The 128,843-nt window shown below is 33.8% G+C and overlaps 7 protein-coding genes and 3 pseudogenes across 7 annotated transcripts in view; 6 read left to right on the forward strand and 4 right to left on the reverse strand.

The window, feature by feature from the left end:
* Positions 1–3,330, forward strand: part of LOC143560488 (threonine--tRNA ligase, chloroplastic/mitochondrial 2-like) — a 4,293-nt gene extending 963 nt beyond the window's left edge. The window contains exons 3-8 of the mRNA XM_077048781.1: positions 16–163; positions 263–516; positions 999–1,376; positions 1,460–1,768; positions 2,669–2,869; positions 2,955–3,330. Coding sequence (XP_076904896.1) covers positions 16–163; positions 263–516; positions 999–1,376; positions 1,460–1,768; positions 2,669–2,869; positions 2,955–3,215 — 1,551 coding nt within the window. The 3' untranslated portion in view covers positions 3,216–3,330. The remainder of the gene's footprint in view (positions 1–15; positions 164–262; positions 517–998; positions 1,377–1,459; positions 1,769–2,668; positions 2,870–2,954) is intronic.
* Positions 3,331–15,203: 11,873 nt separating this feature from the next.
* Positions 15,204–34,041, forward strand: LOC143560494 (fimbrin-5-like). The gene is made up of 13 exons (XM_077048785.1): positions 15,204–15,488; positions 19,175–19,206; positions 30,981–31,152; positions 31,292–31,330; positions 31,406–31,474; positions 31,553–31,669; positions 31,752–31,963; positions 32,056–32,214; positions 32,858–33,057; positions 33,132–33,286; positions 33,472–33,568; positions 33,657–33,748; positions 33,841–34,041. Exons 1-13 carry the CDS (start codon positions 15,204–15,206, stop codon positions 34,039–34,041), a joined length of 1,830 nt encoding a protein of 609 aa, XP_076904900.1.
* On the forward strand, positions 23,700–25,564 carry LOC143560474 (fasciclin-like arabinogalactan protein 7). Its single transcript, XM_077048768.1, has 2 exons — positions 23,700–23,874; positions 24,878–25,564. Exons 1-2 carry the CDS (start codon positions 23,729–23,731, stop codon positions 25,515–25,517), a joined length of 786 nt encoding a protein of 261 aa, XP_076904883.1. The 5' UTR covers positions 23,700–23,728; the 3' UTR covers positions 25,518–25,564.
* A 104-nt stretch (positions 34,042–34,145) lies between the features above and the next one.
* LOC143560489 (BTB/POZ domain-containing protein At2g04740-like) lies at positions 34,146–38,541 on the reverse strand. Its single transcript, XM_077048782.1, has 5 exons — positions 37,983–38,541; positions 34,932–35,679; positions 34,822–34,858; positions 34,609–34,742; positions 34,146–34,533 (listed from the first exon to the last, which is right to left on the reverse strand). The coding sequence occupies exons 1-5, from the start codon at positions 38,422–38,424 to the stop codon at positions 34,203–34,205; spliced, it is 1,692 nt and encodes a 563-aa protein (XP_076904897.1). The 5' UTR covers positions 38,425–38,541; the 3' UTR covers positions 34,146–34,202.
* Positions 38,542–42,623: 4,082 nt separating this feature from the next.
* On the reverse strand, positions 42,624–43,159 carry LOC143560495 (uncharacterized protein At5g39865 pseudogene; annotated as a pseudogene).
* A 2,557-nt stretch (positions 43,160–45,716) lies between these two features.
* Positions 45,717–49,561, reverse strand: LOC143560475 (uncharacterized; annotated as a pseudogene).
* A 7,290-nt stretch (positions 49,562–56,851) lies between these two features.
* Positions 56,852–60,323, forward strand: LOC143560476 (transcription initiation factor TFIID subunit 6-like). Its single transcript, XM_077048769.1, has 12 exons — positions 56,852–56,985; positions 57,092–57,178; positions 57,301–57,402; positions 57,490–57,598; positions 57,744–57,847; positions 57,916–58,053; positions 58,841–58,936; positions 59,008–59,129; positions 59,219–59,351; positions 59,435–59,554; positions 59,643–59,757; positions 59,821–60,323. The coding sequence occupies exons 1-12, from the start codon at positions 56,860–56,862 to the stop codon at positions 60,216–60,218; spliced, it is 1,650 nt and encodes a 549-aa protein (XP_076904884.1). The 5' UTR covers positions 56,852–56,859; the 3' UTR covers positions 60,219–60,323.
* A 2,888-nt stretch (positions 60,324–63,211) lies between these two features.
* Positions 63,212–72,113, forward strand: LOC143560477 (protein-tyrosine-phosphatase IBR5-like; annotated as a pseudogene).
* A 27,524-nt stretch (positions 72,114–99,637) lies between these two features.
* Positions 99,638–100,297, forward strand: LOC143560496 (uncharacterized). Its single transcript, XM_077048787.1, has 2 exons — positions 99,638–100,019; positions 100,116–100,297. The coding sequence occupies exons 1-2, from the start codon at positions 99,638–99,640 to the stop codon at positions 100,295–100,297; spliced, it is 564 nt and encodes a 187-aa protein (XP_076904902.1).
* Positions 100,298–114,376: 14,079 nt separating this feature from the next.
* Positions 114,377–114,995, reverse strand: LOC143560478 (ethylene-responsive transcription factor 3-like). The gene has a single exon (XM_077048771.1). It carries the CDS (start codon positions 114,973–114,975, stop codon positions 114,388–114,390), a length of 588 nt encoding a protein of 195 aa, XP_076904886.1. The 5' UTR covers positions 114,976–114,995; the 3' UTR covers positions 114,377–114,387.
* Between the last annotated feature and the right edge of the window lie 13,848 nt (positions 114,996–128,843).

The raw sequence follows: 128,843 nt of genomic DNA on the forward strand, positions 1-128,843 counted from the left end.
TTTAATCATATTTAGGATCGTATCATCGGTAGAAATTTACCATTAATAAGAGAAGAAGTGACTAGAGATGAAGCAGAAAAAAGAATAACCGCCATTAATGAACCGTACAAATTGGAAATCTTGAATAGCATCAAGGAAGAGCCTATTACTATATATCATATCGGTAACACTTCCCTTACATTCTTTGACACTTATAAGTCAAAAGTCAATACCTTTATTCATTGTAATTGATTTTTTAATTGTGAGCTATCCATTGCTTTAGGTAATGAATGGTGGGATCTTTGTGCGGGCCCTCATGTTGAAACTACTGGAAATATTAATAGGCGAGCCGTACAACTTGAATCTGTTGCGGGTGCGTATTGGAGAGGAGATGTGAATAAACCTATGCTTCAAAGAATTTATGGCACCGCGTGGGAGAGTGAAGAACAATTAAAAGCATATTTACACTTTAAAGAAGAAGCTAAACGTCGCGATCACAGACGTCTTGGTCAAGATCTTGATCTCTTTTCCATAAAGGTAGTTAGCCTTAAGGCTTAAACACTAAACCCTGAACACTATATTTTATAAAAAAAAATATATATATTTTTATAGGGGTCTTGGCCAATAACTTGATCTCTTTTAGTCAGCCTTCATTCAACCCTGAACCTTGAACCATAACATTGTATATTTCGAAAAGATAATATTTTTACTGGCGTCTTGGCCAAGATCTTGATCTCTTTTAGTCAGCCTTAATTCCTTAAACCCTAAACCCTGAAGCATAATATTTAGTATTTCAAAAAGATTATATTTTTACAGGCATCTTGACCAAGATCTTGATCTATTTTAGCCAGCCTTAAACCCTAAACCCTGAAGCATAATATTTAATATTTTAGATTATATTTTTACAGGCGTCCTGGCCATGATCTTGATCTCTTTTAGTTAACCTCACGCCCTAAATCCTAAACGATGAACCATAATATTTGATGTTCTAAAAAGATTATATTTTTATGCATCTAAAGGATGATGCTGGTGGAGGGTTAGTTTTCTGGCATCCAAAAGGAGCTGTTGTGAGGCACATAATTGAAGATTTATGGAAAAAAGTTCACACAGAACGGGGTTATGATCTTTTATATACTCCCCACGTAGCAAAGGCGGACCTTTGGAGTATTAGTGGTCATTTGGATTTCTACAAAGAGAACATGTATGACCAGATGGAAATAGAAGAAGAACTTTATCAGCTTCGCCCAATGAACTGCCCCTACCATATTTTAATTTACAAGCGAAAACCTCACTCGTATCGTGATTTCCCAATTCGGGTTGCAGAGTTAGGCACGGTTTATAGATATGAATTATCTGGAAGCTTACACGGGCTTTTTCGTGTAAGAGGCTTCACTCAGGTAAACACATATATCATTTATCTGTCTCTTCTGATTGATTTACATTTATACATTGTTGATTACTTTATATTGTTGATTTATAGGATGATGCACATATATTTTGCTTAGAGGATCAAATTAAAGATGAAATCAAAGGCATCTTGGATCTTACCGAGCAAATGTTGCTCCAATTTGGCTTTGACAAGTATGAAGTCAACCTCTCGACTAGACCCGAGAAAGCGGTTGGTGATGATGATATATGGGTTAAAGCTACGGGCGCATTGAAGGACGCATTGGATGATAAAGGATGGGCTTATGAAGTTGATGAAGGTGGTGGTGCCTTTTATGGCCCGAAAATTGATCTCAAGATTGAGGACGCTCTCGGTAGGAAGTGGCAATGCTCTACCATACAGGTACTTAAGGGCCGACCGTTTTATGCTTTATCTCTAATGTGTAAATCGAAAAACATGCTAGAAAGGAAACAGGCCAAAATGAGTAATGGATTAAAAATGTTTAAATTATAGAAAATTAGACCAAAATGGTGTTGGGTCAACCCAATCTGACCCATAAAAAGTTACACATTTTGACCCGTTACCCAACATGTACTACCCTGGAACAAAGTTGTGAATGTTATCATCGCAATCTAACAAGACTGTTCAAGATTTTAGCCCAAAATTATAAAAAACTAGACAAAATTTATGTTGGGTCAACCTGGCCCGACCCTTACCACATTACACATTTTGACTTGTGACTCAACTCATCTTACCCTGCAATAAAGTTGTGAACTTTATCATGGTAATGAAACAAGAATGTTCAAGATTTCAACCCAAATTATTGAAAGTTAGACCAAAACGGTGTCGGGACAACCCAAACATGTTGACCCAATATCTAACTTGTCCTACCCTGCAATAAAGTTGTGAACTTTAATACTTTATCATGGTAATCAAACACTGCAATAAAGTTGTGAACTTTATCATGGTAATCAAACAAGAATGCTCAAGATTCCAACCCAATTATAGAAAATTAGACCAAAACTGTTTCAGGTCTACCCGACCCGTACAAAGTTACACATTTTGACCTGCTACCCAACTTGTCCTACATTGCAATAAAGTTGTGAACTTTATCATGGTAATCACACAAGATTGTTCAAGATTTTAACCCAAATTATAGAAAATTAGATCAAAAATGTGTCAGGTCAACCCAACCTGACCCGTAGAAAATTACACATTTTGACCCTGGACCCAACTTGTTCCGCCCTGCAATAAAGTTGTGAACTTTATCATGGTAATGAAACAGATTGTTTGTTTTTATAGGTCGACTTTAACTTACCACAACGTTTCGACATCACATATATTGATTCAAACTCAGAAAAGAAGAGGCCCATTATGATTCACCGAGCCGTTCTTGGATCTTTAGAGCGGTTCTTTGGTGTACTTATCGAGCATTATGCTGGTGATTTTCCGTTGTGGCTTTCTCCAATTCAAGCTCGAATTCTACCAGTCACTGACACACAGGTAGTCAAATCAAGTTTGACTTTCTGTTAAATGTCTAAATAGCATTTAGATTTAAGATTATAACAAGGTATTGCTATCATTTTAGCTTGAATACTGCAAAGATGTTACTGAGAAGATGAAAGCTAGTGGGATACGCGTTGAGTTGTGCACAGGTGAGCGGCTGCCAAAGCTTATTAGAAATGCAGAGAAGCAGAAGATACCATTAATGGCCGTTGTGGGGCCCAAGGAGGTAGAGACACAGAGTGTGACTGTTAGATCTAGGTTTGGTGGGGAGCTGGGAACGATGGCAGTTGATGATTTTATCAGCAAGATCAAGGAGGCTGTCGACAATCGAACGTCTGTTTGACACGGTTGTAAATCAAGATTGTTTGGGTCAATTGATTAGTCATTGGTTTTGATAGAAATACAAAATGTAATACAGGTACATTCGAATAATAACATAATTACTGTTAGTTGATGTTCATCCAGTCAAATAATGTATCTAATTCGATGCACGCAACAAGCCAAAGTTAGTTATCAACTGCTAGATGGAGTATGATAGTGTTTTGGTAGAGAAATGTCTAGTTTGATAAGTATAAAATAAACCTATGTGCTGATTTGGACGTTGTATGGTATGATAGCCCCTTAATTATTCTGTTAAGATGTTACCTCTGAATCTATCAGAGGTAAAGCGTGTTTTGGTTACACTTTTTAATAGCTCATGGAGCCTCTTAATGGTTCACTTTTAGATACTTGTTGAATAATTTGGAGGTTACCTCTTAATTACTTATTGATTTGACACAAGATTGCAAACCCATTAATGTGTAGCAAACCTTGTTTTAGAAATTTGTATGCGAAAGATTCATTACTGAGTTATACTGCTGGCAAGGTTGAGGGGGAACTCGATGCCCAAGTATTAATTAGGAAGATCTGATATATTTTTTGATTAGCCGAGTTGAATTATATTTACTAAAATCCACCAACTAAAAAGAATTAGTATGGGCAAAACCAAATTACATAACAAGGAGCGGGTTTTTCAATCACTTGATCCAACTAGTTTTAAATTTAACAGATCTACTCGGAACCCATAAAAACACCAAGGCCACTATCGAATCAACCAAAGGCTTCATCCTAAGGCCATTATTGTTAAAAACCTTATCATTTTGTTTCCTCCAAATGAATCACCAAGTCTAGAAAATAGCTCCGATTAATAGTTTGGTCACGTGCACTCAAATATGTTCCTATATTTGAGAATGTGGCCAAAACATCACCATACTCTAACTTATCAATCATTAACATAACCAACAGTTGTTTCTCATCAACGCTCTCGTCTCCCAATACTATGCCGATACCCCAACCATAAAAAAAAAAGTAAAACTCAAAAGGAAAAGGAAGAAAAACTAGAAAAAAGAAACGTAAAACCAAAAAAAAGAAAATGAAAAAAAAAAAACTATTAAAAATGGTTTAACTTGTAATTTTTAAGTTTTAGTAAAAAAGAAAAAAGGGTAAAGTATTCGTTCTATGGTTTGTATTAAGAAATAAAATGGAAAAATTTAACATTTTTAGTTTTTATATATATATATATATATATATATATATATATATATATATATATATATATATATATATATATATATATAATAATAATAATTTATTTCTTTTAGGTTGGACATATATGCAATTAATGAAGTATGCAGGGGTATATGTAATTGGCCCTAATCAGAGACCCATCGTTTTCTAAATTGTAATATTGTTCAAGCGTTTTATGTAAAATTGTGTTAGGATTGGTAGGCCTTGGTTAGGTATAATCTTAGTTGAAATCAGAGGAAAGGAGATGGGTGCAGATAGGGGTGTCAATCGTGTCGGGTTGGTGGATTGACGAGTTGATGGATTTCGGGTTGGTATGCTAAAATTCTTCAACTCTAACCCAACCACTATATATATTCGTGTCGTGTCGTGTCGACCCATTTAATTTGTCGTGTTCGGGTCGTGTATCAGGTCAACTCATTTTACATTCATTTATGAATATGAGTAATACGTAGGGACTTAGTAACGATTTAAACAATTAAATAGTGGTGTGTACGGTTCGGTTCGGTTCGGTTAATAACCAATATCAAACTTGGGCTAAAATTTTGCTTAAAATATATGAAATGAATGCTTAAATACATAAAATGAAGGTATAACTACATGAAATGAAGGTATAAATATATGAAATTGAGATATTAGTATATGAAATGGAGATATAAATACATGAAAGTGATAGTATTATACTATCAATACGTATCATACATGAAATAGAGGAAAAAATGGCTTGAAAATATGAAAAAAAAATGAAGAGTTCTGTGCGGTTCGGTTAATTCGGTTATTCCGATTCGGTTTCGTCGATTTCGGTTCGGTTTTGGTTAACGATTCGATTATTGCTCACACCTATAACTAATTACTCGTATCCATATAAAACATTTTAATAGTTTGTGAAAGATCTAATTATATTTGTGTATTTATCTTTCATTATTAACTAACGAACTTGGTTTACATGTTTAGCTCAATAGAATAAAAAACGAATGGAAATAATTTGAGAAATGAGAATAGACAATTAATACTAATAAAATAAAAATGTTGGAAGTGAAAGATAGATAAAAGCATTTAAAAAAAATAGATTTAATAGATATATGAAAAATTAAAAATCAAAAGTATTTAATATTAAAATTTGCAACTCTTATCTCTAAAATAAAAATATTAACTTCTCTAAAATTCTTAAACGGTTTAACAGGTTAACCCATTTTCTAAAGGGTCGGGTTGACCCGTTTTCTAAATGGGTTAGGTTCGAGTTGACCTGCATAAGAAACGACCGTGTCAGCCGACAAAAACTTATACGTTTTCATGTCGAGTTTAGATCGTCATAAGCCAATTCTGTTTGAAAATTGTGCCCGGATTAATGCTTCTGACGACAACGAGGTGGAGAAAGTAGTACTTCTTACCAATGAATCATCCAATACACTCAGAATTCGTCATACTGTAAGAACGTACACTTTAGCATTAATCAAGATTTTGTTAACATAATTAAATGCTTAGATGATTGATCGGTCTAATTAAGTGATTATATTTCATATATATGGATACAGTGTGCACATGTGATGACAATGGCAGTTCAAAAGGTGTTCCCGGATGCTAAAGTAACCATCGGCCCATGGATCGAACACGGGTTTTACTATGATTTTGATATGGAGCCGTTGACCGATAAAGACCTCAAAAAGATTAAAAAGGAGATGGTAGGTTGTTGAGCATCGGTTCTAGAGTCTAGTAAAAGAGCAGGTGAAAGGTTCGTGAGATGTCTTAATAAATAAATTGGCTTAAAAGTGCAACATTTGTACTTCTTTATTTGTTAGAACGTCCCTCAAACCGTCACTTGCTAAAATAAGTCTCGCATCTTCTTGATCTTGCTTGTGTTGAAATGCAAAATTTGGATTGGGTATAGTCCATGGTAAGTCTTCCTTGTCTACACCTTGATTACAGGCATACACCATCGCATCCGCAAGTGTAAGTCTTCTTTCAACGTTAGTGTTGTTAACCTAAAATATAAAAACTAACAATCGAATTATTCTTGTGAAAGATTTATCAAGTTCTTTAATTATGAACAAGATGAACATTTATCAAGAACTTCACTTATATAAATTACTGTTTGAGGCTAGAGGCGTAAAGAAAACCGGGCCAAATTGAAGAACTTAACTTATATATGTCACTGGGCCTCATACCGGCCCAACTTAACATATTCTCACAGACTGCTACAATTAAATGAACCTGCGATATAACAAACCATAAGCCGAGGTAGAGGTGCACAAAAAACCCGAATCCGAAACCGGACCCGAAAAAAATACCCGGAACCGGTTTTTTTTATACCTGGGTTTTTAATACCCGAACTCGTACCCAACCCTACCCGTAGGGTACGGATAGGGTATGCATTTTAGTACCAAAACCCATACCCGGAACCGGGCCCGATTTATACCCAGTAATACCCGAAACCCGGAACCGGTTACATACCCGGAACCGGGTTTTTCCGATACCCGAAACCGAGTTTTTAAAATACCCGATCTATACCCAAAATTACCTGAAAAATACCCGAAAATACCCCTAAAAATTGTAACACCTTAAAAAATCCAATCTATACCCGGAAAAAACCCCAAAAAACCCAAAAATAGGGTTTTTATCAATACCCGAAAATAGGGTATTCAAATACCTGGTTTTAGAATACCCGGTTCCATACCCGACCCAAACCCGATGCATAGGATATGGTTTTTAAAGACAATACCTGGACCCGAACGCGACCCAGGTATTACCAATACCCGAATTTCCAATACTCGATCATACCCGAACCCGGTTCCATACCCGAACCGGGGTATTTAAAAAATCTGATTTGTGCACCTTTAAGCCGAGGTATTATGCACTCATTTAGCATTATTGATAATGTGGGTGATGTATACTTTCAGGTAAAAACTCATTTAGCATTATTGTTAATGTGTGTGATGTATACTTTCAGGTAAAAACTCAAACACAGAGAATAATATAACAAGTTCCTCGGGATGATTATAATATGTTTTAAGTTTAGGTTATGTTATAACTTAATAAATTTATAACGATCTTAACTAAATTATGTTGTGATCGTAACTTTCACCCTAACTTTTCAAGAACACAAATTAATTAAATAATCCAATTTCGATAACTTGGAATTACGTCGAACAACCTTTTAGTTGATTATATTGCAATTCTATTTCGCCATGTTTATACGTTTGAAAAATGAAAAATTAATAACGATTGATTATATTGCAAGGGTTTTATGTTAATTCTAACAAATATTGTTACTTATCAAGCAAACAAAACTTAGTTGTTAAATGAGTCTCTTCTTTTACCGTTTATTTTCTAGTTACTTATTCTACATCAATTTACGGGCTTGTGTTGTTTTATGAAGACTACGATGATTGAGGTTGAACACGTAAAAGTAAAGATTGATCAACGAAGCAAAGACAATAACAATGAGGGAAACCAAGAGCGAGTTTCATAGTCGGATCATTGAGGCCAGTCATCATCTTCAGCTCTTTATGATCTTGGAATGACCAGTGTCGATGTATGAACAAAATATCAAAGTCATCAAGTGGCCCCAAAACTCTTATCTTCAAGAAAAAGGTTATATCGACTTTTCATGTAAAAACACAACGTTTTCTCAATTATAGCTACACTTTATTGTCTAGTTGTCTACCTAACTTAGGTTGCATACTAAAATAGTAAAGTGGCAACTACAAATATTATACATATTTTATCATCAAAACATGTATATATGTTCATGTTTATTGTCTTATGAAACGTACAATAACATGCAAACTAATTAAACGCAATGCACTAGTCACGTCTATATTTAGCGTTTGCGTGTCATATTAATTAATCCTGGCCCCATGCATACTAAGATCATCAAATGACAACGATCAACATTATAAATCATTTCATCAAACCACATGTTTAATTATTCGGGTTCATTGTTGTTAGAATATTAATTATACTTAGAGTTAATCGTTATTAGTGATTTAGAGTTAGGCCCATTAGAATAAAGTTCATATTTTGTTTGTATATACTATTGCTGATTGTAACAAATTATTAGTCTCAATAAGACACCTCTTTGACCTTCACAATTATGTTATGAACACATACAATGATCATCTAGTCACATAATCTTTAGTGTTTATGTGCAAAATAACACTGCTTGTGGAAACTTGTTTAAATTATATGATATTATGAAAAATAATTCAATGAACATTATTGTGTACATGGAAAGAAATTTGGAGTATCAACTTCTTGTGTGTTCTTTTTACACCTACTATGGGATATGAGGTGGTGGAGATTGAAGAATGGACCACCTTGACCAATGCAATTTCATTAATCTCATAACTTGATCACTCTACTTTTCTTTTTCTCTTTTAATCCTCTAAACTTTATTGTACCTAACTAACGCTCGTTACAACTTTGGTTCGATCCGTCATCGTCCATCCTATCAGTGCATTTTTTTCCTCTTTAAATCGAAAGCGTCAAGTTGTTAGGATAGCGACGCCACAGTTCTTGGAAAAGTTTACGGGAAACTTTAGTCCTTGTAGTATCAAAATGAGCAGAAACCGTCCTTGTAGTATTCAAATGAGTGAAAACAGTCCTTGTAGTTCCTTTTGCTTCCTTTTCTTGATAGCACAAGAAATAAACATCCATGTTACCCTCATGAATCATGATTTATGATAACTTCCGTAGAATCTCAATCATTGAATAGCATATGAACACCACAAGTTGTTATGATTCTATTGTACAGACAACTTAGCTAAGGTTTAAGAATAATATAGTAGAATCATTGATTACAGAAATTACTTGGCACATAAGGTACCATCAAATATCTATCAATAGCAATAAAAAGAGACTGATAATGGCATCTGGTCATAGAAATGAGGAGTCACCAGAAGAATATTAGTGGAGGAAGCAATTATTAAACTTAAGGTTTAAGTATAGTACAATCAGTATAGGCCAATCCCAATCATAAATAGTATTTGGTACAAGTTGGTACTTGTTTGGCTCCCATTTGAACAACATTATACCACTTGCCTTTGACTTTTTGACTTCTCCTGGTGTTGACACTAATCACTAATCTCTTTTTCTTCATAAAATATATTATTCATTAACGAAGCGATAAGATAATGATGCTGTCCCAGTAAGTGCAATCAAGATTCATGCCCCGAAATGAATGGTTTTCCATGTTAATAAGTGGTTGACTACCTTTTTAGTAATCACAAACCATCATGATTTTGCAGACCAAAATCAATGCATCATCAAGCCGTGGTCACAAAAATTTACCAAATTCTTTAACATATTCGTTCTTTTATCGCTTCATGTGTCATATATGTACCTGGCATGCACTCGAGTTAATTATACATTGATTAATTAACTGAACATTTTAAGTGTGACACTAGTAAATGTTGTATATTTTGGTTAGTCTATAACCCAAATCAATCAATTAAACGAACAAACAAACCTGGTAATCTTGTATGCGATTGTATGATAATGAAATAGCAACCTGGATTAATCTCTGAATCGTGAATCACTTTCAGATAAACCTATTTGCGGGTTACACGCAATAATTTATCGGATAAGACAGAGATTTCTGCACATGGAATTGAATTTTGATTGTTCCATTTGATGAAGATCACGAGCGAATCAAGTAACCATCGTCCTCTCTTCTGTATATTCGATTAAGATCAGTATGGCTATGAAAATCATCGGTTTATTAAAACCAATTACATGAGCCCAAGTAATAATCCATTACAATATTACAAGCCCATTTAACTTTATATTTAAGTCCAAGTAAATAATTACTTAAGTCCAAATAACATTAGTATTAAATTGAGCCCGCACTCCCGCGTCACCTAACTCGTTTAATTTCTTATGTTATTTCTTCAATCGATAAGTTACTCCAATAGCACTAAAATAACCAACAATCCTTCCCTATTTTAGTGGTATCCATGATCAACTTAACCATCCTCACATAAACACAAACACTATGCATAAATGAAAATGTCCTATGGATTGAATTTTCATCTTAGTATTTACACGTTACAAATATTAGAATATCTTGGGTGTCGCTATGAATTGAACCCAAGTTATCCATTTTTAATGCCTGTAGGTAAATACACATGCGTTTCAAATCCAAATTCCACTTGACACTATATTTTACTAGCCTGTGTCCTAATCTTTCAAAGAATATATCAAAGCTCAAGTCCAAAGCTTCTTGAAGCGGCTAAACTTCATATTCTTATAGGTAGTTCATTATTATTACACCCACACTGCAATTTATCAATGAACTATTAAGAAGCTATACTTCAACCTACTTTATCTTGCGGTCCGAACACATACCTTGGGATGATTATATTAATGTGTTCCAATATCGTTATGACAAACTTGCCACATTGAATTCAGCATCTAACGTTGTATTAGATGGGAATTGGATGTCTTGACATAAGATATTTAAGTATGGACTTTAAACCCATCCCCATGACTGATATGTTCGCGAGATCTCTTCCTAACTCTTTAGTTAGACCATCAGCCAAATTATACTCATAAATTACAAACTCAACAGATATCACATCTTGCATGATGAGCTCATGAATCATGCTACGTATAGTATATAACCGTCTAGACTTTTCATTATACATATGACTATTACCTTTAGTCAACACTATCCCACCTGATAGATTTTGGTGATATCGGTTTGACCACAATAGAATTTCATAATAGCAGTTTCTTAGCCATTCAACCACTTTTATCAGTTGTTGTAGATGCTAGAAACTAGCATTCCATTGTCAAATGATGCAAATTCATTCATTAATTACCCAAGAAACGAAACCTCCCCATAAGAGAGAATACGCATCCACTTATACAACTTGCATCATAATACCATTCTAAAACTGAAGGAAAACCTGAATAACACAAACCATAGTTCATGGTTTCTTTCAGGTACTTAAGCAGTCCGTTTACTGCTTGTCAGTGTTGAGCACAACTAATTACTAGCATACCTGCTCAACTTACCCACAACATAAACCATGCCAGTCCTTGTGCTAATCATAACACACATTAAGCATCCATAAGCCTGCCAATTGAATCTATGGGAGTACTTAAAAGAGAACAATTGAAATAATTAAATTTCTTCAATACTATGTAATGATCTGTGTCATGGTTCTACCATTGTTATTCCCTTTTATTATTATACCTAGGATAACATCAACCTCCTCCAAATCCTTTATATGAAAACTAGAAAATAATAATTTCTTTGTCTTATTAATCTCTCAAATCCGAGTAAGATAACAAGAAATTGATCATTTCTTTTAAGATTCTATTTTCCTTTTATTCTAAAATAAAACACACAGTCTTCCCTGCTTTCAAATGATTATGGCATACAAACATATTCAATAGCAAATGGGACGTTAATATTTTGTTTAAATACTCCATTACATAAATACCAGAATCCAACAAAGGTTCCACGTCGAGATATATAAAAATTCATCTAACTCTATTTAAAACCAAAAAATATTTAGAATAAATCCAGACAAGAGGTTCTTATAATCCCTAAAACATACAACACATAATCCAAAACAAATGTTTTCCACGAGTAAATAAAAGTCTTCAACTTTTACATTTCTCATCCTAAGTACAGATCCATCTTCAACTGGTTCAAATTCTTCAAACCATTCTAGATCCTTGCATACTTGACTCGTGTCAGCCGAGTCTGCCCACCATGCAAGTATGTTATCCTGTACATAGTAGAATTCAGAAATAAACTATACATAATTCTTAACTGAATTATACTTAAGAACCATTGAACTATTTAAGTCCAATAACAAACCCGAAACCAGGGTTTAGTTTATTTCACACCCAAAGGATTTTCCTAACTTGTATACTTCTAGTGAGTTGATTATTACGTGGGTCGTGGCCCATCAACCTCATGTGTGTACCATTTGGATAAATATTTTAATAATATTTTTATTTCATTCAAATTTCAAAATAAATTTTGTTTCTCTAAAACAATCCAGTTATGTGTTTTACAAAATTTAACATATCTCTAATGAAGCAGTGAATCAACTAGAAAACTCAAGGCTTTTGCAATTTAAAGTAGAATTAACGTACCTTTAGGAATCTGCAGTAAAATATATATTAACCGCGTGTTTTTGAAAATGCCAATCTTATTGTTCCATCAAAATGCCACAGAACACCAAGCTATATTAACCGCGTCTCTCTTTGTTTCTTCTAGAAACATCTTAGACCATGTCAAAAGTGACTTACACTTTCATTGATTCAGATGAAATGGATACGATCATCAATAATAAAACAAACACCAGATGGGTTTCAAAATGATTTATCTAAATAATGATTTCATGCATTTGCATTAAACGAATATTAATCTTCTATTCTAATGCAATTATATAGTGATCATTATCCATTGATTTTATATATGATTTTATGGCTTTAAATGAAAACTAAATCATATAGCAATCATTATATACAATCACTGTCCACTAATTTCTTGTGAAATTACAATTGTATAGGTAGACATGAGGAACTCATATTATGTATATATAAGCATATACGAAACTTTATTTAATTCATCATATCAGGAGTTTACCAATTAAGAAACATAATCTAATCATGTTTTAATTGTATCACATGCATCAGGTTGAATAAAGAAGAAAATTAAAGTACGTACAAATTGTGTACTTTAACTTTTACGCATTATCCATGATTTCATATGAATTTTTAAAATAATAAAATTTAATATAATTTTCCATGGTGAATAAATATATCACCACATCATGAGGCAAATTACTGGATGTTGTTATGTTTTATACTTTCATGTGAAAAATTCTATCCATTAACCCTTCCAGAAGTGCGTATATATTTCTAAAATAACATGCAATGGAATCAAATGGATTAAATTAAATCTCAAATTGAAATCCAATCTGATATTTGATACTTATGTTACTAAACCATACGAATTAAATTCACCATATGTGAATTAGGGTTTCAAGAAAACTTACAGTCAACCGAGACATAACAATGAACCCAGAATTATTCATTAATAACCAAATCAAACCCTAATAGGTTTATCTTTGTTGTATATTTTGGTTAGTCTATAACCCAAATCAATCAATTAAACGAACAAACAAACCTGGTAATCTTGTATGCGATTGTATGATAATGAAATAGCAACCTGGATTAATCTCTGAATCGTGAATCACTTTCAGATAAACCTATATGCGGGTTACACGCAATAATTTATCGGATAAGACAGAGATTTCTGCACATGGAATTGAATTTTGATTGTTCCATTTGATGAAGATCACGAGAGAATCAAGTAACCGTCGTCCTCTCTTCTGTATATTCGATTAAGATCAGTATGGCTATGAAAATCATCTGTTTATTAAAACCAATTACATGAGCCCAAGTAATAATCCATTACAATATTACAAGCCCATTTAACTTTATATTTAAGTCCAAGTAAATAATTACTTAAGTCCAAATAACATTAGTATTAAATTGAGCCCGCACTCCCGCGTCACCTAATTCGTTTAATCTCTTATGTTATTTCTTCAATCGACAAGTTAATCCAATAGCACTAAAATAACCAACAGTAAAATCCATTAATTCGTGGATCCGCCATAGGGCATATCAGACTTTGCATACATAGTTTTAAAGGCAGCATAATGTTGCAAATAAATAAATGGAATTCTAAAAAGGAATTAAGCTTTCTAACAGGATAAAGATGAGCTTTGATGAGCTGGCCTAAAGCATACAAATTATATATGCCAATTAGTTCTGTATGGTTCAGATTTCACTTAACTAATTTTGTTTTCTTTCACTTTTGTCTTGAATACAATTGGACTATTAGTGATACCAAGATCACTTACTACAACAGGAAAGAGGGCCAAATAAATAATTTTCATGATTTGGTAAGTACTAGCTTGACTTAGTTTACTACATACGCACATAAACTTATTATATATATAAAATGAACAAGTAAAATAAATTTAAGGCCACATGAACCAAGACTGACTGATATGCTTTCACAAGACAATATCAGTAGCAAGATAAGGTGCCCATAAAAGTCACATGAGATCTGGGAAAAAATATGTAAGGAATTTTTCAATTCCTTTTAAAGTGCATACCTTTAATGCAAGCAAGAATCAAATTATGAACAAAGTGCTGCAATTCCTGTGGTACTAGCAACATGGATCTGCCACAATTCTATCAAAAGTATTGATTCTTTATGTAGATATTCCTCTGATCTAATTTGTTGATCAATAAAGCATAAATTCTTATAATAACATAAAATATTATGGGATTTTTGAGCTTAATAAATAAAAAACCAAACACCAAACTGTTTAGATAAGTCAGAAAACAAGATGGTATGATAAGATTCAACTGTACTTCATACCGAATCAAGATCTTGTTTATGTTTCAACTTCTTTCTGCTTAAACCAAGAAATTTTAGTTTTTTTTTTATAATATTGTTGTAAAGTTTTAGTTAACCTAGCTTATAAGTGACCCCACAAAATACCATAAATAAAAATAAAAAAAAACCAAAGTGAGTCCTTAAAAAAAGCACTTCCATAAACATTTTTGTGATAAGTACTACCACTAACTCCACCACTATCAACATGCCATTATAGAAAGGACTCCTTTTTAAGCCCTTTTCTCTTGCATTCATTCCTACATAACCAAAAGAGGCAGTGTATAGTTTCTTTAAATTTAAAATCAAAGAAAAACGCTCCTCACACTGGCGGAGATGAGGCGGATACTGGCGGCCATGAGGCAGAACATTGAAAACATGAGGAAAAGTCATAAAGTGGTTGATGAAAACATGCTAGGAGAAGGAAATGGAACTGAGTTTCCAATTATAGCTCACCATACAAGGCAAGGGCGAAACGGGTTTTCTCTTATACACAGTATAGTTAAAGCTCCACTCTCACTTGTCTCATGCATATCTTCTCATCCACATATAAATGGTACCACTGATGGCGTATGGGTTTCGGGTGATCGCACACGCGTATCAGAGGTGAATCATCTTATGGTTAGTGATAGCATGCGTTATGCTATCTTGATGTGAAGTTTTAAGTAGTGATGATCACTTTAGTACCGGTATTATGAGATATATTTACGTCGGTATATTCTTATATTTCTATCGATCCATCATCTCATGTAGTAGATTAGATAAAATATACAGTGATCAATACATAAAAATTGGGGTTGAGCCATATATCATTTATAGCATGTATATATGTATTATTAATTTCAGCATGTTTTTTCTTTTTTCTTTTTGATCAGTTTATTGTGCTGAAAATATCTTGTTATAGTTTGTATAAAACCGAAATGGTTGTTACTAAATTTGAATTTAAACGCGTTCCTTTTGACTCTTAAAAGTCTAAAGGCTCGGCCGGGGACTATTTTGGGATGATGCTAGTGATATCTATGCGACTCAATCAAGCATATTACTATATTTGATCTAGATTCAGACCTAGTGCATGATTGTAAGAAGTTGTATTCAGCATCTTGGTAAAGCATACCAAATGATAGTACAATCTGTCAGCATAGACATTCTTTAAAAAGTGAAAGTAATACACTCAAAGTTAAAGGTAAATTGAAAATGAAAGAAAGCCACTTACTACCCTACAAAAACTAAAAGTTTAGATATATTTTTGCATTTATTATAATAAATGTATATGTATATGTATATATAGCTGAAATCATAAACACGGTTCATACATAGCAGTTATGAGCAGTTGACAAACCAATGCTTCTTCTTAGATGCAATGTTTAAAGTGAATGCTTTCTAGAATCAATTATTAAAAATCAAATAAAACGACATACACGAGTTGCGGTAATCTACATCTAAAGAGTGGCATAGCTAGTAAAAGGCGAATGGGAAGGGAAAGTGATTAGCTTATAATGTGATGTCTGATTAGACAGATAACTAACTACCTGTTTAAGCTTAAGACTGCTTTATATATCTCATTGGCTGTCAGATGCTTATGACAAAACAAAGTTATAAAACTAATAGTTATCATACTTGTGTCTATTTTAGTATCTCCTGTTTGGTAGAACAAAAGAAAGAACCTGTGAATGTTATTATCACTAAAGGAAAGACAACATGCAACTAAAGTAACTTTAAAGTACAATCATTTATCTCAGAAAGAAAGCCCTTTAGGTAATTGAGCATTGATATATAGGAAGGGTGACTCCAATACTTAACCCTGCATCTATACTTGTGTATTTGACTTAAGGCTGTTGACCATTATACATTTTTCATTTTAACTTTTCACTAACTATGCAAATATGAAGCAACCTCCGATTTATAAATAATTCTAAACCCAGCGTGAACCCTGTCAGGGACATTTCCCCCTTCAACCCCTTGGTCGCTAACAGGTTTTGCCCCCTGGAGCCACCGATTGAGCATAGTTTTGTACAACGGTGTACTCTACACCTTCCAACTTGTAATAATGTTATATCCGTTTCTCTTTGATCTTAAGAGCACCCATAATGATGGTTATTCACCCCTGTCCGGATCTAGTTGCCATGGGACGAACCCAAGGCAAATGGACCACCATTGATGTGGGGTGAAAGTACGGGACTCGAGTCTAGATAGTTGGACGAGGTAGTGGACATAAGTGGTGGGTCCCATATTCCCATCAATGGCTCCTTGCATTTGTTAAAAATAAGTCAAAAAGGTTTTTTGTAAATAAAACCAATGGTTATATGGCTTTTTTTTTAAAAAATATTTCAAATTAAATTATATAAATTAACATACACATACATTCATACTTCATACCTACATCTCTCAACAATTCTCTTAATAACACACTTTCAAACACAAAAAAAAAAAAGAATGATAATACTTTGTTTCAATAACTTTTACATCATGCCGCAACTCCATACCCGAGCCAACTCATCCTGACTTCAAACTCTAGACAATGCCCAACTCCAAACATGGGTTCTTGCTCAATTTTAACACCCCGGTTATCCACCCTTCCAACACCAGAACTAGGGGTTGCAGGATTTTCAAAATGTAAAAAATGTACCAAATTTTCAACAAGTTCAGTTTCCAATTTCCACCATGATTTCATCCCGGCTTTAATCCGAACGCACTACATCCATCATCGGCTTTAATCCGAACGCACTACATCCATCATCCCCATCTACTCAATCGCCGTGAACACAGTCCCAGTTGCTCATGTGAGTAGAAAGTAAGGGGAAACCTAATGTCGAGAATCTTCTAAGGCAATAGTCGTAATACATATATGGAGCGTTGATGAAGCAGTACTTCTAGCCTATGCATACATTCACACCTATGTCGACTCGAACACCAGAAGCAGCCAAAAAACATCGATTTCTAGGCTCGTGCCTATAAGTATATTTGCACGAAATCGGAGAGTAATGGCCCGGATCGAATTAAACACCGGAGAATATTTTGGCACAACTCACCAATTTTATTAATCAAGAAAATAACTCAAAACTTGATCAATTCTCCAATAACCCTTACATGAATTCTTTGGGTTTATATAGAGGCTCGATTACAATTAGAGTAAAACACAAACTCCTATTTATCTATTAAATAAAATTTCATCTCTATCTAATAAATAAAATAGATAATTATCTCTAATTATAATAATTAATTAATTAATGAGATCGATCCATTAGCTCGAACCGGCCCCACCTTCCCGACCCATAATTCGGTTAGGGAATTACCTCCAACAGAGAGAGCCTTCGATCCGCTGAAAATTTAAAGTCACATTGTCATATAATGGAAGGCACATTTAACAAGTTTACTGTGTTTTTCAACCACAACTAACGTGACGAGAAAAGGGTGATATGATGATCAAGTCATGGCCTATGATAAAAAGCAGTGCACGAAGAGATGAAATCTGTTTTTTAAGTACGAGTGTGTGTGGAATGGAGCCAAAAATGGGCAAAACGGGTCAGTTCAATAAAAAAGGACGAAGACTTCAACTTCGAAGGACTACATCACATTAGCTTCTGACACACATACAAGCATTAAGGTCAATCTCAAGGACACGAATGAGGAACTAACGTTCAATGTTGCCAATGAAATTAGAGACTTGCCGTGCCATAGAATGAGGTGGAGAGGGGGTATCTATTTATAGGCCACAAGATACCATTCCAATGCACAAGGTGCCAAGGACGCTATAGAAAATGCCACATTGGCCCCAATCATGGTGCCCGCGAAAGGGTGTTTTGCACGTTTCCAAACTGTTTAAAAAATTTTATTAGTTTTATTAATATAGTTAAATACTATCGTGACCCATTTCCTACACCAAACTCCCACTAATCTATATCTATACTATTTATGATAGGAGTGATCTGCAAATTAAGACATTTCATTTTTAAGTAATTTACAAAATATTTAACACAATGCACAACTATAATACATGTTGAAAAAGGGTAATATAGTCTTTCAAGTAAAAATATCTCATGTTCATTTTATATATTTATAATTCTCACCTTTAACTTTAGTTAAATTAAAAAAATAGTTGCAAGTTTGCCTCCTCATCCTTAACTATATATTACTTTTTCTTTTAACTTTTAAACGACTTCTTACCAATGATTTTTAGTCGGCCATAACTTTTGATACGCTAATATATTTTTAAAAAAAGTTGAACTATAAAAAACGAACATTTTATTCTTTTTAATTTGAGTATGTTATTGTTATAGTTTTTTTCTAACTAAAAATATATAACATGACTTGATCTTGCTAAAGATGGAGTTCTTTTATGGTTAACAAGTTTACTGTGTTTTTCAACCGCAACTGGCGTGACAAGAAAAGAGGGTGGTGTATGATGATCAAGTCATGACCCATGATAAAAAGCAGTGCACGAAGAGATGAAATCCGTTTTTTTAAGCACGAGCATGTGTGGAATGAAGCCAAAAATGGGCAAAACGGATCAGTTCAATCAAAAGGGACGAAGACTTCAACTTCGAAGGACTACATCACATTAGCTTCCAACTCACATACAAGCATGGAGGTCATTCTCGATGACACGAATGAGGAATTAACGTTCAATATTATGTTGCTAACGAATTTAAAGACTTGTCGCGCCATAGAATGAAGTGGAGAGGGGGTATCTCTTCCTCCAATGCGCAAGGCACCAACTATATTTTATGTTTTATTTTAACTTTTAACAACTTCTCACCTATGATTTTTAAATTGCCATAACTTTTGATATGTTAATATATTTTTTTAAAAAGTTGCACTATAAAAAACGAACATTTTATTTTATTTAATTTGAGTATAATATTGTTGTAGTCTTTTTCAACTTAAAAATATAGCATGCTACGTATGGGTGTTTGCCCTTCGGTTCGGTTTTGAATGTGTTTAAGTTAAAGCTTTGAGTCAAACCATTGGTAACAATTTTTTGTCATTAAAAATCGAAACTGAACCATAAAAAAACAAAACCAAAAGTTAAAGAAAAACCAACCATGAACCCTAACAAATGACTGGTTAAAGCGGTTTTAAGGGTTCAAACCAAACAATGAACACCAAATTATTGTTAATTACGTGATTACCCGGGTTTGTTTTCAAACACCCGCTACATCGTGTAGGCACCCCGTCTAGTCCTTTATTGCTAAGGAACTAAAAACCTACTATTTTTCACTTGTGAACTCTTGATAGATTGTTATTATCAAGTTTTATATTGCTTTTGAAGGGGAAAAAGATTGTTTAATCGATTCACGAGGAAATGGGTTCCTCTTGGCTCTTGCAGTCCTGTCCTGCCGCCAACATGTTTGGTTCTTGAGATATAAAAATGGTCACATGCTTTTATTAAATTCGAATTCTGAATCGTACTTATGTTTTACTACTATTTGACCCCCAAGGTTTTAATGATTTGCACATGTTTACCTTCTCAGATCTCGATTTCTTTTTCTCATAATAATCTTTTAATTAACATGAAGTCAAACATGCATTCCCTTTAAATATTTGTAAGAATATATTTTATCTGTCAATTTTTTATTGATATTCTCCGCAATTTATATGAACTATTCAAATAAGATTTAAACTTGGAACCTCAAAAGTCATAAGCAAGTAGCGTAACATTTTACCAGAAAAAGAGTCATGTGGCCTTGTTTAAAGTTCAAAAGCAAGTTTAACGAACCCAAAAAAATTTATATGGAGCTGTATTTTTCATACACTGGTCTGTTAGGACTTATACGGCTCATATAAGCCTATACGAGACGTATAGATACTTAGGTGACAACCCCATTTTTTTTACCTACGACTATACGAGACATATAGACTATAGACCCCAATGTCTCGTATAAAACCTCAGGCCTATACGACTCGTATAGATCTATATTAGTTGTATAGATCACTAGTACTGATGCCATATATCACTCGTGTAGGCGCATTAATTTGTATGGGGTGCATGTATGATTCATGCAAGCCTATACAAGGCGCACATTTTACCGGCCAGAGTCTCCTGACACACTATGCCATCTATACAATTCATATACAGTAAAAATGGTGAAGTATGTTCCAGATGGAAAATAACGTTCACAAACTATGTTCTATCTTAGAAAGCAAACTTGAGTTATCTTAGGTTCGTTTTATTTCAACTTGTATACGTTTGAAAATATTAACAATATTATATGGCTTGTGACGGTGGTAGGGTAGACGGTAGAGTGCAAGATCGGACACTTGAAATTAAGACTATTTGTTTTATTTCCGTTTTAATAAGTAGATTCGTTTGATTGAGAATCCCACCTTGAGGAGAGCAACCAAGATACATACATACATCCTCATTAATATTAACACAATAAAGAATTAAATTCTATTTAATGCCCACAAATATCACGAGTCCAAATTAATTATTTGTATGTACCAAACAGAACGATTATTTGGACCATGACATGTAGGATGAGTGCATTACCCTGTGCGTTTTACTAATTTAAAACTTAAAAAGTTACGACAATTTGTAAGAGATCATAAAACACACGTAGACAAAAACAAGCACAATGTCACTATATGGCTTGAACAAGAAAGGATCACTTACGTTCAAGATTAAGTGATCTTTCACGTAACGGGTCTAAGACGATTTAACATGTCACATGTGGTGGTTAGAGTTGGTTTGTCAGGGTTCTAAGTTTTTTAAGAAATAAAACAAAAAATGTCACACTCGTTGAGTCGTTGAGGTGCAACATCATATTCCTTTACTTGATAGTTCGTTATTTTTTTTTTCGACTTTTAGCAATTATCAGTTGGTGTAATGGTGACTATTTACATTAATGGCATTGGATAATAGAAATATTAATTATAGCTTAAGTTTGCAAATATGAGCATGTATCGATATAAAACAATGAAGAAATAATGTAAAAATATATCAAGTTGAAATACTTTAATACTTTAATAATTATAACTTTTGAATATTTCATCCGGCATCATTTTAATTTACTAAAACTCTATTTTTTACGTAAAAATCACACTAAGTTTTAACCAGCAGGGGTGACTGAACTCTTGTCTCTTAATAAAACCAAGCTCTATTTTTTTAATAACGAATTAAAATAAATTAAGATTTTAAATGTAATAAGAATTACTTTGTTTGTAAAACATGAGATTCTATTATATTTTAAATAATAAATTATTTTTTCCTTATATTCAGATGTAACAGGACTTGATTACTTATCAAATTTTTATAAATTATTATTTTTAAATGTAATAAAGCCCGGCTTCTTACTACAATCAGGTTCTGCATATCTGTTCGGCATCGAATTACATATTAAAACTCGTTTTCTTTTTAAATCAAGTTTAAATTCTGAGTTACGTATCTTAGATTTTTTTTAATAATGTAATTAAAATTATACATCACAAGCCTTTATGTTGTCTTTAAACATGCAATTTATTCTTTAAATGAAGATATTATACATACATTTATGAAGATTAAACATTCAACCCTATCTGTGTGAACCCTCGGGTGGGCAAAAATGAAATTGCACTAATTTTGACGTTATTTTACTAATATCGTGAAAGTAACGTTAAAAGTGGCGGAAGGTTAATCAGGCATCATGTGGTGGCGCTGATAGCCGAAAGACAAGGGTACACGTACCAATCGGCCGATGTCCCGGTGGTTGAGTGTTATGTGTCTTATATCCAATGCTTGATGCAAAACTACTATCGAGCCGGGGGTCTCACCGGAAACAGCCTCTCTATCCCTTCGGGATAGAGGTAAGGCTGTCTACATCTTACCCTCCTGAGACCCTATCATAGATTTGCTATCGATGGAATTTACTGATTAAGATGATGACGATGATTATGAAACATTCAACCCAAGCCACAATATTGTTGCTTGCTCTTTGACTTGGTACCAACACTTAAATCTCACCCTTCCGGTCTATACCACCAGTCACCACTCTTAAAAATATTAATATAATATTATTTTCACTTAAACACTCTTATTTATACTCTCTCATACATTCCACTCTCCATTGTAGCTTCTCTTTCTCTCTCTCACTGCAAAGGTCAGTCTTTTATCTCTGCAATTCAATAATATTATCAATCTTGATGATTACATTACCTTCTTGTTTGCATAATTGAAATGGGTTTTGTTTTTTGTTACTAGTTATTGCTTTTTCTTGAAGAACAGATCTAGATCTGTATATGTATGTTAACCTTTATGAAACACATTGCACACTTTACCTACTCTCTGATCTTTATAATTTAATTTGCTACTATATTCTTGTTTCACTTGATTTATTTGTTGTATCAAGATAGTGTTTTAGATCTCTTTAATTTCTTAGATCTTTGATTTTATATCAATGCTTTATATATATAACATTATCTCTAGGTTTATCTCCTTGTTTCTTGGTAAAATCTTTTTTTGTTACAGGGTAATTTAGTAATTCCACACCTCTCAAACAATCTATCCTCCATTTAAACATACTCAAACGGAGTCAACTTTAGAAAGTCAAACCATAAATCTTTTTCACAAGATCTTGTAGTTATTGCCTAATAAACTCACATTGTAATTTTCCTATTATGAACAAATCCATGCTATTTATTAATCTTTTATACTCAAACTAGTTTCGAACAACTACCAAGTAAAAAAACAGTAAACTTGACTTAAAAAAGTCAAACATGGAGACAAAATTGTTAACCCTTGAGATCTAATAGCACTATCTTTCTATATGAACTTGAGCGGCATGCTGAATCTCATTGGATCATGACAGCAAGGCGACTCTGTCACTTACAATACCTCGTCTTGTATTTAATTTTAACAGTTCTGTAAACACTTTGCAGGATTAACCATGGGTTCCACCAAGATTCTTTTCATATGTTTCACCGTACTCATGTTCACATACTCACAATCAGAAACACTACCCAAATCACCACCAACCATCTTACCCCCAACTCCAGCACCAGCTCCGGCACCGGACTATGTCAACCTCACCGAACTCCTCTCCATGGGCGGATCTAATGAAGAAAAGGGTGGTTCCTCGCCCGAGTTTCGAAATAATAGTGTACGGATATATAGAAGATACTAGAGGAACCACCTTATAAATTAAGAGGGAACCACCCTATTAACAATTGAAATGATGGTCTGGTTGGCAAGATGTTGTTCTTCTAAGCTCAAGGTCACGAGTTTGATTCCATGATAAAGCAGTTTTATGGATTATTTTTCCTAATCCGTAACTCTTTGTGATAGGCACATTTTGGCCTTTCTAATTATTTTGTTAATTATAACATCTGTTTGGTTTTTATTATATGTTTTGTGTTACATTAATTTCTGATATAGCATGGTTGAGTTTCATGAAGCTGCTGGTGTTTCATTCGGTACTCTGTATAAGGTACTCTTACCATTTAGGTCCAAGTGCTTTTATAAACAAATAGTGTTTCGTATATTATTTTGAAATGTTTTATTTAAATATTTGTAGAGTGCCGGAAAACAAGCAATTGCCGAAATTGTCCCAACTCTTCTTCATGCTTTGGAAGATGATGACATGGCAGCACCTGCCCTTCGTGGTCAACAAATTTTGAGGTATTAAGAAACAAGATAGTATTATTACCCAAGCCAAAAAGATGAAATTAGATAGGCCATCTACTTAGAAGTCTATGCCAACCACCTCCGTGCGTCGCGGGCTCATGCTTTTCCCCAGCCACCTTATTCCAGACTTGTTCGTTGTTACTCATCCTCGAATCCTCCGACCGTGATGGTGACTTTAGATTCATTTGTTAATTGTTCTTGATATTGTTAATTGTATAGATTCAATTATTAATTGTTAAGTTATTTGTTAAATTTTAGATTATAATTAGCAAATTAAACCAATCGTAAAGCATTATTATGTAATGAACCGACCCGAATCGTCAAACCGACCCGAAAATTTTATACCCGATTCCATGAAATTGAATCATTTAATACTAGTGCACCACCTAAAAAAATTCCTGGATCCGCCACTGCTCCTCTCCGTCGCCGGCCCCTTCTCAAACTTCCTTAAACTCCTCGAACAAACAAAAGTCATCGAAACACTACAAAACCAAGCCAACAACACTGGAGAAGGCATCACACTTTTTGTACCCAAAGACAAAGCTTTCACTTCCTTAAAGAAGCCATCACTCTCAAACCTCACCGCCGACGAACTCAAACAACTGTGTCTCTTCCACGCGCTCCCACATTACTACTCACTCTCAGACTTCAAAAACCTCAGCAGTGCCGGACCGGTTAACACACTCGCCGGAGGTACCTACACTTTGAACTTCACCGACGACTCCGGCACCGTGCACATTGGGTCCGGTTGGACGAACACGGTGGTCAGCAGCAGCGTGCATTCGACCGACCCAGTTGCGATTTACCAGGTGAATAAAGTGTTGCTTCCGGAAGCAATTTTCGGGACTGATATTCCTGCTCCAGTGCCAGCACCGGCACCTGCGCCGGTTCCCGATGTAGCTCCGGTGGCGGATGCACCTGATGCTGATGCTGGTAAAGGCCCGGCTGCGAAGGCATCGGCTCCTTCGGCTTCTCACCGGATTAGTTGGTGGAGTGTGTGGAGGTGTTTGATGGTTGTGGTTGTTTCCGGTGGCTTTGTGGTGGTGTTGTAAGATGAAGAACAGCCATTCTTTTGATATCCTATTTATGTATGTATTTCATTGATTGATATTGAACTCTGTATGAGCATTTGAGGTATTTTTGTTATATATTTATTGTTATGTTCTCTACTAAAAAGGATTTATGGTTTTATTTTTGCTAGAAAGTTTTTTTTTTTTTAAACTTGATTGCTATTATGTAAAGTTTGCCATTAATGACTTTAGTTTGTTCGAGGAGTTTTAAGGAATGTGGAGAATGGGTCGGCGACGAGACGAGGTCGATGAGGTTGATGTAGTCTGGTGCTGGAGCTGGGGTGGTGCTGAAGTTGGGGGTGAGAGTGTTTGTCGTGATTGGGGTGGTTTTGCTTCTTGTGAATATGTGATAGGAGGGTGTTGATGCATATTAAAGTACTCTTGTGGAATCCATGATTAATCTTGCAAAACATTTACAGAATTATTAAAGTTAAATACGCGACTTTGTATTGTAAGTAGCAGAGTAACTTGCTCTCACGATCCACTGAGATTTAGATGTGCGTCGCTCAGATCCACTGAGATTTACAGAATTATTAAAGTTAAATACGCGACTGTGTATTGTAAGTAGCAGAGTACTTGCTCTCACGACCCACTGAGATTTAGATGTGCGTCGCTCAGATTCGTAAAGAAAAAAAGATAGTGCTATTAGATCTCAAGAATTTTGTCTCCCTGTGTTACTTTTCAAGTAAAATTGACTGTTAATTTGACTTCGATTTTTTTCAAAAAAAGTTTTTGAGTATGAAAGAAAATATATAGCATGAATTTGCTCATATTACAATATGAAATTTTAAGCAATATACTACTTTATTCTGTAGAATAGATTGATGGTTTGACGTTCTAAAGTTGACTCCATTTGACTATGTTTAAACTGAGGATGGATTGATTGTAGATTCTTAAAATTACTGAGTTATCATGTAACAATAAATTGAATAAATGATAAAAGAAATGGATGCATGCGGTGTAAAGAGGAAATAAACACGCATGAGACCAAATTTAACACGGAATGATGGGGAAGGTTTCCCTAATCGGACGAAATGTTCTCGATACCAATGGATGATTGTGTTCACGTCAGTACTAGTCTACCATATCACCCATCCCGACTGTGATCCATCATCCATAGAGTTCGCCCCTACGTGTTAACATGTTGGTACCAAATATGACTTTGATTTGACATTTAGCTACGAGTTTGTGTTGATATGTAAGATATCAGTGTCATGTATCATATAATTCAGGGTATATACACTTGTATAAATTACGAGTTTCAAATCATGTGATATATGTCATATTTGCACATATATATATATATATGTATATATATATATGTATATATATATATATATATGTATATATACAGGATCATGTGAGAACTTTTTGGAAATTGAAAACTATGAGAACCATTTTGGATCACAAAAAAACCTAAAAATAAAAAAAAATCATAAAACACAAAAATAAAAAAAGTAAAAAAACCAAAGTTCTTATTTATTATTCCGGTTTCTAAAAAAAACATAAAAAAAATTCTCGGTTTAGCTAAATTATACATATACATATATGTACATATATGTACATACATGTTTTTTCCTATACACATATGTATAATTTAAGGTAAATGATAATGTACATATGTGTACATTACATAACTAGAGATTAAATGAAAGCATACATATGTGTATAGGTATAATACGAATTAAAAAGAAAAAAAATATGTTTTTTTATTATACATATATGTATAATATGTACACACATGTTTTTTCCTATACACAAATGTATAATTTAAGGTAAATGATAATGTACATATGTGTATATTACGTAACTAAAGATTAAATGAAAGTATAGATATGTGTTTAGGTATAATACAAATTAAAAAGAAAAAAACAATTTTGGTTTTTTTTAATAAAACCGGAATGAAATATAAGAATTTTGGTTTTTTTACTTTTTTAAAATTTTCGGTTTGGTTTGTTTTATAATTTTTTTAATATTTTTTAGATGGTTTTTTTAGTGGTCCAAAATGATTCTCAAAGTTCTCAATTTGTCAATGATTCTCTTTGGATCCTTACCCTATATATATATATATATTAAATATATTTTCGATATAATATTCTTCAATTAGTCTTAGTACATATACCGATATACGAAGATAGGTAAACTTGTAAGAAGAGTGGGGTTGACTATTAAAAATAATAATAAGATGGTGCTTGGGGCTCAAGGTGCACAATGTTTTTATAGTTTGATTATGTTCGATTCTAGTACAATCGTGAGTCTAAATCTTTATTACCGGTCACAAGTCCCTCGGTTATCAATTGCTCGAATTTTCTGTTGTAATTGCTTATACCAAAAGACCATCAAAGTCAGTCGACATCAGTGGATCGTTCAGTTGTGCATACTACGCTCATTTATAACATGAGAACACAGTTCATTGTCGTTCAATGCACTAATTTGAAGTCTTATAGGTAATCAACCAAATCTTTGTTCATTTTTTCACTACATGACATATAGTATTATTAATGATGCATGATTGAAAAGACACTTTCTTTTCACTAAAACTCTCTTAAACTATTTTACATTTGACGCATGATTTAAAAAAAAATCATCATATACCCACGTGTTAGGATTTAAAAAACAAAATGAAATCTACATGCAACAATGAGGGAAAAATTCTGACTAATTGCTAGTCCCCACCTCACCGCCCGACTAGCAACTAGTGATTACTACAACACTGTCTGCCACGACTCTTTCAGTTCTCAATCCTTCAAACTTTTTGTTGTAATTGCTTATACTAGAAGACCAACAAGGTGACCAACAAGGTCTGTCGACATAAGTGGATCGTTCAGTTGCACATACTACCAGGGCAGGCTAGAGGTTAGTGCCGGTTGGACCGTCGGCGGGGCACGTAATTTTTAGGGGCCAAAACTTTTTGTATCTATAGTTTTTATATATACATTTAAAAATATAAAACTTATAAAATATGAATTGTTCTTTACCATCTTATAATTATTGGACCTAAAATTCTTTTTATCCATAATCCATTTAATCAAGTTTAAATTATTAGGCCCAAACTAAAACTAAAAAAATTAAATTAAAACCCAATGCAAAATAAAAGAAATAGCAGTTAATTGAAATTTCTCTTTGGTTCATTCCTTCTTTGCAAATGCTAAACAACGACCAACTCAGCCAGCTACCAATGTTGGTTAGTTGTTAACCACTAGGCTCCTTCACGGTTGACCAAGCTAGCCACCTAGGACTAAGCTATTTTTTTTCAATGTTAGGAGAGTTTCACAAATCATTGGTTAATCGTTAGTTATTACGGTATTTGATTTTAATAATATATTTTTCTATGTTTATTGTTATAACATTAAGCCTTCCTTTAAAATATTAGCTTATATATTTCGTTACTCGTTAAGGCTATGGATCATTTTATTTCGGCTTGGCCAAGGTATCTAAATAATTAAATCCTCGGAGACGGCCCTGCATACAACTTCGCTCATATATAATATGAGAGCACACTTGATTGTCATGCTCGCTCTAATTTGAAGTCTTGTAATCAATCAAATCTTTGTTCATTTATTCACTACGCGACATAAAGTAGTATTGCTTGTATGTGCTTGAAAAGTTTTGCTAAAATTCTCTTAAAAATATTTGACGTATAATCATCTTTAAAAAAGTCGTATCTTATTCCCACGTGTTAGGATTAAACAAACAAAACTAAATCTCCATGGGGAATAAATAATTTTGTAATATGTTTGGGCAAAGTTTACGGAGGTCCAATAGGCAATCCGATTTTCCCTCCATTCACAACCCTACGTACGTCAATTCTTCCACTTGTCTGACATGGGTCATTGATCCATGATCAATCTTGTTAAGCTTTTGCTTTCTGTTTTCTTAATCTCATGGTACGTACGTACTCAATTTCCAAATGCATGCCTGCCTTTCTTTCTTTCTTGACGAATACAATCATATTATTGTTCTTTGATTTATTATTATCTTCATGCATTATCTCATCTGGCTTATTCTCATTCTTTAATTTTGGTTTATATGTATGTTTCAAGATTTGCTCAACCCGAGTGAAATATGTCAACTTTCGAAGGTGTCTTTGTGAATGATCAATGGCTGCAAAGCCAATTCACTCAAGTGGAGCTTCGTAAACTCAGGACCAAAGTATGCAATAATCACATTCCTATTATATATATTTCTCCATATATTTTTTAAAATAAAATTGTAAAATTTAATTGATTCCCGTATAGTTTGTTGCAGCAAGAAATGAATCTGGTACAGTCACAATACAAGATTTGCCGTCCGTTTTGGCAAAACTAAAGCCCTTTAATGAGGTATCAAGCCAGGATGAAGTCACCCGAATTTTAAGCGACTCGTATTCTATCTTGGCTAAAGAGTTGGATTTTGAGGCCTTCCTTCGGGTGAGTTTAACAACTATAGTTCGTTTAAGGGTGTTTGCGTTGCGTTTTGAAATTATACGCAATGCCAAACGTACACCCTTATATTTCTTTTAAGTAATGAAAAGAAAAAAAATTTGAGCTTATGATTACAAGTAGGCTTGTAAACGAAGCAAATACATGAATGGAGCATGTTCGTGTTTGTTCGTTTAACTTTAACCGAACAAACGATTGAAAACACGCATTAACGCAAACGGTCTTTCTTGCTCGTGCTCGTTTATGTTCATCTATTAATAGCATAAACGCCCGTTTCACGAACGATCATAAATTCATAACTGGTTATAGATGACAAGCATAACTGATCTAAAACCAATTATATGTAAATGTGAACAACATTGTGTTGTGCTTAAAAAGTTATAAACTAATGAAATTTATAATGGCCAAAAAGTTTAAACGAACGAACGTAAACAGACAGAAGCTATATTATATTAATAGCCACAAAAAGTTTAAATGAATATATTAACAAACGTGAATGAACAAACCTAAACGAACGTTCACAAACATGAATGCACAAGCGAGACATGTGTTCATGTTCGTTCATTTAACTAAATGAACAAAAGTTTTTGTTCAATGTTCGTTCGTTTATTAAATAAACGAACAAAAACCAACTGCTGAATGCTTCAAGAATGGTTCGTTTACATGTCTAATTACAGGTATATCTGAATTTACAATCTCGAGCAAGCGCGAAAATGGGGGCAACTTCAAAAACATTCAGAACGACTTCATCGTTTGTGAAATCATCAACAACTACCCTTCGTCACAGCATTAGCGAGACCGAAAAGGCTTCATATGTTTCTCATATTAACAACTATCTTGGAGAAGATAAGTTTTTGAAGCAGTTTCTTCCTTTAGACCCCGCCACCAATGCTTTGTTTGATCTTGCTAAAGACGGAGTTCTTTTATGGTATTAATTATTATTAGCAACTCAAATGTTCGATTACATATTCGTTTATTTAACAAAAGTTATGTTAACTGATACTTGTAACCACATTTTGTGTAGTAAGCTGATTAATATTGCGGTCCCCGGTACAATAGACGAGCGAGCGATCAACACGAAAAAGGTTCTTAATCCATGGGAAAGAAATGAGAATCACACTCTTTGTCTTAACTCTGCAAAGGCTATAGGCTGCACTGTGGTTAACATTGGCACACAGGATTTGGCTGAAGGAAGAGTAAGTTGAGAAGATGCCATTGTCATCACAAATGGGCGGGTTGGATGGGTGGGTTGGGTAACGGGTCAAGGGTCAAAACCTTTTTTGTTCATATATTACTCAAGTTATGTACCAACTTGTTTTTGCTTCATGTTTGCAGCCTCATCTATTACTTGGGTTGATATCCCAGATAGTTAAGGTAAATTTATGAGCTTATTGTTGTCAAGTTAATCAAGTCTTGTATTGATATATTTCTAACCGTCATCGCTGTCAGATACAACTTCTATCATATGTTGATCTCAAAAAAACCCCTGAGCTCGTGTCTATGGTTGAAGATAGCAAGGTTACATACTATTTTTTTTCTTTTAATTTATAGTTTTATACGCATGATTTACATCTTAAACATGATGTTAAATTACAGGAAGCCGAAGAACTCATGGGTTTGGCACCAGAAAAAGTTCTTCTTAAATGGATGAACTTTCAGTTAAAGAAAGCAGGCTACAAAAAAGAAGTTACAAACTTTTCAACAGATCTCAAGGTATGTGTTTGTGATTAATATGAAAAATGATGCCTTTAGCTCTTTACACACCTTTAGTTGATTCATCTAAAACCGCATGTAGGATGGTGAGGCGTACGCGCATTTGCTTAATGTTCTTGCCCCTGAACACGGTACCACTAAAACATTGGAAACAAAAGATCCGACAGAAAGAGCAAAGTTGATTATTGAACAAGCAGAGAAATTGGATTGTAAAAGATATGTTACATCTAAGGACATTGTTGAGGGGTCCACAAATTTAAATCTTGCATTCGTTGCGCAAATATTTCAACATAGGTGAATCTTGTTACTTGTTCTCAAGTGTATAAATACAGATAAAATATTAAGTTATGGATCATATGATATAATATGTGTAATTTGAATAACAGGAATGGGCTTACTATAGATAAAACAAAAACCTCGTCTCTTGCGGAGATGATGACTGATGATGAAACCACATCAAGAGAAGAAAGATGTTTCAGAATGTGGATTAACAGTGTTGGAGTTGAAACACATGTTAATAATGTGTGGGAGGATGTCAGAAACGGGTGAGCTTAATTTTATTAAAAAAAAAAAAGAAAAGAAAAGAAGAAAAAGAGCGCGTTTGTATGACAACGGTAAGCAGGGGGTGTAAACGAGCCAAACTGGCCCGTTAGCTAATTGAGATCTGCTCGTTAAAAGCTCGAGATGGCTCACGAGCCTATTATTTATATAATTTTTATTTAATGTTCTAAAAGTGTACTAATATAATAGTATTTATTATATACAAAATTATGATAAAAATACCTATATAATAGTTATTATGTTATATATAAATATTATTATTAATTTAATATACAAAAATGCTATAGAATGAATATAAATTAGTTAATAAATAATAAACGATCCGAACTCAAGCTTTAAATCCGCGAACACATCTAACGGTAAGTAGGGGTGCTAATTTCTAACACGACACGAACCATGTACGAAATCCACAGGTTTGGGTTCTATATAAACGAGTTCGGTCAGTTTTGGGATGGACCCACGAACACGTTCGGCTAAACATGTCGTCGTGTTCGTGTCACCCCTCAAATATTCGTGTCGTGTTCGGGTTCATATGTTTGACATGATCTTCAGGTTGGACCCGCCAACCCACGTACAAGACCAGTTTAGCACCCACCTTATTTTTTTTTTTTTATTTTTTGCATTTAGATGGGTTCTCCTAGAAGTTCTTGACAAACTCGCACCGGGGTCGGTTATGTGGAGGCAAGCAACAAAACCTCCAATAAAGATGCCTTTTAGAAAAGTTGAGAATTGTAATCAAGTTGTAAGGATTGGGAAACAATTAAACTTTTCACTTGTAAATGTTGCTGGAGCTGATATTGTTTCAGGAAACAAGAAGCTTATAATAGGTAATAAATATGTTATTTATTAAATTATTCTATTTTTTAACAAAGTTACTAACTTTGTTAGGTTTTGTTACTAGCTTTCTTATGGCAGTTAATGAGATTTAGCATGCTTCAACTTCTCAAAAATTTAAGAACTCATGGTCAAGGAAAAGAAATAACTGATGCTGATATCCTTCGATGGGCAAACAATAAAGTCAAACAGTCAGGAAAAAGACAAATGGAAAGCTTTAAGGTATAAGTTTGACCATGTTGACTTTTATTGTCATGTTTAGCAAACTAGGTAAGAAATGCCTCAAATTGAAATCTTGAAAAGTTAATTTATCATGAGTGAAAAAAAAAGATGATTACTCAAAACTTTGATCAGACAAAAATAATTAATCCTAAATCTTGTTTTATATTTTTTTTTTAATTACTTAGGATAAACGACTATCGGACGGTATTTTCTTCCTTGAGCTTCTTAGTGCAGTGGAAAAAAGGGTTGTAAACTGGGGTCTTGTTGCTAAGGGCGAGTCAGGTAAAGTTTCAAATTTTTATCATTTTAACAAGTAAATCTTTAAACTTGATAAAAGTTGACATTTTTATAACGGTTCTTGAAATCACAGAGGAGGATAAGAAGTTAAACGCGACGTATATAATTAGTGTTGCAAGAAAACTCGGGTGCTCCATCTTCTTATTGCCTGAAGACATTCTTGAGGTATAAAGTTTACACCTTTTTAAAATCTTGAAAATAACTGACCTTTTATTTAAGCAGCAGTGAATTGAAGTTCAAATGTTTGTTGACCACAGGTCAACCCAAAGATGATCCTGATATTGACAGCAAGCATCATGTACTGGAGTTTGTTGCAGAAAGCTAAAACTGAAGAAGAAGAAGATAGACCACCGCCTGAAGAAGACCAGCCACTTGAAGAACCGAGTGCAGCCATGGATGAAGCTGCTAGTGAAGATGGTGGGACCAGCGAAAAAGATGAAACAGTTGAAAATGAATGACTATGAAATCATAAGTATAATAAGTAAATTTTGTGAATACATGTAAACTTTACTCAAGTTAACAGTGTATATATCATGAAATAAAAACGAATTTGCCAAATTGCTGTATTATTGATGAAGTGATAAAAATCTAACATATGCTCACATTTTAAAGAACATGATTACTCATAATCAGTCACAGATTGTTCTTGTTGTGCAACCAACATAAGCATTTCAAGACGTTTATCAAAAAGTAACGCGCTTTCATCTCGTTTATCAAGTTCTCCCGCTTCAACTTCCAACCACTTCTCACGCAAATCATCTAGAACATTCCCATCGGTCATCTTCATCTCAGCACCAGGAGCATTTGGAACAGTGGTACGAAGTGATGAGTCGCCAGATGGCGGTGGCAATGTTAAAAGCATTGCTCTGAATTCCTTGGTTTCTGCAAATGCCTCAAAGTTGCAGGCTATCATATCTAGGCAATATTCTCGAATCTTCGACACACCGTACCTACAAAAACAAAATGAATTTTTGTAAAATATAATGTATGATTTAACCTTTAAAGAATTAATGTTGGTAACATACATGTCTGATAATATCAACCAGTGACATAATCGTGAAGGAGGGACCATTTGTAGATGAGGTAGTAACGCGTCAGCTACTGCACGTTTAAGTGGAAATAATAAATATCTTGATGCAGCATCAAACATTTCTTCAGCCTGCACATTTTAAGTTTTAAAAATTACATTTTATGACATTTTTGGCTTATAAAAATTTATAAAGATTAATGTAGCATACCTGTTCGGGGTTGATATCCTTCAAACCATCAGTGTACCTATAGAGAAGCAAAAGTATAATCATGCCACCTTGTTTAGTAAATCAAAACACTATCAAATCAAGCAGCTTACATGTACTCAATCATTTTCTCAAAAGCTTCCATGCTAAGATCATGTTCCTTAACAAGTGGAAGATTGTAATCATGTAGCCCATCATTCCCTTCAAGAAAATCCTCCATACGCGATAACCTAGTTTTAAAGTATTCAGATCTTGAAGCCAAAATAACTTGATGACAACGAAAAACCTTATCTTCAACTTTTATATTAACATCCGCAAGATCATCTTCAAAACCACTTATTTTCACCGAACCAAATTGTGTCACAAGATCATCATCTTTTTCCTCTTGAATTGAATTATTAAGAGATATCTCAAGAACACGCGATAAAGCAGCAGGAAGACAATCATCTTCAGGTAAAGAACTACCCTGTAAAATATACCGTCTTTGGGAATTATCTATATCCTGTAACGATTTATAATCTGCATATTTTTGATGTCTCACTTCTTTTTCTATAACTTTTTGCAACGATTCACACTTGCAAACTTTGCAAATTCTAACAAGATCTTCCATGTCATCAACAGCAATCTCGAGTCTATCGGAGTAAAAGAAGTGAACAAAGCTGTAAAATGCAGGATAAGATAACTTTTCTCTCGAGAATCTTATTTTGTTACGATCCCTCCAATCGGTTTCAAACTTTTTCTTAAAGTAGGGCGACCGTGCACTTAAGATCACTCTATGAGCTTCAATTGGTCTACCATGGAGACAAAATATAACATCTGGAGGGAAATAGCTAGGACTGGTTCCTCCATTAGACACGTTACCTGTTCATCCCCAGTCTTATCAGATATAAAGAGCATCCAGTAAACTAGTTAAGATTAATCCTTAAAAGTAAAAGATTATAAGTTCAAAAATCAGAATAAGTCATTCAGCTGCCACGAAATGATTACTTGATAAATCAACACGACTAGCAATAAAGTTTTGACCTTTTTAATTCATCAGTCAATGCAGCCACGAAGTGATTACCTAATGGCAAATCAACATGATTAACAATAAAGTTCTGATCTTTTTTATTAACCCTTGAAGATTGTAACAATCAAGACTCATAATCACTCAATTAGCAGCCACAAAGTGACTAACTAACGACAAATCAGCATGATTAACAATAAAGTTCTGATCTTTTTATCAACCCGTGAAGATAATAACGATCAAGAATCAACATCAGTCAATTAGCTACCACAAAGTGATCAGCTAATAATAAACCAGCACGATTATCAATAAAGTTTCAATCTTTTCGATTAACCCATAAAGATTATAACACTCAACAATCAAAATCAGTCAATTAGCCGCCACAAGTCCACAAAGTGATTAACAAATGATAAATCAACATAAATTACAATAAAGATTTTATCTTTCTATATAATTTCATGAAGATTATAACGATCAAGAATCAAAATCAGTCAATTAGTTAATGATAAGTGACAGCATGTTCACAACAAAGTTCTAATCTTTTTATTATTTCGTGAAGATTATAACATTCAAGAATTAAAAACAGTCAATCAGCTGCCACAAAATGATTTTCAATCTTTTCAATTAATTCGTGAAGATTATAACAATCAAGAATCACAATCTTCCAATTAGCTGCTACAATGTTAGACTAAGTAATTTATGTTTATAATTCTAGAGGGTCCAGATTGTAATATTTAGCTCTTTATAATGAGCTCCTATGTATTCTCTTTCAATCAATACAAAGTTATTGCAACCTATCGTTCGTCTTGGTATCCAGAGCCAAGGGCATCCCAACCATCACCAGCCCTCCTTGTCTGGCCAATTTTTTTTTTCTGATCTACCCATGGCAGCCCTACAACCCTTCTCTTCTGCTGAGAAAACCGGCCATAACAGCCACAAATTCCCTTTTACCCTTACCCCTACCAACTACGGGTATTGGAAAGCAATGCTTGAACCCTTTCTGATAACAAATCATCTATTCGATTATGTCAATGGGACGATTCCCTGTCCAGACCCGACAATTCCTATTGAACCGACCAAAGAAGGAGAATCCTCCGCCACTGACAACCCTAATTATCTTCGGTGGATCGCCAATGATGCGCATGTTCGAATGCTAATTCTGTCCACCATCTCCGAGGCCTCTTTTCAACGTGTCCAAGGAACAACTGCTAGGGATCTTTGGCTTTCCTTGGAACAGGCTTATGCACCCCACACAGCCTCAAGAGAATTTAACTTGAGAACTCAATTGCTTCAGATCATGATGAAGGGAGATGAAACACTTATGGCTTATTTGTCTCGTGTCATGGAGTACGCTTCTGCCCTGGCAAATATAGGCGACCCCATGAAAGATAAGGATCTAATCATGCTTATACTTTCTGGTCTGCGTGATGAATACAGCGGGCTGAAATCCTCTCTGTTGGCTCGCCACCCACCGATAACCTTCAACGAACTCCCCGGCCTGCTCCCTGACCATGACTTCATGCTGCACAAACCGCTATCTGATGTCTCTGATACCAAGATGAACCAATAGGTTGCAATAACTTTGTATTGATTGAAAGAGAATACATAGGAGCTCATTATAAAGAGCTAAATATTACAATCTGGACCCTCATAATTATAAACATAAATTACTTAGTCTAACGCTTTACGAGCTAAATATTATATCGGTTCATCTTACAAAGTGATTAACAAATGACAAATCAACATAATCCAACAATAAAATTTTGATCTTTTCGATTAGCCCGTGAAGATTATAACAACCAAGAATCAAAGTCAGTCACTCAGTTAGCTGCCACAAAGTGATCAACTAATGATAAACCAACATGATTAACAATAAAGTTCTGATCTTTTCAATTTAACTTAATCTCCTATTTCCAAAGTGATCAACTAATGACAAACCAACACGATAAAGTTTCAATCTTTTCGATTAACCCGTAATAATTATAACATTCAAGAATCAAAATCAGTCAATTGCCGCCACAAGCCCACAAAGTGATTACCAAATGATAAATCAACATAAACTACAATGAAGTTTTGATCTTTCTATATAATTTCATAAAGATTAAACAATCAAGAATCAGCATCAACAAAGTTCTAATCCTTTCACACAACCACACACCTGTAAACTGAGCTTGCCCATCCACCTGCTCCAAATAAGCCCTATTCGCCACACACCCGATAAAAGTCTCCCTCAAAGCCGACTGCAACGGGCCCAACGGCGGCGGGCGGGCTTCAAACGCCTTCAAAAGCTTCCTGACTTTCAAATTCAAGGCAGCATAATGACACCTGTCACCATCAAACGTATGTTCTGAGCAAATTGCACCACTCTCAAGCAGCATCTTGGCAGCATCAAGATGGCCAGCTAAGCAAGCGTAATATAAAGCAACAGAGTCCCAATTGTCACGCGTGTTGACGTTAACGCCGGAGTCTAGTAAGTATTTTAGGCGGTCAACGTCGCCGGCGCGTGAGGCTTCGAAGACGTCGCCGTGTGGGACCTTTTTTAAGGGGATTGAGGGTAAGAAGTCTTCTGGGTCAAGGTCAATATCGTCCAAATCGGACATGGTGATTATGATTATGAAATTAATTAATTTAGGGTGTGAAGAAGATAAGATTGTTGGTTCATTGTTTAGGGTTTATCAACTGGTTATAGAGAGACGGGTTAGAAGAAGAAGAAGAAGATGATGATTATTTCATTTTTTTTTAATTGTTTATAGGTTTTGGTAGGGCCAACAAAAGTAAAAAAAAAACGGCAGGGCAGGAACCGATTTCAGATATGGTTGAGTTTTTGAGTGGGCCGGGTTTTTATCAGGTTTGGACCTGGTAGAGGCGAAACCATTTTCGGTGGGTCCGGGTATGATTTTTTTGAGGAACCAAAACTTGGTTCGTACCCACGAGTCGGGTAAGACCGGGCCCGATATCGGGTCGGGTCCGGAACCGAGTGTTTTTTGCCCACCTCTACCATATGCCTGCGATCGTAGACACATTGGGCAGCTCAAACTCACAATCTTTTGTTCCAAGAAAACTCACTACCTGATTTGAACTTGAGACATTGTTGCCTTCGGCTTAAATCTTTACTTTTCCACAAATGACGGAGGGTGACTATTTCTTCTTATTTTGTTCTTTTATATATTTTTTTATGTATCAATTTTTTTATTAGTTGATTACTTTTTAAATCTTTTAAGTGTTTATTCTTTAATTTAAGTATTTTTAAGTCGTTAATTCAGTCTTGGTTTTGACCAATTATCAACCTCAAAGCTACTTGTTACAAAATAAAATCTTGTTGTATCGAAACATAAAAGTGTTTATTAATCTCGCTAGTAGAGCTAAAGCTTGTTGACCAATGGATGATTATGACATGAATTTTATTGAGATTATTCAATTATTATATATGAAAATTTTAAAAAGAGAAAAAAAAGAATATAAATGAAATAGTCTACTTTTTATACATAGCTTGCACAGTTATACATGTGTAGTTATTGCAACTTATACGTGCAAGTAACCGTACAAATTTAAAGCTTTATATTGACAAATTAATGATGTAGACTTGATTCTTTTTTCACAATAACTTATTAGGGGGTGTTTGGTAGAGGGAATTGAGGGGTGAGAAATGGAATTGGAAAGAATTATCTTGTTTGTTTATGAAAGAAAGAGGTGAGAAATGGAAATAAACCATTTCCATTTCTCTGATTTTGTTTCTCTAAAAAAAGCGGAGAATTGGATTTCTCTGATTTCATTTCTCCCATTTTCCTCCATCATTTCTCCCATCTTTCATTCAGTCTCAACTCCTCCACGGCCACTCCGAGGAGTTTTAGAAAACCCTAAAAAAGCCTCCAACTTTTGCTTCCAATCAACCTTCGATTCAGGTGCAGCAGATCCTTAATTTTATCACTCTGATTTTCTCTTTATTTATTTATGCATATTCGATCTTCATATATTTATATTTATATATAATAGATCGGTGTTGATGATTTAGCTTAGATGTACGGATGATGTATGCTGCTTTGTTTGTTTCTTTCTATCTCTATGTTCTGCTTTTACTGATTGATTCAAGCAACCTAACTTAAAGAATGAATAGATGTTTATTATTCGATTCATAGTACTTGATGATGATGAATTAGTTATTATTATTATTAAGTTAACGAATAAACAAAGACTTTGTTTTGTTAGGACTACTCAACACCTTCAGAATAACTAAGGCATGTAAACTTAATTAAAAAAAAGTTTATCTTTTTGTACTTTGAATATAATTGTTTGAAGTTTTGTTTATGCCTGAGGATTTGGATTTTGGCTCTATAAGCTCAGGGTATGATTATGCTCTGCTTCACTGCTGCTTTTTTTAGTCTTTTTATTAAAGGTCTTTTATAGCTTGTGGAATGGAAGAATGAACTGAATATAGATGATTGTATCTTATGTTATTCATACATGTATATGTTTCACTCATACTTCACACACATGCATTTGCTTATCTCCGTTGTGCATACTTATTTATATTTATTAGTATGACACCCTTCATGTAAATCTTTGTTTTGTAAGTCAGTTGTAAGGTAGATCTGTGATATTGGACATCTTTTGATGCATCTTATAATCTGTTAACTCATTGTTTTTTGCTGGTTTTGCTTTGTGCAGTGCAGTCATTGTTTTTTGCTGGTTTTGCTTTGTAAGGTAGATCTGTGATATAGTCTTTTGATGCATCTTATAATCTGTTAACTCATAGCACCGCAACCCAATTGCCTCCTGTTAATCGTTATCTCGACAGTCACTCACCAATCGGTTGCAACATTCACCTATTCCTTCAATAACCTTTATAATTGCTAATCGATTAGCTGGTGATGTAGTCTATTGGGTTTCGACTATTTTCATTGATGCCTCTTCGAAATAGTCTTAGCTAAATGAAGTTTAGATTTAACAGACACAAAGCAAACTAATATTTGGATTATATTTTGGAGTTATTTGTTTTTCTTGAATTTTCTTATATTTTTATGTGTAGATGGCAAGATCACCTTCCAGACAAAGAATAGTTGCCATAGGTGCATTTTATGTCATTTATGTTACGATTCGTTGGTGGATGTTGTGTACTTATCATTTGCGTCGGTCGATTGAGTCAATGACTTTACGTACAAAATATTTAATGAGTTACCATAATAGGCGTGAAAACATGGTGAGGATGGTTTATGAAAGTGATGTTACGAGTGTTGTTAACATAAGAATGAATATACATGCATTTACAACACTTTGTGATATGCTAGAAACTAGAGGGGGACTAAAGAATAGTAAAAACATGCTAGTCGATGAGCAAGTTGCTATGTTTTTACATACCCTTGCTCATAATGCAAAGAATAGGATACTAGTCAACAGATTTCATCGGTCCGGGGAAACTGTAAGTCGGTATTTCAAGTTAGTCTTAAATGCTATATGTCGATTACACAAAGAACTCTACAAGTCACCCGTGCCAGTGCCAGATAATGAAACTGATGAAAGATGGAAATGGTTTAAGGTTAGTCAAACACATTTTTTATTAAAGATATTTTTTGCTAACATACATTAGTAAGTAATGATTTCTTTTAACTCAGGGTTGCTTAGGAGCATTAGATGGAACATACATTAAAGTTAAAGTCCCTGCTATTGATAGAAAACCTTATAGGACAAGAAAATGGCAGATTTGTACTAACGTACTCGGAGTATGTACGAGAGACCTTTTATTTACGTATGTCTTAGCGGGATGGGAGGGTTCTGCAGCTGATAGTAGAGTTTTGTGTGATGCAATTAGTAGACCCAATGGTCTTAAAATAACTCCGGGTATGTGATAGACAATTTTCAAAGAATATACATAGATTTAAGTATGATAATTAACATAGAGTTTATGGTTAATTGTAGGAACATACTACCTTTGTGATGCCGGTTATACAAATGGTGAAGGATTTTTAACTCCATATCGAGGTCAACGTTATCATCTCAACGATTGGTCTCGTCCTCCTACGAATGCTAAGGAGTTCTTTAATATGAGACATTCATCGGCCATGAATGTTATAGAAAGATGTTTCGGAATGATTAAAGATAGATGGGCTATTTTGCGTGATAACTCATATCATCCCATAGAGTCCATGCCACGTATCATCATTGCTTGTTGTTTATTTCACAATTTCATACGAACAACAATGAGTAAAGACCCTCTTGATAACGAAATCCCAGTAAATCACACACAACCTGCAAATGACCATGACAATGTTATTTCTATGATCGTGCCCTCACAAGAATGGACCGATCGTAGAGATCTTCTTGCTAATGAAATGTTTAATAGTTGGACTGCGATGCGTGCGCAGCGTGCCAACAATGTTTCTTAATTATGTTTGACAATTATGTATTTTTTATTGACAGAATTACAAATTTTGTCCTTTAAAAAAAGCCAAATTACGGTTCGTGTCCTTTGTTAAGTTTCCTTGCAGGCGGTGTACTTTAAACATTTTTTCCTACACGTTATGTCCTTTACGCTAACTGGGTTAGAAAAACTCAGTTAAGTATGACATGTGCCAGACATGTGATGGGCATAATTGTAATTTTAGTGTATCTTTAAATTAAAAAAAAAAAGAAAATATATATAATCCCCTCTTTTCTCTCTTCTTTCTCTCTAAGCCACCACCATCACCATAAACTCCGGCCACCATAAACTCCGGCCACCATAAATTCCGGCCACCGCAAACGATCCCTATCACCCGAACCCGACCCATCGCTAGAAGAATCTCCGGCGTTATTTCCCGTCCCAATAACCCCACCAATCCAACGACACTAACACAAGGGACACCTAACCAAACCATTCTCATTGCACAACGTACAACTCCTAAACCCACCTTTCTCACTGTAACACTTACGACTCCCCCTGCACTCATCACACATAATAAACCTAAAGTCACCACAAACCTCACAAACTCCGGCAGCCACCGCCGGCAACCGCTCAACAAACTTCTTCAACTCACCTGTCTCATGCAACTGCCTCACCTCCTCAGCTCCGCCTATATACTCACCACCGATAAAAACCCTAGGTAACTCCAATTTTGACTGGTCAACGTCCACGTCACCGGACTCTGACATGAGGTTTTGTAACTCGTGTAGGAACCTCGAGTCCATTGACAGGTCTCGTTCGTCGATTGAGATACGGAAGCCGCGTAGGATTGATTTGACTGTACGGCAGGCTTCGAAGGTTGACCGGACGATCCGGAGGCTGGTTGTGTATATCACTACTCGCTTTTCGGCTCCTGGAATTGATATAACGCCATCGGATTGAGCCACCGCCACCATCATCTCCGTTTTCGGCCATCTTTCATTGCCACCACATTCATCGTCTCCGGCAACCACAACTATCCCCCGCCACCATCTGCAAGTTCATGTCTCTCTCTCTCTCTACTTGTTTCCTTTTTCCAAATCCGGCTGGGAAGATCATCCGTCCAGTCTCCTTTCTCTCTCTCACCAGATCTGAAATATAATCGTTCAATTGATGTTTGCTTGAAACACGCCGAAAGATAAATAGTGGGGGCGAAAACAAAAATTAGATCTAAAAATTAATTTGCTCAGATTTAAAATCGAATGAATTAGGAGATATAGTGTGGGTAAGTACAGGTTTCAGGTGGTTTTGTTGTGTCGGAGGTGGTGGCCGACGATTTTTAGCTGATGCTGTAATGGTCGAATTGAGTGAAGAAGGGAGGGTGAGAGACAGGAAGTTGCAGATGGTGGCTGGAGGAGATGATGGCTGAATATTGGTGGTGGTCACCGGAAAAAATGGTGGTCGGATAATGGTGGGTTGAGTGGGGGAAGGATGATGCAACAATAGGAAAGGGAGATTAAAGAAACATAGGGAAAGAGGAAGAAGAAGTTGCAGGGTAGACGAAAAGACAAAAATGCCCTCACATGCGCCTCACGTGAGGGCATTTAACTGAGTTTTTCTAACCCAGTTAGCGTAAAGGACATAACGTGTAGAAAAAAAAAGTTTAAAGTACACCGCCTGCAAGGAAACTTAGAAAAGGAAACGAACCGTAATTTGGCTTTTTTTAAAGGACAAAATTTGTAATTCTGTCTTATTTATGCACTTTATTTGTTTCTTATTAATGTTTCTTGTTATATTTGTATTTGTAGTTACATGAATTATGATTTTTAATTGTATAATTATGCATTTGTACGTAGACATGGCAGATTCAAATATAGTGAGAGGAGTTACTCGGAGCAAGCATACCTGGACAAATAATGAAGATGCAAAGCTAATTGATGCATTAATGGAGATACATGCATCCGGAAAGTATGCTGGTGCTGACAATGGATTCAAACCAGGTTATTTAAATGGTGTTCAACAATTGCTAGATGTAAGTCTTCCTAACTCTGGCCTCAAAGCAGAACCACATATAAAGTCTAGGATGAAGACATGGAAGACACACTTTAGCATTGTATATGATATGGTGCATACAAGTGGGTTTGGTTGGGATGAACAAAAATGTTGTATTATTGCCAATGATAGTGTTTGGAATGAATACGTGAAGGTATATTCTAAAAAATATATTTTTTAGATTTTAAAATTTTAGTCTAATTTATTTGTAATTGTCTTGTAGTCTCACAAAGGTGCTGTGAATTTTCGTGACAAGTCATTTCCTTTCTATGACAAATTGTGTACCATATTCGGTAAGGATAGAGCTACTGGTAGTAAAGCAGTTGACCTTGGAGAAGAAGATGTTCAAGAGACGCAAAAAAGCTCACCTGTTGATATTGAAGACTTTGATTTTGTTGATGAAGCCGTTCCAAATGTTGATAGATCTGAAGGACAAACAGGAAGTGTAACAAGCAAGCGCAAAAGAGGTAGAAGCACGGATGCAGATGAGATATATCGAGAGTCTTGCAAAGATATCAAGGAAGTTTTGCTTCGATTTGGGGAGATGGTGGGTGAACAACTTAGCAAAGAAGGTATGGAGGCTCGTGAAATCTATGAAAAGGTTGGTGATGAGTTGAAAGCTTTACCAGGTATCACTACGAAAAAACGGTTCAAAGCAGCTCATTTGATTGGTAAAGATGTGGATCTAGGACGTTCTTTTCTTGCGTTGACAATAGAAGAGAAAATTGAGATGGTCGAGTTGTATACCGATGGTTCAATGGGATAGTTGTGTATGGTTGAAGTATGTTTTGTATGTGAATTGGTTTTAACTATGGTTGATGTTTTTTGCTTAAAAACTATGTTTTGTATGTGAATTGGTTTGATCAATGCATATTTTGGTTGGAATTTATGCATCTTTTTATATGTTTTTTATTTTTTAATAAATATTTGTTATGAAAAAAATACTTGTGCTAATGATAAAGTTGATATAATTCTCTGTTTATTTTCTATGTACCAAACAAGAGAAATGATTCTTAGCTATATTTCTCTACTGAAATCTCTGTACTACCAAACAGAACAGTCAATTCTCATTCTCCAGACCAATTCCCTTTCTCTGCAATTCCATTTCTCTATTCCATTTATCTACAATTCCTAGAGTTTTGTAACGATTCTCACAAATTGTAATTTTTTGGATCTAGACACAACCAAAATTAATACACCTTAAAACCAAATATTTTGTTGATAAATTTTATATATTGTGATTTTTTAATTTGAATCTAGACACAGTCAAATTTAAAAAGCCTTAAAACCAAATATTTGGTTCATAACTTTCTTTCTGCAAATTATGATAACAAAGATTTTAAGAAACTCAGATGATATTTTTATAAACTATACATAAAAATATTTTCTAATTGTATTAAAAATATAAAACATATTAAAAATTAAATTATTTATAACATTTAAAAAGATGGCTAAAGAACACTGAGTTGTGGTTCAACTGTCAATGCACCCAATACTCTAAGAAAACAAACATAAACTCCATTAGAAGCCACAAGATTTGAACACAAATTCTTTGTGAGGCAAGTAACCTCCTAACCATAAAATATAAATAACAGTAGAAAAACAAGCATGCTAGACATTGCAGCCTTTAGCATTTGTACAACATGTCCAAGTGTATTCAGGTTTATTAAATTTAAACAACATATGTCAGCTGTTCTCATCCAGAGTACTAGAATTCAACCGTCTTAACCTTTGATCAAGTTCTGCCATTACTGCTGGTTCTTGCTTTTTCCTTTCCTTTGATATATTTGTGCTCATAAACCCGAGTTTATCAAAGGCAACCTGCACTCATAAGTACCAAAATATAATGTTATATTATCCTTATAGTATAGGATAAAAAAACCATATACGAAGGATACACTTACTGTCAATAGTTCATCAGGATCAAAGAGATGATGAGTGGTATTCTGTATGATATTGATCACATCCCCAACATGATTTGCTGTTAGCAACTCATCTTCCTTCATCTGCAATAACAATAAACGGTTTGTAATTTTGTGAACGAAATGCTGTTAAGGTTTACCTGAAACATGTTAAAAAATGCATCCAAACATGTTACAAGATTTGGTTTTAGGGCCACAGATTTTTCAGAAACTGCCATTTTGTAGAAGGTACAAGTTTCCAAGTTAGTCGGCTAGTAAACGAACACAACATTCAGTGAACCGTTTGTGAACTGTTCAGCGGGAGTTTCGTTTATTTATTAAACGTAAACGAACAAGCATTAACAAAACCTTTTGATCACTTAGTTAAACACTCGTACATGAGCACATGTCTCGTGCGTTCATTTATGTTCACATTTCACTTGTTTAAGTTTGTTCGTCTATGTATTCACTTGAATTGTTAGGCCCATTAAAATTTAGTCTAGTTTTATTAAATTAAAATATCATCCATTACAATTTGGTCTAGTTTTATTAACTTTTAAGGTCCAATATATTGACACGTTTACCTTTAATTGGTGTTTGCTCAGCTATGTTGGTTTATATTCGTTCACCTATGTTCAGTTTGTTCATTTGCATTCGTGAACCGTTCGTTTATACTATTAACGAACGAGCATAAACTAACACGAACACATTTATTTTCATAAAGAACGAACATGAACAAGAAAACTTCGTCCGTTTAACTGTTCGTGTTCAATCATTTGTTCGGTTAAAGTTAAATGAGCGAGCATGAGTATGACCCGTTTGTGTTCGTTCGCTTTGTTTACAAGCATACGTGCTATAGCTACTAAGTAGGGTAAACAAGATTCTCTTATTTGATAATATGGAAGGCTATTTTCGACATTTGACAAATAATCAGCACTTCTCCTAAAACCAAGTTGCAATTTCATTTTCTAATGAATATACAAGTCTCTAAGTAATGATATAATTAAGTGAATCACCTTGAATATAGCAAGAGCCATGTTAAGTAAAACCTTTGCTCCTTCATAAAACAGAACATCCCAAACTCGCAAGGTTATCTGCATAAGTTTTGTAGATATTTAGATACAAACATATACATATTTGTGGAATACGTGTACATTCATATATGTGTGTATATATATATAATATATATATGTGTGTGTGTGTGTATGCATGAAATAATATTAACCTCTGAAGGCAAGCTTTTTGAAAAGAGGCAAAGAAACCACTCGGTTGCAACAAGTGAGACATCAAACTCAAGAGCTTCTAAATGAGCATAAACACTGCATTTCACAACCCTCAAAGCTTATGAAGCTGTCAACTTTATAATAATATATATAATCAACAACATTTAAAACACAAAGACGAGATTATTACCTTGGACATTTCTTTTTCAACAAATCTTTAAACACTCTTTGTTAAATCTTTCTACATGACAGCCTGATAAGTTATTTGAATAACAATCATTAACCAACACATTTTCCAAAAGAACCGCCAACATCCAAAATGCGTCTTCTTCTGTTTTCATCACGAGTAACAATAATGCAGCCACATAATTTAAACCCTGCAATTAGTCAATTAAATATCTTGGTCAACGCAAACAAAGAACAAAGATTCAAGAAAACCGTAAACGGTTTAAACTTTTTAGTTTTTCTAGTACCTATTGATGCATACCTGACAATAACCAACATCGGAATCACGAAACGAGTAACCGACAAGAACCCGTCTCAGCGAAGCATGACCTTCAGGAGTGTCCAACCATGGGTGACCGGGGAAGGTTCGTGGTAGGTCCTACATTTATAAATAGATATTTAGTACTTAAAACATGTGGAAAAGTTACAATTTTACATTAAGTAAACAAATTGAGGAAGCCTGTAAACGACCGAACGCTCAGTTCGTGAACCATTCGGCAGTTCATTTGTTTATATTCGTGTATTTAATAAATGAATGAACATGAACATATGTCTCGTTCGTTCTTTTATGTTCAACGTTTTGTTTATTGAAATACGTTTAAGTTTATGTTCACTCGTATACATTCGTTTATGTTTGTCAGTTACGTTTGTTTACGTAAGTTCGCTTACATGTGTTAATATATTCATTTAAATTTTTTTGGCCCATTACAACTAAGTCTAGCTTTAATAATTTTTTTAGGCCCATTTATAATCGTTAGTTATGCACTTATGCCTGTTCATCTTCAGCAATGTTCGTCCATTTATGTTCGTGAACCGTTCGATTATATTGTTAACGAACGCAAACGAACACGAACATGCTCATTTTTAACAAACACGAACAAGAAAACACCATTTGTTTAGTTGTCCTTGTTCGGTCGTTTGTTCGGATAAAGTTAAACGAACACGGACATGCTTCATCTGTGTTCGTTCGATTCGTTTACAAGCCTGAAATTGAGGTGTCTGAATTTAAAGCAAACATCAGCAACAATTATTATATATCCCATCAAATATACACGTAATCATACAAAATACCTTCACAAACTCCAGATCATGTAAACATATTTATAGCATAATAAACCACAAAAATATGAGATTGAGCCAAAAAGATATTGATATAATGAGAATAAAGAACGCGTAAACTCACGTGATCGATCTGCTTTGTAGCAGGGGTGACTTTACCCTCAACAGCTATTAACAGATCATTATAATAACTATCAGGCACAGTTGATTTCTTCTTAGCAGCACCAGACAAAGAAAACCAAACTTTCGGCCTTAAAACCGGAGGTATCCCCTTTCTAATAAGCTTCTTGAGAGTAATACCATTCACTAAAGCTGAAAACTTCAAGGATGATTTAAGTGCAGAAGTTACATGAGTTTGCAAATACCAATTTGCCCCTTTACTTGCTTCTAATCCCCACCATACCCTACCCTGCTCCCTCACTTTCTCTCTCACCTCATTCAATATATTTGCATCATCAACATTGCCTTCAACTGTAAACCCATAAAGATCTTGAAACTTCACAGTCATATACGCCCTTCTGGCGTGAATACTCGGTCTCAATATCGGTATTTGCGATTGAATCTCAACCGCTAGATCCCTCTTGCTTTGAGTCCTAAACATAATGGATCCTTAAACAAACTAAAGGTATAATACTATAAGTCTATAATCAACCAAGAAACCTATAAAAATCCTATCTTTACACCAAAACAAGATCAAGAAACACTCACATGGGCTAATTGAGTACAGGATTCATATAAAGATCAAATCTTTACCACATATCCCCAGTTGGGTAATTCAAGAAACCTGTAAAAATCCTATCTTTATACCATAAAGATTCAAGAAAACCTCACATGGGCTAACTGGGCACAAGATTTTAATCAAAGATCAAATCTTTACCACAAATCCCCAAATGGGTGCCTGTCAAATCTTAAGTTTCTTTAATAAAAAATTAAAACCCACAAAAATTTATGAGAATAGATGTAGATGGGGAGCTAATTAGGGTGAATATGGGATTAAAAATAATAATTATTATTATTAGGGAAGAAGTGACTGACTAACATTAGGTTGATTAGTTCATGGGAAGGAAGATTTTAATGTTGAATTGTGGGTGTTAAAAGGGATTGGGTGGGGAAGTTGTGGTTGGTGTGTAGGGTGGGATCACAGTTTTCTTTCTTACAAATTATTTTTCAACGTTAATAAAGTTTAAAATTTTTTGTAATAAGATATTATATGGAAAGATTTTCTATTTTTGTGTTTTATTTGAATTGATTGTTTCCAAAGATGTGTTCATACTTCATACGGTAAAGTGATTGCAATTTGGGGTTTTTAATGGAAATTTACCAGGTAATATATTAATTTTTAACATTGTGTCTTGTAGGAAAGTATCGACTGAATATACTTTGAATAATTATTCAAACAATAATTTCGCCTCAGGTTGTTTAAATAATAAATATGTTCATTTTTCTAATCTTATTTTCGGTATATAAAAGGTTATGTATTCGTATTTTAACTAAGTTGTCTTTATAACTTGTTTGTTACTTTTAGTTTACTGTAAATTCGTATTTTAAACGAGTAATCTTTATACCTGTTATAAAATATATATGTTGCATTTTTATATCTTATTGTCGGTGTATAAAAGTTATGTATTCGCATTTTAACGAGTTGTCTTTATAGCAGCTCTCAATCATATAGAAAATAAATTTAAGACAGGTGTTTATATTCTTAAATTTTTAGGATGTAACGTTATTTAATTTTAGATGTTGACTAGAAGAATAAAAAATTTAATATGCATCGAATGGTTCTTTTCATTCAAACTTACTCTAAAATATGATAGTGTAAATGTACGCCTTTCAAAAAATCGTAACAATAATACTTTTTCATTTAACGAGAAAAACTTTGGTTTTAAAATCCGCTTCAGACCCTGAAAAAACCATAACTGCCATCGAAGAAGGTTGTCAAAGAGTTCAGGATTGATCAAAAATAAAATTAGAATGCCGGAGATGAAAGAAGTGAAAGGACGAAGACCAATGCTGCCAATATTTATTTTCGAAGGCTTTTTATGAAAAAAAAAAACATTAAATATATAATGATTTTTCATTTCTTAAGAAATAATTTTTGTCAATTATTTTCTTCATCTCATAAACGTGCTCTCACCTCTCTTTCGGATGAAGCTTCATTCATAATAATTAGAGTTAGGCTTTTACGATTCATGTATGAATCATGTTCATTTTTAAATGAGGTTTGAGTGTCAATGATTCAGAGTGCTTGGAATGTGAATCCTAGGTCAATAAGATCTAGAGTTTTAATGATCCATGTTAAGATTGTAATATCCTAATATTTGTTTTGTAGGCTAGTAAAATTTATAAACAGAAAATGTTGCACGTTGGAATATAAAACTGTTTGGTTTTAGCTTTTTAGTTTTGCCAACACGTATGTTGTAGTAATTTTTGAGGTTTGGGAGTTGTTTGGTAGCCTTTGTAATAAAACTATAATCTTCTTATTAAATCGAGCAAGTAATCAAAAAAACGATACGGATCTTTAGTTCAACATAAAAGATACAATCAACCATCACGGAAAAGACTAACAAACATCACAAACTAATACACATATAAACAAACTCTCTAAACAAATTAGGATCATCAACATGAAGAACCCTAGATTCAACAAGAACGAAGATGAAAGTTATAAGAGAACAGAGATCAAACTGTCAAAACGAGTCAAACATACCGTAGCAGGAAACACAACCTTCCAACTTTAAGCCCATCAACCGCTAGCTTTAAGCCCAACTTCTAGACCAACTAAGTTTGTCGATTGTTGTCCAAGCCCATCAGCCGCTAGACCAACTCCAAGCCCGTTTATCAATTATCCAACCCTTATTAAAGAACAAGAACAAATAATTAGAACTAAAACATACATCATTTTGATTATATACGAATTGGAACTAAAACATATATGAATTGAATTTGGACATATTTCAACAGCTTTTAATGAAATCATTAATAGGTTACATTTGAATTGATTAGAGTTAGAGTGTGTTTGGTTAGACCTTTTAATGGCTCATAGAAACCCTTAATAATTAAGTTTCAGAGACATGCTAAATGATTTAGAGGATAACTCTTAATCAATCAGACTTCTTATTGATTAAACACTTGATTGCCAAACAAATAATACCTTAGATAAACTAAGTTCAATTGTTCAAGAAGCAACATGGTAATTCTAGTCTGGAAAACAATTGGTGTATGCTCTTAGACCAATATGTTACCTTAAGTTGAATGAATAATCGTAAAACACCATCAAGCAAACGTAATAACATTTCTAACAATATTGTATTTGAACTTGAGAAAAGGAATTCTTTGAGGAAGAAATGAAAGATTATTTTGTTTTTTTCAATTAATTAACATTTTCAATAGGCCAATATTTGCTATCTTAAGTTTAAGCTTGGCAAAACGGACGGATCAAAACGGGCGTTCGATCAAGAATTTTGAGTAAACATGAGTTAGGGTCAAAGCATCACTGGCTAACAAACTTTATTAAAGCAAATCACCAAGATATATGATTTAGACGGTGAAGAACTAATCTTGAAGCCCAAATTCATGAATCATTGCACGCTCCTCTTTTCCTAGGCTCACTCTTTTTCACGATATAACACATGAGTGGTGAACCAAATCATGTGAAGTTTCAAGCACAATGAAAATATGTTAGCTTCAAATATGTTAATTGGTCGTATACAAGAAAAAACATATAGGTTTTGATGTGCCGCTCACTTGCAAGATCGTGGTCCCATGCCGCTGGTTATCTGTTGAGCTAGCTATTCTTTTGGCGCCGCTTCTCTATTGACTACGTCAAGTCCCAGATTGATAATCAACACGAATTAAACGAATAACTTTCGTTTATATTAGTCATAAAATATAACTCAAAAAACTGATTACAACTCTCAAACCCTAACTCGGTTTAACTCTTGATGAACCCTAACTCGGTTGCATCCAGATGAACCCTAACTCGGTTACATCTCGTTATCTCTAGATGAACCCTAACTCGGTTGCATCTCACACATCACAATCTATAATGTCTAACATATCTTTGTAAATATAGACTAACCTAACTTGTTAGCTAAGATATTACCAAATATAATAAACCCTAATAATTCTTGGGCTGGACTTTACACTTTGGCCAAAAAACAATTGAGCCAACACTACGATCCTCCAGCCACGAGCCAAACCACCACCGCTCTTTTATGGTCCACCACCATGCCGCGCCGCCTACACCGCTTGCAGGACTGTAGAATCATTCAAAATTATGGATTGTCATTGAAGATTGCAGGATCATGGAAATTTGGCTGAAATTTCATGGACGGAAATTGAAGACTATATTATTTAGGGTTTATTAGAATTGTTATTTATGTTTTAATGTTTTTTTAGTCTAAGCTTATGGTTTCCTTTGCTCCAACTTGGGAGAGAGTGTTATTGTTTTGGGTTTATTAGTATGAGCCCACAACCCAGTCTAGGTTTTGAGGGTTTCGAATCTCTATAAAATGTAATTGTTTATGAATGGAATTAATCAATTCAATTTTCATTATCCCCACATACGCGACTATTATATGTTGCGATACTTGTATCTCTTAATTAACTCAACTTAAAACATAAGTGTTATTTTATCGCTTCCTCAAAAGAGTTTATCATGTTGATTTTCATGTGCTTTAAGTTCCATTTGGCTCTCATTAATTCACGACATGTTGACAATTTCACAAAGTGGTTGTCCTCTGGTTAGGATCCACTATGAATGTGAGTGTTATAATGCAAACAACCTTATTTGGCATTACCATTAGCTAAACAGGCTCACTTAGCCTGTTGGCATTTGTGTCCTAAATCTTCTTTATGCTTTATTATCTAAACAAAAAACAAAATACGTTATATGAAAATATGTTGCAACGTGTCAAACGCATTTTGTAATGTGTATTGAACTTGACGTATGTTGTATAACGTGTCCAACATACTAAAATCATCATCATTAAATTTAAGCTTTCAACTCTTATCGTTTCATCTACTTTGATATATCGGATGACAACAAAGGTTACCGATCATTAATTTTTATTTTGTTTAATTTTCTTTTGAGCTATTTAAAAAAGTAAATCTATTACTGTATAAAATACCATTATTCCTTTTTTTTTTATCTGGTTTCTAATAAAATAATATGTATTAATTTTCAAAAAATAAAATAAAATAATATATGTTAAATGCACCAAATATATTGAACTATAAATTATTAGTAACCGTATCTAACATACTAAAATTACTATCTTTAACACTGCATTCTTGAGTTTTTTATTTAATGATTTGGAAAAGAAAAGATAAGAAAATTTTTCTTTTTTCATTATTGAGTTTTTATTTTAAAAGAAAAGAAAGGGAATGAAAAGAAAAGTTGGGTATTTTTTCCTCCAAAAGTTTCCTGTCAAATATGGCCGGATTGTGAATGAAAGTTTATTGCCCATTACAAAATTACCAATTTACCCTATTTTAATTCTCTTTTCATTTGGCTATGAGGACATAATTGTAAAGTTATAATTTTTTTTCCTATCTTTTCCTTCAAATCTAATTCAAGAATATAATTAACACTTTATTTTCTTTTCTTTTATTTTAACTCGAGAATCTCTTTTAAGTATATAATTTCTTTTCCTTTCTTTCCCTGTTCAATCTTATCATTTCTTTTCCTTATCTTTTAAACTCAAGAATATAGTGTAAATGCACCAAACTTTGATGTAGATTGCAAAATTTGAGCATTCTAATTATTTTGTTTCTTTTGTTAAAATTTTTCTGTAACAGTTTTAGGCGCTTACAAATTTATTTTTTAGTGTCACTGCAAAGATAAATTTAACAAATACCAACCGTAACAAGTCATGTATATACCAAAACAATTTTGGGCGTTTACAAACTTATTTTATGGATTCTGGATTTAGTATCGATGCCGTAACGAACTTAACTGATACCGACCAAATTGTGTCATTGCAAGGCATCGGATTTTGCTGAGGGTTGAATTTTAATTAACCAATACTTAGGCTATAAATATATATATTCAACCTGGCTCACATGCTCAGTACACTTCCCGACCGGAACCACCGTCATCCACCGACGGCCGTCACTATTAAGTCTCCGGCAGCGATTAAGAGGTAAGCAATCGAACTTGCTACTGTCTCAATTTGCGTATAGCTTGATAATTTCGGCTTACGGTTTTATAATCACAGCCTTAATAAAACCCTAGACTAGCTGTTCTTGTTAATTCGCATATAGGATCTGCTACTTGTTAGGGAAATCAATTGCTTCTATACATATTTTATACTGTGTTTCGTTATGTGTGTGAAGGCAACAATTTGAACTGTTTTTGTTATTATGCACACCAAGTGTTTGATAAAATGCCCTCTCTGAATTTAAGTTTTTTGTTATTTACACGTTAGCCGAATCAAATATGCAAGGTTCTCGAGGTTGTTATCATAAATTTGATGGTGTATTGGTTGTAGAATTTAGACCAAACAGGGTATGAAAGTGTGGTGGTTTAGCATATTATTAATTAAAATGAAGATGCTTTTCAACTCAAATTGGCTTTGCTTGTTAACCATATGCTTATTAAAGAGTAATAAAAACATAGAAATGACTTTTCTAAGTGCTATTATAGTATTATTAGAGCGAGTCTCAGGGCCGTCCCCGAGAATCGGTAAAAAAGGGATTTTTTTTGGTAATTGGTTTAAACAATTTAATTTCTAAATGGCTGATTAGGTTATAGTTTGGGTTGTGCAGAACCTTTTTTTTTTATAAAATAAGCTTAAATGAATTGGGTAATTGGTTTTAAACACTAAGAATGCATATTTTTTTCCGAAGACAATACATATATATTAAATATATGATTAAAAAAAATTCGGGCCTGTTAAGGTGATCGACCAGGGGACCGTCGCCTTCCCCGCTTTCCTCATAGACGCTCCTGGCGAGTCTTTTGACCTGGAAAGTTTATAAGGTTAAACCAATTATGTGGGCATTAGCGAAACATAGTTGTCTGCTCTTGATATAACAAACTGGTTTCTTTCAACATTTCTTTAAGGTTAGAAATATCATTAAACTTTTCATATTAGGCTTTTTTAGTCCACTGAAGTTGTACTACAACAGGAGTTTTTAAATAGAAACCAGGTTTTAGCAAAAGGGATGTTCATGTGCTCATGATAGCGTTAGCATTTAGCATAAGCATCCATTATTGCGTTTGAAATACTAATCATGCTTTTTAAATTTGAATTTGATTTTTTCTCACTTTGATTGGTTGCTAATAATACAAACCAGGAAACTTCTAGGTAGTTGATTAAGCGTCCCTAAGTAACCTATGTGGACCATGTGGTGGTGCATAGCTTAATACATAGGAAGTTGCTTAACTACCCTACATGGGCTTTATTGAAATTTAGAGCAATGTTGTTAACAAAGGTAGTCAAATGCTTCTGTATCAATTTCAAATTGGAACACTTTAGAAGAACAGTCTGGACTAACAAGAAGATATAAAGAAGTATCGTGTCACTAGCATATACCTACATATAATGATTCCTTTCTTTTATCGAGATCTTTAGACAGTTTTATGCGGATTTCCCTAGTGTAACCCCAATGAACTATTTTAATGAACAAGAACTCATAAAGTAGGATGTTTGACAAGTATATTTGCAAATGCTGTCTTTCTCTTAATAAAGATAAGACTATGTGTTGTGGGAGGGGTGAAAGGGGCATGTTGTGACATGTAGCCGCTGCCTTGGCAAAGAGGGCTTTCACCTTTTAACAAACTAGAGTGTGTTATGATGGGGCTGAAATGAAGGAGATGGCGATGGAAGGGGCAGCGCCCCATGTGGTTCAATGTGTTATGGTGGTGGGCACTAACCTTGCTGACCTGGCTTGTTTCATGCCACTTTGACGGCACCACAGCACTCAGTCTAAGGAACCATGTTCTTCTGCTAAACTACAAGTCTAAATTTCAGTCTGTTTCTGTTGCATCCATATACCACATTTCTTCTTTTGAGTTTGATTTAACGCCTTGACAACTGTTATGATTTCTGTATGGTTTTGCTTTTTTTATGCTTAGACCCTTCAAGTGCCAGATATTATAGTAGTATTGTATTTCTGCACATACAAACCCATAATAGAAAATGTTTCATTTAATTTTGCAGAATACCCTTGAGTCTGATCTCCCATGTGATGTCACCATATTAAAAAAAGGAGAAAATGAGCATTGTACCAAAAGAGACAGTTGAGGTCATAGCACAGAGCGTTGGCATAAATAATTTGTCTCCAGATGCTGCATTGGCTCTTGCTCCTGATGTAGAGTACCGTATGCGTGAAATAATACAGGTGATATAGTATCCTTTTGTTTTCTTACAGATTATAATCACAGTAGCCATCACATATTAATTAAAAACTTAATATGGTAATAATATTTGAAACGTTTAAACTGCAGGAAGGGATCAAAAAAATGCATCACTCAAAAAGGACCACATTGACTACAGATGATGTGGACAGTGCACTTAGCATGAGAAACGTCGAGGTAAATCACCACTTTTCTTTTTAACTTCAAATGATATTCTAGAAATAATGTCAAAAATACAATAAATCTGGTTGTAATAACATATTTTGTTCTAAATTTAACCAATATTATTGTCTGTTCAGCCAATCTATGGATTTGCATCTGGAGATCCTTTAAAGTTCAAAAGAGCCCTCGGACACAATGATTTATTTTACATCGAGGACAAGGATGTGGATTTTAAAGACGTAAGAACTAAAAAACATTCAACATGTGATTTTCTGTAATTAAAGTTATAGAATAACCTAAACTTATATTTATTTTTCTAACATAAGGTTATTGAAGCCCCATTGCCAAAAGCACCACTAGACACTTCACTTTTCTGTCACTGGCTTGCCATTGAAGGTGTACAGCCTGCTATTCCCGAAAACGTCCCTGTTGAAGGTTTGATATTACAAAGCCCTTGTTCAATGCAGTTAAAAACAGTTTTTTCAAACTTCTGTACAAAACTCAAATTCAAAGTTTATGTTTTCTATATGGGTTCTCTGTCACAGAGCTGACATTTGGAGATTATATGGATCATCTGCAGTTATTCCTACTTTACCCGAGACCAAAAAAACCGAGCAGAAGAGTGACGAGCTGCCTGTTGATATTAGATTGCCTGTAAAACATGTCTTATCCAGAGAACTTCAGGTATATGTATATGTGTGTGTGTGTGCATGTTCTTTTTATCATTTTGAAATTTCATTTTGTTACTGCAGTTATACTTTACAAAAATTACTGAGCTGGCAATAAGCAAGCCCGATTCTGTTCTGTTTAAAGAAGCACTAGTGAGTTTGGCCACTGATTCTGGACTTCATCCTTTAGTTCCGTATTTCACATGCTTTGTTGAAGATGAGGTAAACTTCCATGAAACAAAATCAAAGGCTGCGCTAATAGTATATATATATATATATTCATTTAGCAAAGCGTTATGAACAGTGGTTTTACTAAATTTGCATTAATTACTTTTTAAATTTTTTTTTCATTCCCACCTTGTCTTTGCGACCATTAATTTCATTTTTATCACATCGGTTTATATGCCCCTTGAATTGATTCGACCACCAGTCTTGGCCCATATACATATATTTAAGCCCTATTTAATTCCATTTTAATTAAACTATTGGTAAGCTTTTTTTTTTCATTTACTGAAGTAGTTAATTAAATACATTGCTTCCAAATCACATATTACAACTCCTAAAAGCTATTATTATTTTAATATTATAATTACTTTCAATCATATTTTGTTTCTCTTATGACTTTTATAATATAATGTTTTATAAAACTCCGAATACGCCATTGTGATGTGTTTATTTTTATCTAATATCTATGTTTTGATATAAATTTAATTCAAAAATGAGTTTTCACGATAATTTACAAGGCATTGAAGCTCAAACGTAAACGCTGTCAAAGTTGCCTCCTGGTTTCTTTTTTTAACTTTTCTTTTACAGCCTTTAAAATATGAATGCTTTAATAAATTTGGGATTTGCCGTTTCTATGTGCTCATTTCTATCTGCACGTGTTTTTTTCGTGGGTTGAATAGTGGTGTTCATGTCATCAAAACCGGGCCTTACAAATTTTAACATCCTGTTGCAACGCACGGGTTATGCCCACTCATTTTCATTTTACATATCTACTTTTTTTCAGGTTTCTCGTGGTCTAAACGATTTCAAGCTGCTCTTTGCATTAATGCGCCTCGTTTGGAGTCTTCTCCAGAATCCACACATACATGTTGAACCTTATGTAAGTCAATAATTGACTTGTTAATTAATGGTATTTTAAAAACATTGCTAACATGTTTCATGATCATGCAGTTGCACCAGGTGATGCCAGCTGTCGTAACATGTGTTATTGCAAAACGGTTAGGAAATCGTGCTGACAATCACTGGGAGCTTAGAGATTTTACTGCTAAACTTGTCGCCACTATATGCAAAAGGTCAGACTTTTTAGAATTATTTTATTGTCTGGTCAGTGTTCATGTTGATGGCATGCTTTAAATAGTAAATTTTGTAATATCTTATTCAGGTTTGGGCATAATTACAGTAGTCTGCAGTCACGTTTGACTAGAACGCTGATTAATACGTTTTTGGATTGTAAACGGACGTTGAATCAACATTATGGTGCTATTCAAGGACTAGCAGCTCTTGGCCCTAATGTGGTAAAAAAAAATTACAGTGTTAGCTACATATACGGAGTTACAAACAAACTTGATTCGATATATTTTTCAACTCTTTTTTTTAGGTTCGCCCTCTTCTTTTGCCAAATGTTGAAGCTTATTTAGTGTTTCTTCAAGATATACTTCAGAATCAAAACAAGGAAATGACAAGACACGAAGCTTGGCGTGTATATGGTGCATTGTTGGTCGGTTTCGCTCAATTCAAGTTTTAAGCGAGTTAAAATCTGTTCTTTTGCAACCCTATTTATGGCCATATAATCTTTTTTTTTTCAGGGTGCTGCAGGTAGATCCGTGTATGATCTGTTGAAGGTTTTTCCAATATTACCTTCACCACCCGCCGATTCTTTTTGGAAGACCAATACACGGGTCATTGGTTCAAGTGAAGCACGTAAGCTATCATAAACATTAATTAACAAAAAACAATAATTTTAACAAATATTTATATTTATAGATAAACGCAAGGCGGATACAGAAGAGTTGGAACAACAGCCTTCTCCAAAGAAAATGGTCATTGATGGGCCGGTGGCTTCATCGTCTAACAATACCGCCATAACAGTAGGTGAAACTGGTGCTAATGCTGCTGGTGAACCCGAGGCTGAAACTTCATCGGCTCAAATGCAAACGGGTGATGATGAGGTTAAAGATAAAGATAAAGATAAAGATGATAACAATAATAATAGACAAGGACGGAAAGATAGCAGCAGGTATGGATCGAGGACACCTGCACATCTTAAGCAGGTTTGGAAAGATGATCTGAATTCAGGACAGGTTGTGCTTTCGTTATTTGAAGTGTTTGGTGAAGGCATTATGTCCTTCATTCCTGCTCCTGAGATGTCTCTATTTCTGTAATTTTGAATTTGTAACATTGTTAGTTAAAGATGAACAAGTTTTAAGTGTTGTGATTTTGAATTTGAATGTTTTTTCTTAAAATATTGGAGTTCGGTTTTCTACTTTTAGGTTTAATCACGCAGTAAATTATTGTTAATTAGTATATTAATAATGCAGTAAAGTATAAAAGTTTAGTGAATTATCAAATACCATCTTATTTGCCTATAATTTGTATTAAAAACTTCGATATGATAAAAGAGAACACAATTACGTTACAACAATAGACTGTAATCAAACTATCATATAGATAGAGATATAGTGATTGTGTTTTTTCGAGGTAAAAGCACACAAAAGTATATTATCATGAACAAAGCATGCAAATCTCATAATTGAGATTGTCATCAAGAAGAATATTTGTTTCTTAATCCATTTTCTTGATTGTTTCTTGAGCGATGATGATGAAGACGATGATCCTATGGAACCATCATTCTCAACCCTTAAAAAAATTACGTGAAATAAAAATGAGAGTAAGTGAAATGAAGAAAAATATACGGTAAAAAAAAACCTAAAAAAAAACATTACATGTCACGTTTAGAGAAATAATGATGTTTCACTACATGTCAAATGCAAGAATTTGTAATAGCACAAGAATAAATTTTAATTAAAAAACATGGATAACGTTAAATAAAAAAGACAAGAAAATATTGAGATTTTTGAATAACTTACAACAAGAAAGTGAAATTGTGTTAATTTTGATGTTGTTTTACTAATTTCGTGAAAATAACATTAAAAGTGGTGGAATGTTAATCAGGCATCAAGTGGCAGCGTTGATAGCCGAAAGACAAGGGTGCATGCACTAATCGGCCGATGGTTGAGTGCTATGTGTCTTATGTTCAAAGCTTGATGCAAAACTACTATCGAGTCAAGGGTCTCACCGGAAGCAACCTCTCTATTTCTACGGGGTAGAGATAAGACTGTCTACATCTTACCCTCCTCAAACCCTACCATAACTTTGCTATTGGTGGGATTTACTGAGTACGATAATGATGATTAAGTTTCGTAATGAAGCACCGAACTACATACATAAACAGATAACAATGAATAGGATTATGTCAACTCTAGCGAATGAGATAATTAGAGTAACCAATAAAAACATGAAAAACACATGTGAGAAAGTATACCCATAAACGTGTTTTTTTGTTTTTGTTTTGTTAACTATGATTAAAACATATTATTGCTCTATTGTTATATTCATTTTTTTTAAAATATATAATGACGCAACTTATAATAAAATTAATCCCGCCATGCTTATACGATACCTTTCAACAAAATAGAAAATAAAAACACAATGATATGTTTTACGTATCACATAACAACATAACTTGTTATCAAAATAAAAAGGACGAAACATAGCAATTACCACACTACACCTCCGTCCCAATATAGGAAAAAAGGAAACATCATAAATAACCGAGTGGTGCTACTTCTTCAACTTCACATAGATTCTAAAATAGAATACAAAACCTTATTTGTCGTTCACTGTGTGCAACTTATCAAATAGTTTTTAGTGGAAAGAAGATAAAATGAATCATATATACACTAATGATGTACACTAATGTTATGATAACTTGTACAATATGCAATAAGGGTTGTACAAAGACAAAATATAATACATGCTAGAAAAGAATAGCTGATCGAAGAAAAGGTGAAAAAGTAGTCATATAAATGGATGAATTGATGACAAATGTTGATAAAGTGAGGAGACCCTGCCTAACCTCATCCAAACATCCACATCCAGATCCACATCCACATCCACATCCACATCCAAGGCTAAGTGTCAATTCCTCAATTTGTGCCATGGTCAAGTCCATCTTGGCACATACTTCTAAAATAGAACAATTAGTTTGCTTCATTATGACACATATTATGCGTGTATTTTTTCTAAAACAGCTAAATATTATACATTATATGAATTGAATCATTAATCTTCAATTTCATACCCAAGCCATCTTATCACCCCATCAAAGTGAAAACATAAGGAGACGTATTATGCAGCTTGGTCTATTTACATTTTTTTTTCATCCAATAACTCAATAATTGTAACGTGGGAGAAATGGCATTGCGGATCCACCGGTTTCCTGACATATGATCATTTGATTTAATTGATATTTTCTTCATGAAAGGTACATTTTCTTTTATATGAACTTTAAGTTGTAGTCAATAAATAAAAGAGCACAAACATAAAGAGACAACGAGTGGAGCTTATGGTTTGTTTAAATATTAGCAAAAATAAAAAAAAATGATTACAGGAATGCCAATGTGCCAAATACCAGGTTAACTAGAGTCTCATCTCCGAATAGAAAACTATATCGTATACACATCAAATCCCCATTACTTCATACCTACATGTTAACAGGCAAGTTTGCCCATTTTTATAAACTTTTGTGGTTAAAAATTACTCACCACAATACCTTCGAATCCCTTCTTATATTCACTTAATAACTAATTTAAAATATAAAATTATAAAAATTATATTAAATAAATATATTAACGGAAATGAGTTTGTCTAGTCGTCTAAGACTATGTGTTGTGGCAAGCGAGCGAACGGCTTTGGCGAGTGGTGCGTTGGCCCCGAACACCACAACACCCTCGCTTCACCACTCGTTGCGAGCGGGCGCTGCGACCCCGGGCTAAAGGAAGAAACTTGATGGGTTGGCTCGCGAATGGATGAATTCAATGGGCGCGAACGATAACATGGTGAATTCCTTGGTGATGCGACCGACAAGGGTTGAAGGATTAGGTCCAGTCAGGACCATGTGTCACAATATGATTGGATAAATTTAACTTACATACTAGACCTGCTATCTCATGACCCTATTCGGGTCGGGCAGCTATATAAAAGTTGGATGATCTATGATTATATTTTGACTTTAGGGTTAGGAAATCCCAAATAACATATACATATAAACCCTGATTGATTTCATTCCTTATATATATATATATATAGTTGAAGAATGAGGAGGCGAGAGAGAGAAAACCCATGTGGGATATGCGGGCACTACCACAAATACGAAGAGGGTGAAGTCTGTGGTGTCTGCGGCCACCGGATGCCCCTAGGAGTTGAGAAGTCTTTGGTGGTTCAAGTCAGCGCCTTTTGCTGTATCTTGGCAGCTACGACAACGCCTCTCGCTCCGAGCTTCTCAAGACTCTTGGGATCACTCGCATTCTTAATGTCAGTCACTCACTCCTTGTATTTTGTTAGTATTGCTAATCATCTTATATTGCTTAATTGAAGTTGTCGATTACTTGTTAAGCTATTAATAAAGATCTATGTATTTGCAGACTGTAGCAGCGTGTCAGAATCTCTACAAGAACTCATTTACTTATCACTGCCTTCCCGATAACCCAATTCTAGCCTTCGATAATGCAGTCGAGTATCTAGGTATGTATACGTGTTACAGTTATACAAGATTATTATGGTTGTTACTTTGGTTTACTATGTTCAAGAGCCCAAATTGTTCGATTAGTTATATGATAAGATGTAGAGATTGTATAATATAATCATCAGCATATGAATTTAATAGAGTGAAAAGAGTTTCATATTTTCAAAACTGTTCTGTCTCATTGTATTTTTAAGGTTGCTCACAGATGCAGAGGTCTGCCTGCTGAACATAATTAGAAATCTTATAATTTTGTTATCAATATCCTCGTATTTTGAAATGTGCTGTGCTGCTATATTGTTATTTGTTTGTTTTAACAAGTTATTGCAGAATGCCAAATTATTGCGAGAACAAACAGAGCAAAGTAACATAAATTGTTTAATTTTAAATCAATAGTTCATATTTTTTTTAACCTGGTACTTTTTCCACACAAATGTCTATGCCTGTGTAAATAAAAAAGACCATCTGACTAATTTTCTTCATATGTTTTAAATTGATTAACCGTTTACCTACAAATATATAGGTTATGCGTAGGTAATATAACCTACACATGACTTACACATGTGTAGGTTGTATAAATAAACGGAATGTGCTCATATATATATTTTTTCAAATTACAGGAGAGACGAATAAACATTATATTTCTAGCACTGTCTTTTATTTTAAAAAAGTTTTAAGAAGCTTATTTTGGCAATATTTAGTGTTCTACATAGATTTTTCCCCTGCATGTGATGTGTATAAAGGGTTGTTCAATATAGAACTAATTTAAGTAGAGAACTGCGAGAAACATTACTAATATATATTAAAGAGAAGTTTGGCGACGCTGGACTATGATTGGTCCATTTGGCAACATTCCATTGGACCAAGTTTTGTTTTTTTTGTTTTTTTTTGTTTTGTCTTTTGTTTTAAACTTTGATAATTATATTTCTAATTATCTTTGTTATGTTTGTTTTTTATTAGTTTAGTTCCAATACCAATATACTGTGACAGATGTGATAGTTTAGTTCCAATACCAATATACCGTGACAGATGTGATAAAAACTGACATAATTTGCGTAGACTTAGCGCATTTTGTTTAGTTGTACTGTAACAAAACTGACCTAATGACAATTCTTTTTTTTAGTCCGGTTTTATAACGAACATGAAAAACCCAACCAAATTTGCATGGACTCACCGCCAGGGACCAACAACTCTCGGATTTTACCAACGCTCGAGTTTCACCGACCAACGCTATCCCAATGTTCCATCTCAATTTTTATAACTTTTTTTTGTTTTAGTTTCCGCACAATAACACATGTAACAGAAACTGACCGAATTCATGTCAACTTACCGTCTCAACACTTAGGACCGGTAATGCTTGTGTCTTACCAACGTTCGGATTTACCAACCTTGCGCCGGGTTAAAAACTAGTTGTACATATGGTTTAAACAGCGATACATAAGGCGGTTATGTAATGCATAACCACCTCTTTCTCTCTCTCTCTCTCTCACAATTCTCTACTTAAAAATGGTCTCGTATTAAACAATGAACACGCCTCCATGCATATACATATTATACATACATTTTTCCCCTTTTCTGTCATGAAAGTAGTAAGTGATAATTTATACTGTTGCATAAATTCTGAATGTGATTTACTTTGAATGCATATACTTCTATACACTGTGTTTATGCAGAGGACTTACCATTGCACAAGCCAGTGCTATAACTACCATAATATTGAGCTTTGTATATTTGATGATATTATCATTTAAAATGTTTTTTCGAATAGACTAAAACATGCTATCAAATGTTGGGGATTTCAAACTAGCAACCTGGATTATTTAGAGAGTCGTGTGATAACTTTCAGATTAAAAGTTATTTTGGTGGTTCTCCAAAATACTTTAATTGGATAAAACTCTAACTTGAGACAAGAATTTCGTATGGAATTTGTGAGGAAGATGAACCAGAGAAAAACGTCAATCCAAATATGAACGATATATTAACCTAGGGCAGTTTCCAGGTAGTTTCAAAGTTAGATAACTGCTTTAAGCAATTATCTATTCAAAATTCAAAATTCGTTAATAAATAAACTCCAAATTAAACTTATGATTATGTGTGACATAATCATAAAATTCATTTTTCTAATGAAATTTTAATGAAGCAATATTAACGAAAATAAAGCCAGGGGCGCTGCCCTTTGGACACTGCTAGGGGCTGCCGCCCCTAGAACCCCGCAACCGGGGGCGCTGCCCCCGGACCCTCGTTTGTTAGGGGCTTCACCCCTAACATCATAGTAAACTAAAGAAAGCGTGCACTCCGCACATCCCGAACTTGCTTAATGTTTACTATGATTAAATTGATCGACCAATTAATCCAATTACACTAAAATACTAACAATCCTCCCCCGTTTTAGTGCAATCCTTGATTAACTAAAACTTCTCACAAACAAACAAACTTATGCATAAATGAAATGTCGTGACGATTGAATTTCATCTTAGTGTATTACACATTCCAAATATCCGAATATCGGGGTGTCGCTATGGATTGAACCCTTGCTATTCATAGTGAATACTCGAAGATAATATACACATAAGTTTACATACTTACATATTCTTACATGACACTTTATTTTACTAGCTTGGTGTCCTAATCCTTCATAAGCATATCAAAGCCAAGTCCCAGCTTCTTGAAGCAGCTAAACTTCATACTCATATAGGTAGTGCTTTTGTTCTTGTACCTGCATATGCAATTTTTCAAAAGAACTATTAAGAAGTTATACTTCAAACTCCTCAACTTGCAGGTCTGAACACATACCTTGGGATGTAAATAATAATGTGTTCCAATCTTCAGATGTTAAGCTTTCCACATTGAATTCAGCACCTAATGTCATATTAGATGGGAATTGGGTATCTTAACATGGAAGATTTTAGATGGACTTTAAACCCATCCCTATAGCCTTGTGCACAAGATCCTTACTCAACCCTTTGGTTAAATGATCGGCTAAATTCATGTGAGTTCTCACAAACTCCACCGATATTACTCCATTCGTTTTAAGTTCACGAATCATGCTATGTCTAACACCTAAGTGTCTAGACTTGCCATTATACACTTGACTATATGCCTTAGTCAAAGTAGCTTCACTATCACATCGGATAGATATAGAAGATATCGGTTTAGGCCACAATGGAATTTCATTTATTAAATTTCTTAGCCACTCAGCTTCTTTACCAGCTGCTGCTAATGCCACAAACTCAGATTCCATTGTCGAGTTAGTTATACAAGTTTGCTTTTTTGATGCCCAAGATATAGCACCTCCTCCAAGTAGAAATACCCATCCACTTGTGGAAGAATGATCTTCCATATTAGTAATCCAACTCGCATCAGAATATCCTTCTAAAATAGAAGGAAATCCTTTGTAACTTAAACCATAGTCCATGGTTCCTTTCAAGTATCTAAATACTCAATTAATTGCTTGCCAATGATATGAACTTGGATTACTAGTATATCTACTAAGCTTTCCAACAGCATAAGCAATATCAGGCCTAGTGCTTATCATAGCATACATGAGTGATCCAATAGCTCTTGAGTATTCCAGCTGATTTACAGCAATACCTTTATTTGGTAGGAGCTTAACATTAGGATCCATGGGAGTACTCACGGAATAACAATCTTTGAAGTTAAATTTCTTCAAAACCTTCTCAATATAATGAGATTGAGAAATTGTAATACCATTGTTATTACGTGTGATTTTTATACCAAGAATCACCTCTGCCTCCCCCATGTCTTTCATGGCAAATTTAGATGACAAAAATTTCTTTGTGTTATCAACTTGATCTTGGTTAGTGCCAAATATCAACATGTCATCTACATATAAGCAAATTATTACTCCTTTACCAGATGCATCAAATTTACTATATACACATTTGTCAGCTTGATTTAGTATAAAGCCATTAGAAAATATCACATCATCAAATTTTTGATGCCACTGTTTTGGTGCTTGCTTAAGACCATACAACGATTTGATCAATTTACAAACCTTATTCTCATTTCCAGGCAAAACAAAGCCTTCAGGTTGTTTCATATAGATCTCCTCATCCAATTCACCATTCAAAAATGCAGTTTTTACATCCATTTGGTGAATTACAAGATTGTGTATTGCAGCAAGTGCTATTAACAACCTAATGGTCGAAATCCTAGCAACTGGTGCATATGTATAAAGAAGTCAATGCCTTCCTTTTGTCTAAAACCTTGGATAACCAATCAGGCTTTAAACTTGTCTATGCTACCATCCACCTTCATTTTCTTTTTGAAAATCCACTTACTTCCCAATGGTTTACACCCAGGGGGTAAGTCAGTCAATTTCCAAGTATTGTTTTGCATTATAAAATCAGTTTCATCTTGAATTGTTTCTTTCCAGAAAGCAACATCCCTAGATGCCATTACTTCACTAAATGTTCTTGGATCCTCCTCAATATTAAAACAATATTGATATTGGGATACAATCCCATCACTTGACCCTTCAACTAAATAAACTTGAAAATCATCACCAAAATTTTTAGGTTTATTTATTCTTGTACTTTTTCTTGGTTCAGCTGGTTGATGGTACATCTTCATCTATAGTTTGAGATATCTTCAAACTATGACTCATGTCCTTTGGTCTAGGTACGGAAGTGAATCTTTGTTCATCAAATATTGCATCTCTTGACTCTATAAGAGTGTTTATAGACACTGAGTCATTAGGTTCTAATACATAAAACTTATAAGCCTTGGAATGCTCAGCATAACCAATAAATATGCAATCTATACCTCTTTCACCTAAAGTTTTCCTTTTTGGTTCAGTTAGCCTAACCACCCCCCAAACTTTAAGAAAACTTAAATTTGGTGACTTTTTGTACCAAAGTTCATATGGGGTTATTTTATTCCATTTATTTGGAACTCTATTCAATAAATAACATGTTGTTAACATAGCCTCACCCCAAAATCCATCACTTAAACCCGAATAGGAATACATGGCATTAACCATTTCTTTTAAGGTCCTATTCTTCCTTTCCGCCACACCATTTTGTTGTGGTGTATAAGGAGCCGTTGTTTGATGTATTATACACGTAGATTGAAAATATTTCGGATCATAATACTCACCTCCTTTATCAGTACGAAGATTTTTGATCAACTCATTTTGATGTAATTCAACTTCTTGTTTATATATTTTAAATTTGTCAAGTGATTCATCTTTAGCATGTAATAAATAAACAAAGCAAAATCTAGAAGAATCATCAATAAATGTAATTACATATCTTTTATTTCCTAAAGATGGTGTACCATTGTAATTACATAAATCACTATGAATCAGTTCTAATACTTTGGATTCTCTATTTACTCGATTTGTAAAAGGTTTTCTAGTTATCTTAGTTAAATCACAAGTATGACATTTTCCATTAATAATATCAAAACTAGGTATTAAACTTATTTTAGACATATCTTTTAACCTTTTATAATGAACATGTCCTTATCTAGCATGCCATAAAACAGATTTATCCAAAGTTCTATTAGAGCTAGTAGAAATCATGCAAACAGAATTATGAAAAGGAACATCCAAATTCAACTTAAACATCCCATTACAAAGATAACCAAAGCCAACAAAGGCACCATGTCTTGACAAGATAAACTTGTCACTTTCGATCACTTGTTTGTAACCATAATTATTCAAAGCAATACCAGACAACAGATTCTTTCGAATCCCGGGACATACAAGACATTATTTAAAAGCAAATGTTTTCCGGAAGAAAATAAAAGTTCAACATATCCTAAACCATAATTATTCAAAGCAATACCAGACAACAGATTCTTTCGAATCCCGGGACATACAAGACATTATTTAAAAGCAAATGTTTTCCGGAAGAAAATAAAAGTTCAACATATCCTAAACCCTTGATAGGTTCAGTAGCAACGTTTCCCATGATTAAAGTAGATCCATCTTCAACTGGTTCAAGCTTCCTAAACTATTGGAGATTTTTGCAAACATTACTTGTTGCTCCTGAATCCACCCACCAGGCAATATCATCATCCTGCACATAACATGCTTGAGATATTAAAGAACAATAATTCCGTACTGAATTATAATTAGGTATTAAAGCTTGACCTTGTTGTTTTCCCGAGTCCTTAGACCTGCTTGGACCAGCACCATCTAACTTGCCTTTTCCATCACTTTTACCGGTCCGACAGTCCTTTTTAAAGTGATTGGGCTTTCCACACTTCCAACACACTGACTTTGACTTCTTATTGGGATTGAAATTGTTGGAACTTTGAAACTTTCGTTTCCCTTTGCGTTTTTCTGCAGCCTTGGATGATTCCACCATGTTAACAGAATTAGGGCCTGTGGGTTCTTTAATCCACACTTTCTCTTGAGCCCTTATAGACTCTTCTATTTGAAATGTGGTTCCTAATTCAACCATGGTATATTCCTCGTTATGTTTCATGGTGTTTTTAAAATCTTTCCAAGGAGGTAATTTATCAATCATGCTCGACACAGCAATTGATTCATCCATGTTCATGTTATATTGCTTAAACTGCCCTAACACTCTCAACAACTCATTATATTGTTCCATCACAGATCTAGAATCAACCATCTTATAGTTTAAGAAATTACCAACAAGGAATTTCTTACTAGATGCATCTTCTGCCATGTATTTTGATTCTAGAGTTTCCCATAATTCACTAGCAGATTCTACACTATGATAAACATCAAACAATGAATCAGACATACCATTTAATATGTGACCTCAACACAGGTAATCATCGTTTTTCCATTTGGTCTGCCTTCGGGTCTGCTGCATTGTCACGTTCTCATCATCACTCATCTCCACTGCAGGCATCGGTGTACTCAGTACGTACACAAGTTTGAGAGTGGTTAAAAAGAAGTGCATCTTTTTCTGCCATCTATGAAAATCGATCCCTTCAAACTTCTCCAATTTCCCGAATTTCTCAATCACGTTCTTAGAAGACTCTCCGTTTGACATCTTTCAACAAGCAATAACTTTTAATCTTTTGTTGGGGATTTCAAAATAGCAACATGGATTATTTAGAGAGTCGTGTGATAACTTTCAGATTAAAAGTTATTTTGGTGGTTCTCCGAAATACTTTAATCGGATAAAACTCTAACTTGAGACAAGAATTTCGTATGGAATTTGTGAGGAAGATGAACCAGAGAAAAACGTCAATCCAAATATGAACGATATATTAACCTAGGGCAGTTTCCAGGCAGTTTCAAAGTTAGATAACTGCTTTAAGCAGTTATCTATTCAAAATTCGTTAATAAATAAACTCCAAATTAAACTTATGATTATGTGTGACATAATCATAAAATTCATTTTTCTAATGAAATTTTAATGAAGCAATATTAACGAAAATAAAACCAGGGGCGCTGCCCCTTGGACCCTGCTAGGGGCTGCCGCCCCTAGAACCCCGCAACCGGGGGCGCTGCCCCCGGACCCCCGTTCGTTAGGGGCTTCGCCCCTAACATCATAGTAAACTAAAGAAAGCGTGCACTCCATACATCCCGAACTTGCTTAATATTTACTATGATTAAATTGATCGACCAGTTAATCCAATTACACTAAAATACTAACATCAAAACTTGTTTACAGAGCAATGTGAAAAGGATAAAGCTCGAGTTCTTGTTCACTGCATGTCAGGAAAAAACAGGTGAACTCTTGCTGAAACTGAAATTGTTTAATTGCTCTATTTTATTCTTTTTTTATATTCATATTTGCATATATGTTTGGTTTTTTTTATGAGAATCATGCTGTGTTTTTTTACAGGTCGCCGGCTGTGGTCATGGCATATCTAATGAAGAGCCGAAGGTGGACATTTGACCAGAGTTACCAATGGGTTAAAGAACGCAGACCGCCAGTTGACTTAAATCCAGGTATATTTAATAATAATAATAATAATAATAATAATAATAATAATAATAATAATAAAAGAATTATTAGCAAATTTTAAGTAATTTCAGCAATTACATGTCATTAATTTTTTTGTAGACATTATGCAACAACTACAAGAGTATGCACAGAACCTTCAGGCAGGTATGCCGGCCAGTGGCGGTTCTCTGCCCCTCATCTCAGGTGGTGGAGCCCCGTTCAGCTTCGGGTTTACAAACTCAACCACCATGCCACCTCCAGCCGCCTTCCCAGCTTTCAACACCACTGCTACCGCCGCTACCTCTATTTTTGCTCGTGCAGATATTCCTCCGCCAACCAAGTTTACTTTTGGAGCTGCTGCCCCACAAAATCCGGTGTCTTCTGGGCCGAGTAATGTGAGCCCGAACGTGACAGATGTGTCCATGGAATGGTCTTGAAATGGGTATCTTGGTGTTGGGCTATTTGTGCAAATCTTATGAGAAACCATGAATGAGTTCTGGATGGATGGATCTTGAAGTGGGTTTGGTGAATGAGTTTGAATGTAAATGGTGAATCAAAGCTTTAGGCTTGTTAGACCTCACTAACGCACCTGGGATTTCGGTATTATCAGGCTTCCATTTCATTGTTATATTCATTACATTTGCACTCTTGTTTTCTTGTTCTTTTTTTCTTTTTTTGCACTAATGACAATAATTTTGGTGAAAGGTTATGGGCTCAAAATTCAAATCATCATTATTTATTTTATAAAAAGTTGAAAAAAAAAACATATTCTTTGGATTCTTGGATGGTCTTTTTACTTGTTTATTTAGTTTTGGGTTATTTTGGATGGTTAATGAAGTAATAACTACCTGTTTAGTGTTTCAAGCATTGTAGTTGCGTGTTTTATGGCGTAACTATATTTTTACAAATTTATGAGAAACATAGTTTCAGATTATCAGATTGTCCCTCAACACAGTTTAAAATATTAGGATGTGGAAAAAGCCTAATATTTTAGCTTTGGCTTACCCGTTTTTGTTGTCTTTGCAAACGTTTTGATGAAGATGTAAGCGCATTACGAGCTTGAAGGAACATGAAGAATACAAGATGTATACTCCATCAATATTTTTCGTTAAAGTAAATATCAATCTCGATATGTTTGGTACACTTTGTACTAGATTATAACGAGCTGAAGACCCATTACCAGGAAGCTTGTTTTTATACGACCACATTAGCAACTTAGTGGGCTAAGAAGGAAAACGCAAATGTCATTGAAAAAGAGCATTGTATTCACCCTTCACAGTTGTGTTCCAGTGTGGATCATGTGAGGCTTGGTTATATACATAGGAAAGTGGCGGATGTGGTGACATGAAAGTTAAGTTTATCGATTGGTTTGGTAATACCAATTTGGGTAGCTATAAAATGGGTATAACCGTATGAGTGGCTGTCACGATGAGGGTGGAGTTATGGAAATTCAGTGGTGGAACCAGGATTTTCTTTGTGTTGTATTTTTTGATGTTTGGATTTATAGCTATCTGCCGTCAAACTTTTTGGGTTGAGTTGAGTCAGTCAAGTCACATAATAAAATGCAGCATCATATATTCATTTCACATAATCAAGCATTTGAAGAGCAAGACACACACACACACAAAAAAAAAAGAGGCTAACCTTCGCTCATACTCAATTCTGAAAATCAATTACTATTATTAAAATCGGTTACAAATCACATTGGGTTTCAGTTTTGTAGTTGGGACATTGGGTTTTATTTAAGCTATTTAGCCCATTAACAGATAACAAACTGGGTTTGTTTAGGACTTTAGGCCATTACTAATTTTTTTTTTTTTTTTACATCGAAACAGAAGGCAAGCGGGCAACAAGCTGCGCCGCTGCCCCTTTTTGAATTGCAAAACCCAATCTTTTAAAAAATCATATTGAGCTCACTCGGTTTCGATTTTGTTTATAATTTCTTTATTTATATTGAAGATTTTATTAAAGTTTATTTACTTAATGTTTTGTAATACCTATGGGCTCACCAAATAAGGAGGGGTTGGTTTGAAAATTCCGTGTTATACGCTCTAAAGAAAACACATAAGATTGGTTTTGTAGAATAACAAATCTAATTTAACTATACTATTAAAGTAAGATGATTTTTTTATATTACATCATTCTAAATCCTTCACATAAAATGCTATGTAGATAACATGTAAGTAGCTTCATATTTTATCAAGTTAATCAATTATGTTATATTTGGAAATCCTAATTAATAAGTTATGGAAATATTCCATTTGAATGAATATATATAAAATTTTGTTAAATATCCTAATAGTATGTTATAAGTTAACCTTTAAATATTGAATATCATCATCATCATCATCATCATCATCATCATCATCATCATCATCATCGTACTCAGAATATGTTTAAATATGATGATCTTAACATTTCTCCTAATTTGCATAGGTCACTATCCAATGTTGTATTTAAAGAGGTTTATATCTTATTAATTCATAATGTATGTTATTATATATATTATTAATTTAACTTTTTTTGTTGTATTTTTTTAATCGCTCTCCTAGTTACATAATATATACACCCAAATCTCCTAACAAAGTGGAGAAGTCAAAGGAGTAAAATAAGTTTGTTATAACAATACAATCTAATTCATAATTGAAATCTTATCGTTTATATTGAGAGACATGATGAATGGGAAAGGAGTTTATATTGAGTGACATGATGAATGGGAAAGGAGTGATGGAGGGTTGGTGCAAGGAATAAAACATGAAAAGGTATTGCACCAGTTTGACTCTCCAATATACAAGTTTATATGCCTTTATGTATCAAGAATAAGATAGATCTGCGCAACCAAAGCTCTAGGATGCATTGACAAAAAGAATAAACTATGAATCAAACAATCTATGCATTATTATTTGTGAGCTATTTTTTTATCTTCGTGTTATTTGTCAAATCTTATGAGAACGGATGATAGATTGAGTTTGAAGGTGACAAAAAATTGTCATATATAAGTTCGATGAGAAACCAATTAACCACAAATCATTTTGAGTTTATTGAACTACCTAACGAATTGACATTGTTAGTATGGTAAGTGGTGAATAATAAGGAGAGTCGAAAGAGCTAAATCCTTTCACCGTTTGATTAAGCCTCATATTTACAACCGAAGGTTTGAAATGATTATTGGGTCGTGTGCCACATTGGATTATCCAATTGGTCACCATTGTGGCCAAGGATTAAGAATTTTATCTAATCTATGATATTCCCCATCCCATAACATTATTTTAGTTATTTTCTTATTGCCCAATGATGGTGTAGCTATAGATTAGGTTTTTTGTTGTGGTAAAAAGTAAAATAAGTTCACTCCATATGCAATAATCAAATACAAACGTACAACAATTATTATATCCTGTACATACTTTAGGTAAGACAATTGCATTGAACGTCATCTCCACGAGTTATTCAAAACACTTGATATATAATCTTGAATTTTATCTTATTAAACGATATTATATAATTCCGATATGGTTCGAATGCATCTAGACATGGTTCATGGGGGCGTTTGATAGAGATTCATTGTACTTGGACATCTATGAATAAGCAACCTTATAATGTATAACAAATCCTTTATTATTAAGCATAATGCTCAATTTGTCTACTGATTGTAGACTTCTCCATCATGCATCATGTGATTTACAAATCCGGCCCATAATATAGAGTAAATAATATTTTTAGAGTTAGTGGTCACTTTCACTATGCATATCTCAAGATTTGTTGTACTTGTCATTTTAAAATGTAGGATTATATATGTAAGGAACATATATTGCTTATTTCAGATATATGATTACTAGCTCTAAATGTAATATTTTCTCATGTGATCACAGGTTTGCATATAAGATCGCGTAATTCTCCATTGTTATAATTACTATATACCAATCATGTTGACTGTGTTTCATAATATTATTGTTGAACTATTACGGGAGGTGGATCTATTTGTTGGCGTTTAGTATCGAGTCATACCTTTTTATATAAATTCGTATTTTTCTTAAGAATAATACGTTTTGTTGGTGATTTTAATGACATCAAGACTATTTTAGTTTAACTGGATCACTTAAGAACAAAGAGAATGTAAATAAACATAGTTACTAGTTGGAAGGTATAGAGTAAAAACTTGTGTGAAGGTATTCGAATTTGGTACCTCAGAACACGATAGTTCAAGGGAACAAATTAAGCACATAAGTGACCTGGAAGTTCTAAAGGGACCTCACCGCTTGGTAGGGTATGAGGTAACACCCTTGTCATGGTCCAAGAAGCAGAGCCATTGTAAGTTTGTTTCGGATTTGTATGGTTGATCATTGTATGAAACTGGTCGTTAGTTGGTGTGTAGTTAGTAGTAAGTTGTTATTGGCTAACTGAGATCAACAGCAACTTGGCCATAAGTGGCAAGTGCGATAAGTGGTAACCGGTCATCCTTGACATTTAGGCCTTAGGTAGCAACATGAAAGATCAACAATAAATGAGTTATTGCTGGCCGAATTTATGTTGACAATGTTATTGTTGATGTGATTGAATATATAACAGTTACAATTGACGACCGATTAGTGAAGCGTTGGGATGGTTCTCCAATCTTTGTTTTGGTTTTGGCAACAAAACTACATATACTTTGTTTTCTCTATAAGATATTCATTTAAACTTTTCAGAGTATAATTGATATATCTCAATCTAAAAGATATCATGATTTATAAGAGATATGTGAAACTTATATTTTACTTTGAATTTGTTTTGTTCGTTTTAAGTTTATAACTGTTAATACATATAAAAGAGACTGATACCTAAAGTGATAATGTAAAAGAGAATGAAGTAGACAATAGAAAAAGGTAAAAAGACTTGAGGGGAAGTAATTTTATTTAGGATTAATCCAATATCATTCCAAAGTAAGGACTAAGGAGTATTAATATATCATTATTCATAAATCATATATCATCCAAAAATAGCCATTTGATCACCCTCTTTCCCATTTCAACTATGGTTTCAAACAAATACCCAAAATAACCACTTTAGTCTATCGGATCCAACGACAACACAACCCCCTCCGACGGAATTTCAATAATCATTAAAAACTTGCCACGTGTCAACGTATTAATGGATCTAACAAAACACGAAGTTGTTTCGACAATTAGTCGGATCTTCCCTAATCAGTCGGATCCGACAGAACATTTTAACACGTGGCGATTTGTTACCGGCCCATCTAATCCGTCGGAGGTTATTGTGTTTCCATCGGATCCGACAGATTAGAATAGCTATTTTGAGTATTTGTTTGAAACCATGGCTAAAATAGAAAAGAGGTTGGTTAAATGACTATTTTAAATATTTTCCCAGAAAGTATGTAACTGTGAGCGAAAATCTTCACAACCAACCAATTTTGATTACAAACTTTTTGGTTTTCTAGGTTATACAAGAATTAGTTTGATTCACAAGGTAATGGTCGACCTTAGGACCGGATCAATTCAAGCCATTGTGTTAATAAATACAATTTGACAAACGAGTTTATAAATTATATAGGAGATAGAGAAGAAAGATAAATGCTAATTATAGTAAAGGTATAACAAAACTTTTATAACATATATAGTATATTATTTATAAAAAATAATAAAAACAGTATAAAGGTTGGGTTATAAGGGTAGTTCGGTTTGGTTATTTTGTATGCATGCATAGCAATAAATAGCTTATAACCCGTGTTTTAACTACATTGGGTGAAAAATCTTAAAAATCTTATACTATCTGTCTATCTTTTATACCGTTCTTAACACATGTAAGTGAATTCTATGTTAGATAAAATTTCATTCTGTTAATACATGTATTATTAGTCATTAAATATCTTCAAATTTGATGTTTTAACAATTCTTATAAGTTACAATTTTTCTATATTGACCAGCTCAAGTACTCAATATAAATCTACTCCTAACTCTACATTAACATCTATTGTGAAACTATAAGATTTAATCACACGAAGGCATTTGGTAATAAGTGGATATATATGTTTATTTTAATAATGTGTGTGTATTGGACATTGGACTGCCACCCTGGTAATCACACGAAGGCATTTGGTAACAAGTCATAAAACTATAAGATTTAATCACACGAAGGCATTTGGTAACAAGTCGTATAATTTATAGTATTTAATAACCAATAGGGTTTTATTCTTATAATATATTTAACTTGTGAAGAAGTGTTTTCAATAAGATATCAAATTATCAACAGAAACTAAACCGGTGGTAAATCTTATTAATTTAGATTCTAAGTCATAAAATAAACGTGGCTTTGAAAATGTATTTGGAATAAAGTAACAGATAAGTTACTATTGTAGCATTGACAATTGAATGATCGATAGGTAGGTTTCTTGACTTCTTCAAGTGGATATTTAAAGTGGTTTATCTTTTGCTTGTAGTAAAATGAGGATAAAATTCATATTTTTGATCATTTATTGTTTTATTACACCCAACTTACACAGGTTTGCTGAATGTTTACATGATGAGATATAAACAACCCGGTTCCACTGATTTTGATAAAGATAAAAATTCTGTGTTAAACTGATAATTATGGGTTTGAAAAACGACAAGCCAATTCCGGCGATAGAGTGGGATGGTCGAAGATTTAGTGGTTTGGCAATTCATCAAGAGTTAGGTAGTTTGAATTAGGGATGACAATGGGTCGGGTTTGAGACGGGTCTAGGCATTTCCAGACCCAGACCCGATTGTAAAACCCCGTCCCAAACCCGTCGGATTTCGGGTTTCCCATTTATTTATTAAAGATACCCGTCGGGTATGTCCGACCCAAAACTTGTCAGTTTCTATCGGGTTTTGACAAAATACGATTAACTGATTACAAAGAATAATAACCATAAACGTTACCCAAAGATTTGTTATCTCAACCAAACTTTGTATATGAGTTTCTGGAATATTGAACAGATTTCGTCATTTCTGATAAAACATTAGTAGCAAATGTGGAGTTGGGCGTTCAGGGAGGTTATGCATTTCGTAATTATCAATGAAAATTAAAGAAATTAATTGAAAGTTCAAACATTTTTTTAATGAATTGATGCAACGCATATTTAGAATATATATATATATATATATATATATATATATATATATATATATATATGTATATATATCATTTTTAATGTATTGATAATACTATGTTAGAGCCCGTGTTCCACACGAGTGAAAAATATAATAAAAATAAAAATTTATTATATGTAATACGTAAATTCAATTGTTTCATATAATAATTTTTATTTATGACTTTTTTTATTAAGTTTTTGATATATTATACACTATAATTTTAAGTTGAAAACCAAATCTTTGTGTTTGATTTATTTCAAATAAAACATTCATACCAATATTGTTATATTATATATCATGTGTATGAAAATGATATTTATAACAAAATGTTGTCACAAATTTAAAAACTAAATTTACAAAGACTAATGTTTTGTTGTAAAAAAAATAAATAAAAATATATTATATTTTAAAATAAAGAGAGAAACGATGAACAATCTTAAAATGTTGTGTTAAAGAGATATGAGAAAACAATGTCATATTGTGAATTATGAAAATGTTAATAATTAAATATAATTTTGGTTTATAATTGAAGAGAAATCACATTTATATATGTTAAGTCAATAAATCAAACACAATTACTATTTTAGTGGAGTTTGTAAGCGCGTTTGGTTTGAAACATAAGGCCTTGGGTTCGAACCCGTATCACACAATAATGTATTTTTCAAACCTTTATAAAGCCTACGAGTCATGGGTAATAATAGGAAAATTGGTCATGGGTCATTCAAAACGTTATACAGCCTAGTTAAATGTCATGCGGACAACTTGTGTTGCTTTAATAGTATAGTTAGATTAGACGGGCTATGTTATAATAGGAAATATGGTTTTTATAGGAATGATAAAAAGTAATCTACTTTATTGATTTTTGACATAAATGGTTGAGATTAGTTTAGTGAATGGGAAGCCCATAATAGGGATAACACATTTGTTAACTTTATCTCCACATGCAAGGCGCATGTCAAATTCCCCCCATCATTTTAAAACGTTAATAACTTTTTTTACGATATTTTCTTTTGAAAAACAAATTCATCATAATAGCGAGTGTTTTTTTATCTTTTATATGAGTACTATATTGCAATAGAAAAATTTTTAAAAATTTTGTGGGTTTTTACAAATTGTGTTTTACCAAAATTATGTTATACAATTGTATTTTTCATTGTGTTTTTTTTTCATAGTGTTTTTTTTCCATTATGTAATATAATTGTGTTTTTTTTCGTAGTGTTTTCTCTATTGTGTTTTTTTCATAGTGCTTGTCATAGCATTTTCCAATGTGTTTTTTTCGGCGGCCATTTTTCGGTGACCTTTTCCAATGACTTTTTTTGGCAAATTTTTTGGCGATTTTTCCGGCGAAATTTCCCATTGATTGTTTTCCGGTGACTTTCTGATGACTTTTCCGGCGAGATGGTGACGGTGGGTGGTGGTTGTGGTGGCGGTGGGCGGTGGAGTGATGGTGGTTGTAAAAGATGAGTGAAGATACCCTCCTCCCTAGCCTTCTTAGCAAAATCAAACTTCCTATTTGAAGTTTTGAGCCTAACCCTCCAAACTAAATGGCTTGAAATACTTCGGCATAAAGTAATTCAAATTCCAAATCAATTGAAGTAATAATATTCATTTCTTCCGAATCATTATAATAACGTTTAAATTAAACAATAATATAAAAAAAACAATATTTAAATAGTTAAAACATCTATTATTGTATTAACTAGTATTAAGTGTGTTTAGTAAGTTTTTATAACAAAATGTACTTACTTTTATAAATTAATGCTCGGAAAACATGAAATCGGATAAATCAATCAAATGCTTGGATAAAACGTACTTTCGATGATAATTTTATAAGATTGCATATAACCTTATATTTTATTCATCAAAAAAGTATTTAAATCGGGCTTTACATAAATATATACGTTTACACCAAAATTGCACGTTTGAATATTTACACATTAATTAATACGTACTTGATATGTATGCGAAATGAAATTAATTTCTCGATGCAAATAATCCTAGATATTATCATTATCTTACAAATCATAATTAGTTAATTTATTTAACCCAAGTCTAAACGCATCTTAATTTAATTTAATGAATATAATATAACCTTAATGCTGACGTTGTCACTAAACGTATCTCTGCAACTCATTCCCTGATTGTCATTTTTAAGTTGCTATCATATTGTTGTTAGGTTGAACAAATTTAATTATGTACGTACATAGATACATAGTGCATCTCATAGAGGTTCTCACTTAAATACAACCATATGCTTTATCTAAAAGTTGAGTATCCGAAATTCAAGATATACGTTTCCCAAGCCATATTTTTATGATCTTCAATAAACAAAAACATAGATATAAGGTATGAAAGTTAACGATATCAATTCCAATCAAAATGTTTGACCCAATGAACAGGTGGTTGGAAGTCCACAGGAATATAAAATCCATCTTCTCATACCCTCCAATAACACTCCATGTGGGGGTGTAAACGAGCACAATAAGGTTGAGTTTCACTCACTGGCGCCTCTTTATAAACATAAAACTCAGCCTGCTTTGATCCCAAATAAAAATGGCATAAGAAGTGTGAACGTCCGAAAATGTCTAGACAAAACCTAATTTGGAATTCCTCTCCGGCATTCCTAATAACATCCCCTAGATCGTCATCTTTTGAGTGACAGTGAAATCGAAGATTGTTTACATCAGTCATGATATGAACAACAGCTTTAAAAGTAATGCATTGCATGGCGTCGTAGCCGTTTAAAGCATTCGCATAAGGTGTCACAAAAAGATTAAGTAATGTGATGAAGAAAAATAATAGCTTTCCCATGTGACAAATTGATTTGCTCAAACTATGCATTTGAAAAAACTAAATCATACTTATATAGAGTTTCTAGTTCCTACATGATATTGTTTCTTAACGTTACGTTACAGTTACAATACACTAATATGGTATGATTTATTGTCATTTATCACATTATGTTTCACATTATATTACCCAATATCACATCACATTACCTTAAAAGTAAAGTACAAGTACATTGTAAATTGTATGTAGTATAGCACTTTACATCGTGCCGGATTACATTACGTTACCTTAAGTTAAACCATATATTTCTTGTTATATATTTTTTCTTTTAAAAATGGATTTTAAAACTCATATACATATATAATAATCTACATTCCAAGAATAAATGTCAAATTGAGAAAGTTGACCCACCCTATACATCGCCATTTGCCAGCCACTGTTCCATGTTTTTCGGCAAGCTTTTAACACCAAATTAATGAATTCGTAACTGAGCAGACCCACCGTTATTGAAATTTAATGAATTCATCGAGTTTTGAAAAAATACGATTAACCGATTACAAAGAATAATAACCATAAACGTTATCAAAAGGATTTGTTATCTCAACAAAACTTTGTATATGAGTTTATGGAATATTGAACAAATTTCGTCATTTCATCATTTCTGATAAAACATCAGTAGCAAATGTGGAGTTGGGCGTCCAGGGAGGTTATGCATTTGGTAATTATCAATTAAAATTGAAAGTTCAAACCTTTTTAAGAGAGGTTTCGGTTTTGGTCCATGTGGTTTCTTAAGATTATCAATTTTGGTACAATAGTTTATTTTAGGCTTTTATGGTACAATAGTTTCAATTAACTATCAGTTTTAGTCCAACCCACTAACGTCATCCACCAACCGTTAGTTAATATAACTTTGAGAGGCTTTTTTTATATTTTCGCAAACTTTTAATTCATATGAATATTTATTTTTTCTACTAAATATAAGTTTTATACTTTTTGTTATTTTCTAACTATTATGGTTTATTATATTTGTTTATATATAAATATATACTTTTAATTTTTAAAATATTTTTTTAAACCGGAGCTTTTATGCAACTGTATATATATTTATTTATATTTGAATACTTTTATTTTTACTTTTTATAGCCGTAATAGTATCTAGGCTTTAAAAAGCAGAATATTTATCTTTTAAGTTCCATTTTAATTCTACACTTCTACTAACTATAAATGATTTGAAAAAAAAAAACTTTTATGCTTTTATTTATTGATGGTAAAAAGAGCATATATTGATTTTATATTGTTTTTTTTTTACCTTTTAATTGACAGAGGGATGTTGAAAATCTGTTTATTAGTTTTTAATTCATGGTTTGTATTTTTTTTCGAACAACTAAATTTTTGTACTCTATATTTCATATCTTAATCAGCTTACCAGCCCATCAAAATGTGAATGACATCTTGGTTTGTATTTAATAATGGTACATAATTTAACTTAAAATCATACTTCAAAATTAAAATAAATACAATATTTTTAAAATCGACATACTATTACAGCTATAAAAGGTTAAAAAAAATAAAGTTATTTAAATATAAATAAAATAAATATACACTTACATAAAAGCGTTAGTTTTGAAAAAAAAAAATATATTTTTTAAAAAATAAATAGTGTGTAGATGTTTATATATAAACAAATATAAGAAACCATAGTAATAAAAGATAACAAAAGCTATAAAACTTAATTTAGTAGAAAACCCACAAATTCTTATGATTAAAAAAGTTTGTGAAAAATACAAAAAAAGCTCCTCAAAGTTGTATTAACTAACGGTTGGTGGATGGCGTTAATGGATTAGACTAAAACTGATAGTTAATTGAAACTATTATACTATAAAAGCTTAAAATAAACTATTGAACCAAAATTGATAATTTTAAAAAACCACAATAACCAAAATCAAAGTTCTATCCTTTTTTTTAATGAATTGATGTAACGTATATTTAGAATATATACCATTTTTTAATGTATTGATAATACATGTGTATCTTATAATATGAAGAATGGTTTTTATATGAGAGATAAATAGTAATCTAGTTTATTGATTTTTGGCATGGATGGTTGAGATTAGTTTAGGTAGGAAATCAAGTGTGAAACAAGGAGAATGGTATAGCATGGATAACACATTATTTGATTTTTTCTCCACGTGCAAGACACATATCAAATTTCCCCGTCATTTTAAAACGCCCGTTACTTTTTTTTACGACATTTTTTTTTTAAAAACAAATTCACCATAATAGCGAGTGTTTTTTTTATCTTTTATATGAGTACCATATTGTTATATAAAATTAAAAAAAATAGTGGGTTTTGCAAATTGTGTTTTACCAAAATTGTGTTATACAAATGTTTTTCAATTTTCATTGTGTTTTTTACATTGTGTCATACAATTGTGTTTTTGTCATTATGTTTAATTTTTTCCACAGTATTTTCTCCGTTGTGTTATTTTTTCATAGTGTTTTTCATAGCGTTTTCCATTGTAATTTTTTGCGGCCGTTTTCCGCTGACCTTTCTAGTGACTTTTTCGACGACTTTTTGGCGAATTTTTCGGCGATTTTTCCCGGCGATTGTTTTTTGACAACTTTTCCAGTGAAATTTTCCGGCAAAATTCCTGAGATTTTCCGGCGAAGTGATGGTGGTTGTAGGAGATGAATGAAGATGCGAGTGAATTTTTAAGATTAATGTAAGTGGTTTTTGAGATTAAAGTGAGTTTTATTATTAAAATAGTAGACTAAAATAGCTTCCTTTTTAGTCTTCTTAGGAAATCAAACTTCTTATTTGAACCTAACCTTTGATAATTTATATATTTTGGGTTAGTCGATTATATAATAGGGTAAATGGGACAATATTATTAGGTAATCGGGTATATTATAAAGCCCAAACTCGTGAAAAGTAACTAATCCCAAACCCGTCGGGTTTAGGTATTCTCATCGGGTTCGGGTTTTATTGTCATCCCTAGTTTGAATTGATTTTTCTATTTTATTATCTCTACATTTAAGCAATTTACATTTAAGTAACAAAACAAGTGATTTTTCTTTACGCAAAATAGAAAATATGTTAGTTCAATGCATTAACCTAAGAATGGTGATTTCCATCATGAAGAGGTAGGGTATCAAACCCACCTAAGCGCTACTTTTAGCTCCAGGTTACACCTGGTTAAGCGCCAAACATTCCCTGACACCTTGGGAAATGTAGCGCCAAAGATCTTCATAAGCGTGGTACAAAAAGGAAGTACCTTAATGAAAGGGACCTGCGGCCAATAATGGAATGATAACACATAGATAATAGTACTACATAATACAATGTCACTGCTAGTCAACTGTCTTACCCACCAACCTGCCAAACGCACGTGGGAGCTCCACGATTAATGAAATTCCTATCATGGCAGGTGACCCGTATATTTTCTCATCCAATCCGGTTATAAATACTACTCACACCTCAACGATAAATGGATCCAGACTTTGAGCGAGAACACTCACCAGTGTATCGCAATTACCAACATTTACTTAATCATCAATACTGATTCTCAAGCCGGATGGTGGTTACGCAATTACCAACATTTACTTAATCATCAATACTGATTCTCAAGCCGGATGGTGGTTACGATGAGACCCCCCCCCCCCCCCCGCCCCTTCTCCTTCTCTTAACAAACTCACGGTGTTCTGTAATTTTGCAGGTGGTTACACTCAGATTAGTCGGATTACGTTTAACCCCTCGTGGGAAAGACTACATCTCAGCATTAGGGATAAGCGATTCTGGGGTTAAACTAGTGTTTCTTTACAACACAACATTAAAATAATCAAATTTTGGGTTGTGAAATGTATCACATTTAAAACAACAGTCATATTTGAGTTGACTTTTAATAATTGGTTTTATATGGGTTGATCGGTTCAATTCATTTAGTTAAATAGTTCGACCCATTTTTCTTACAACTCACCTATCAACAAGCATGTTTACTACTTGATTATATCTACCAGAAAGTCAACTTGGATGTTAGTGTTAGATAAATAAGTTAAACATGTTGTGTTCAGGTTACATGATTTAAGTGTGTTTTGTTTACAGTTGATGTTTGTTTGACATGAATGAATATAAAAGTCACATTCAGGTCAGGCTATTTAATCCGTCAACAGTCAACCTAACACAATTCATAACCTAATTAACCAAATCATATATTTATAAAGCTCAGATATATATTTTTCTTTTAGGTAACTTATCCAAATTTGAATCCGTACTTGATTTCAATGTGTACTGTCGTACTTGATTTCATTATGTACTATCCCAAAAAAACAAAAAGGGGTAATTAAACATTTTTGGTTTTTGTTTTTCTTATCTATATTCATCATTATCTAAAAAATAACTTTACCTAAACTTTCTAAAAAATAAACAAAACAAGATAATCTAAAAAACATGTTTAGACAATTAGACATGCCAAAAGAGAGATTCACATTCCAAAAAAGATATATTCCCTTATTATTTAGTTAAATAAAACCTGGTTAACTATTAAAAACACTTATTAAAAATAATTAACAGTAAACAATTAATATTTCCGTTGGCGGATAGAAGTCACATACAGGATAAACCACTACCATCGTGTGCAGGATAATCACTGCCACGTGACCCTCCGTGAACAGATTAATATTTCCGTTTTCTACAAATGGATAAGTTAAGAAACATAATGTACACTTGCATTATCTTGCATAATATGATATTGGAGGACTCGGGTAGAGCAGTTTGCCAAGGCGAGTACAACGATGAGCCAGAGCCGATCTGTACACTAAACGAAGATGAGAAACTTGCTAATTTATTAAAAACACGAAAGAAGGAAACCAATTTCAGCCTCTGATCGGATTTGGTTGAACATCTTTGGAGTAATAAGCAAGATGACGACGAGGACGACGACTAAAAATAGCTTTAATTTTTTATGTGTTTTTTTATTTAATTTATTTTGTATTTTAGTATTATTGTATTTTTTTTATTATTGTATTATATATTATTGTATTGGTTTTTTTTGTTTTATAAAAAAAAACAGAGAAAAGGTTGGGCTTTGAAGCCCCCTCACCATAGAGGGGCATTATGCCCTGAGCTTCGATGCCCCAGTGCCCACGTGGCGCTGACGTGACACTGTGGAGGGGCTTCGAAGCCTCCCACCATAGCAATCAGCCTAACTTCCCTGGCTCTTCTGTTATTGAAAATCACATCATTTCGACATTTCAAATCACCCATAAAGTACCAAAAGCACCGCTTGAATCATCTTCTTTTTCTCTATACCTTTTCTTGACCAAGCCCTAAATCCAACATAAGTTACCAAAAGTCTTCTTGTAAGTTGAAACTTATATTTATGATTACAAATGAAACTATGAAAGTGTACTAATTTCCGAGCGCTTTCAATTCCAACGTTGTTATCCTCAAATGCATTTACCAAAAATTCGGAAACATTAATAATGCAAAACATGTTAAATATAAGAGACGCATATGCCCCTCGTTAAAACACAAAGTGTACAATTAAGTAATTAATTTAATCATGCTCAAGTGCACAAATCGGGTATTATAAAAACCCGGGTTCGGGTATGATCGGGTATTGGAAAATCAGGTATTAATAATACCCGGTTCGGGTTCGGGTCCGGGTATTGGCTTGAAAAACCATACCCTATGTTCCGGGTCCGGGTCAGGTATTGAACCATCTTCAGTACCTGGGTATTTGAATACCCTAATTTCGGGTATTGAAAAAACCCGTTTTCCGGGTATTTGAAAACCCTATTTCCGGGAATTAAAAAAACCATTTTCTGCAGCATTCTTCTATAAACGGGCATGCTGTGTTTTTTTTTTAATTCGAACTCAATTTTTTTGCATGCAAACTTCAAAGTTTATTCAATATGTGCTTCAAAAAAGATCCGTTGGAGAATGACTATAAATCTGTGGGTAGCCACACAACCACTGCCAAGTGTCACACAGACCCATGTGCACAAACACTAATATCCGGGTATACAAAAAAATCCAGTTCGGGTATGCAAAAACTCCGGGTTTCAAATATAACTAGAACCGGGTTTTGGGTTTCGGGTATAACTAGAACCGGGTTTCGGGTATTATCGGGTTTATCTTGGGTTCGGGTTCGGGTTTCAGCATTGAAAGTCATACCATATCCGTACCCTACGGATAGGGTTGGGTTCGGGTATTAAAAACCCGAGTTTAAAAAAACCGGGTTTCAGGTCCGGTTCCGAGTTTTTTTGTGCACCTCTATGCTGAAGCCAGCTGCCAAACTACTAAAGCATGTGTAGAGCCCAAAAGTTATTCATTACGTTAATCGCCAAGGTTGTAGAGAATTAGAAAAGCCCAATATAGAAAGTGTTAAGGCCCAAAGTTATTATAGCCGTGGCATGCGGATGCAATTCAAAATTCAAGTTGATTGCCGGCACAGATTGGCGTCAAGGACTTTGCTTGAAATATAACTATACTATTAAAGCAACAAGTTGTTCACATGGCATTTAACCAGGCACTTCACATAGGATGTCAAGTAGATGTCATGCCACTATTTCCTATTATATTATGATCCATGACTCGTTTTCCTATTATAACCCATGACCCGTAAGACTTTACAAAGTTTTGAAAAATATATGATTGTGTGATACGGGTTTCGAACCCAAGATCTCATGTTTCAAACAAAATGCGGTTACCAACTCCACTAAAATGGTAATTGTGGCTGGTTTATTGACTTAACATATATAAATGTGATTTCTCTTCAAGTATAAAACCAAAACTATATTTATTTGTTAACATTTTCATAATTCACAATATGATATTGTCTTCTTATACCTATTTAACACAACCATTTATTGTTCATCGTTTCTCTCTTTATTTTAAAAAATAATATATATTTTTTATTTTCTTTTACAACAAAACCTTAGTCTTTATAAATTTAGTTTTTAAATATGTGACAACATTTTGTTATAAATATCATTTTTATACATACAATATTTAATGTAACAATATCGGTATGAATGTTTTATTTGAAATAAATTAAATATCAAGATTTGGTTTTAAACTTAAAATTATAATGCATAATATATTAAAAACTTAATAAATAAATTAATAAATAAAAATTATTATATGAATCATTTGAATTTACGTATTACATATAATAATTTTTATATTTATTATATTTTTTATCCGTGTGAAACACGGGCTAACGTAGTACACAATTAGAACAAAACACGGTTTCTCATCACATTCTCAATTATATGCAACAAAGTTGCTTACCAGATCAATAATATCATCTAAGAATCTTTTTCTCCGATTTGTTATGGAGCAACAGCTTTCATGAAACATCAATGAACACACAGCCCACTAGATAATGCATGTAAGAAATATTAGATACCAACCACTTGTAAAGCCCGTATCGTATAAGCGGTTACAATATAACAAAACCCAAAAGTATTAAAGGTTCAGATTGTTAGGGTGTCTCGTAACATCTGACGACTCATATCAATCAATATTTTCTAATATGCTCAATGATTTGTTTCTTATTGACAAAATGAATACTTCCCAATTTCCCATGGATTGCGTCTAACACACCTAAATGTAGAGTAAGTTGTCATCTCTCTCATTCATTGTTAATGTGCCCATAACGTGTTGTGATACTTGAACGGGCCATTTCGTTTGACCAATAAGGGATTCATCTAAGGTTTCATCAAATACCACCTTTGAGACTCGTTACTTATAAAGATTCAAGAGATAAAACGAAAATGCATTTACTAGCTCAATTTGTTAACAATAAACTCTCCATGCTCGTAGGAGGCTAGACAAAAATATTACACTAACAAACTCTTAACAAATAACAATAAACCTACCAATTATAATTATTAATATATTATTATTATTATTAAAATTGTTATTATTATTATTATTCATTTTAGAAATTCTTAATCTAATTTTTCACGCATAATTATTAATGTATACAATGCTGGGTAGAGTTTTGTATGCGTCCATTATTACAATCTTTAAACATTGTAATATATATCTAATATCATATATAATCACACATACAAGATGTTCGAAATATACAACAATCTACATTTATATTATATGCGCCTTCACATTATACAATTTAACAAACAACTCATCAGTTTCTAAAATGCAATTCAACCTCGGTTACAACGATTAAGCAATGAACAAGGTCTCGTATAAGGGTTTGCTTGTCCTGGTTCCACTTTACGACCCTTCGATTTAGGATCTTCATTCTTGTCTTGAGCACTCTGAACCGTGATTTCAGCATTTTCAGCGGCATCAACTTTGTTGATGAATAAGGAGCACACCATTAAGAGGCTCAGGCAAATGGCAATTGTTCCGATTCGGTTCATATCATTGACTTTGAAGAATCTTAATCTTAGGTTGATTTTGTGACTACCTAAAATGTGAATTTGTGATGACAAAAGCTTGTCGGTTTTGAGATGCGAGATTATAGGATAACCTTATAATTTTGACATTAAAATGTGGCTGCTATATTTTTGTTCTCCCTAATTATACTTAACCAAAATGTCATTTGGCTCATTTATAAGTTTAAGTTTAAAACATCTATGCAAGACGCTAGTCGGGCATGAACAAAACAATTACACAAATAAAAGAGGTTTTTGCAACCACTATGTCCAAGTTACTTAGGCCTATTCTTTTTATTCGAAAACCATAAATAAGATAAATACATAACGTGATCAAACAACCATGATTTTTTTTGGTCGGCTCGTCGTAAAAACTTGTCATTCTGAAGCTTCCATATAACCCACAAAGTAACAAAAATAACCGAATCCACGACCTCTTTCTTAGCCAAACTTAACAACCCCAAATTTTTATTAAATAGTATTTTATTGGGTGTTGATTATTATTGGGAAACAAATTGAGTTTGGTCCTTTTAAATTATTGAGTTGTTTGGTCATTTTTGTGTTTTTGTTACACTTGATGACTCTACGTTATGAGGTCACAACTTCCAAATATAATGTCGAAATGTCTTCAAAGTAAAGATCAAGATTTATTGAACACGATCTCATTGACTAATTCTACCAAGCTACAACTCCGAAAGTTTAGGCTAGAGAATTTTGATCTAGTTTTGGAGAATGTGAACTCTTTTTCTGAAGAGAAGGCAATGAAATGGTTAACATGAATCACAATTACATCGACTAAAAAAAGCAAACATCACACAACGCTAATACTAGGAGTTTGAAAACGGTGCAAAATTAAATTTGCAAATTCAAGAATTTGAGAAGCATTTTAACAATAAACATCTAAATTACTTATGTATAGGGTAGTCCGTGTGATAACGTTCATGATTTTTCTGATTTTGATATGCCAAAAACGTTAAGGAGGGTGGTGATGATGATGATGGTTTAACTCCCATCTACATTGATATTTTGGACATGGATAAAAGATATGCCAACTTGGATGGTTTCTCACTTTTGTAGAATTCATGGTGTACACGAAAATAAAGCATCTTTCACTTGTGTTGGTATACCATTTATTACATTTATAATTTGATTATCGACCGCAACAACAAATGTTGATATATGCTTCTCTACAATGAACTGTGTGACGTGTATTTGCTTAATTAAATTGACGTTGAATACCTGAACAATAGTTTAATCTGGTACACTGAAAATAGTTGCTTAGAAATTAGAAATGTTGTGTTTAAAATGTAGCCAACGTGCTTGAAAAATCCCTCCCCAAGTGGTAACATGTATGGGTTTAGGTCTAGTCGTGGACAAAAAGGTGTAGATTTAGGTATATGATTAGGCTGAGAGTGTGTGAGTTAATCTATCTTAAGAAACTCATTTAAAAAAAATGAAAACTTTCAAAGAACTAACAACATTATAATTTCATTATGTATTTTCTAATGACGTTTTTATTATATATATTATCTGATGCATTTAGTATTATATGTTTATTACAAGACCCCATCCACCTTGAAATAAAACATCATGCATAGGCATCCAAACACTGAAGTGAATATTAGTGACTGCATTCAAATAAACGTGATTCAACTTTATTGGATTTGGCATGTGAACATTAACTATTTATGTGCAATGTGCCTTTCCCAAAAATAAAATATAATATAAATATAAAAACAATATCTAAGTCAAAGTTAAAGTTAAAGTCAAGATGGTCGAGGAGTCCGTGGAATTTTATTAAAAGGTGGTAATGCTTTCATTAGTCACTCTCAAACGCGGTACTAGTAACCTATCACTTTGGCTCGTTCATTCGACTCATTCAAGGATGAAAGGATCCTAGTAAACTGAATTAGTCATACCTTTGAACTTTTACACAAGAAAAATTCATATCCGAGTGGAACCAAAGAACGTACGTGGCACTTACCATTATAGAATAACCTATCATTTTGGCTCATTAGAAATCATTGACCATTTCCCACGTTTTATCTAAAATTCTTTGCACAAAATGGACAACCAAAATTAATAATTAATATTTGGAGCTTATCACTTACGTTGACATCTTATAATACTTTTCTTTAACAGAAAAAAAATGTTAGATGCTAGCAGCAAAATTTAGCTATAAACCTATAGTTAGGGTGAATAGGAAGTGTTAAGTCTCACTTTATGTCATAGAAAGCTTAGACGTAAACTTATAGTGCCGGTGAATATAAATAAAACTATTAAGTCTCACCTCATGTAAGAAAAATCCAACACTTAGGAGGGTGCGAGGGAGTGGTGAAAGAAGGGCGAGCACAATTGAGTTAATGTGTAGTGCATACTTTTTATTGTCATAAAAAGTTACTTATAAGACGATGGCTGACGTTATTGGTTTATATTGTTCGAACGATAAATGTTGTTTGTGTAATTTGGGTTACAGTAGCGAGAATGATATGTAATCATGTCAATTTATGGCTTTAGTTGACACTACTACAATTGTCTTCCTCTTTTTATGTGCCCTTTTACGTTGGTGATAAGTCTGGTGTGCAAAACACATAAATAACTACATAACCAAATAGAAATAACTAAACTAAGGGTGTTTACCGGTTTATTCGGTTTTGAATATTGGCCCAAATCATAAACAACCGATTAAATTGATTTATTCGGTTTATTCATTTTGATTATCCTATGAAACTGATTAAATAGGTTACTATTCGATTTATTCTACTGACTTTGGTTAAGTTATTCGAATAAGCAAGAATTTTGGAAACAATAATGGAACCGAATTCAATCTACCACTCGGTTCGGTTTTTCCGATTATGGTTATGGTCCGATTCTCGGGCCTTGTCGGTTTTCAAATCTTTTCCACAACCTAATCAAACCCAATCAAAAACCGATGATTTGGACATATGGTTTAAAAAAAATTCAATTTTAAGTAATCTATAAGAGATTAATATACCGTGTAACCCAAAAGTTTTGGGTATAAATCTTATAATCAGTTAAACATTAATTAACAAAAAGTTATTAGGGGCGAAGCTTTAAGACAAACTCATTATAGTGGTTGTTTTCGGGCCAAAATTTTTAGACTAAAAACTTCAAGCTCAAATGGTAAACCAAAAGAAATGAAGAAGTGAAAATCAAATACCAAAAAAGAAAATTTAAATTCAATGGTTTTAAAAAATCTGAAAACCAAAATTTCAGCTTTTTTTTTTTTTTTTTGAAAAACCAACATACGCACAACCTACGATTTTTGTTTATAAGTGGGTACCCCTACCACCTAAAGCATCACAGGCAAGCAAATTCTTATAAACATGGCACAAATAGGGCCATTTTCAAACCAATTATCGACCACTTTAATCTAATGTAGGTGTGCCATAGACTTGAACAGATGTTTAGTTACTCTGTAATTCACTAATTGATTGCCAAATCATTTGGCAATCTCTTATGCTTATATGATGACCGTCAATTCAATTGGCAAATACTTTGGTTTTCAAGATTTCCACATGACCTGCTTTAACTGGTCACTCGACTATGCAGACCGGTCGTCAAAACATTTGACAGTTGGATTTTAAAACTCCAACGATCCATACAACCTCGTACACACCATCTTCTCAAGACCATGGCACACCTGCATTACACCAATGAGGTTGATAATTGTACGTTTATCAATCATCATATTTAAACCATGTTTCCATAGATTTTCTCCATTATGATGCTTTAGGTAATAAGAAAATTTATACCCCTATATTGTGTTCAGATATTACTAGTATAATAGGTTAGTTACTTAGTTTGGTTGATGATAGTCGTGTTGAGATAACATTTAATTCTCTCCATCATTCTCATTAATATTTCAATGTCCTACCCTATGTTACCTTTCTCATTATGACCACCATGACACCACTAACTGCCATCACACCATTATCTTTTGGTAAATTCCCAAAATGTTTTTTTAATTGAGAAATTCTGTTTATATCTCCAAAAGTCAAGAGTTTCAGAAATGTCTCCTCCAAGGAGCCCAAAAACATTTAAACTGTAATTTTATTGAGGTTTTCTTCTTAAGAAATTAATTTGTATGGATCGATGTTCGCTTGAGATTTTCTTTTTGAGATATTTGTGCTCTTTGAAGGTGTCAACCCATAGGTTGCCGAAAATAGTTTGTTTCTTTATGGTGATGGTGATGGTGATGGTGATGGTGATGGTGATGGTTTGAATTAAACATGAAGAACAATAATTAACTAAATGCATGGAAAGTAAACAAGTAATTAGCAATTAAAAAACATATGTTTTTAACAATTAACAAATTAATGGAAATAAATATTTACTGGTATTAAATAATAATAATAATAATAATTTAAAATATTTTCTTAGAAAAACAAAATTTAAAAGACGAATATTTTTATAATTATGAGAGAGTTATGTGGTCGCTTGTGTGGAATAGCATGCACACAATGACTATGATATAACACATGTGGATGTAGGGTAAGGTTAAAATGAAACCCACTTGAGTTGCGAAAATTCGTGAAAACCCTATGTAATATCGTTTTTTTTTGTTACATGTATTACAAAATATCAAAATATCGAAAAAAAATGTTTTGCTATTTTTTAACATTTTTTTACTAATTTTTATATATGTTTTCAAGAGAGAGATAAAGTTATATTTATATTTTTTATTCACTTTAATTGTGAACCACAAGATTTAAACATTAATTATAAACATGTGGTTAAGAATGAGTTTCTAGAGTTTTCACAACTCAAGTGGGTTTTCATTTTATAGGCATGTGGATGTATACATATCTTATCATTTAAACAACTTGTAGATTGTACATTTAATCTAATTGTATTTAGTCATACTAGGTCTGTGTTTTAAACAAGTTAAAAAGAATTTAATTTTTATTCCTTCAAAACGTGTTTATTTTCTTAATTTATGAGAGAGATGTAAACATTGTATTTCAATAAGAAAAATAGTATAAATTTTTTTTAGGATTAAAAAATCGAACGATTTATTTTTTAAGAGCATTATTTTTAAATTGGTGTATTATCATCTTATACATCGTAGCATACGGAGTTTATGTAAGGCATCTAGCAGACAAATTTCCTTAAATATCTCAAAAGTGGGCATGCTTTTCCATGAAACGGAGCTAGGTTAAATAAGTGGCTAAGATATTTTATTAATGCTTTTATATTAAAGAAGCTAATTTTAATTGTTTTGATCTGTAATTGTACAAAACGGCACTTACTTTACTTCTTTTGAAAACAAAGGATAACTTAAGCACTAACTTTACTTACTTCTTTACAGAACAGCACTAGTGTTATTACTCCAAGAATTAATGTTATAACTTTAAGATCAGCAAATATAAATATAGTTTTTTAAAAGATTGAGTTTTGCAATTTAAAAGGGGAGTATCAGCGCAATTTGTTGTCCGCTTACCTTCTATTTCGATGTAATAAAAACTTTAAATAACATTTATAAATAGATGAATTAAAGAATGTTAAAATACACAAAAAGTATTTAAACATAAAAAAATGTTTGAAACAAACCAAGAAAAAGGTACTTTAAAATCCATTTTAAGTTTATCATTATACAAAACGTAAGAATTTTGATTTTTCTATCAATTTGGAATATAAAGCATTATGAACTAATTGGATTTGACTACCTGAGTAAAGAAGAAAAAGAATGTAATCGAGATGATTAATTCAAGCTGTTAGTAAGAAATAAGCATAAGAATTACAAATTTAATACCGCCGTTTTTAGCTCCACGGATTCATGAGTCAATTGCCCCAACATAAATATATTATATATATATATATATGAATTAGTGATAAGTAAATGGTATCTATATCAATATTGAATCCATATCGTTACCGAAACAAGCATTTCTGTACCGGCATCGGTACCAAGTTTATAAGAATATTGAGATTGGGAAATCCGGAATTGGTACAAGTACCGGTATTTGTCGAATTTTTGCTTTGATGCCTGTACCAAACCAACTATATTAAGGTTTCAAAAATTTGGAATAAATACCAGTATGATACCTACCAAGCTTATCCTGGTTTAAATTTAGTTTATAGTTGTGACTGCTCTATGAGAAAGAAGCCGTAAATAATTTTGTAAGCCCTATGAGTAGAAACTTTGTAAGTTTCAAAAAACAGAAGAAAAACAATTAAGACAGAGATACAAAAGAAGACGTTGTTTTATACTTTTATGTTATGTATGTCCCGCCGAATGGCATCCATTTACTTTGGTCGTTCCTCAAAAATGTTTGATTCCCTCTTCTTTCTCACTCCACTCCCACGCGCCGCCACCTCACGTCTCTACTTCACTCTCGTCTTGCAATGTTGATTTATTTTATTTAGTAACAACCATACTTCATATCGTATTTCTTACGACACCATGTAAACAAATAATAATATTCACTATATCATTTTTTGAACAGTTTGATTTTTAATAAACTAATTAATATTAACAAATATGTTGGTTTATATAAATTAAATACGGATATGAACACATGTATTATTCATTTATTTATATTTGTGAGCATAAGTCTCTCTACGTCCATTTATTTTTGTCAGTTTACATTGGTTTAAGCTCCTTCATTTTTATATGTATGTGAAATTTTAAGCTTATTACAATTTAGTTTAGTTTTAAAAAATTAAAAGTATCACAATTACAATTCAGTATACTATTATTAAATTTTATATTCATCATTCACGTTTACTTTTAATTGGTGTTCGCTCAATTATATTCGTTTATTTATATTATTTTATGTTCGTTTATTTATATTCTCTTGTTTTAGTTTATGTTCATAAATCATACATTCATATTACTATCGAATGAGCATCAACGAATGTAAACACATTCACTTTCTTTGCACTCCTCCGTATAACTTGTAACATGTATCATAATTCCAATACTCCAGCGTAGTCTTCCACTACAACTCTGCATATAAACATAAATAAAATTCCTAAAATAAGCATTTATGGAAAAAAAATTCTAGTTTTAGGTATTATTTACAAAAAATTTCAAAAATGGATATTATAAATTAGTCGTGACGAGTAGTTTGTAGAACAATTAAAACTTTATGCGTGTCCTTAAACTAACCGTAACGAGCACGTTCACTAATTATTTACTCGTCACGACTAAATAAGCTTCATGCCTCGTAATCAAAGCCCATGAGTAATTCATAAGTCATTTAGTCGCAGCAACTAGTTTACCCGGTTTACATTCTCTGCATGAGTAGTTTATTAGTAGTTAACTCGTCGCGACTAGTTTAACCTTATAATCTACTCACCGCGATTAAATGACTTATGAATTACCTGTGAACGTTGATTACGAGGCATGAAACTTATTTAGTCGTGATGAATAAATGATTAGTTAACGTACTCATTACGGTTAGTTTAAGAACGCATGGCAAGTTCTAATTGGTTTCTACAAACTACTCGTCATTATTACTAGTTTATAATACTTATTTTTGAATTTTTTTTGTAAATAATACCTAAAACTAGAAATTTGTTTTCATAAATATTTATTTTGAGAATTTTCTCATATTTGTTTCATATAAATTTGCTACTAAATATACATCTTGGTTATAATTGGCATACACCAACTTATCACACAACATAAGTGCATGGTAGTCAATATGATTTTATAAATTATTATAAATATATAAAAAAGAACAACTTTATTTAGAGCATTCACATCCCGTTCTTCATCTTTATCTCTATAATTACACTACAAAACACTACATTTCTCTTTCATGTTAAATTAAATAATACTTTTATCATTACAGTTTTCTCTCTCCTCTACTCACAACCAATTCAACAAATATTAAAAAATAAATAGGGGCAAACAATTTTCCCCAAATGTTTCCCAAAATTTACAAAAAAACACTACATATTTCTTTCCACCCTATAATTTACACTCACATCCATTCAAAACCTCATCCTATAATATACTAATCCCCTCACATAATTACGGGGGATGGGATGGGATGGGAATGCTCTTACACATAGAATATAGCAATCTGAATTAAAGTAATAGTTACGTTTATTTCAAGACATGATTCCTACAAAACTGTAGTATACAAAAACTGAACTCCACTCTCCCAAGTGCGAGTAACCATCGAAGTGGGTGTCACCTTACCTACTCATTTTATTAATTCTGATATCTAAGAGCAATTCTAATGGATTTTCTAAATTATGTGAGGGGTTCTTCATTTTTTAGGGATGATTAAAAATGGTTGTGAGAGGAGGAGAGAAAAAAATATTAATGTTCATGGTTAATTTTGAGAAGCGTACTGTTCATCTCTATAATTTTTTAATGTTTTTGAAAGTGTTTATGAGTGAATGACAGATAAAAGGTAATGATAAGGTATAAAAAATATTTATTTAATTAAAAATAAGAAAGAAAATATAGTATTTTTAGTGTAATTATAAATATGGAGATAGAGAATCGAATGGAAATGCTCTAACCTTTCTATAAGGACTATTGGTTTTTATTGGTCCCAAGTATTTCATTTTTGCCGGCGCTGGTCCCAACTATCACTTTAACTGCCAACGGTCCCAACTTTCACACATGTGTCTGCCACCAGTCCACGACTAACCGAGTACTAACTCCGTTATGTTTTAGCTGACGTGTCCATCCTACGTGTTAAAAAACCTTGACGTGGCTGCCTGCGTGGCTTGATTCTGATGTGGCTTGATTCTGATGTGGCTTCCCCTTCCAACTATCAATTTGTACAATAAAAACACCACTTCTTTCTAATAAACTCTGCCTAGCTCTCGTAATAATCGTTAAAATTGTCTAACCCTAGGACGCCGTCGCCACGGCGTTTCAGGGCGGCGCTGACGTGGGTTCCGACGAAGCCGGCGGCGCCGGTGACAAAGACGGAAAACCCGGATTTGGATAGGATCTTGGAGGAGGATTTGACCCGTTTTTCCCAGTCGGGTCCGCCCCAAGATCTGGTTTTTAAAGATCTGCGAGAGAGATCTGATGATGGGGTAATGGACGGTGAGGATTTGAAGAAGAAGATGAAGATTAACATTAGGAAAATGAAGCTCCAATCGATCGAGAACCCAATCGATCAAGAACAACCCCAAATTAAAACCCTAATTCAATCATTGAATCATTCGTTCATCAAACAGTGATCAATCAAATTGACCAGCACAGGAGTCAAATCGAACTCGAATTAAGTACAAAACCCTAATACAGTTCAAGTTTAAGAGGCGAAATGAAACAACTGACCCGCTGTCGCTGAGGATGATGACTTTGAGAAGCGTTCGTCTTCTTGAAGGCATCGTGAGTGATTGGATCAACTAATTGAATTCAAGTGAAGGTGATGATGATTTGAATAATAGCAGTTGAAAATGGTTAAAGAATCGAACTCGAATGATTGATCACTGTTCGATGAACTCGATTTGAGAAGGGTTTTTTGTTATTAATATACACGCAGGCAGCCACGTCAAGGTTTTTTAACACGTAGGATGGACACGTCAGCTAAAACATAACGGAGTTAGTACTCGGTTAGTCGTGGACTGGTGGCAGACACATGTGTGAAAGTTGGGACCGTTGGCAGTTAAAGTGATAGTTGGGACCAGCGTCGGCAAAAATGAAATACTTGGGACCAATAAAAACCAATAGTCCTTTCTATAAAGCTCTTTATTTGGTAACCTAAAAATATAAAAAAGTTAAAGCATCACATATCATATCATTATTCCACCACAAAATTTTCAAAAGAATCCACAACCATACCATACATACCATGAGGAAGCTCTACCACACCAAAGGCAAAATCCACCCTTCACCACCATCACCGTCATCCACCACCACCTCCGACCACCACCTATCACTCCTCCCTTTTGCCATAGCCACTCTTGCCGCCACTCTCCCACCACAAGACCAACTAGTCTTGGCCTACCTTCTGTCCATCTCTGCCACCACCACCAATAATAATAATAATAATAATAATAAATACGCCGCCGGAAAAGTTACTACCAAGTCCGGCAGCAGTGGAGACCACGCGCCGCAGTTTAAGTGTAACTGCTTTAGATGCTATACTAGCTTTTGGGTTCGATGGGATGCTTCACCAAACCGGAAGGTGATACATGAGATTCTTGATGCTTATGAAGATGGATTGGCTCATGGCAATAATAAAAAAAATGGCAAGAACAAGAAGGAAAGAAAGAGTAACAACAACAACAATAATATTAATAATAATATGTGTTTTTCTTCATCTTTAGCTTCTCATACCTCTACCACTTCGAATGATTTACACGCGCCGCCGTGTATGGTGGAGAACACAAGTCAGGAAGTGGTGGAAATAGAGCCAAAGAAGATGGACGGTGGAGATGAAAAGGGTGGTTCGGTACGGAAGATAGTGAACTTCATTGGAGAAAGGATATGGGGAGTATGGGGAGTTTGAGTAATTTGTAACAAGTTTAATTAGTCATAATCACAGAAAGTAAGTGATTGCCTGGTTTTGTAAATTTTCCAGAAAAAAGGCATTTAATTCGTCTGTTTGGATACAAATTAATATGGTGTTCTTCGCCATTATTGATTGTTCTTAGTTCTTGCAATTATTTTTGGAAAAGCTATGCATTTCAAATGGGAAGAAGTCACACTGCCCAAGGCAGTTTTTTTGGTACATAGTTATTTAGAATTATAAAATTAATGAAAAATAGCAGAATTTTATATTTATTTTATTAGGTTGAATAACACGAACTACTAACTCCGTCCCTTCTTTTTTATTTGTCTCGTTATAAATGTTCACTTTTAAAATTTATTAGTCAATTTTCAAGTTTATACTTAAGCACACACAACTAGCATTAATAAATAATATGGTGTACCCATTTTTCAAGGACATTATTGTCATTTAGTTAGCAAAAAAGGTAATCATTCAATCCACCTTAAAATTTTTGTTTTTCAAACTAAGACACTTTGACTTAGACGGTGGGAGTATAACTTATTTTTCTATAATAAACTTCTAACTTTTACTTTCTATGTTAATAACAATCTAGTTTTAATGAAAAAATAACAACATATGTTGATAGTGAATAGTTGATTGATTTTCTCTCGAAAGAATGTTGTATTAATGTTAAAATGACATAAATCCAAGTTAAAAGCATACAAAGTTATTTCTTCTTAAGTGTAAAATTATCTATTGTTGTGAAAATGAAAGTAGGAGTGTGCTTAATAACAATGTCCGTATTATTGTTATCGATCAATGAGTAATAGTAACTTCAATTTCACAAAAGTAAGACACGAATTGATGTATTAACAAATCGATCAATGAGTTATCATTTCTATACCTTGTTATATTTATGTCGTAGTCTTTAAACTGGCAAAGTTAGGGGTTGCTTGTTCGATTACTAGCTAATGGGTGCCATAAAATTTTAAATACATCGGACGACCATTTATCAGTTGATAGTGTGCCAACAAAATCAATGGAGCACTAATAATTTGCAACCAATTTGTTAATACATCAATTCGTTTCTTACTTTTGTGACATTGAAGCTACTAAGTAAAATAATGTGTGTTGAATGATTTAGTTTCCTGAAGCATCAAGTCCTATGACAATTGAAAATTTGATTTGGTAGGTGTCTTTGAGACGACTTTAGTTTAACAACTCCATCCTTAAAATATTACTTGTGTTTAAGATTGGACTTTGGAGAAGAAAAGGTCAAAACGAGGTGCCAACCATGTCGGGAATTCTTTCTTATCCAGAAATCCAACAAAACCTTGAATTTGTTTACCGCTCATTGTACATGTTTTCATGTACTTGGTCTGATATATAGAATCGTTGTCTATTAAAAAAATTATTTAAATATCGCGTAGAATCTAATTAAGTCTATTACTAGAATTAGACAAAATATTAGCTCTCTCCTTAGATGTTTTTCACAGATTACATTCTTTTATGCTAATAGTACAAGTGCTTTAATGCATCATCATTTTGTTACAAACACATTTATTTAGTTTTAGAACGAATGAGATTTTACTATATTTATTATAATACTTATTTTTAGCATATTTTGTTTTTCTCGTCTATGTTTTTGATATTAGGTTTTATAAGGCTATGCGTAGTGGGCGATAAAGAGGGCGATTTTGGACGAGAACACCCCCTACCTAGACGTCAAAGGGGCGATAGGGGAGGGGGGGGGGGGGGGAATGCATTGTCGCCGTGGTGTGGGTATTGGATAATATTATTATATTAGTATGTGTGTGTAATATATATATTGTCGCCGTGGTGTGGGTATTGGATAATATTATTATATTAGTATGTGTGTGTAATATATATATACATATGCACATATATATGATGTGATGGGACTACAAGTAAAATACCATTACACCTCTAAAATGAAAATCGTTCATTTGCTAACGTGGTGTCACGTGTCAAAAATCGTCCCCATTTTGTAGCTCTCCCCTATACATAGTCTAAAGTTCTGACAATGTCATCATGACATGCTTTTTTTATTTACGTTTTTATATAAACTTTGTTCAAAACCGAGTTGTTGATAGTAATGTACAAGTGATCGAAACATAAATGTGCGTGTCAACAAACCTGTCTCACGGTTTAGCTTTTTTGTTTTTATATAAAGTTGTGTTGTTTACCTTTTTCGCCATTCTTAAATACGTACACCGTAAAACATTATAAAATTTTGAAATATATCGTTATGATGTGTTTAGATTTATTTACGTTTAGATAAATATTTTGTTGAGCCAAATATAATAGTTATTTTTTTATTTCCAACATCACAATGAAAACGTTCACAATATGATATAAGCTTCAAACATTAAGTTCATACATTATAGCTCACAAAATATATATTATATAATCAGATACATATCTCAAATGTTTATAAAATATTTACGATAAAGTGAAAGTTCACATATGTTTCTTGGCCTCCTTGTAAGACGTAATTTAGTTACATAGTTTCCGAGAAGAGTTCGATTATTATCGAACAAATAATTGGCATGCTAAGGTTTTGATAAATTCAATTACTTATTTATTAGGAGTTTCGTTTTCCTACGAGTTCTTTAGCACTTAATCATATTCTTTAAGTGGGTTCGTAATTATCCGTGTATGAATTAAGAGGCCATAGATTGCCTTCAATGATACCGCCTATAAATTATAAATTATTTTGATCATACGTCTCTCGTAATTACTTGTGTCACACACTGAACTCATGCCTTGTTGGGGTCGAAACTTTATTTGAAATAATAACTTTCGATTTATATTTGAATGAAAAAGACGCTAATTTTACAACAAATGAAAAGGCCAAGTTTAACAAACATTTATAAAATATGTTTTCCAATTTCCGATTCTAACCGCTATGGTCTGTGATCTGCTAACTATTCAAGCTTCAAAGGTGGTTTTGGAATCTGCAAGTGGCATATTTGTAACTCTAAAAAGAACTCCAAAGCTGATGGAAATATGCGTTTGTTTGAAAGACCATTTGAATACGATGAAAAGGAGACAACACACATCTTCATTTTAAGACACTTGTATCATAGACAAGGTAACTAGAGGAACCCATTTACCAATTAAGAACCCACTTGTGGAGAAGAACAACCTAATACTTCTGATGACGCCTACTAAACAACAACAATTAAATATCAAAGCTGATGGAAATATGCGTTTGTTTGAAAGACCATTTGAATACGGTGAAAAGGAGACAACACACATCTTCATTTTAAGACACTTGTATCATAGACGAGGTAACTAGAGGAACCCATTTACCAATTAAGAACCCACTTGTGGAGAAGAACTACCTAATACTTCTGATGACGCCTACTAAACAACAACAATTAAATATCAAAGCTGATGGAAATATGCGTTTGTTTGAAAGACCATTTGAATACGGTGAAAAGGAGACAACACACATCTTCATTTTAAGACACTTGTATCATAGACGAGGTAACTAGAGGAACCCATTTACCAATTAAGAACCCACTTATGGAGAAGAACTACCTAATACTTCTGATGACGCCTACTAAACAACAACAATTAAATATCAAAGCTGATGGAAATATGCGTTTGTTTGAAAGACCATTTGAATACGGTGAAAAGGAGACAACACACATCTTCATTTTAAGACACTTGTATCATAGACGAGGTAACTAGAGGAACCCATTTACCAATTAAGAACCCACTTGTGGAGAAGAACTACCTAATACTTCCGATGACGCCTACTAAACAACAACAATTAAATATCAAACGAGGCCAACAACGATTAACATCAAAAGGTAAACAAGTACAATGTATTGCTATTTCTATGTTTTTTGTAATGTGCCGCAATTTACTTTTTTGTTATAATCTCTAAAAAAGTAAATAAAAATATAGTATATCCGGTTTGGGTTTTCCCCACTCTTAAACCGCTTCAACACAAACCGGCTCAAGCTCAACTAAGAACCGATTTTGACCATGTTTTATCAAAACTTGGAACTTGCTTGTGTCCTTGTGAAATGTAGAGGTGCACAAAAAAACCGAACCCAGAACCGGACCCAAAAAAAATACCTGGAACCGGTTTTTTTTATACCCGGGTTTTTAATACCCGAACCCGTACCCGACCCTACCTACCTGTAGGGTACGGATAGGGTATGCATTTCAGTACCAAAACCCGTACCCGGAACCGGACCCGATTTATACCCGGTAATACCCGAAAACCGGAACCGGGTTTTTCCAATACCCGAAACCGGGTTCTTCAAATACCCGAACTATACCCGAAATTACCTGAAAAATAACTGAAAAACACCCAAAAATACCCCTAAAAATTGTAACCCCTTAAAAAAATCCAATCTATACCCGAAAAACCCGAAAAAAGCCCAGAAAACCCAAAAACAGGGTTTTTTCAATACCCGAAAATAGGGTATTCAAATACCCTGTTTTGGAATACCCGGTTCGATACCCGACCCGAACCGACGCATAGGGTATGGTTTTTAGAGAGAATACCCGGACCCGAACCCGAACCCGACCCGAGTATTGCCAATACCCGATTTTTTAATACCTGATCATACCCGAACCCGGTTCCATACCCGAACCCGGGTATTTGAAAAACTCGATTTGTGCACCTCTATTGAAATGGAGGGTGGCGGGTTCTATTATCTAGTAGGCTAACTGAAGTGGGCCGAAAAGAAGCTGGCCCGTGCGCAAACATTTATGGACTTGTGGTTAACTTAATGTATATTTACTTGTTGCTAGAATTTGTTTGTAAAAATGTTCAATTAGTTTTTTAGTAGACGTGGTGAAATGGAAGGGTTTGGGTCAATTTGGATTAGTCCAAAACATTCTCTTTCTAGACCTTTTTTTGTTTGTAAGAATTAAAATTTTAGTCTAAATTATGCTTGTAAAAAGGTAAATTAGTGTGAGAAAATCATGTTACTCCAAACATGTAAAAAAAATGAACAGAAAACATGTACTTCGTGTAGTCTAAATTCAAGAAAATTACAAATTGATTGATTATCCAGCTCATGTTTTAAATGTGAATTCCAACACATTTTATACACGATTAAACCCCAATTCATAAAAGAGCGTGGGAGGATAGAAATACAAATTCACTAATTTTTTATGTAACAAAATATTATTGGACTGGACGGGTGTCGTCCTACACTTCCTAACTTCATATACCCTCTTTCTTTTTTATATCAACATCATCACAACATGTTTTATATTATGTTATCTGCTCTTTCCTAAAGCAGTGATGACATGCTTAACTTCTTAGTTCTCTACAGCTTTTGTTAAACGTATATTAGTAGTATATTTACTTATTAAAAAAAGTATATTTATTTAATAATTGACAAAATAAACTAAAAAAATGCATTTTATTAACAATAAAAATTAAAAAAGTAAAACATACAGAACAATAGTGTAAAATACATGAGAAATGAGAAAAACATTAAAATAAATCAGGGAAACAACTCCCACTACCAACGTCTTGCGATCTCATATGCAATTGTAGTATATCTTCATCGGTATGATTGTTTATGTTCATGTCTTAACACTTAATCACTTAGCGGATAATATAGCTTCTTACTCCACTTTTTTTGCACAAATAATCGCACTCTTGTTTGTAAGAACTATTTGATCTTTGTTGGGCTTCTTAGTTCTCTAGTCTTTGGAAACATGGATCAAATCCTTTACCAACGTCAATTCTTCTTGATTGTCACAGGCTCTTGCCCTCTCCTACAACTCAACTCGAAAACGAGGTTTTCGTTGTTTCGTGCTATCATGTTTGTAGGGAGAAATTGTAGGAACTATATGTAAATTGTGTGTAAAAATGGTTTAAATGATTGCTATTTATAATGATTTAAAATCCAACTTATATATTACTGTATTTTTTTATTTAGAAATAGTCATTTGGTAACAACTTCTTTGGCCTAACTTCATGGCGCCCACTCTCCTTTCCCTGTTCTCGATTAGATGGAGCAATGTTCACAACGGGAAAACAGTGTCATCTTCTTTATCCCAACTATGCATGACACTTTGCAGTTGTAAAAACTCTGTTTTTGTCCTTAAAACTACTTTTAAGACAGTTAGGTGCTTTTAAAGTGGGTTCTCTAAAACCCAGAGCGAAACTTCATTGAATATTAATTTAAGAAATGGAGAGGATTTGTTAAAAGAGCACTAACGACTCATAACATTTTGAATCTTATTGCTTAACCAATGTAAATTATTTATAAATTTTTTTCTGTTATAAAGAATTTTTTCTTTATTTTTCCTTTATATTATATTAATTTTATTTATGCTCTAACTCTAAACATAGAGATGTATTCGAAAGACGTGAAATGAAGCTATTTTGTAATACAATTCGGCGTGCCTTGCAAAACCAACAGTATATATAAAATCCTTAAGTTTTATTTTAATAAAAAATCGTTTTACTTTTAAAACCATTGTCTCATTGTTTGAAAAATTGATGTAATTTATCTTTGTAACTTCTTTTTTTTTTAATTTTTATTTCTAGCGTTTCGGAAAAACAAAAATAATAAAGTAGTCTCTAAACTTAAAGAGAGTTACCTACTAGGGGTGTTCTTCGGGTTTTTGGTTGTTTGGGTCGGTTTGTTTGGGTTTGAGCTCAAAACAAATTGACCCAAGAACTGACCCAAATAAGTTCGGTTTGTTCGGGTTTCGGGTTGAACGGGTCGGGTTAATTCGGGTTTAACAAATTAAAAAAATATACCCATCTTTGACAATATCATAAATTAAAAAATCGTATTCCAAGCCGTTATAAAACCATAATATACAACCATATTCAACAATAACATATATTATTTAGCAAAACATGAAATTTATCATACAAGCATGCGTTAGACCGAATGAAGGAGTGTTGTAGCATGTGGATCAATACTTATGTAGATTGAAGAAACATGCTCAACACATATTGGTTTAAATACCAATACTATTTAAGTTTTTGAACTGAATATACATTCTCAACATGCTTTTTGGTCATTAATGCATTAGGATGTGATAAATCCAATATTATCGGAGTCTTGAAAACAATCGAACAAGAATACATAAGGTTAATGTTTTACCAATGTTTTACTTCACTGACGTAAAACATTGACCTTGGGGATACATGCATCGATGTATTATACTTCGGGTTATTCGGGTCAACCCGAATTTGGGTATTTCAATCCAAATACCGACTCTAATATTTTATCTTGGATTCGGGTTAGAAGCTTAATTGATTCGGGTTATTCAGGTCTAGAATCGTTTCGATTCAAATTCGTTATTCGGATAAATTTGAAAGTAGTTGTCTACTTACTCATCTCCTTCAGCTACCTTCACACCACCGGACGTGATTTTGATTCATAAATTTGAAGGAAGGTAGTTGTCTACTTACTCATCTCCATTAGTTGTTAGTTTTATTTATTTACTTTTTTTTCCCCACGTTTGTTAGCTTTAGTGGAGTGTAGATCTGCAATTTATCCTAAATCAAAAATCCAAAAACTTCCATCGTTGACTACAAAAACCCAAAAGCATTAACTTTTGGTCTTGTAAATTTTTTATTAGTTCACTGGTTAAACTTTTTTGTTCTTGGTTATTCTTCTCTAAAATTTGTTTCAATGTAAATTAATTTTTTTTTTTAATAACGAAGCAACGCTTCTAGATCTGATTAAAAAAAGTGGTGCTTTGTAAAATCTGTGTGAATAAAAATAGGATAAATTCTCAAAAAGTTCATTTGAAAGTCAGATCTGTAAAATCAAGAACCAAGAAGATGACTGAAGAGATTCAGATGTTGGAAAAATAAAAGAAAAAGATGGACAAAACTAAGGGGTGTTTGGGAATTGGGATTGCTTATTTTAATGACTTATTAACTTTTGAAAAGTTAAAAGTGTTTGAGATCTCTCTTATAATATGAGAGGAAAAGTTCAAAGTTATGACTTTGAAACTTGACTTATAGAAAAATTATAAGGAGGTCAAAATAAGGAATCCCAAACACCCTCTAAACATAAACATGCTTAGATATGTAAGAGACAGAAAAAATGATAGAAACTGAAATTCTAAAGTACTGAAATTAAGATAATAGCCACATTCGAGATAGGCTTGGTCTTTTTAATATAGAGTTTAATAACCCTAATTATGATAAACTGAAAATCTAAAGTATTGAAATTAAGGTGCTGTTTGTTTTTTCAGAGGTAAAATGTCTGCAGTCTATGGACCACATCTGTAGCAGAAGAGGTAGACCAAACCTTTGCACTCTGCAAGAAGAAGACTGTTTGTTTTTTAACGTCTACAAACTGCCAAAATTTTCAATATAAGCTTTATACCAAAAACACAAATTATCTAGCAACAATTAAAAATATATAAATCCAAATTAATGCCTCTGAAGTAGCAAATTATAAAACTTACATTAACAATTTTCCACGTGAATATTTTTTCCTTCGAAAGTTTCTTCAATTATTTTCGAAACTAGATAGTTTATACATAATGAATGAAACGAGCCAAAACTCGAGCTTAAAACAACTCACAAGCCGATGACATAAACCTAAACTTTCTACAAACCTTTTTCAACTAAAAACTTTCTATAGACTTTTTATAATCCTAAACTTTCTATAAACTTTTTTCAACTAAAAACTAATAATACTTGAACAATTATGCAAATTATAATTGAACAAAAAAAAAAAAACTAATCAATTAACAACTCAATTGAACAAATCAATTAACAAGAATTCAATTAACAAAAACTTAATAACTTAATCGATATCTGATGGAAATAATGAGTTTCGAAGAGGCTGGAAGACTATGGTCCAAGTCTGCACCAAGAAGAGGGCGCGCAGACGTTTTTTAATGAAACGTCTTCAAAAAAACAAACATTCTGCAGAGGGCAACGTCTGCGCGTGGTCTGCGCGCTACAGACAAAAGAGGCCAGGAAGATCTTTTGTAAAAAAACAAACACCACCTAAGATAATAGCCACATTCGAGATAGACTTGATCTTCAAATATAGAGTTTAATAACCCTAATTCTGAGAAATATGAAAATCCATAAGACTAACATTATCTCTACAGTAATTTAAATAGAAATAAGATAAATTGCCCCACAATTATCTCTCTACATATCTGGTAACTGATTTAAGTATATATCAAAAAACCACTTGAAACATAACAGCTTTTGCCCGTGTCCTGTCACCAGTGCGTAACCTAGTAATCGATTGTTGGAGGCGCAGTGAACGACGGCTCCAGTGGCCGGAGGAGACAAAAGAAAAGACGTCCGACATGTTTTTTGAAAAGTAGTTGCCGGGGACAAGATTAGTTTGGCAATCCAGTGGCTCCACCAAGAAAATGCCACAAAATCGTCGCCTCGTTGTGATTTTTTTACATGTGTCATGATCTCATTCACTTACAAAATCATCGTCCCACTTGGCTTACACGTCGCCTTTGGCATCTTTATAGCCACTGTCCATGAGTCTCTGTGCTTATAGTGGATGCTAACCCAAAAGTACTCATTTTTGGCACCGTGATCCAAAGCCATTTCCCTTCTTAACTTTTCACATAGAGCCGTCGCCACCATTCCCATTACTGAGAAAACAATTCTGATTCCAATTTTTTGAAGGTTCATCAACCATTTTCGATCACATGCTATCTATGCAAACAAATACATGTTCATCAAGAGATGAAAATAGGTTAGCGGAACATACAGGAATGCAGAAAATGAGGTCGCGTCACGGGTGTGCCATATATGTGAGAGTCAAACCGTCCAGAAGACGATGTGCTTGGACCATATCGGGATAAGCATTATCACCGCGTTTACGTCTTCTACTTGGGGCATTGTTGCGAACGACCTATCTTCGTTTCTGCACCTGCGTGTATCAACTGATTACTATTTTTATAGACGTTTGTAACAATTTTAGAATTTGTTAACCTAAATTTCTTGTGGTCGTTTAAGAAATTAGGATTGTTAGGGCAAGACATTTTTTTGTTTTTCCAAGCCCAAATAATACTCTCAATAGAATGGTTAGTGGGCTTCCTTGCGGGTTTTTGTACCGATAGGATCTTTTCCCGCGTAGTAGAAGAACCTCTGCAATAGTCATTATCCTGGTACATATCTTGATCTTGTATTAATATGCTAGACAACTTGAGGAACTACGCTTACTGAGTCAAGATATGTACTGGGATCATTACTATTGTAGTATTGCCCAGGTTCTTCTGTTACGCAGGAAAAAATCGATACAAAAAACCCAGAAAGAAGCATAATAAGCATTTTTTGGATAGTATAATTTGGGGCTTGTAAGAATAGAAAACTTCTTTACCCGACCATCCTAATTTCTTAAATGGCCATAGTAAATTCAGGTAAACAAATTTTAAAAACTGTTACAAAGATCTATAAAAATAGTTATCACTTAATACACGCTGGTGCCTTTGAAAAGGGAAAATTAGTGAATGGGGGGCAAAAATGAAGATAGGATGTTTGCAACCATACGCCAAGTGGAAGGCTTAAACGAGACGATGGAGCTTATTCCAATATGGTCAACGGGCATCGTCTTTTGGACGGGTTTGCACTTACATGTATACTTTCACCATGGAGCATTGGAGCTAGCAACCGCCATGATGCGGGACCGTGGCCTCATTTTCTATCTTCCTATACTTTCTGCTCTGTAATTTTCATCTCTTTATGAATGAGTATATGTTTGTATAACATAACCCGTGATCGGAAAAGGACTCACAAACCTTCAAAAATTTTGGAACTGGACTTGTTTTTCCAGTTGTGTGAATGGTGGCAGCTACTCTATGTGAGAAGAAAAGAAGGGAAATGGCTATGGATCACGGTGCTAAAAAGAGTGCTTTTGGGTTAGGTCCTCAACTTTCTGCGGCAGTGAGTTATTTTTGAGTGGTTTGTTAGCATCCACTATAAACATGAAAAGCTGCTTGCTACTAGTGTCTGATGTATAATTCTACTTGAAGATTTTTTCATTGGTACAATTGATCAGTTTTATTTTGTTGGTGTTATTCTTAACTTGATAGTTCTCATATTTTTATTTGCCTGCTTTGCTACTTGAACCATCAAAATTTCTGTTTTAGTGGTGAATTGGATCTGCATTTGGTTTTCATTTTTTAACCAAAACTTGGTATGCTCGATTAGCACTTTGCTTAAAACAAACGAAGTTCATACAAGGTTCTTTGGGAATTTTGTTAAAGCATTTGCAGTAGGTTATCAGTTGATGTTAGTTCAACTATATCTTTTACTGAGCTGGTCACAAGTTCGGACCACTTTGTGTGAATAAATGTGTGATATTAAGTTTCTTTCTTCCAGTTAATTAAGTTTTGTGTGTTATGCTTCGTGGTACATTTATTCCTTTTTACTTTGGTGGATTTTTTTCTTTCTTTAATTCATGTTTGCGATCTTGGATATGAAGCAGTTTAGTCCTGCGGCAACTCAGTTTTTTGGTATTAGTTCTTAATGAACTATGCACATTTATTAAAAAACAAAGCAAAATGTAAAATTTTAACTGGGATTTTCATGAAGTTTTGTGAATAGTTATTATATGCAATATTTATAAGCGTTATTTCATGTCGTTCTACTATACCAATGAAGTGTTTGAAGAAAGTTACTCATTCAAGGAGTTGCCAGCGCTATTATCAAGTGTATTGAATATTGATGTGCTTCATTTTCTTTTACATAGCTATTTGCTTCATAACTCATAAGCGATTATACTTCTCAGGTTAGTTGAAGTCCTTGTTAAGGTCAATTATGGAATCTGTTTATATTACGAGAACTTTGATAGGCTATTTTTTTGTTGTTATATCATAACTGTTTTTGTGGTTAGTCATTGATACTTCTCTAGTGATTCATTTTCATAGTTAGGAGTTAGGATTCTTTTGGATGTCTTGTGATGCTCATTTGCATTCTTTGGAAAGTGATCATGATTCCCTTAGAAATTTGGCGAGATTCATTTCTCACTGTAATCAGGATTCTCTTGGAAATATGTTATTCAATTTTATAATCCATATTTGCTGTAATTATCTACCTTTTTTCTCTTTTTGCATATGAAACTTGGATGCTTTTGAGGTTCTTATATAAATTGGGCTCTCGTAGACCTGGGAATGCTATTGGTTGAAGATTATGGAAAGCCTTATCGACTCCTTCAAGAACGAATTCAGGGTTTTAACCCGTTGTCCTTTTTGTCGTCTATCACAAATCATTAGTGTATCACGAATGATCTGTTGTCTGTCTTGATTTCATATTAGATTACACAACTAGCTTTTGATTGTTTTTTACTCTTGACATCTCGATTTTTTAAATTGATTATCGTTTTGGGTTGGGATTAAACCCTACACCATTATCTGACATTTCACTCATTATCAACCAGGGTTCTCTTGTCAATTTAGACTCAGATGTCAACTTATTATATGATAAAAATTTCACATATGAAACAATCTTTTGGTGGCCAGTGTTTATGATGGTCTACTAGGCCAGCATGCAACTTACTATGTTTGTTTTAAAGGCTGTTTCAATCTTTTTGACTTGAGTAAGAATAGTTGTGTGATTTGCATACATGATGTATTTGAGTACACAATTTGATGTTACACAAACATATATATAGCTACAACAATATTTAAGAAACACGCTGCATATGTGGTATGTGCATGTAACAATTTCCATGTCATCCTCAAGATTCAAGTAACAAGAGGCTGGTTTGGAGACTACAACTCTAGTTTATTAGATTAAAGAAATAAGCAAAGATAACACATGAAGAAAACTTTGGACCGCTGGCATGAAGGAAACTTAACACATAATGCTAACTTGCTAAGATGTAAAACACTTATTTGAATAATTAATATAGAAAGAAAAAGATCATATCTATTAATCTATAACATGCACATTGTTACAAAATGCATATGCACATATGAAACGGGCTTAGTGTAGATATAGCCTCAAATAGAGTAATCGATAACCACATATGAATATCCTTTTAGGAAAAATTAAGATGTCATTTGTCGAATTGAGATAGGGTTACATTGTAAGTTTATTTCCCTCAAAGTTTAGTATTTACAAAGTTATGTTTTATGCTTATTCTGGTGTACAAAAACACTTAGATGGCTCTCCCAATACTTAAATCCAAAAACCAAAATAACCTAAAAAAGAAAACACAAACATAAATTATTTCCTCCCACCGTTTACCAAATTTACAAGGTCGGCCGTTGCCTTGGTAAGAGGTGACCTAAACCATTATTGAGCGTGCAACCAACTAAAGTTATTACTCCCGACAAATGAAGCAGGAATTTAGGTTTGAACATGAACCCCTGCAACGTCAATGCAAATTTATATTATTATCACCCAACCACCGCCACAACCATCAACAATTAGTCCTTACATCCAACAACTTGGTTATGTCACTCAAATTATTTATTTTTAACTTCTGCCATCAACTTTAACTTTTGCCCCTTTCATTCAAAAATTATAAATAAAAAACCAACCCAAAACTTATCTTTTATAGTTTTGACCATCAAACTTTAAACTATTTTTCACAAACAAAACAATGAAACTTACTTTTGCTTTTGCAACAAACTTTACACTATTTTTCACAAACAAAACAATTGAACTTACTTTTGCTTTTGTATTTAAACGCTAAATATTTTTTAACGGTACCATAATGAACCGAAACATAAGGAGTTTCAGCAAGAAAGGGTTTGGATCCTTCCGGGATTCCAACGAGAGGTAACCGGTGGAGGCGTTAGTTCCTTGACGAATCAAGTTTGAGCCGCCAAAACACGCGGCACACTAACTTGTAAACTTGTTAACATTAAGATTAAACAACAAAAAATGTGTAACTGTGTGTATCTTCATTTAACTTTATACAGAAAGTTAACCAAATTGGCTAAACGAAAAAATCATTAGATTACAACAAACACAACATCCAGAATTCCAGATCATGAAAAATTACATATAATAATAATAATAATTTGAAAACCATAAATCGCCTAGTAACCATCCTCAAATTAAACTAACCTATAAAACAACCATGACTTTGATAAAAATTACCAAACATGCCATCAGGCCCATCACCGGATAACAATTAAAGGCAGAGTGCGGTGACAAATAAGTCACCAGCATCCACGTTATCAAACGAATTAAACCCACACCCGATCTCATCCAACGGCGGAGGAAGGTTCAGATCGAACGGCAGAGGCTTACGCGTCGACGACGACAGATCACCGTCAAAACAACAATCATCAACCACCGTCGAAGACGAATCACAATTACTCCGGCAATCATCGTCGATTTGCCGATTCACCGTCGGATTCAACCGTTGGTGGGTTGTCACGCGGGTCCCACTTGTGGATTCCACCGTACTGCTCAAACTACTCGTTGTCGGCCGAGACCGTTGAAACTCGTAACTGGGTTCGTGATCTCCGGCCACCGGAAAATTGGTTTTGGCCTTGGGGCCACGGAGAGACACGGCGGCAGCGTCGTACGCACGCGCCGCGTCTTCGGCGGAATTAAACGTGCCTAACCACACACGCGCTTTCTTCAACGGGTCACGGATTTCGGCGGCGAACCGACCCCACGGCCGCTTCCGTACGCCGCGGTACCGTGGCTCCACCGCCGATTGTTTCATTTCTCCGGCGACGGTGGTGGGTTTTGTTCTGGCAGCTTGTGGCATGGTTTTGTTGATGGATTGTGAGTTAAAGATTGGATCTTGATGGGTAATAATATTATATGATGATCTTCATTGAGTTTTGCAAGATTTGTTTGAAAGCTTTTCTTTTCTTTTGTGTGTTTCAAGATTTTCTTTCTTTGTTCTCGATCTCCGCGACGGAGGAGAGAATAAACCGGCATTATTCGCTTGGTTATCATGTGGATTTATTGTGTGTTCAGATTGTGGGAATTGACAACATTGCTCTGGTTGGGTTGATGTAATTTCCTTTATTGTGTGCTTGATTTTTTGATATTGGGGTTATGATTGTCATTTTGGTGTTCTTTTTGGTTTAGAGTTTAATTGTTTACTTATTTTTGTTTTGTTTTGTTTTTGAATTGGTCTAAAAGAGCCCTTGTGTTTATAGATTTTGCAATACAGACTCTGAATATATGTTAATTGTAAATCTTGAGTTTTGAAGAAATAAGGGAGATTATATTGCTGATGTCGTGAGTTGGTGTGTTTGGTAACGTTAAACCGACCGAAATCCGGTAGATTGGAGTAGCTGACCATTATAGGTTCATGCGAAACTTGGGAATGAATAAGTAACTCCCCAAAATGAGGATTTATAATAAAAGTTGAGATCTGACACGCATCCAAACTAAATAAGCATGGCATTCCATTAAAAGGTGATAAAATTAAATAGAATCTTTGCTATGGTTGGACTATATTAACTTGTTCAAACCTTTTGGAGCTTGAAACAAAAGTCTCGTCATAGGGAAAGAGGTTAAAAGGCAATTTGATAAGCATTAAATGCCACATATATTTTAATAGTGGACAATGCAATTTATGTCCGACGGGTAAAGGCTTATCTCGTCTAGCAAAAGATAAACCGACAAAGGTATGAGTCAAGGCCTTGAATTAGAACATTCATAATGGAGAGCATTAAGCGCACAAAAGGTCAACTAATGAAAGGCATGTAAGGTTTATTGAGAAAGAAAAACATTCAATTCACTATCAAATATTTATTCTTACGTCATAGTCCAATCACAGAGACAACTATGGGTCCTCATTGTGGCAAGGCTGATAACTATTGGGAACTATTTGTCTTGCATGACATGTTTTACTATAGAGGTGAACTAGCATGATGCTCTACTATCTCAGTTGGTCCATTTATACATATTCCGCTAGCAATAATAAGAATGATACATTGTAGTTATATGAAACGAAGTGGGAAATTAACTATCGTATTACTAAATTGACACATAATTCAATAACACAATCTTTATTTATGTTAGTAAAGTAGTAATACTTCAATCCTGGATGCATACTTTAAGATAAATGATAATGAAGATTATTCCTCTTGTTATTGCAACTATATCAATTAATAAACAAAATCAATACATGATAGGTAAGAAATCGTAATTAAATGAAATCATTGTGTTAACAGCCGATCATTTATTTCTATTATGAATTATCAAAACAATATCCTTTGGTTTCAGTCAATGAACTCGAATTTCCAACCAGAAATTTGAACTTTGATGATATAGAGGATGGGTTAAGAGTTTCATGTACTTAGAAGGATGTATATTGAAAGTGAATGTAGTCCTGAGGGTCTATTCTGCACATGTGTATTTCTTAAAGCCGAGTGGATGGCGATGATGCCGTGTAATTCATAGACTAAAATTTGGACCGCAAGATTTTATGGGTGGGCTTTGGTCTCCCGACAGAAGGCGGGTTTCGTGAGTCGTCAACTCGTCTTGGCCATATAGTCTCGTGGTCCTCGTGGAATTATCCTTTACTTCCCTTGAACTTTCTTAAGTTTTCCTCTCAATTAAGTATATATATAGCTTAATATAACACAAAATAACAATATAAATTTTACAACTTTTAATAATAATAATAACAACATATTGTATAACTCATGTTGTGGGCATAAACTTTATAATTGTTTTATAATCCTTTTCATAATCATGAAACACACAATAAAATATACTGAAAACCACTTGCTTTTCATTTTAGAGGACTTGAACTTGCATCAATTTGATGGGATAAATCTTAACACTTAATCAAGCCTTATATGTTTTTAGAATAGTTAAAGGACTTATAGTTGTATTGGAAATTTAGAATTAGAATATTTGTATAATGGGCCGGTATTCAAGATGGTGAATTGATATAAGCGTATTTGACTAAAACGATTAATTTATAAATAAACTCTCTCAATTATATTAACTAAGATAGTAACTCAAAACGGTAAAACAATCTCTATCATAGACTCGGCATATATAGCTCTAATAGACTATGACTAGGATTCCTATTATATATCCTCTAAGTAATAATAATATTATAGATAATTAACCCAAACTTGATAATTATCCCTCGTTATATCACAATCCACATATAATTAAAGTCTAAAGGACGGTTCAGTATTTAACTCCAATATTTTTGTATTTGATAAAAAGTCCTTCACAAATGTGGCTTGTTGTAACACCGCGGAAATTTCCAATTTAAGTTTGTGCCAAAAATGTCATTAATCAAAATTCAGGGACTTAAAATGAAAATTTTGAAAAATTTGATTCTTTGCGTGACGCGAAGATGCTTCGCGCGACGCGAAGAATGCCAAATTTCACCTATAAATAGGTGGTGACGGGTTTGAAGCATCTCACACCAAATTTCACCTTCACATTCACACACTTGGTATTGGAAAGCGTGCCCGATCGCCGTGAAGTTTCGAGACTCTGTTCTCTCGTGATTTGTGCAAGTAGAGGAGCCCTGACGCCCTGTAGTTCGGTTAAGCGAGTTTGATATAAGGCTAAATATATATAAATCCCTTGTATATTTTATATATTATTTTATTAGTTTATGTTTGGTTTTTATTAGAATTTGTATACTACTAACATATTTGAATAATGTAGGTTCTGAGACTTGTTCATGGTTAAAAAGGACGAAAAAAAGCTAAAACAAGCCAAACCGGTGAACCAGAGCATCAAAACGAACCGGACTGGTCAGCAATCCTAGCCCACGGCGCCGCGCGACCGGGAGGCCAAATCCCGCCGCTCGGCGCGCCGGGAATCCCATTTCGCTTATTTTCTTCGGTTTTTATCAGTTTTGGGCCCAGGAAACCTATTTAAACACCCCTAAACTTAATCCTGAGCATACCCTGTGAACCAGAGCCGAATTTGGAGTTTCCTGGAGCTTAGGATTGCAATATTTTGTGGGTTTGAAGGCTAGGAATTAGCCGGCGAGGTGCTTATCATCCAAGAACGAAGACCACGGGTTTTATCACCTTTAATCTTCCGTTCTTATTTATTTTCGTCATGATTTCGTCTATTATTGTTTTGTTTGATTTTAAGATGCTAGGCTAAACATTATAGACTGCCTAGGCTTATGATGAACCTTTGTTGACGTTTGATTTTGAGTTGGGATTTATTTATCGTTATGGTTTTTATGAACTAGTTAAAAGGTTTAATTACATTAAATTGATGCGTATGGATATTTAGGATTGTTTGATTAATTATTATTATTCAATAGTTGCCTTGATTAGTTTTTGTCATTATGATAGGTCGCTATTAGATCAATTACTTTGTGTTCTTGATTATTTTATGGTTGATATGCATTAAGATCATAGGAATAATATTAGTTAATCAAATAAACCTAAGTGTGCTGCTAACCTAAATAGCTGTAAGGAGCTAGGTTATTGATAGGTCTTTGTTGATCAGGATTGCTAGATTTAGTTCTTCGTAAGGAGTCCGTCTAGGTTTGATCGGTTAACTTTGTCTATCGAGTCAATTGAATATATTAGATTGCCTTTGATTTCCGCACTGTAAGGTAGGATTTCGTATAAAGGAACTAGTTTGTAATCAATTAGGTGACCGTAAGGAAACTTGATTTTTAATACTGGTGTGCGTTAAAACTTATTAGAAATCCATAGGTGACTCTTGAAAAGGGTTAGGGGTCCTGTTCGGGTTTTTTCTTAAGCGTCTATTTTACGATCCCAGTTCCATAACTAAGTATTATCCCGGGTTAATTGATAACTGAAATTTAGGAGATTCTAACCTAGGTAGTTATCTTGTCATCATTTGAATTAAGTCCAGGGTTAAGTCGTTTTTAAATCTTTAGTTTTATTAATTAGTTTAATTTTAGTTTTTAAGTAAAACCCCCTAATAATAATAGATAAATAGTCGTGTCTGTAGTTAAGTCTAAATTTAGCTAGTTAACGTAATTTAAAGAGTCTTGTGGGTTCGATATCCGAACTTACTTAGCTATACTAGAGTCGATCGGTTCACTTGCCGGTTAGTAGTTTTAGTTAAGTTAAAAGTCTAGAATTTATTTCTTAGTGTCTAGATTAGTGTGTTTTTATCAGACAGACTACTTTTAGCAAATCAGAGTTAGAAGCAAGGTTCTTTCAATCAAGCAATCACTCTGCCTTAGTATTAGCATTCCCGTATACTCACTAAGTTAGGATCTAAGTTTAAGTTATTTCTAATTATATTATGAATAGCTTAGACTCAGTCAAGGCTATGACCTTTAAACTTGAAAAGATTTTCAAAGCATTCATAAACAGTTTTCAATAAACATTACTTCTATAAGGGTAATGTTATACAAAACTATATTTTGACGAGCATGCAATAACTGGAAGGGGGATATCATTAGTAGACTCTTCTTGCCTAAGGTAAGTAATTCGTACAAATCCCAATCAACCGCGGGACCCATTTACTTACCTGGAGAAGTTTTTGCCAACATGATAGACTCTATTAGGCCAAAACATGCTATACCAAACGTCACCCAAATACAAATATGATTTCAAACATTCATAAACCTAATCAAGGTTAAAACCAGACTTAAGGTCTGCATTCTAATCAAGAAACGCCATCATGGTGATCATTCTAACCTATTTGTTTATAGGTTAACAATCATTCACAATCAATAACACCGACAGTACAGGTGAATACGTTAAACCCTTACAAACAGTCAAAACATATTTATACTCTATAAGATAGACAGACTGTTTGTCTTATAGAGTCAGTCAAACGTTTGCATGAGATTACGTGATCTCTAAAATATTGTAACTCAAATTAGAGAATAAAACAACTCAGACTGAATACACATGTATCTGGATCCAAACATAACTGTTCAGCCTAAACAGTCAAAGACTACGTGGCCGCGGGCTAATGGTCATAACTAGTTCTCCGGAATGGGCTACGTGGCTCGGAGACTTGTGTGTGTGTAGGGTAGTGTTACAAATACCGGGTATAGTAATATATCTGCTGAGCTTGTCAAGAAAACTATATTTGTATTACAATCGTTATTTAAATGCTTTTAGAGTCATAACGATTCACCAACACATAGCTGACGTATTTTATTCCTCATTGCAGGTAACTAAGTATGTTAATGTATGCAAAGATTAGAGTCGTCAAGGAGATAGAAGCTCGAATGCTAGATGGCTCAAATTTTGATTAATGAAATCCTTGTAATATAAACACAATATTTTGTAAACACCAACTTGGGTATTTAATTCCCAAGTATTTTCAGTGTAAATTAATATTATATTAATCTTTAAGTCTTCCGCTAAAATTAACCATAAACTCTGATACATTTAGAAAACAGGTACCAACTATTGGTCACACTTCTAGGCCATCAATTGGGGTGTAACACTTGCGCATCCCTAAAAATAGGCAGTCCTGTAGAGCGAGAGTTCAAAAACATAATTTACAATAAGTGTCTTTATTGATCATATGTACGCACATGAGATGAACCATCTTCCTACAAACATAGATGAAATATGCATAAGGTTCATAAAAGTGGTTTTGTCTTAAGTAGACGTATTTCATCATTTTTCTTTTCCCTTTATTTTGCTTAAAACTAGATGGTTTATCAAACTCATGATAAGTTTTACACAAACACACACACACTAAATAACAACTTCTTAGACCATAAACATGGTTAAGGAAGTTGTTATTTTGTATATATAATTTATCATGAGTTTGACAAACCATATAGTTTTTAAATTTGTGTTAACTATTAACAATTAGTTTGGCCATCTCGATGACCAACGTGTCATGTCTAATTTTCAGTGTCTAGAAAATACCAATTAAACTTGATTGCTAACATTATACATATTGTACTGTGAATAAAGGGGAGTGACATAATCAGGAGTAATATAAGAACTAATAAACTAATAAGGTTGTTAAACATGATTGATCTAATGCAAAGACGAAAGTCAATTCTGGTGAACGGATCAACTTATGGTGCCCTAACATACTTAATTAAGAATGCACCAATATAAATCTCATCGCATAAGAATACATCTCGATTCTAACAAATGTATGGAAGGTGGGAAGGGGTGGCAAGAAGTTGAAAAAGAAAGGTAGTGAGTTAGAATGAATAGTTTAGGCCGGTCCATGACGTATTTATACTACCCTAGATCGCCTTCCTCGATAATTTGAGGATTATTTTTGTAACATTTTATTTTCCTCATATTTGTCATCATACACGACCCAGTTTGTAGCGGGTATTTCGTCAATAAAAAGATCTGACATTTATTAGTATTCTTTATTTCAATTAATACCTTAATTTAATTATTAATCGAGTATTATGTGATAAATCATAAATAACTTTGAGTTTAATACGCAAATGGCCCCTTAAATAGCCTTTTTCAAACTTTTGCAATCACAACCAAAGCATAAGGATCACAGTGCAAAATTTAAAATACCAAAAATCTTTCTTTTCCCTTCATCTATCTCTCTCTCTTTCTCTCTCGGCCGACACACACACATTCACCCTTGGTTGTTCCTTAATTCACATATTAATCGATGAAATTGATATCAGCAAATCATTCCTTAACCAAAAACCGACACCCACCGACGATTTAATTGTATAAATGATGTGAAATTGACAACTATATCGATTAAATTCAAACCGCAGCTAATCGGACCTTAATGCACAGTAAATACTCGACCATATTTCAATTACCCTTGCTCACACCTTCCTCTCAACCCCACGAAGCTAAACCCTTAGCCAATTTCAAGCTACGAAACTGTTAAGACAATTATCGATCTCAAGCTCAAGCCGTGAAGAGTTTTTGGCCGTTAAACTCGATTGGTGACTGTTGCTGGTAATTGATATGTGCTTTCAGTTCGTTTTTCATTGTTTAACAAAACCCCCCAAATGAATTTTAACATACACTGACCAATTAAACCAATTGATGATCTAGGGTTTATGATAATCAGCCAAGTCGTATATATTTTACTTAAGTTGTGATGTTGATTGAGGTAGACACCTTCCTGGATGGCAGGTGCACTTTCCCTAAGTCATGTGAGCCGGCCCGGGTGGTGCAGGTTCGAACCCTCAGGCCTGGTTTTTTTATTGTTCTTTTTTTTTTTTTTCTTTTAATCATTTTATTGATATTATATAATAGTTAAGGAACACTATTTTAACGAAATCGAACCCCGAACTTACCTTTTTCTTATCGTGAACCCTCATTTCTTTATTAATGTATAATATATATATATATATATATATATATATATATATATGTATGTATGTGTGTGTGTGTGTAACATTTATCAATAATTAACACTTGTGGTTTTCATCAAAACATATATAGATAGATATTATATATAATTTTATGAAAAATTAATATTGGTTTACTTATAAATATAAATATAGGATCACTTATTTGTCAATCATAAATACAAAATAATAATAATAATAATAAATAATAAATATAATAATAATTTAAACTTTAAAATACTCCAAATCCATTTTAAATCATTTATAAACCATAATAATTTATTATGATAATCAAACTAACAATATCAAACTTAAAACTCCATCAAATCTAAAATCCATTATAAGCCTTGTTAATTCTTTGTTTATTAATTAATACTATCGTTAACAACTAGGGCATTTTTGTTAACGTATCTCGAAGAGTGCGACCGACGGCTTTTCTTTGGTTTCTACCGGCTCCGGCCAAATTACCAACTTTTCGATGTTGGTGCCATATTGAAACCGTCGGCGAAGACGCATTTCATATCAATTTTGTCAGAGGAGACGGCTTCCATTTCTGGTGAGTAATTCATTTCCGGCGCCGGTGAAGTGAGCTTCCACGTGGTTTAAATTGGTTAATAAAGAAATCTTTGTTTATGGTAAAAACAGGGGAAAATCAAGATTGAAGCTTTATGAATCTTTTGAAGAAATTAAGGATATCCAGATGAAAAAGATTGTTAAAAGAGCATTGAATTGTCTAAGAATGACTTGGGGTTTGGTTGGATTGATAAGTGAGGTGAAGAACATAGGATAGGATTAAGGAAAATGGGAGATGATGAAGTTAAAATGGAAGTCGTATCCCCCGTCCAAATTCATGTGAAATGCATCGCCGACTGTTTACAAAACACACAAATTTCGAGATTATTGGAATATGGACGGGGCCAGAAGAAACTATGGGAAAATAGTCGGCCCCGACGTTTTTCCCTGAGAAACTTTTAGGGATGAAAATGGCCGGCGAAGGCCATTTTTTAAAGTTTATGCTCGGATCTTAACACGTGGCAGCTTTTGATTCGTGGAAGAATCCCGTCAAATCTTTTCCTAGGTGTCGCCCCCGTCCAAATTCGTTAGTCTATTTTGGGAATTTTCTTTTTAGGTCCATTTTAAATCTCTCTCTCTCTATATTTGGTCTGTTTTGAGAATTTTCCCAATTTTATATTATATTGCCACCTATTTTTTTTATGCCTTATAATAATATATCTCAATATATATCTTATCACATTTACAAAATATTTTACAATTATAATATTTCGTTTCTAATATTTATTATGAGGGCTGTTTTACATTTTTCGTTTCTAATATTTATTTATATATATTTTTTGGATTATAGTTTTATTTGTTGTAAAGAAGTTAATGTTATCCATGGCTCTTTTTAACAAATTCAACACAAATGGGGAGTGGTTTAATATATATTTAACGTGTCATGTCATCCTAATTTATGTTTGCCGTTGAGTATATCGGTAGGCCTTACCTTTTCAATGCAGTCAACCTTACTTTCTTTAAGATCATCAATAGTATCCATTTCTAAAGATTCATATAGCTTGAAAGCCAACGGTTTCTTTTTACAGCAATAAAACACACAAAAATCATATGTTACTAATTTCTGAAATAATTAAAATCATAAAACCTCATAGTTTTAAAAGAATTTATTCTATAATTAACACGCTCATTCATCATTAAAATCAAAACGATTACAATAAAGTGGCAGGCAAATGGGCAACAAGCTGCGCCGCAACCCCCCTTTTGAATAGCAAAACCAATTCTACTAAAAACAAAGCGTTGGGTCGTAGGAGACGACAAAGTACCATGAACGACACGCTGGACCCTGTTTAGAAAATTCACGGCCTCCTGGGCCAGAAACCCAAATGTATCAAAAGCAAAAGGGAGAAACACATGTTGATTTTCTAAACAGGCTTTCTCGTGTTTGGCAATTTTGCCCGATTCGGCCTTCAACGCAGCCTGACCCACAACAAATCCGCGGTCCCTGAGCCCGACAAGAGGAGACACTCCTGTAAGGTCCACACAAGCGTGTTTCCCCCCTGCCCACCCAAACACAAGAATATCAGTTGGTCGTAACGTGGACCTCCCTTCGAGCGGATCTGTAAGAAAGTTAGCTGGGGCCTCCTTAAGAACATCGCACAGGACGTCCCTAACAAAATCATGCCTATATTTAAAACCGGGTAATTCTTTGCAATGCACCGCATGGTCTTCAAAGGAATCCAAACAGACTTTGCGGCAAAATGGGCAAGGCTCATCAATCGGAAACATAGGGATCATTAACCGGTACTTAAGGATAGCCCGGTACTCCAACCCCGACATGTGTTGGTCTAATCCTTCAATAGGGATGACCGTTAGAAAATCCTAGGCCCGAGGAGCTCAAAGGCATTCAAACACCGCTTTTTGGCGAGAAGATAGATCAAACTTCGCTTCTAAACTCTGGACGATTCCATTAAATAAGGCACTCGCCAAAGCATGTTGGGCTTTGGGGGGGGGGCGGTGTCCTTATTATAGAACCCGCTAAGATCAAAATCGGGAAGTGAAGTACGTAAACGATCCATCGCACACCCGTAATCAGTGTCCAACCCATCAATACCACATCCCCGAAGAATGTGGTCCTGCAAACTTCATGATTGTGCTCTCGAAGCCACAAAAGCATATGTAGATACATCCCTGGCCGAACATAAACCCAACCCCCCAAAACGGGTCGAAAGTGATGCCAATCTCCATTGGAAATCCCCGAAGAACGGCCCCCGACAAACGACGATGTCCTCAATCGCTCCTCGAAGGCCATTATCAAAAATAGAAACAGCTTCCTCCACGTACATAGGTTGGCACGTTCTTAAGCCAAACAACAGCTTTGCGACCCCCATACATGAGCGAAGCAAAAGAAGCTCGCATTGTGGGTCTCGAAGCCTTGGGAGATAACTCATCAATTCCACAGCACTAGATGCCCTTTTCACAGCCAAACTACTGATAAACCCCGCATCCCGACTTACAGCGCCACCAAGGAGTTTCACACCAAGCACTGGCCTTCCAATCCCGCAAGGGAACAACCCCTCCCGTACCTTTTCCCCATTGCACGTTGGCCTAAATAATTCTGTTTTCTTAACGTTTAATTCAAGACCCAACCGAGGGCCTTCGGCCCTGATAATATCTAATGCATTAGCCACCTCTTTAGTGTCCCCGATAATCGTACCATCATCCAAGTACCAAGCATGGAAAAGAAGCTTGCAACAATCTCTGATTCGGTGAACAAGTGGATGCAAAACTAAGGCAAAGAGAAGAGGCCCAAGAGGGTCCCCCTGCTGAACCCCAGTGGTGGACCTAATGTAAGCATCCCCTACAATACATTCTAGGGAAAGGCAAACATTGTTGTTTCTGCTACTAATCAATACATTAACTAAAAAAACCTTTTATTAATTAATCAAGACCTGAATTATAGTATGGGTCAGATACAACGAAAACAGGAAAAAAAACGAATGTTACATGCTTGTTCCTCCAAGCCTCAAACATAACCCTCCACAAAATAGTTAATGGGCTTCCCTGTGGTTTCTTGTCATGATACAATCTTCGTCCGCATAGCAGCACCCTAAGTGCAACACTCATCATCCTTTAGGGTTCTTGGCCAACGCAAATTTGGTCGTTACAAAATCATTGTTCTATCTGCAGTTATAAGTATCATAGTAGGTTATTAGTATTCAATCTTTAATTACTTTTATTTCTTAACTACAATTGCCCCCTCTATTCGTAATGAGGTATATTGCATATGAATCGTAAGCGTATACTTAACAAATGTTCTTTCTTGAACCAGGGTTTGGGACTAGTATCGGCAGAAACATCTGCATATACGGCACAACATGGCATCCCTAATCTAGAAAAGTGGCTGCTCTTCCTATCTTTTTACATCTTTGCGACTGGCGTTGCTGGAATAAAGTCATGTGCCTTGGGTTTGAGTAATTTGACGAGTCAAACCCTCAAGCAATGAAAACAAAAACCCGTTTCTTTAACGTGTTCAACCGATGCGTTGACATTGGTTCATTGTTTGTAGTAACGGTGTTGTATTTTTTTCAAGACAAATTTGGGAAGTTTTCTTATGGTATCGAAGAAAACTTCCCAAATTTGTCTTAAAAAAATACAACACGGTTATTGCAAGCAATGAACCAATGCCATCGCATCGGTTAAACACGTTAAAGAAGCATGTCTTCGCTTTTAATGCTTGAGGGTTTGACTCGCCAAATTTCTCAAACCCAAGGCACGGGACTTTATTCAAGAAACGCCAGTCGCAAAAATGTAAAAAGATAGGAAGAGCTGCCACTTTTCTATATGCAGATGTTTTTGCTAATACTAGTCCCAAACCCGGGTACAAGAAAGAACATTTGTTAAGTATATGCTTACGATTCATATGCAATATACCTCATTACGAATAAAGGTAGCAATTGTAGTTAAGAAATAAAAGTAATTAAAGGTTGAATACTGAAAACCTATTGTGATAATTATAACTACGGATAGAAAAATGACTTTGTAACGACCAAATTTGTCACAATTTTACTGATAAAGCCTATGAAGGTTGTCACAATTTTCACGGATTCTAATGAAGAAATTTGCAAAGGTCCGCGCATAAATGTGAATACATTGACAGATATCCCCCACCACACAAAATCTCTATGCAAGCTCAATTCCTATAAAGGAAAGATATAATGCACATCAAACTCTAGACCTTATAAAAAATACCAACTCTGAAACCGTTAAAACATAAACACAATTCCTAAAATATACTAGAAGTCTCTCTTTAACTCTTACGAGTGCATCTGCTCATTCAAAATAACGAGGAATACCAGTTATTAGCTTAGTTGATTATATGTAGGGCTGTTCACGAATCAAGCCGAACCGAGCGAGCGTATGCTCGAACTCAGCTCGTATTGAAACCGAGCGGCTTAGTTCGGTTCGAATATAGGGAAACGAGCAGAAAAGTCTTGCTCGAACTCGCTTGGTTTACAACCGAGCAGCTCGGCTTTGCTCGTTCACAATTTCAGAAAAATGGACTCCTGTCTTCCACCGATTCCATACCTGTTCAAAGACATGGCATGACCATAATCAGCGCCATCTTTGCTGCAACGACAACTGATATTAACCGATGACGATTTAAGAGTATTACTCGAACCTAAAATAATCTTTAAATTATAGATTTTCCTTGCAATAGATTAATCGAAACAGGAAGACCTATAAGCGTTCACAAGTGTCCATTTGAAAGATACGTGGAACCGAAGTTCCAACAGCCCAACAAGCATTCATAAGCTTCGTATCGCCTCTGTTCTTGTACTTGTTCAACATTGAATTGAAACAATCGATCTCTAATTGGACGAAAGAATTTCTAGAGTTTGTGGGGAGTGGGAGTCGTATATGTTGATGGGTGGATGTGTGGGTGGAAAAACCCAGCTAAGAATATAAGATACACACATTTAAGGACCATAACAAAACTTTTTTAAAAACAAAGGACTAAATATGTAATATGTAAGATGCTTATAATTCATTTGATTTAAGTAGAAGATAATTATAAAATTAATTATATATTTGTACATACATAATTATATATAATATATAAAATAAATAAAAAATATTCGAGCGGACCTTTGCTCGTTGCTTGGCTCGTCTGCAAACCGAACCGAGCACAGCGGCTCGTTTACAATCGAGCGAAAAAACAAGCGAGCCATTTTCAAGCAATTTCCGAGCGAGTGGCGAGCGAGTTTGAGCGACGAGCGGTTTGGACGGTCCTAATTATATGTTCTTGCTTTTCTGTATAGTTCTTTGTCCATGTGGTAATCAAATCTATATTTGGTTTTTATTGTTTAACAAAATTTTAAATGCTCAATTAGCATTTTGCTTGATACTGACACCACATTGAGCTAAGTTCATGTAAGGTACTTTATTTTGTAAGGCATTCACACATAGAAGTGTTTTTTTTTTTGAAGTTTTGATGTTTTATTGTATTATAGGTATGGCTTATTAATTTTGAAGTAGAATATGCTAAAGAAAAGTTATTCAGCTCAAATGGGCAGTGTTCATGTCTCACACGATTTTCATGTTCACACAACACCCCACCCGACCCTAAGGATTCACGTAAAAGATGGATTGCGCATAGGGGAGGTTATCGCTTTTAAGACCCTTACACAAACTAGACATCGCGCATACTAGTGTTCACGCTAGGGGTGCGTTTTTTAACCTTACCCAAATACCAAACCTGACCCAAAGCCCACCCAAACCCGAATTAGAGAATAATCGAAAAACCCGAACCCGAGCAACCCGAACCAAATGGTTCGGTTATCGAGTCATTTTTTCTCAACAAAAACCCC

This window comes from Bidens hawaiensis, unplaced genomic scaffold, assembly GCF_021521415.1.
Source record: "Bidens hawaiensis isolate Kalapana, Puna unplaced genomic scaffold, B.hawaiensis_p1.1 tig00020341_1, whole genome shotgun sequence".
NCBI classification, from domain to species: Eukaryota; Viridiplantae; Streptophyta; class Magnoliopsida; order Asterales; family Asteraceae; genus Bidens; species Bidens hawaiensis.

What these genes read in the sequence shown, in the direction of transcription:
- LOC143560489 (XM_077048782.1), bottom strand. Translation starts at nt 38,424, where the DNA reads ATGTCCGATTTGGACGATATTGACCTTGACCCAGAAGACTTCTTACCC. An exon ending in GAGAAAATGATTGAGTACAT is followed by an intron (nt 34,859 to 34,931) that starts GTAAGCTGCTTG and finishes GCTTCTCTATAG; the next exon opens with GTACACTGATGGTTTGAAGG. An exon ending in TGGTTGATATTATCAGACAT is followed by an intron (nt 34,534 to 34,608) that starts GTATGTTACCAA and finishes TTGTTTTTGTAG; the next exon opens with GTACGGTGTGTCGAAGATTC.
- LOC143560496 (XM_077048787.1), top strand. Translation starts at nt 99,638, where the DNA reads ATGAGGAAGCTCTACCACACCAAAGGCAAAATCCACCCTTCACCACCA. An exon ending in TGAAGATGGATTGGCTCATG is followed by an intron (nt 100,020 to 100,115) that starts GCAATAATAAAA and finishes CTTCATCTTTAG; the next exon opens with CTTCTCATACCTCTACCACT.
- LOC143560494 (XM_077048785.1), top strand. Translation starts at nt 15,204, where the DNA reads ATGAGGCGGATACTGGCGGCCATGAGGCAGAACATTGAAAACATGAGG. An exon ending in AAAGATGGAGTTCTTTTATG is followed by an intron (nt 19,207 to 30,980) that starts GTTAACAAGTTT and finishes CATTTTGTGTAG; the next exon opens with TAAGCTGATTAATATTGCGG. An exon ending in CTATGGTTGAAGATAGCAAG is followed by an intron (nt 31,475 to 31,552) that starts GTTACATACTAT and finishes GTTAAATTACAG; the next exon opens with GAAGCCGAAGAACTCATGGG.
- LOC143560478 (XM_077048771.1), bottom strand. Translation starts at nt 114,975, where the DNA reads ATGCCACAAGCTGCCAGAACAAAACCCACCACCGTCGCCGGAGAAATG.
- LOC143560474 (XM_077048768.1), top strand. Translation starts at nt 23,729, where the DNA reads ATGGGTTCCACCAAGATTCTTTTCATATGTTTCACCGTACTCATGTTC. An exon ending in GACTATGTCAACCTCACCGA is followed by an intron (nt 23,875 to 24,877) that starts ACTCCTCTCCAT and finishes GGATCCGCCACT; the next exon opens with GCTCCTCTCCGTCGCCGGCC.
- LOC143560476 (XM_077048769.1), top strand. Translation starts at nt 56,860, where the DNA reads ATGAGCATTGTACCAAAAGAGACAGTTGAGGTCATAGCACAGAGCGTT. An exon ending in TCTTATCCAGAGAACTTCAG is followed by an intron (nt 57,848 to 57,915) that starts GTATATGTATAT and finishes TTGTTACTGCAG; the next exon opens with TTATACTTTACAAAAATTAC. An exon ending in ACATACATGTTGAACCTTAT is followed by an intron (nt 58,937 to 59,007) that starts GTAAGTCAATAA and finishes ATGATCATGCAG; the next exon opens with TTGCACCAGGTGATGCCAGC.